Below are 144,179 nucleotides of genomic sequence, written 5' to 3' on the forward strand. Positions count from 1 at the left end.
TGGGCCTGATATAAAAATATATCAGGCCCACGGTGGGCCTGATATGGGAAATATATCAGGCCCATGGTGGGCCTGATATTGAAAATATTAGGCCTAACGGTAGACTTGATATGAGAAAATATCAGGCCTACGATTATTCTTGATGTAAGAATTATATAGTTGAATAATTTCTTGAATAACAAATAGGGTAGTAAATTAAGTTTTAACTCTAAGTTACAACTAAAAAAAAAGGGTTTTGTTGTTCTTGTAAGTTAAAACTCGAAAGTGTGTGATGTTCATTGAATTACAGCAAGTGCACTGTTCTGTGCCAAATGACATGACACAATAACTTCATTGGCTATGGTTAGAATATAGGTTTGACACCATATCTACCTTCTCCTCACTCAACCCTTCCCATTGCTTGATATTTTGGTAAAATTTGACTATACTAGGTCCATTAGTGGGTTTTGGTCAAAACCCACTAATGGATTTAGAGAGGTCAGATTGCATCCAAATCAATTCATGTGGCTTTCTCATGCATCAAGGACTCCAACGATGTCGTATATTGTTGATTTAGATCTCTCTAGAGGTGATCAAATCATACGATATATTTCAGCCTGAACGTGGGCCTGATATGGAACATATCAAGCCCATGTTGGGCTTGATATGGTGCCAAATCAAGACCAACGGTGGGCCTCATATGAAAAATATGATATCACAAATAGATACAAATAATTTTTTTAACATAACATCAAACTTTTTAACATAACAACAATTTTTTTACATATATATATTGAAGTATGCATATAGACAACAATCACACTTGCTCGATTCAGTTTGTGCCTATCATAATTTTATGTCCAACTCTAAATCTATGAGATTTAATTTGTATTTGCTTAAATGCGATTGATCTCTTAAATATTAAACTCTCCGCATATCATATTACAAAAAAGGCACAATCTAACCTACAAGATAATTTTTTTAAGTAGGTAAGAATCATTTGCATTCAAGAAATTTACAGGTGGTAAACAATTACTTACGAATTGCTTTGTGTTGGACCATCTACTTGAATCATTTTAAACTCTTTTGACAAAATAGGTTGTAGACCTTGATTCCACATATCAAAGTATAAGTTGTCTCTACTCTTAAAAAACTCCACCTACATGTAAATGACATTAGTAATCAATACATATTAAAGCTAAATGTGTTAAATATATATAACCTAATACTTACAGTTGTTTCAAATACAATAGTATAATTGTCTATATGTCCAAGAGAGTTATAATGAATGAATATACCTTCTTCCATGTCGATGATCATTAGATGACAATGATCATCTTTGTTATTGAGCGGACAGAAGATATATTTAATGGATCCATATTCATCAGTTTGACAAGTTTGTTGCAAGACTTCTTCTTTCATCATCTCAAACATATTCTATGTAAGGAAGATCCATTTCATTTAAAGACTAAAGTCAAGAATTAATAAATAAGATGATTTATGGTAGTCAAATACTCACGGCAAAGGAAACCCCACAAAAGATGGATGGAAATTATGCTTTTCCACAGGTTTTGGCTTCATGTGCAATAATTGAAACATATACATTAATGCAATCACCATGTGTCCACTGAGCCCAATCAAAGATTGTAAATAAATCTTCCATATCTAGTGAGAAAATTGAGTTGGACCAGACTGGAAGCGTCGTAACCCTTCATAAACAACAAAAACATAGTAACAATTTTCAACTATTAATATTAGTAAACTCTATAAATCATTAATGTTTTACATAGTGATGTAACTACGCTACCAACTAACATACTTTAATTGACTAATCTTAATAATGCATCTGCTATAAATATGCTTTTATTCTTCTTGAAAGATGTCTTCACTTGCTGACCAAATTTATAGACAAAAATGTCATTGAGGATTAAAAGACGAGTATGCTTTTCTCACCCTATTTATTCATCCTTATTGTTTTGCGATATGTCTTGAAGCCCTACCTTTAATATTTGATTTTTGACTTCCTAAAGATGAGTACATTTGATTTGTTGGCTTGATGAATGGTGGAACTTATAGTTGATGTGATAGTAGCTACTGAATCTACTTGTTGAATAATTTCTTTGTTTGTCCCTTTATCTTCAGATATAACTTTTCTATCAGTTCTCTTTCCTTTGGGTCATTGTTCAAATATTGTTGGTAGGGGCTTCACACACTTATTGGGTAGCCTCTTTACTCTTGTATGTGTTGGTGGTATGACCTCTTTTTTCGTTATAGGGGCCGCTTGTGCATCTTCAGATTCCTTCATCTGCAGCTTAGTTTGGAGCTCTTTGATTTTACTTTCGGCATCAACAATTAGCTTATCTTTTACTGATAAGAGATTATTCTTTTCATTTATGTTCGTGGTCATCACCCTTTTAACATCCTCCAAACTTTTAACAATAGTATTTAGTTGTTGCTTTAAATTTTCAATATGTTCTGTCTTTTCCTTGCACTCACTGCAATTGGAACTCTCTGGGCAATACAATAGACATTCTTGACTCTGATGTGAAGAACCTTGGTCTAATATATCAAGTCCTTGAGTTGGAGGAGGCCAACCTGGTATCAAAATTAGTTCAGATTCTACTAGAATTAAATCTACAATAATTTTCTCACTGCTCACATGGTCTATCATCTTTTTTACTATGTCAACATGATAGTTAGGCGAACTGCATTGAATGATTCTAGGAAATACTTCAGGATACTTTGGATTAATGAAATATATGTGCTCACTCATCTATACCTACAATGTGATTATAATGATTAAAAATAATTTAGACCAAATAATGTAAGTCACATATAATCTAACTTATCGCCAATATAGTGGGAAATCCCTTTAGTAAGGGAGCCTTAGGGGTTGAATCAACAACTTATGGTTTTGGCCTCAATATAACCTATAAACCAATGACCTCCAATTGAGGAGCCATGAAATTGTAAATCACATTACACCAGTTAAACCTGGCTAAGTTGTCAAAATCATCTAGGCAGTCAATCAGGGATAACACAGGTAATCTAGCAACGCTGCTAGTACCACGAAACATAACAGTTGTAAAAAATAGAGAATCTAAAGTTGACAGTATAGCTTGTCATTTGATCTAGACTTCATTATGAGTTCCTCCAAATGTTTGGCAAAACAATCAGATTATTGGAAAACTTGCATGTACAAAGGTCTGGATGCCTCATTTAAATCAAGTGGAATTGTATCTCCATTGTCGAGTAGGCCTAGAATCCCTGCAACATCAACCTTTGTGAATTGTAGTTTTTTCCCGTGGAAGATGAAGTTGTGTTCCTCCGAGTCCCAATTATCAAATATATTATGGACCACAACTCTTACATAAGGACAATTAGTGAGGTCGAGGACCCACGAGAAGGGTGTGCTTTGAATCAATTATTCTTGTTGTGTTGTCGGTTGAACAGAAGAAATAAATTTCGTGAAATGGAAATGGCTACTTTTCTAGTTCATTCTTTTATTGTGCACTCTATTTACAATAACTGGGTAGAGCAGCACCTTCACTTGAGGACTCAGTTTTTGAAGTCATCCCTAACTGAGCAAGCATAAACCATCAGTCACAATCAAAACAAATTTGGCCGCCCTATATACTAACGATAACCCCAGGCAAAATAAAAACTAAATAAGTATTGGAGCTACGTACATTCGAGAAAGAAGATGATGGTAGTCCTAAGCCACAGGAGTTTCGTGAAATGTTAAGTTTTTGTCCCGCTTGTAATTTAGTTGACCTAATTTCGATAAAGAAGATGCGTTGAAGCAGATGTGTTCTGTAAATCATGTTGGGCCTGATATTAACCATATCAGGCATGACTTTCGAGTTTTATCTTACAAGCACAACAAAACCCTATTAATATTTTAAGTTGTAACTTAGAGTTGAAACTCAATTTACAACCCTATTTGTTATTCAGAAAATTATTCAACCAAATAATTCTAACATTAGAAATAATCATGGGCCTGATATTTTCCCATATCAGGCCCACCGTGATAATGATATTTTTCCATATCATGCCTGCCTTGGGCCTGATATGTTTCCATATTAGGCCCACATTCTGGCTAAAATGTATCGTAAGATTTAATTACCTTCAGAGAGATCTAAATCAATAATAAACGGTACCATTGGAGTCCTTGATGAATGAGAAAGCCACAGGAATTGATTTGGGTACAATCTGATCTCTCTAGGTTCATTAGTGGGTCTTAACCAAAACCCACTGATGGACCTAATGTAGTTAGATTTCACCAAAATATCGAGCAATGAGAAGGGTTAAGCGAGGAGAAGATAAATATGGTGTCAAACCTAGGTTCTAACCACTACCAATAAAGTGATTGTGTCATGTCATTTGGCACGAATCAGTGTACTTGCTGGAATTCAATGAACAACACACACTTTCGAGTTTTAATTTACAAGCACAACAAAACCCTATTTGTTTAGTCGTAACTTAGAATTGAAACTTAATTTACAACCTTATTTGTTATTCAGGAAATTATTCAACCATATAATTCTCACATCAAAAATAACCGTGGGCCTGATATTTTCTCATATCAGGCCCACCATGGGCCTGATATTTTCTCATATCAGGCCCACCATGGGCCTGATATGGTGTTAGAATCCTAGGTCATTTTTGGTGTGATCAACTAAGTTAGGTTATATCCTGTTTTGGTTTAATCTCTATGTATAAGTGCGCAGGAGCTTAGGAGCACAGGAAGTCGAGCGGAAGACGCGGCTAGCGAGAAGGATGGCATGGGAGAGAGTCGACGGGTTCGGTGCGTCCGAGGGACGAGGTGCCGCGGAAGAGTACACCGGTGGACGAGAAGAACGGACGCAACGCTCGAGGGACAACAAGCCGAGGAAGAAGGCTGCTCGAGGAGAAGGGCGGAAATTGGGTTCGGGTGAGCCCTATTTCGGTTGGCCGCAATCACCTAGGCGATCGGAGTAGCAGGAGAGCGAAAGGAGCTGGAGAACACTGTTGGAAGTGCCCTCAACAAGGTGTTGAAGGCCCCTCCGAAGCGAACTAGCGCCTCCACAACCTTCAAGCAGAGGGCGCCCTCTATAAGCATGGAGGGCGCCCTCCATGCCTATTAAGGGCGCCCTCGACCTGGCCAAAGTGACCGTTTACAACGGATAAAGTTTTATCCGTACCGCCTCGCTAGAGGCGCCCTCCATACCCTTGGGAGGCACCCTCAAGCTATAGATAGAATTTCTAGGAGCTATAAAATGACCCCTGGAGCTAAGAAATAATCAATCAACTCAAGCATTCAATTCCTAGCAATAGTCTGAGCGTTCAAAGATTGTAAGAGGCTTCTCCGCCTACACAAAGGAATTTTTCTAGTGTTGTCATTGTCTTGGATTAACAACCACCCCGGTTGTAACCAAGTAAAATTCTGAGTCTCTTCTTTCAGTTTTTGTATTTTTTATTTTTTATTATACTATTGCTGCTAACTCGAGTTAAAAGTTCGAGAAAGGTCTTGATTTATTTTTCAGGCTATTCAACCCCCCTTCTAGCCAGCCTACCCGGACCTACAAGTGGTATCAGAGAAAGGGACGCTTCAGGAGGACTAACTGCCGAATGAAGCACATGAGATGGTTGGATCAAGCATTCACCCACTAAAGTTCGAGGGAGACTTTATCAACTGGAAAAAGAAGATTGAGGTATTTTTCAAGACGGATTTTTATTTATTTTTGATAATGAAGGTTGGTTTTTCAGCACCCGAAGGTAAAGATAAATTCCACTGGACGAAGAAGGAACAAGCTGACTTCGTGGCAAACGACAAAGCAGAATTTTATCCGCCGAGCGTCCTACCACCACAAGAAGTCAACCAGATCGGAGCTTACGAGTCCGCCAAGGAGCTCTCGAAAAAATTCTTGGAACTTCACGAAGGAACCTTGGAGGCAAAACTTGCGAAAAGGGACTTACTTCGCAGCCATATCAGCAACCTACGATTAGAAGAAGATGAGACTGTAGCACATCTTCACTCGAGAATCAAGGAGCTAATCATCAGACTTTCGAATCTCAGAGAAAAGGTAAGCAATCGAGATTCGCTAAGGTACGCACTTAATACTTTCCCTAGAAATAAAGAAATGAGCATCATTAGTGGATGCCTATTATGTCTCTAAGGACCTACAATCTGTTACTTTAGATGAATTATTCTCTACTTTTGAAGTTCATGAAACAAGATTTGCAAATTCAAAGAAGGAGCCAAAGCACAATATTGCTCTTAAAGCAAAAATGGACGACAAGATTCAGAATCGTCCTTCGATGATGATGAAACAGCGCTAATGGTGCGTAAGTTTAAAAAATTATTTAAATCTAAGCAATTTAATAAAGTACAGGGTAGAAGAAGAAGAAAAATAAAATGCTACCACTATGATGAAGAAGGACATGTAAAAGACAACTGCCCTAAGTTGAAGAAGAAGGACAAAGGCAAGGATAAGAAGTCTATCCAAACGGACAAACATAAGATCCTAAAAGTAACATGGGACGATACGTTGTCCGAGTCAGAGGTTAAAGCTTTCTCCGGACTTGCGTTGATGGCAAGTCACCAAGAAGTCGAACATGAAGCAAGTTCGTCCAAAATGAGCATCGAGAACATCGATGAAGGGGAGTGGCAACAGAAGAAAGCAACAGTTTGGGGGGAGCAACAAACAATGAGATCAACAAGGTAAGTAAGGTACGATTTCTCCCACATGACAAATTGTTTAAATTTGTGAAGTTATTAACTAAAGAATGTTGCAAGCTAGAAAAAGAAAACATAAATCTGAAATACAATTGTCCAAAGCATGTCCACTAGATTTATATGATAATATGCAAATAGAAAATGATAAATTAAAATCAGAGATAGAAAATTTGAAAAAATCATACATGTTCATACATTGAAAATATTAGGAAATATAGAAATTTGAACTGATATCTTAGATTTCATAAAGGACAAATTAGGAAAATTCCTAATAGTTATGTACCCCACAAATTTCTAATTAACCCAATAGGAAAGAACTTATATTGGGTTCCTAAAGAATATTTGAATTAAGATTTCTGTTATGCTTTCAGATAGTAGATTAAATGTTTAAATTCATTAAGAGGCTTTGTCTAAAAGTGGTTGATGATCCAATAACCAAGAAGATCTAGTGTCTCATCACAACCTGAAAGTCAATTTTTGAATTGAATATTTAATTGACAAATTGATAAGCATAAAATAATTAATTAAATTAAATACTTTCAATTTTTTTTCAATGATTTTTTACTTAACTTGCAAACTTCACTTAGAATTTTTTTTTATTTTTCACTTAGAAATTATTTTTTTACTTAACAGTAAAATAAGTTTTTTCTGTTAAAACTCATTTTTTTACCCTTAGATTTTGAGAACCCCAATTTTTTTTTGTATGATCAAAGGAGGAGAAGAGAAGATTAAGTCTAGGGGGAGGTAGTTCAAAATTTAAATTTTGAAAATCTTTTGCACCTTATTGTATAATTACAACTTTATTTATTTAGTATTGCAATTTAACCTTTTGATTATTTTACCCTAACTTAACTTAAGTTGCTCACATAAAAAGGGGGAGATTGTTGGAGCCTCAGGTTGTTTTTAGTATGATCAACTAAGTTAGGTTAGGTCAGGTCATGTTTTGGTTTGATCTCTGTGTCTAAGTGTGCAGGAGCTTAATTAGGAGCACAGGAAGTCGAGCGGAAGACGCGGCTAGCGAGAAGGACGACACGAGAGAGAGCCGATGGGCTCGGTGCATCCGAAAGACGAGGTGCCACGGAAAAGTACATCGGTAGACGAGAAGAACGGACGCGACGTTCAACGGACGAGAAGTCTGGGAAAAGGCTGCTCGAGGAGAAGGTCATAAATTGAGTTCGAGTCAGCCCTATTTCGGTTAGCCACAATCACCCAGGCGATCGGAGTAGTAGGAGAGCGAAAGGAGCTAGAGAACACTGCTGGAGGAACCCTCAACAAGGTGTTGAAGGCGCCTCCGAAGCGAACCAGCACCTCCGTAGCCTTCAGGCGGAGGGCGCCCTCCATAAGCATGGAGGGTGCCCTCCATAGCATTGAGGGTGCCCTCCATAACATTGAGGGCACCCTCCATAGCATTGAGGGTGTTGGGAATTTCGGGCAGCAAAAATCACTTTTTCGCGTTGCGGAAACCCCGATTTCCATGCCACCGGATCCGTGCGAAGTAAAATAAAATAAAATTTTACGAGTACGAGTTTCTTACATCTAGATCTACACTAGAACTACATGGTTAAGAGATTTACCCTTGATGCGAAGCCCTTCGCAATCCCGCTCGTCCAAAGGTTCGCCGGATCTCAAGATCGTCAAGTGTACGATCCTCTAGAGGTATCCACACGAACAAACTAGGTGGAGAAGACCAAACAAAGGTGTGCTAACACCTTAGATGTTTCGGCCAAGGAGGAGGAGAGGGAGAGCAAGAAGAGAGGAAGAAGAAGGAAGTTACTCACAAAATGAAAACTCCCAAGAAGAATTAAGTGGTCGGCCACATTGAAAAGAAAGCTTTTAAACCTCCATGGGATACCAAGAGTCACAACTCTTGGTCTCCCTCATGAGGTGGCATACACATATGCTAGCCTTGATGATGTGACACATCATTATTGGCCCACTCTTTGCCAACTCACCAATGAGGTGGCAAATGGTCAAGTCAAATTTGACCCTTCATCTTCCTCTCAAGTCAAGTCAAACCTGACTTCATTACTCCCATGGTTGATTAAATCCAACCATTTGATTCAAGCCAATTTAATATAATGAATCTAATTCATTTAATTAAATTGATTCAATGAGTCATAATCTAAATTAGACTCATTGAACACATGAATCAACTTGAGTCCAACTCAATTAGTTCAATTAGGATTACTCTTAATCCAATTTGATTCATCACATGAATTTAATCCTCTTGGTTCATCATATGAACCTAATCTCCATTTAATTATCCTTTGTGTGTGACCCTATAGGTTCTTGTAACGTTGGCAATGATTCTAAGCCCATTTAGAAGCATAAGTAATGAGCGATATCTAGCAACACATCATTACTACCCAAGTTACAAGAATGTTGAGATCCAACATCACCTCGTGACTACTAATTGTGACTCCTCACAATATATGACATTGTCCTTCTATCCTAGACATCTAGATTGATCGATACGAGGCATAGACTGTGTCATCCTCTAATCAATCTAAATCTTGAAGTCCAAGTAGACTCACTCAATTAAATGAGCTCAATATCTTATATTGACTCATTTGGGCATGACCATGCACTTCGTGGTCTCACTTTATCAAGAATATCGATATCGCTCCCGTCATATAGGAGGGATAGATCCTATCTATATCACTCACATCCCTTTGCATAATTCATTACATACCCAGTAATCGCCTTTATAGTCCACCCAGTTACGGGTGACGTTTGACGAAGCCAAAGTACGTAACTCCTTATGTAGGGATCCATGGTGACTTCAGGTCCAAGGACTAGTAGTCATACTAATAGCCACATGAGAAAGTATATGACACTCAATAATGATCCATGATACTTTCTCATGGCGGATCATTCAGTATACATTCTCCAATGCATACCCATGTGTCAACTTGATATCTCCATATCCATGACTTGTGAGATCAAGTCATCGAGTTGACCTACATGCTAGTCTCGTTGCATTAACATTGTCCCTGAATGTTAATACTCGACTAGGAATGATTAAGAGTAGTGTTCCCTATATCATCTCACTATCGATTCAACCAATCGATTGATATAGGTAAGAACCTTCTACTTAAGGACGCTATTATACTTAGTTTATTTAACACCAATACAAATAAGTATAATAATCATAAAGAAATACCTTTATAAGTATATAGGAATATAATACATCGAGTCCATACAACAATCATCATATGATTGGCTCTAAGGCTCTAACTAACAATCTCCCACTAGCACTAATGTCAATCAGTGTAGGCTCTAAGGCCCAATGACCTAGTGTGACCATCATGCTTTCTCTGTGCCAAAGCCTTAGTCAAGGTATCAGCGACGTTATCCTTTGTGGGTCAATACAAGTAAGTATAATAACTAAAACAAATGCCTTTATTTATATACAAAATATGATACAATGAGTCAATACAACAATTATCAAATGATTGACTCTAAGGCTCTAACTAACAGAGGGTGCCCTCCATGCCTATTGAGGGCGCCCTCAACCTAGCCAAAGTGGTTGTTCGCAGTGGATAAAATTTTATCCATACCGCCTCGCTAGAGGCACCCTCTATATTGTTGGGAGGCGCCCTCAAGCTATAGATAGAATTTCCAGGAGCTATAAAATAATCCTTTGTTGTTAGAAAATAATCAATCAACTCAAGCATTCAATTCCTAGCAATATTCTGAGTGTTCAAAAATTGTAAGAGGCTTCTCCGCCTACACGAAGGAGTTTTTCTAGTGCTGTCATTGTCTTGGATTAACAATCACCCCGGTTGTAACCAAGTAAAATTCCGAGTCTTTTCTTTCAGTTTTTGTATTGTTTACTTTTATTATACTATTGCTGCTAACCCGAGTTAAAAGTTCGAGAAAGGTCTTGATTTATTTTTCAGGCTATTCAACCCCCCTTCTAGCGGGCCTACCCGACCCTACATATAGTTCCATATAAGGCTCTCCATGTGCCTGACACGTTCTAGCTAAAACTTATCGTAATTTAGTCATACCTTTTAGATGAAGTCTAATTTACAAGCACCCGCTTTGAAATATCTAGACAATTGACACCTCATATCAGAGATATAAAATTTACAAAACTCAGCACAATTGTTTATCTTCAAATTCATGCAAACATATACCAGTAAAAAAAATATATGGATGTACTACATACAAAATTTTTCATGATATACTACATACAAAAGATATGGATCCATTCTGCCTTCATACAAAATATATAAATCAAGCATAATATTCATGCTTACAAAATATTCATGCATACATATACCAGTAAGTCAATTAGCAGGGGCTTGCGGCATTCTACAAGTCCTTCGATTATGGCCAAGTTGTTTACAGCGGCTGCATTTGATTTTTACCTTCCCGTCATGTTTTGAACTCAATTCGTAACTTCTTTCACCTACCGGGTTGCACAAAGCTATGGGAATATAGAACTATAAAGTTGTTTACACCACAAGGCCAAAATTTCTTGCTTTGACAAGGATAAATACAATCCATGTAAGTGGCCTTCCAAGTTTGTAAATGAAATAATGCTGACAATACAGGAGTGTTCTGATGAATGATTACAGCAATAGCATATGACCAAGCCAATCCAGAATTTTGAAACTCTCTGTACTTGCAATATTTTTTTTCCAAATCAACAATGTATGAAGCACCCTGGGTCTCTACTTTCATTTCAGTTTGAGAGTAGGGGTGGATTTTATATGGTCTAGTTTTATCTCTTCTTGAATCCATTTCTATAGTAGCATTAGGTGTCAAAGCACCCTCCCATTTTGAGCCTAGTCTTATTCCACTATACTTTTCTTTAAGGGCAACCCAGACAACATAAGCCAATGGTAATGACTCATACTCATAGACCAGGTTATCTACCATTGAACTAATCAATATACCCTTAGCAGTAAAGTCATTTTTCTTGCATGCCTTATAAGCATCAAGATCATGTTTATGCTATGCTATTGAACCATAATTTCTTATTTCTCAAGAACGTATTATATCTTAAGATGTTATATTTTATAGTTATCCCTATATAATTTCTCTCATTTATTGAGTTCAGCTATGATGTTCTTAGTAACCATAATATATCATAAATAAATACATGATTTAGCTATTCAGTGTAATTTATATGTATGAAATTTATCATTGGCTCAATGTAAATCTGAGTTAAATTACAAAATCAAGTGATAATTATGTTTCCACTTATTATTTGTATGATTCAATCTAATTAACATTGATCGATTATATTACATACATCTCATGACATGAACTAATCATTAAATGAACGATTACTCATTAAATGAACTCGTTATTAAATGAACTAATCATTCTTTTTTTAAGTTTGCTAAAACATAACATAGCTAACTCATAACATAAGCAACTCTTAGAAACTAGATAGGTCACTACTACTCCCATTAGGACAGACAATAGTGCAATAATAATCAATACAACCCTATCTTTCTAGACTCGGCTAGGGCATTCTCAAGCAAACTCTTCATGATCCTCCAAAATCCACATTCGGGTCCTTTTCTGAATCCTCCTCAATCTCTTCATGATCCTCTTCTTGAGGTGGTATTTCATGATCAACATGGTGAAGTCTCTCTATACACAACTCCGCATATGTAATGCACCCTCATAGTGCCCCCATATATAGTGTGCTACTTCATTGAGTTGTCTCGGTAGTGATCAAATCAAAGCCCAAATTCAATAATTATCTAGGATAGGAAAATCTTACTGCTCAAGTTTTCAAGATAACCTATCAAGTCTTTCAATGTGTCCCTTAACTCTCTAAGTAGAGTCATACTCTATCTCTTGAATAGTCTCCCTCAGTTCATTTTGTCACACATCATAATAAGTCATAGTATATATTATTCATGGTATCTGAAATTGAAAATAATAAAGTCAATACACAACTGACAAACCAGTAACAATATTGATTTATTTCAATTCAAAGTATGCATAGAACTAGTACACTAAGAACACAAAAGCAAACAATAGGTACAAGAAAATTTTCATAAATATTTTAAATTTGAATATAAACAATTTTCCCTCATTTAAATTTATTTTTCAAAAAAAAAATTAATTTAAAAAATCCTAAACAATTCAGAAAAATATTCTAATACAAAATCAGAATATTAATCTAAACTGACCCATGATCATCATGCGCTCACACGCGCCATTATGCACTCACACATTTATGCATGCATTGGTTGAACCTCATCAAGGGCCACATCACCCCATGACATATCACGTCCATATCATGCAAGCTCATTGTAATTTGGACAAGATGTATGCAGAACAGTGACAGATGTGCAACTGCTCATAAAGCAATGAACAAGATTGCGCAAATCATCATAGACTTCGTAGTTTTTGGCTCATACTGATTTAGCATTTTAATTTTAACAGCAGTGATCATGTCTGAAAATTGAGGAAATGGTATGCTGGAAACGATGACTTGATTGTTGATTGGGAGAAGACTTTTTTACTTCACGGAGAGGTTTCCTTTCTATCATGCACACACTCAGATGAGCAAATAAAACGTCAGTGCCCAGAAATCAGGGGTAGTCCCTGGCGAAGACCCTCTGACACTCAAGTAAGTACAATTCTGAACGAGTAAATGAAGAACAATAGAGAACGTGCATGCGAGAGCAAGCTTGAGATGTTTAGAGAGCGTATCTTGCCAACAGAGAGGACTCTCCTTTATATACCACCTCTCATAACCTCCGTAATCATCCGGTTGTTAGGTAAAGGAAAGTATACGACGTAGGCAATGTGTAATAATTGTTCGAGGAATCCTCCATTTGCTCATATGTATATCTTTTTTGTTGTTTATATAGCTTATGACGTTGAAGGAATATGCTATCATAAGTGGTCGGTTGATGAGAGACACAATAATCCTTGAAAAAAGTTTCAACAGAATATTCTCTAATATGTATTTATTATTCTGATAGATTGTTAGGATTCTCTGCTCATGTTGTCGGCTGAGTATATCCCAGCCGACTCATAAGGCCAGTCGTCTTTATGTTTGTGCTCACATTAAGCTGCTCAGTTATGTTATGCATGATATTAACGATCCGTTCAAAAAATAATATGATGCATTGGACGTGCTGAAAATCCGTTCAAGAAGTCATATGATAAATTGCGCGTGCTGGAAATCCGTTTTAGGAATCAATATGAAGCTAAGTGTCTTAGACCCGGTCGACCTTTTATCTGGCCGAGCATGCATAGAGAGATTTGTGAGAATTAGGGAGATTAACTTTTATTTTGATCAGACCTATGGCTGGTCGATTATGAGGTGGATTGGACATTCTGGCCGACCTATAAGGCTGACCGTCTTTAAACCCAGTCAGACATGCTATCTTTTCAGTTCAGGAGTAAAACACTAAACCCCTTATGCTCGACCAGCTTAAGGGTCAGTCGGCCCTCTCTCAGACGGTTTGTAATCTGATTGGGCTGGACCTGAGAGCCTTAGCACTAGGCGACCAACCAAGCTAGGTGGGAAATGCTCCCTTCTTTTGACTTTGGCCATCACATTATCTTGACTTTGACCGCCACGTTATTTCCTAGATCTGCTCATTATATCCCATATCAAGCAGTATGGAGCATCATATTGTGAATCATGCCCTCAAGGTATAATTAAGTTGACTATTACGAAACAGATATTATTATAATGGGCAAAAAGTTAAATCTCAATAAAATTAAAAATAATGTCCTCCTTAACTTCTCAATTTACTTTCTTTTATATATATATATATATATATATATATATATATATATTTTGGGAGACAAATTTCACCTTTGCTAACCAATCTTATTGTGAATCAAACATGATCATCGATATTCTAAAGTTCACAATAAAGATGACATGATGTATGCATGCATTGTTCTGCCATGCTTTTATTTCATGCATAACCAATATTAAATGAATGCACAATTATAATCAACATCATTTTTGTATTGTCGTATTTGACAAAATCAATTTCATCCAATGGGGGAAGGATTTTTTCTTTTGACTTTATCAAAATTTAAAATTTTATTTTATAATAATAATTTTGAAGAGGAGCCTTAACATAATAGTAAAATTATTATTATATGATCAAAAGATACTGATTCCATCTCTTATAAAAAATATGATAAAACTATAAGCTACGTACAATGGACTGACTGTCTTTTTTTTTTTTTTTTTTATGATAATAACTCTGTCTCACATTTATAATAATAACTCTATTTCATACTAACCAACTCAATTCTACAATTTAAATAATTCATGTGGCAAAAGGTGATTCGTTCATCCCAGCGCCACCGTCAACCCGTCCCTAGGTCAATATGGAAGAGGTAAATCATGGATGACTACTAATTATTAGTGTAAATGGTCAAGACATGTATTACAATTGATGATGTCCCTCCTTGTCATTTGCACTTGCCATCACAGACGATTAGGACGAACCACCCTTGAACTTTCACCGAACAAAGATGTTTTTTTTTTTTTTTTTTTGCCTGAATCCATTCCCTTTACCTGGGCGTCATATATAAAGGGAGAATGCAGTTTTATTAACTGACAGTGAGAGTCATGGCAACTGCATGTGCAGTTGTCATCCCACTACCAATATGATGAAGAGGGAATCATGTATGCTACTTGTTCGCCCCCGTAATGGTACACTAATTAGGTCCTCTAATAAATAACTAAAAATTTAAAGTTTAAGTCTCAGCTATAGTATATTATAAGAGATTTTTTTCTCTAGTGAGAAGTGAGCCTAAAAACATTGGTCATCTGAATGAGTCTCTATGAGCGCTTTCTGATTTATCCTGGTAGTTGATGAAAATTTTCTATAGGATCAAACCGGTTACCCCTAGGTTTAGTCAATTTAAAGAATTGGATATCAAATGCTAAATAAAATAATTTTTAAAAAAATGTATGCTACTTGTTCCGACCAAATATTGTGGATAGTCAAGCCACTAGTTAATGAACAAGCTGACATTTGCGCTCTCAGGAGATCATCGGTGAGGAGGATGAAGGAGCCTGAGATGCGCTCCAAAAGAGAGTTAGAATTATGTCGACGATGGATCCCGATAGGCTACTCTAAGGCGTAAGTTAGGGTTTGCTTGAGCTGTTATGTTGAAAGAAGATGGAGAAGAATGAGAGAACCTGGTGGAGTTATGGAGAGTCCAAAATCCTTTGCACTTACCCTCTCTAAGATTTATAAATTGTCAGAAGAGCATCTCCACATAAGCGCTACGTTGTGGACTCCTCCATCATCTTCGTATTACCAGATCCGACAGTCGTTAATTATCTCCCCATTCACCAAATTCCACGTGTTTGGAGGAGAGCATCTAGGCGACCATATCGTCCAATCCCCTAACCATCTCTTCATTCATTTGATCATGTGTTCTAGAACATTCGTAGAGGGACGATCTTGTTGAGGAGGTGGTTATGCTACATGATTTGAGAATGAGAAAATGATGTTGATGTTGAGTGACCTTAAGGACAGATGAAGTCTACGACTTAGGTCGAGACACGGAAGATGTCGACGATTGAGGCCGAGCCAGGTGTGATGCTAGGATCTGAGATTGATGTCAACGACTGAAGCTGAGACAAATGTCTACAATTGAAGCTGAGACACAAAGGACATCAACGACTCAAACTGAGTCAGGTGCACGATGTTAAGATCTAAGACTGAGACAAATGTCAGCAACTGAAGCTAAGACAGATGTCTGTGATCGAAGCCGAAACACGAAAGATGTCGACAACTTAGGCTGAGCCAAGTGCGATGTCGAGATCTAAGACTAAGACAGATGTTAGCGACTGAAGCTAAGGCATATGTTTGCAACTAAAGTCGAGATACAAAAGATGTCGATAATTGAAACCGAGCCAAGTGTGATGTCGGAATCTAAGACTAATGTCTACGATTAAAGTCAAGACACAGAAGATGTCGGTGACTAAGGCCATGCCAGGTGTGATATCAAGATTTGAGACTAAACATATGTCAGTGATTGAAGCTAAGATAAGATATCTGCGACCGAAGCCGAGACACGGAAGATATCAACACGACTAAGGCTGAGCCGTAATAACTAACTTATCCTTGATTCAACTTGAATCTTTTAGGATGATTATCTTGAGATGGCTTGATTAGATCCAAGCTCATCTGGGCTAGATGTAATTCTCTTTGGTCATGTTTGACCCAATTTTGACCCTGACTAACAGCACAACATGACTTCTGACGCTATGGAACACGTGGGAGCTACCAGCTTCCACCACATCACTACGGTTGTTGTCCAAGGATAACTGCTAGGCAATATGCGATCGTGACTTTTACTTGACGCTTGTGTTTTTTCAGACTGATCTGCAATTGATTATCTTAAAGAGAGTGAACCTTAATGGCCTAGCTGGTCCTTTCACTAAGTGATGTAATCAATTCAGTGGATAAAACCTGCTATGTTAATATGGAGTGCAATAAGGAGGCAGGTGCAAGATTCAGAATGGGGAGAGGTGATAAGAAAATGTAGTAAAAGTGCAATGAGGCAGGTGCAAGAATCCAGTGCACAACTTAAATTCCTCCCTCAATGCATTCACCCAAGCAACAGGATAGCACAAGTACAAATTTTAGGTACCGTGGACATGCTTAGCACCAAAATTGACTCAGTAGAGTAAATACATGTTTCATGCACACAAATGACACCCATGAGATGATAGCGCTTCTTCAGGTGAAAGATGCAGTGTTCCTGGTTTCAGGAAAATAGGGTACATGAAGACGAGGAATACTAATTGGCTACTCCAACACTTGTACCAAATTTTAAAAAGAGTCGAAAGCATTTGAAATTGAATATATGAAGTCTAAGAAACCCGTGCCCTTGAGAAGACCTTTACCAGTTAAAAGCTCAAAGTCAATCAACAATAAGAAACCAATTATGGCCACCTTCCCATTTAGCAATTCATTTTTGCCAGTGAAACCGAAGCCTTCAAAATCCTCGTCCACTACCATTTTAACCTACAAGAAATAGCTGCATCGTAAATTAATGATACTAATTTCAAATATCAACTTCTAGCATAAGGGAAGTAGCTAATAAAAATGAAAATAGTATTTTCTTTCCACTGCTTCCACAATAAATCTGAAGAAAGAATGGAAAAAAGCAAACTTTCAACTGATCTGTTAACACCTGACGGACGTACGATATGGCAATTAGTTCAGATGTATAAACCACTAAGTCCAGAGTGGAACAAACCCATCTTGATTTAAGGGCCTCTGGGATAGACTGACTTATCAAAGTAGATATGTTCCAAATTTAGCTTATGTCAGGTAGAATATGTCATTCTACTTGTCTCCTTTGAACAAGCAAGGTATCTCACTTCAAGTATCATGGATGAAATGAAATGGGACGTTCAGAACAAAAAGAGATAAACATTGTTAAAGATCATTTAAAAAGTACCTTACGAAATACAAGCAATCAAGTCCTACTCAACATAAATGATATGCAGTCAAGTCTTTAGTTCAAAAAAAAAGTAACGAAAAGTGAAAGATTATATTTAACGAACAAAACCATAGAACCTGCCCAAGACTTAATGGATGTTGCAATCAAACAAGTAAAAATATCATCAGAAACCATTCATTATCATTTTAGAAAAGTAGTACTCCCACTTTCACTTCGGCCATCCCCTTTCTTCACCTCTTTTAAGGCCAATTTCTCCCAAGGGGCACATAGTTCACTAGGATCTTTTTCCAGAAAAGGACTTGAATATTTTAATTGAGACTCTCAAGAGGGCACTGGTAATGGACTTGAATATACTAATTGAGACTCAAAGAAGATACTCGTAAATGATTTATTTAGCCAAGATAACTAATTTTGGGCCATCAAGGTGTTAATCACTTTGGTAACCTTGATAGTCTTCCACTTGTCAAAAGATGAAATGATTATATTCCTTAGATTCCTAAAAAATCATGTGTTTTCATCTCTACTGTCGAAGTAGTGCAAGGTTCTTTGAAAAAGCACCTCAGTTAGGCAAGACTTTGATGACCTTACACTTCAAAAACCTAAAACGAGACCATGATTATGCTCTTTGATCTTAGAAAGTGATATATGATTATGTTTCTATGGTAGGAGTAAGATACAATCACCAATCTCCCTTTGCAAAAACACCTTAATATCATTGCACTACTCATATCATAAAATGAAAGCAGAAATGAATTTTTAAGAATGTAAAGAGTAACAATATGGTGTCATTTTATGTTTTGGACAAGTGTTGGGCCATCAAAGTGATTTTATAAGCACACCTTGATGGTCCCTACATTGCTCATATAACAAAAATAAAAGTAGATATGAGTTTTGTTGAATCTACGAAGCAGAAATATAATCTCATTTTAATTTTAGACAAGTGCAAGGTCATCAAGGTATTTTTTTTTTTTTGCAAAAACACCTTAATTATCCTAGGGTGCTTCTATGATAAAATTGAAAGCATATATGAATTCTTAAGAGTAACAGTGGTCTCAGTTTAGGTTGTTGACAAAGGCAAGCAGATGAAGGTGTATTCAACTTGTCAATGTGTTTTTACAAAAGCACTTTGAACTACTCGTATTGTCAAAATGAAAGCAGACATGAATGTTCAGTGTAAGGAGTAGAAGTATAATATCATTTTATTTTATTCGCAAAAACCTGATAGCTTAAAATAAGTCATTTTGGCAAAACAAACTGTATCAACATGTTCCTTCTCAGTTTTTTTTTTGTACAACAGAATAATTTAGAATAAAAAATGACGATGAAGGTGATTTTAGGGAAAAAAACACCTTCTCGGTCCTTCTAAAACTGCTGTAACTTGAAACTAATTTTATTTTGTAATTTGTCTCCCAAATCCAATAGTATATTTATATGTCCAAAATGATAAAATCTAACCTTTAAAATAAATTAGAAAGAAAAATATTTTAATTCTTTGATATCAGAGTATTTTAGGTATGTGAAAAAGGGAGATGTGTGATCTGAAGAAAGATAAAATGTGGTGCACCATTTTGGAAAAAAAAAACATAACACACATGCCCTTTTAACAAAGAGGACAGTCCGGTTCACGAAGCTCCCACCAATGCAAGGTCCTAGAGAAGAATCTATTGTACGCAATCTCACTGAACTTTGCAAGAGGTTGTTTCCCAGACTCGAACCCGTGACCTCTAGGTCACACCATAACAACTTTACCATTGCACCAAGGCTTTCCTTTAAATACTTTTATTGCAACTAAAATAAAAATGTTTTATTTAGTATTATGTTCGAGGGATCTTGGCTCTTTTGTATGTTATTTAGGGTAAAGTTCAATCCTAAAGTATGAGGTTTGACGTAGCATGGGTAACATTAATTAAGTTACTAGTAACTTACTCATCTAATTTTATAAATCATTTTTGTTGGCAACAATTTACCATATTAGATTAAACTATTACAATTTTCATAGCATGAAATATTTGCTAGTCTTATGTCAATCAATAAATACACTTAGAACAAACTTTCCATCAAAATATCACACATCAAATCCCTAAATTTTCAACAAACCAAACATCATCTAGCTCTGCAAGTGCTTTGGTTATTTGGATTGCCAAGGCAGAATGGTGCATGAGGATTAAGTAAGATCCTTGGTTTGAATATGGAGAATGTTGAGGTTCTCAAATAGTCATAACTTCCTTATCCATGGGATGCTTTTCAAGAAGTTAGAGGGAATTTAGAATTTGATATAAAACTGGTTCACAATTGATGTGATGGCATGTCAATTTAGTTTATAAGTTGGTCGGTCATGGAACTCTATACGATAGGGCATCGTTCTATGTTTTAAGCTTCATTGAGATGGCTAGTTCGTATCACCATTTATTTAGGTTTAGTCGTTTAGATGTACAAAGATTTGCTAAGATGGTTGTAGTTGCCATAGTATACAAATACAAAGGTGAGTGCCGCTTTAATTTCTGAACTAGTACATGAGTTTCTTTATAAAATGAAAAGGTGTTGGCTCCTTTTGACAATAGGGCATATTCTTAGTTCACCATCATACCAACTGATCTGGTACATAAATAGGAATTAGAAGCAGGAGAAGTGATAAGAGATGTAGAGGAAATAGTTTGAGCAAAAAAAGTAACTTGTTTTCCAAGTCTCAGTAAATCTTCTTATAGTCTCCCTGCAATTTTTAGAGTTTCAACTTTGAACAAGTCTTAAAACAAAAGTTTTGGAATCCCATGTCAATCTTTAAGTTTCCCATGCAAACCTTGGAAGTTAGGGTCCTTCATATACTTTGTTTTCTGCATCTAAAATAATTTCTTCTAAAGCCCATAGAGATAGATGGTTCTCCACCACAACTCCATTTTTTTTTCTCTTGTTAATACTTCACCTATTCTATGATCAAGGGATGAAAGAATGAAATCGGCAGATCAATAGCAATTCACTGAGGTCTCACATCTGATAACGTAGAGTTAACATGTTAGGCTATAGATTAGAGTGAGAAATCATCTTTGCAAGTCTCCTAGCCTATATGTTGGGTATAGATGATTTATATTTCTGCTGGTTACAGGGGGATTATAAACATTTTAAACAGAAGTACTAGCATATGTGATTGCATGTTGTGCATGCATGAATGTAAAAGACAAATGAAAGACAGAAACCTCTTCCACATTGACATCAGATGCTGTCACCCCAGGTTGAGCTCTGCCGCTGAAAACAATCTCAGCTGATCCCCCAGACCCTCCTCCTCTCATGCTGATATAGATGTTCTGTCCATCTAGTTTGACAGGATACACAAAAAGTTTCCTTAAAGCTGGTGTAAGAACCCTAAGAACTGGGTTTTTTGGATACCATTCCTTGATATCTCCAGTCTGAAGATTAAAAGTACTGTCAGTAGTGGGGCAAATAATGCATCCATCCTGTAAAGAGAAAGTAAATTTATTAGGGTAGTTTTAGAATTCAATATGCAAAATAACAATAATCTAAAGAGGATCCCAAGGACATCATTGATCACTGTCCAAGATTGCTGGAATACAGACATAAAAGTTAATGAGATGTTAACAAACCATGTAGCTTTTGAGGCAACACTTGGGTACACTATTGAAGCCTACAGATGAAATGGCTTAAACAAGTAGTGTCAAGGATCTCTAATCCACTACACCTAATGAGATCATGTGGGAATGGATGAGCCAATGAAAATTTATTATGAAGCTGGCCTACATGTTGCTTCTTTGTCAGGTCAATAATGAGTTTGGCCTCCATGTTAACAGCAAAGAATTATACTATGAGGCATCCTCAATAACAGTAGCTTTTAATTTGGTGCTAATTGGTTTATTTAAAAGTAGATGGTATGTCTAATTGTAAATGGTTTTAATTGCAAGAGTAAATATAGGGAGTTGGTTTATCAAGGATGAAGATAAGAGAAATAGGTTTATCATTTGAGAGTAAGACCAAGTTTATTCGAGTCGAAAAAAGAGTTGTAAATTCTTTCTATATAATCATATTATAGAAATAATATCAAACAAATCAAATTACAAACTATTCTTTCTTCTTTATAATCCTCTAAGAAGATTTGGGTTCTCTTCTCACCACAAATCTATGGAATTTTTTTCTCCTCTCCAAAGACGAACACTAGTCATCCTCATCCATAGCTGATGGTGTCGCAACTCTCAAATTAACTAGTATCAAGTCATTCCATGGATGAGTAATCTCACCTCAAGCATCCTTATAATGGCTATTTTCAATTCTTCAAAGAGCTTCATCAAACTTATATTGTTGTGGCACATTTATAGACCACTAAAGAAACCCAACATCAAGAAGAGGAAAACTCTACCTTGAATTTTTAGTGCAATGTCACTCTTCCGACCATCATCATTCTCTGCCCTATTACATTAAAAAATAAATGAAATTTAACATTGCTAAAATTTTGCATTGTCTGCACCACTCCCATCCACCCTTCTATTGCTTCACTATCTCCTTTCACTTGGTCGATCTTCATTGGCACTCTCCTCCCTCCCCCTTTCAACATACCACCCCTACATTAATGATGGTGGCCTACGGACAATTAAATTATAAAAACATCGCTTTTATGTTGAATCTTATTTTTTATATATAATTGGTAGATTGTAATAACCTATCTTAATAATACTACTACTTTAGTAATGGATCAACTAATACTATTATAAAATGATATTGAGACAAAATATTGGCTTTATGGTACAACTAGTACGTGTTAGGTTTTTGATAGTTGACCTATAGGCAAGTTGATGACTAAACAAGTATATAGGTAGGATGATGGAAACAAACCCACTAGACGTGCTCACTATGAGGATCGATTTGATATATTACCTAGTGTTGTTTATGAGTCTTCTTATACCAGGTGGGTGCAATTGGTCCTTTGACTTGCAATTCCAATGGTCATCTCATAAGAAGAGCAACATATTTTGATACTAATAGGTTGGACCTTTAAAAAGGTTAGCATATACTTACTATAGGTATGATGTAAGCCACCTTATAGAGATGAGTGAGTATTCAATATAGAAAAGAGAAGTGTATGCTATTGTCAGAGTTGATCAGTGATCACTTTAAAAATCGATTCATAGAGAAAGTCAAAGGTTCTCAAGTTGAACATTTTTCAAGTAGCTCGCAACTATATCAAAAATTTTAGGTTGTCTCCTATTAGGATAAACATTAATCCAAGTCCTAAAGGCATGTCGTAGTATAAGTTGATATGAGGATTAAATTGCATGACAACCATTGTTGTGGAAAGACTTTTGTGGAACTCCACCACTTCTAAAATAATTAGTCGTACTAATCAAAACTTGTGTACCTAAATCAATGAAGAGAGTCTTCATGCGGATTAAACAAGTTAATCAATTAGGTATGCTAACATTATTTATAAGAGCCTAGAGTCACATGCATAAGGCTCTAACTCTTGGCATAAGATACTTGTACCTCTAGAAGAGTTTAAGTGGTTAATTAAGAGATAATTATTAGGGGTGTCAAAAGTGAACCCAATCCGATGACCCGACGACCCAACCCGAGTCGACCCAAAAAAAATCAGGTTCGGGTTAAGCATTTCCGTCTTCGGGTTGGGTTCGGAATGGAGGATTTTCGGGTTGAAAATTTTCGAGTTGGGTCGGGTCAGGTTCGGGTTGACCCAAATATAGGGTTTAGTGGATTTTTTGGGGTTAAATCGAATTTTATTTTGAAAATTAAGATGTTTTTATATATATTAATATCAATGTTAGTATAATAATGATGGAGTATTGAAATAAAAGTGAAGAATTATAGGGAAAGTAGCAAAAAAAAAGTCATTTTGAATCGGGTTTTAGAGTTTTCGGGTTGGGTTCGGGTTCGGGTTAGGGTTGGTCAGGTTGGAAAATATACTGAGTCTACTTTTTCAATGTTGGTTCAAGATTAAATTCATGATTAGTAAAGATATCAATCTACTCATCTTATGCGCTTTCTACAACATACCATGTAATAACACCTATAACAATTCATTCTAGTCCTAATTATTTGGGGTTAGCTACATAAACCTTATCTCTCTATTGAACCAGCTACAAGGTCATATTCAAATCTCTTGGTATGGGCTAGAAGTTAGAGTTTTTTAGTCTCCTAACATCTTCAGCTCTAAAGATTTGGCTTGTCTAAATACAAAATACAAAACCTATCCTAGCATATGCATCTTAGCATATTTTCTATCAAATAATAATATCTTGTATTAAATGATGAATTTTATCTCATTTAAATTTTTGCATTTTAAAGTATATTTTTAAAAAAATTTAGATGACAAATTAACTTAAGCCAAACTAAATTTGGTTTTGGGGTTGAATTAAAGTCAAGATTAATTTGGATAGAACTCATTGTGTAGACATGATGATTAAGGTTACTTTGGACTTGTTTTGGCAAGTTTAGAGTCGAACCAAATTTCCACATGGATAGACCAATATCATGTTGGGTTAAGTGGGAATTTTGAATTGTTGAGGTTATATATATTTCCTCCCTTATTCTCTCTCCACATAATCTTCTCACCTGATCCTCTGCCTTCTATTTGTACATGCTATGTCGATGCCACCACCTTTATCATTATGCATGGTCGACCTCCATTGTAGGCATCAATCTCCCCTCTGCCAGCAACCCTCTCTCTCTTTCTCTCACTCACTCTATTAGTTTTGTTGGGACTGAGAGTAGTGGCTGGTTGATTTGCTAAAGGGGGATGTCAATAGCTTTTATTCCTGTGACATTTCCGCGTAAACAAGATATACAACAGAATTAAGACAAAAAAGCAAAACCAATGCTAAGACACTAATGCACATGGTTTAGAACCCTCATTCCTACTACACGGCCTATGATTCTTCAATGGATGATTCTCTCCCTATTGGAAATTAAAATAGTATTAACTCATAAAAATCATATTGTACAACCCTACTTATAGATGATGCTAGATCTAGAAAATAAGGAAAGAGAACTTGTCGAATCTCCTAAAAAAGGAAGAAAAAAAAAAAAATATATATATATATAAGGGAGCTAGACTATTCTACAATACTTTACACTCCCCCTCATGCTAGGTTGTAATGTTGATTAAGCCTAACTTGGACTTTAAATCTTCAAAGTTCTTCCTTGGTAGAGCCTTAGTGAGGATCTCTACTGTTTGAAGATTAGTTGGCAGATGCAGAACTTGATTATTCCCTCTTCTATCTTTACCTTTATGAAGTGACAATAAATCTCCACGTGTTTCATTATATTATGAAGCACTAGGTTCTTTGCAATATTGATAAATGACTGATTGTTACAGAACATCATCATAGGCTTTTCAATGACGATCCTTAACTCCTTTAAGAGTCTTTGTAGTTACACCCCTTCACATATACCATGTGTTATTTTTCTAATTGCTTCTTGACACAATCAATTGTTTCTTGCTACGCCATGTAATTGAGTTTTCTCACACATATGTGTAGTGGTCGAAAGTTGATCTTCAATCTACTAATGATCTGCTCAATCAGCATCATTGTATATGTTAATGCTTTTGTCTGTTGATTTCCCGAAGTACAAGCCCTTTTTCTGGTATTAATTTTAAATATCTCAAGATCCTATTAACTCCCTCCATATGCCCTTCACTCTATATGTTAATGCTTTTAGCAGTTGATTTCATGAAATACAAGCCTTTCTTAGTGTTAGTTTTAAATGTCTTAAGATACTATAGACCGCCTCCATATGCTCTACATTTGGATTTTTCATGAATTGATTAACCATACTAAGTAGCCAATGTTGGGTCTTGTGTGTAGTAGTTTGTCCAAAAGTATCTAATATCTTCCTTTATCAATTGATGCACACTCCTCTTTGGTTCCTTGTTTGATTGTTGAGTCCATGAAAGTGTTTGTTGGCTTGCATCTGAGCAATAGTTTCTTTCAAAAGATCTAGAACATATTTTCATCGAGAGACTGAGCTTCCTGTGTTTGACCAAGTTATTTCCATTTCAAGAAAATATCTAAGGATTCCAAATCTTTGATTTCAAATTTTTTAGCTAGTAGGCTCTTGAGTGTGTTTATCTACTGCATACGATCTACAAGAATAATGTCATCATGTAGACAGTAAGGACAGCAATTCTCCCTTGAGATGAACATTTAATAAAAAAGAGTGTGATACACCACACTATTTGATTACTATAGTAAATCTCTCAAACTAAGCATAGGATTGTGTCAATCTTTTGAAACGGGCCATGCATTGAACCGATCAACACTTCCATCTTCTTTGTATTTAATTGTGAAGATTCATTTGCAACCTACAGAACATTTTCTAAGTGGTAGTTGAGTGATCTTCATGTTGCATTCTTCTTTAGTGCTCGGATCTCTTCTTCAACGGCAACCTTCCATCTCAGTTTTGTGAGAGCTTCTTGTATGGATTTAGGAATTTGTGTTTGATCCAAACTTGCCAAAAAAGTATTATACTTATAAGACAGCCCATGATAAGACACAAAGTTATAGATTGGATATTTTATTCATTCTCTATCACCCTTTCTTTTTGCAATAGGATGATCACCATCTTTGGAAGACTCGGGATTAGAGTTACCTTGTGGATCTTTAGATCTCAAGTCTAGTTCCAATTTTAGATTTGCTCAAGAATATTTTGTGTTCTATCTCTTTTAGTTCTTTTTCCTTCTAAGATATGTGAGAAGGTCTTTTCTATTTTCGGATTGATTTTATTGTTTTCAGATCGATTTGTGTCTAGGGAATAAAGACTAATAAAAAATGTGGAACCGCCACATCAGCGGCCCCCCTAGAGCCGGTCCCACGGATATGGAGGGAGGTAAATGCAGGTACACAGGTGGAAAGTGCATAGGGAATAAAGACTAATAGTTGGACAAGAGGAAGAGATTGGGAAAGAAGTATTTGGAAGTTCAAGCATTTCTGCGGTGAGTCAAGGTATGGAACCATGGGTTCATTTGGGTGAGTAGGGACAGTTTTCATTTGGATATTGAACCGATTTGATAAAGTGTGGGGAATATCTAGGTCGTTGATCTCAGTATTGATATCCCAAAATTGATATTCTTGTGTGAAACTATTTTCCTCCTAAATGTTAGATTTAGGATAATATGGCTAGTATTCAAAAAATGTAACATCCTCGGTATTATGGAATTTTCTTGTAATTGGAGAATAACATTTGTACCCTTTTTGGTAAGAAGGATATCCCAAGAAGATGCACTTAATGGCTCGAGGATTAAGTTTTCCCTAATGTTGGTTATGGATATGGACAAAAGCAGAGTAGCCGACAACTTGATAGAGATGAAGAATATAAGATATGTGGCTGGGTGTATTTTAAGAAGAATCTGGCACGGGGTCTAGAATTTTAAGACTCGATAAGGCATTCTATTTATGAGGTAGGTTACGGTGAGAAAGGTTTCCCTCAATATTGTTTTGGAATATGAGGCAGGCTACTTCTAGGATATCTCTGGTTTTCCTTTCGGCTACTTCATTAGTTCATTCTATTAAGGTGTGTCAACACAAGAGCTTAGATGAACAATCCATTGACTTATTAGGTAATCACTAAGAATGGATGCAAAACATTGCTTTGAATTGTTGTTTTCAAAATTTGTATTTTTGTTTGGGATTGAGTTTGAACAATGGTATTGAATTTTTGAAATATCGAACCTATGTCTAATTTGATTTTTCTTTCATTAGAAAAGTGATGTAAGTCTAGTGTGATCATCTATAAATGTAATGAACCAACGAGATCCAATAATATTCTTAACTTAGATGGCCCCCACACATGACTATGGATTAATGAAAAAGTTGTGATTCTTTTAGGTAGGTTAGGATAAGAATTTCGAACATATTTTGTAAGTTGATAAATTTTACATTGAAATTCATTTATATTTTATTATTGAAAAGAGATGGGAAAAGGTTCTTGAGATATAGAAAATTTGGATGTCCTAACCTAGAGTGTCGTAACATGATAGCATTGTCTATTTAAAAAAAAAAATAGAAACTAGATTTTGACTTGGTAAATGGCTGTTATTATGACCTTTTCTTTTAGGAGAATCATTATTCGCCTCAAGAAAATAAAGCCACAAGCATTCTTTAACAATACCGATCATCCTCCTCAAATCCAAGACCTAGAATTCACAAGGTTTTGGAGAAAAATTTGTGACACAATTGTGATCCTGAGTGAGTCTACTAACTGATAGTAAATTGCAGTTTAATTGAGGGACTAAAAGAACATTGGCCATTTGAAATTTTTACTCTCCCGATCCCAATCACTTTGGGAAGTGTTCTGTGTGCTATAGTGATTGTTATCTTGTGGCATGGGTTATAATTTATTAGTCTATTTATCTCTAGTCATTTGGTCTGAAGCTCCTGAATCTACAATCGATAAATTCAATTAATCTTTTCTAAGGCTTAAGGATTATTGAATTACCTTTCTACATTAAAGATGTATCCTTAATTATACAGTAGAATTGATTGTTTGTGATTGCTTGATCAATTGCCCCAAAATCTCCAACTATTCTTTGCTAAAAGGATTGGACTTGGCAAGCATGGAATATTCTAATGTTACATGGCATGGATGAATGCCCTCAAGAAGCAGCTCCACATCAAAACTTTCCTGCATTATAGAAACACCCCTCTTGATCCCGATGTACACTATGGTTTGAATCTCCCAACGCTGGTTTTATGTTTGACTAGGCCAAGACTAGCTACTGCAAAAATTGTCCACATTGTATGATTCATTAGACCATGCATGCATGCCAAATGACTTCACTACTCATGTCCTTTGTGAGGAGCATCTTAGTCGTCACAAATTATGCGATGGTCATGGGCTTGTGTGAGAAGAGTAATCACATGATGGAACAATCAATTGATGAAGGCTTCACTTGGATTATTGATACTATGGCAGGACAAAAAACATCAAGAACATACTTGGTTTTGATCTCACATTTTACATCATTTTATTGAACCATGTAAGGAAGTTTCAATATTAATCATTTCACATATCTAACTTTCATAATACCAAACACACCGAGCACATTCCCATTATAGCCCTCCTCCTTTTCAAGAAATAATCACGTGGGTTTGCGACTTTGTGTGCGTGCATCTTCAAGTTTTTGCACAAACCTTTATAAGTTTTTAAAAATTCATTGCTCTCAATTTATGCTATCGAATTTAGATCTGAGGGCGTGAATACATTAAGGAGGCTTATAGGAGTACAAAACTGACTGATAAACCTAAAGAACTTCAAGTCACTTTAAATCAAAACCAATGCTACTACAAACCTCCGTAATGTATCTATGCTTTCATACCTAAATTCGATAGCATAAATTGCGAGCGATGAATTTTTGAATGGGTAGAGTAAAAATTTGGAGAGACGCACACAAACCCACATAATTATTTTGTGGAAAGAAAGATGAGAGGTATAATGGAAATGTGCTACGTCTTTTTGGAATTATGAAAGTTAGGTGTGTAAAATGGGTAATACTAAAACTTCCTTAGCGGTTCACTAATATGTTGTACTTTTTATTATTGGACCGCCTACATAATTTTTCTTTCATGCATGCCAATATAACCACCTTGATCCTGTTATATATTTGTAAAAACAATTAAAAAGTTTTTTTAATGTAACTTGAATACCAAATTCTAGGGGTGGGCATAATTCGGTTCAAATCGGAAAAACTAACCGAACCGAAAAATTTTGGTCTTTTTTGTTCGGTTTTTTCGGTGTTTCGGCCGGTTTAAGTTTTTTAAATTTCAATTATTCGGTTCGGTTTACGGTTTTGACTCCCAAAAAACCGAAAAAACCGAACCGACCGTATTATACTTAAAATATTATTTTTATGGATATTGGATCATACAAGTGAATTAAGTTTTAATCATTTATAATATAATAGCATAATCAAATTATATATTTATATTTATTTATTGTTATCGGATAACAAAATTTTAGTATTACTTTAAATTCATAATTATTTTAATAAATTGATACCTTTTCTTTGTCTCTAAACTAATATTTGTAGTAGCACCAAATCAATTTAATTAATTGTATAAACCGTATATAACCGACTGTATAAACCGAACCGTATTATAATAAAAACCGGACCGAACCGTAATAAAATGATTTGGTTTTGGATCAAAAATCTTTAAAATCGAAACCGAAAAAATAAAATCTTAGTAGGATAAAACCGGACCAAACCGGCCGATGTCCACCCTACCAAATTCGAAGAGAATGTTGAATTTCTTTCCAAAATTTGACTTATCATGTATGATAGTCAAAAAGGGAGAAGGAAAACCTCATCACTGTGCACATGCATTACGGTGACAAACCATTAGCAACTTGGATAAAGAAATGATGGCAGAAAAGGAACCTGTGTGAGCTTGGCATTGAGGAGGCCTTCGCTGTAAGCTCCTTCGGCCGGCGACCGGTTTTCGATGGCAAAGACCTGGTCTTTGTACCACAGCAGCAAAATGGTCTCGTTATCCTGGATGACCACGCGACGCTCCCCCTTGGGCAACGCGGACAACGGGACGACAGGAAACCAGTTCCTCCCGTCAGTGGTTTCAGGCGCCGCGGGCGCTTTAGGTTCTTCTTCTTCGACCTTGGAAACCTCGGCGGCCTTGCAAGCGAGCCGATCGGCAGTCCGCAGGAGTAGCGGGCGCCGAAAAGGGAGGTGATGGATTGGGCGGATAGAAGAGGGTTTGGGAGGATGGGGGCCAGGAGAAGGGGACAAAAGCGCTGTTCCGATGGCGGAGATCTTGCACGGTGTGCTCATCATCGGAAGTGGAGAAAAAGCTCGTCGGATCTACTTTCTTCGATTTCAACTTGGAAGGGCAAGGGCGAAACTCCAAAGGAGTGGTGTGGAAAAAGAAAGGAAAAAAAAGGAACCAGGAGGGGAGATAACGCCGGACCACGAGATTGGGATAAGGAGAGCATGATGGAGCGATTTCAAATTTGAGGAATAGAAGCGGACACATTTATTTCTTTGTTTTGTTTTTTTTAGAAAATGTACCTGTACTCTCAAATCATAATTTCATGCTCCCTAACTAACTAACTAACTAAGCATAATGAAAATCAATTTATTTAATTGGCTCTTATTTGTTTTTAATATAAAAATTTAAAAATGAGTATAATTTTTATTAAATTCAGTACATTAAATTAGAAACTTAGTATATTTTTTTATCAAATTAAGTATGACTTTTTTCCACCTCAATTGGATAAAAAATATACTATATTCTCTTTAAATTGTGCTCAATTAGATTAGAAATATGTAATATTCTATTTAAATTGTGTTAAATTTAGAAGGAATTATATTAAGTGGGAAAAAAATCGTACTCAATTTAATAAAAAATATACTCGATTATAGTTAAAGTGCTGAATTTGATAGGAATTATATTTACTTTTGGACTTTTTATACTTAAAAAATATAAGAGGCAATTAGGTAACAATGCTTGTATGAGAGAATTGAAGTAAACAAAACTTTACATACAGTGAATGGAAACAAAGTTTTTTAAACATGGGGACTGCATACAAAGTTGAAGTTGTGGTTGGAGATTTTTCTCCAATTTACTCTTTTTTAATTAGGAATTTATTAATTTTAGGCTAAAATACCTTTAACCCTCTATATTTTCTATCTAGTAACATTTTAACTCTTATATTTAAAAAATAACATTTAACCCCTTTGACCCAAAGTCAAATATGAGAAATCTTGTCAAAGTTAATTGTGTCCTTGTCTTTTTTTTATCATTTTCAATAAAAATCTCAAGAGAAAAAAGTACATTGAATTAATCATTATATCCTTCGATAAAAATCTCATAAAATTTATACATGCATCGGCATAAACAATAGAAAATAACAACTCTAAAAGAGATAACCAGTCAAAAACTCATTCTACCGCCCTCGCTAATTGAAAAAAAAAATAAAATTATAAATTGATGAACCAAAATCAAATGAAGATGGAATAAAGTTCATCATTAAAAATCTCCTCCTCGTCATCAAATCATACAATGAATAAAAGACAATTATGCCATTGTCTTTTTTTATTATTTTTCGATAATAACCTCAAGAGGGAAAAAAATACATTTAATTGATTATTATATCCTTAGTAAAAGCCCTCATAAAATTTATACATGCATCTGCATAAACAATAGAAAAACAGAAACTCTGAAAGGGATAACTAACTAAAAACTTATTCCACCACCCTCACCAAACCAAAAAGAGCCAGAATTCTAAATTAGTGAACCAAAATCACTCCTACTTAATTGTGTTGGTGTGGTTAGCACTAACGGTCTAACTCAAGTTTTGATGAATGACAAAATAGGTTAAGTTAGTTTTGTTGTTATCTAATACTTTGATCGAGTGTACAGGAGAAGACCAGACAGGTCGACGGGCTAACCTAATGTCTGGCACGAAGCCCAGCTAGGTCGACGGGTCGACCGGATAGCTGGCACGAAGTCCAAACGGGTCGATGGGCTGACCGGACGTTTGGCACGAAGTCCAGCTAGGTCGACGGGCTGACCGGATAGCTGGCACGAAGCCCAGACAGGTCGAAGGGCTGACCGGACGTCTGACAAGTAAGTCACTGGAGGGGAGTGACTGTGAGGACGCATTCCTGAGAAGGGAACTTAGGCGTCGATCCGACTTATAACCATTTCGGAACTCTAAGTCGAGATCCTGACTAGATTTCGGTCTCGGAGAGACGGAATCTAATTAATATTCTGCTTAATTCTAAACCGTGCTAATACTCTATGTTGCAAGATACATATCATATGTTTGTCTCCGGACTAATGTTTTCTTGCAAGAAGGAAGCTGCTGGAAAAATGGGGTCCGAGCGCCCGGGATGGTTCCAGGAGCTCGGAGGTCCAAGCGCCCAGGAGGGATTCGGGCGCCTGAGAGGGATTCGGGCGCCCGGAGGTGAAAAATTATCCTCAACGTCATTTCGCCGCGTGGAGCTCCCTGGTTGGCTCGGCTACGTCATAATCAGGGCGCCCTAGAGGTTCCAGGTGCCCCGAACCTCCTTTATAAGGAGGGTCAAGGCTGAAGCTCCAACAACAACTCACGATCAGATCTTCTGTGCTCCTGCGACACTGCTAAAGCTCACCGACAAGTTTTTCTTTCTGTCTTATCTTTCATAATTGTCTGCTTTTTCGTTTACTAATTATTTCCTGTACTTAACTTGTAATATTCTATCGAATTATTAGTGATTGCCCATCGAAAGCACCCTTGCGTGCGAGCCTTGGAGTAGGAGTCGCCAAATGCTCCGAACCAAGTAAAAGGTTCTTGTGTTGGCATTGTTTTGGCTTTCGACTTTTTCGCTGCGTACTCCTTCGAAAATTTTTAAATCGATATTCACCCCCCCCTCTATCGAACGTCTATGATCCAACAAGTGGTATCAGAACAGGTACGCCTTTCGTTTTTCCCTCCAAAAATATTTTTGAAAAATTCATTTTCATTTTTTCACCGTTGGTTAACATTAATAAAATATCACATTTGCCAAAATTTGAAATAATATTTTTTATTAATATTTTAATATTTTTTTAATTAGTGAAATATTATATTATTTCTCCAACACTGCTAATCCAAGACCAACTCTTGGAATTTTTTATTTGCTTCCTTGTGTGCAAGATCAATGTCTCTTCTAGAAGGACGGAGCATCCACGAACGACCTCCATATGAGATGTGCGAGAGACATGAATTCAATCTGTGGAGGATGCAGATGGAAACCTTTATTCTTATGAACGACCTTGATGGTGACATGGCATTGAGAAGACCAACATAAAACTCAGAAGCAAATCAAAAGGTAATAAAGTTAGTTTTAGATTTATTACCTAACGAAGTTACTTGCAGGATAGGGAAAGTCAAGGATGCCCACGAGTTTTGGACCTACCTGACTAGGAATGGCAATGGGTCGGGTTCAAACCCGGCCCCGTGTTAAACCCACCCCGTTTGGGTCGGGTCTAAACCAGGTCAAATGGGTTACGGGGCGGGTTAGGACCCGGTCAACGGGTCTAGGGACGGGTCCGGGGCGGGTCCTGGGATTGATCAAACCCGCCCCGAACCCGCCCCGTATATTAATACTTATTATTTATAATATAATTTTTTAGTACATAGAGTTATTTACACGGAGAAATTACACATACAAATATTGATGGTGAGTGGTGACGATACGAGCCCCAAAAAATTTAATCATTACATTTAAAAATAATGAACTATTTATAAATACTTTCCTATTTCCGATCCTTCTACAACACATATTACGGGATCAATTTCCTTTTTATATTATGTAAAATATATAATAACTATAATACCTTAAATGCCCTAATTTTTTATTTGTTCCAACCTTTCCCATTCAGCCATTCCCACATGCCACAACCGCCTCACCTCTTTGTCTTGGAGTCTCTTGGTCGTTCCCTACTCCTCTCACCCACAAATATACATCTTTGAGTCTTTGACAAGGAAATAAAGGAATCGACATGCTAAAGTCGAGTGTTTGCAATTGGTAGGGGAAGATCTTGCGATGAAACTGGAGTTGAAACTTTGAGGGGCAATTTTAGGGATTTGTTTTGGAAACTATTGGGGCAAACCGCAGAAGTAAGTGTTTCACTTTCTTGTTTATGGTGTTTTAATATATTATTTTTCAAGAACAAGGGACAAATTTAATTAAAGGGTTGAGTTTTTTAAACGTTTCTCGTGTACTTACTTTTTTCATTCTTTAATCATCTGTTTAGGGAGTTTTTTTTATAATTCTTTGTTTATTTATTTTTTTTCATTCTTTAATCATCTGTTTAGGAAGTTTTTTTTATAATTATTTGTTTATTTATTTGTAGATGGAATCTGAAGAAGCATCTATAAATCTTCAAGAAAATAATAATGTATTGGAAATCACTTCTGAGAATGATGGTGGTGGTAATGATTTGAGAGTTGATGATATTTCTAAATGTAGTGGCAAGAGGAAGTACACTTCAAAGGCTTGGAACCACTTTGAGAGAGTGATGGTCGAAAATATTCAATTCGCAGTATGTAACTATTGCAAAGCCCGTCTCAAAGCTCCAGCAAGCCATGGAACTACACATTTGTTAAAACATTATGAGAAGACTTGTAAAAAACGCCCCAGAAAAATGGATACTCGACAAAGTCTCATGGCAAGCAAGAAAACTTGTGGAAGTCAGGACTTGACTACCCATATTTTCAGCCAAGAGGATTCAAGGTATAAGCTTGCTGTGATGGTCATTTTGCATGATTATGCACTTGGTATTGTTGATCATGAGGGGTTCCGAGATTTTATTACTAGCCTCCAACCTTGTTTTAAGATGATCTCAAGAAATACCTTGAAAAGTGATATTTTAAAGATTTACAATGAAGAGAAGTCTAAGTGCTACAAATTATTGGGCAAGATTAAGTGTCGAATTGCAATCACAACTGACATGTGGACATCAAACAATACTAAAAAAGGTTTCATGGCAGTTACTGGGCACTTTATTGATGATTCATGGACACTACAAAGTGTTATCTTGAGGTATGTTCAATTTTATTTCTAGGTAATTATATTTAAGAATTTATATATGAAACAAGAAAATAATTTATGATATTTAATTTTTTTACAGGTTTATATATATTCCGGCGCCACATACAACTGAGATTCTAGCTGATAAGCTTGTTGAGTGCTTTTTGGATTGGAATATTGATCGCAAAGTGTCAACAATCACAGTTGATAATTGCACGACCAATGATGCCATGCTTCGTCTTCTCTTAGAGAAGCTCCCAAGGAAAGATTTGACACTAAATGGAAAGGTACTTCATATGCGTTGTTGTGCTCATATCTTGAACTTGATTGTCAAAGATGGATTGGAAATTATAAGTGATGGAATTGAGAAAATACGGGATAGTATCATATTTTGGACTGCTTCACCTTCAAGAGTAGAAAAGTTTGAAGATACTGTGCGTTAATTGCAAATTGATTGTACTAAAAAATTATCTCTCGATTGCAAAACTTGATGGAATTCTACTTTTTTGATGTTAGAAACTGCAATAATTTATCGAGATGTGTTTCCACGACTTAAATGTCGAGAGAAACAGTATAAGAATGTTCCAACCGATGAAGATTGGGAGCATGCAATTGAAATTTGTGATAAGTTGAAAATATTTTATGAGGTGACTGAGATGTTCTCTGATACACTTTACCCCACGTCTAATTTTTATTTTCCAAATATATGTGATATCTAATTACAATTAGATGAGTGGATGAATAGTCCAAAGATCATGATCCAATGTATGACAGAAAAGATGTTAGGAAAGTATGAAAAATATTGGGATTCTTGCCATATTATGATGGGGGTTGCTGCTGTTCTAGATCCTAGGTACAAAATGAAACTGGTTGAATTTTACTTTTCACAGATCTATGGTGAAAGATCACAATTTAAGGTAGATGAGATTCGTTAAAATTGTTATGATTTATTATTGGATTACCAATCAAGGACTGAAACTAGGAAAAATAGCTTGAGTGCAAGAAGTTCAGTGGCTGTGGGAAATATATCATCATCTTGTGCTTTTGGTCGTGTGAGTGCCACTTTACATAAGTATAACCAATTTGTGGCTAGTTCAGATCCTATTACTTTGGTTTCCAAAACTTCGGAGTTGGATACATATTTAGGAGAAAGTGTTTTGCCAAGAGCTGAAAATTTTGACATCCTAAGTTGGTGGAAGACAAATGGAGTTAAATATCCTAACTTACTAAAAATGGCAAGAGATATTTTAGTCATCCCTGTTTCAACAGTTGCATCTGAGTCTGCTTTTAGTGATAGTGGAAGATTGGTCAGTCCTCATCGTAGTAGGCTTCATCCAGATACTTTGGAGGCATTGATGTGTGCTCGTCGTTGGTTGTGGAATGATATGAAAAGTACTATTTTTTATTATATTTTATAATATTATGTATAACAAAATTTATACAGTTTTTTTATTTATTCTTGTAGGTACTTCAACTGCCAGTGATTTATCAAATTGTCCAACCATGCTTGATGAGGAAGAAGAAGATGACCATGAGGAGCATATTGCTGACCACTCAGACATTGCCAATATATTTTTTTTATTTTTGGTTGCAAACTTGAGTATTGTAATGAATATTTTTGTTTGTTTGTTTTGGTTTCTAATTGTTCTTCCTTTAAATATATATTATTATTTTTTTGTGTGATGTATGGTGGGTTGGTGGGTCCAACGGGTTAGACCCGTCGGGTTTTGGGGGTGGGTCGGGGCGGGGCGGGGTGGGTCCGGGTCCGGGTCTAAATTTTGGTTGGCGGGGCGGGTCTTGGGATTGGTCAAACCAGCCCCAAACCCGCCCCATTGCCATCCCTATACCTGACCAAGCTTCACGAGGAGCCGTTGGAGTTAGATGATCAAGTCGAAATCGAATCCAGACTCGAGTTAGATCCAACGGAAAAACCTACTGAATTAGGGAATGCGCTCAAGGTTAGTAAAATTTACCAAAATACCCCTGCTAATAGTAATTTAAATAATATGCATGTTAATTTGGATATTTCTGAAAATTTATGTGAAAATAGTATAGTTAACAATACTTGCAAAAATACCCCTAGGATATTTTCTAATAAAATAAATCTAATTAATTTAGAGAATATAGAAAATCTAAAAAATAATTAATGAACCTAAAAATTCAAATTTAAACCTAAACAAATCTGAAAATTCAAATGATAAAGATGACAAGATTGATATTGATCTAGATAAAATTAATAAATTTCTCAAGAAATTATTTAATAATCTAGACAATATCAATCTAGAAAATTCGGAAGCGTGGTGGCCCATAATAATTATCTAGAAAATTCAGAAGATTGATATTGATCTATATGCATAGTAGTTTTTAACAAGTAGTAATAATTATGTTTCTTATTTGCATCTGTTTGTCACTACCGGATACCTGTTACATGCGGAAGCGTGGTGGCCCATAACCCACAGGTCCCAGGATTGAAACCTGGCTCTAAATATATTGTCACGCCCCGGGGGTAGTCCATACCCGAAGAAATTTCGGCAGCATCTCCCCTGTACAGGTGACAATCTGAAACTTCCTACAACAATCCAGATACCTCGACCAACACGGCCGGAACATATGTATAAATAATAAGCAACAACCACACAGTATGATAGTAAACAAACCAAACTAAAACAATGATATAGAAATCATCTCAATATTCCTACTCAACTACACCAATAAAGCTCAAAATTTATATCCTACTCAACTACACCCATGAAACACAAATCACAACGACACAAATAAAATCAACTGACCTCTTCTGCCGTCCAAGCAAGCATGTAGCAGAACATATCCAAATAAAACCCAACGACAATAAAGGATCATACAAGATCCAAGTGTCAAAACTAGAACAAGTCTAAAACATAGTCTAATAAGAAAACCAAAAGTCCAAATAAATATCCTCGCGATCTGCAGGGGGACTAGCGATTGGAACTCTCCAGACAGCCTTAACATGAAAATAGTAATAACAACGGGATGAGTCAACTCCTCAGCGGGTAACTACTGACATGCATAGTAAGAAAATAACCAATAACTATAATTATGCGTACAGTCTCCTGATATAGGAATGATAAATGTAAACTGAAATATATAGGAGAAAAACTGTACTAATGAGGACATGGTATAAGGATAACAAGGGCGTCAGATCCAGAGTATCATAAATCCTATATGCATGTCAAACATATGCATCCACCAAATATGCAGCATATAAGTGCAGCAAACACAAGCAATAAATGCATCAATGCGTATGATGCCAATGACATGTCCTGGTCACCTCTACTATAGTCAGCCATCTCACACACGATGGTGAGACCGAGTGGGTAGGGCTATGACAACCGTGCACTTTGCCATCATTGCTCCTGATGAGTGACCGAGTGGACGGGATGCTGTCGAACTACACCTATCCTCCTACCCCAAATCATAAGTGAGGGAGCACAATGCTCTCATCTCCCTGAGCCAGTCCAGAGAAGGGATCACTGTCCTGCTACAACGTTGCATCACACTACCCATGAGTGGACCAACGGAGCCCTTGACAGAGCAACCTACTGCAACACACCCTGCCTGATAAAACCACTAACCCATGAGTGGTTGTGTGTGTAGATCCATGTAACTGACGATGTGCTCAACAATAATGGAGCCGACTATCGCACAACATACAATCATACGAGATGGTGCATGCCACTAAACATAGAAATATTCTGAACCTATCCATCTCTACATAATGTATACCATAGGACAAATGGACCAAATCAATGGTCTAGGTACACAGGTCAGATAAGGTATAAAAACCTAGGTCCTGAACATAATAAGACACAGTTATATCACTACCTCTATAAGCATATACAATCAGGTGAGTACTAATATGGAATGCATAACAAGTAAGCAAAAACAAGCATGTAACAGGTATCCGGTAGTGACAAATCGATTTAGATAAGAAACATAATTATTACTACTTGTTAAAAATTACTATGCATATCAAATGACATATCAAAATAGATAAGTCAAGGTACTCGCCTCCAATGGAAAGGTCCAATCTGATCCAAATCTGACGTCGAGATGCTCGTCTCGCGACAAAGTCCTGTGTCACCAATATATATACATTTTTATTTAGCTACAACTCAAATGAATAGCTAAATAAAATCCTTAAAAATAATTTAGGGAAAAAAAACTCTAAACCATAAACCTCAACCTACCTAAATTAAATTCAATGGTTAATTAGGGTTAGTTACCTAATCCCCAATCAATCCATTAGATTAATAATCCAAACCTAAATCAATCTAACTTAAGTCTCTTACCTCAAACTCACAACCAAGTGACTGCAGGAGAAGGGTAGCTGTTGGAAATTGTGGCCGGAAATTGTGAGTCACCCTCAAATGCTGATGCTCGAATCCACAGCCAATAATACCCTAAGTCCAAAACTCCCCGATTAACACAATTAGAGACCTGATACTAACTCCCAAATTAGGACAGAATTAAAGTGATCAAATCCCAAATACCCAAACATGCTTTACCTGTAACGATGCCAAGTTCTTCCTCTCTACTAGAGATTTAATAGAGGTCAAGACTAGGGCTTGGATTCCTTGCTCCTATCCGAAATCGACGCTGCCACTGCCTTCCAAACATCACCCCAAATCAAGCTATAGAAGATAATCGGAAACCCAAACTACAACTAGGGCGGAACACTTACCTCCAAGATCACCATTGAGGCGACAACTAATCGAGAAGAAGCGGCAGGAAAAACTGAAGGGCGTCGGATACGGAAGCTAGTGCACGCAGAGGAGCTTGAAGTTTCTGTGGGCGTCGGCACCATCGTGTAGAGAAGACGACGAGGAAATTAGGGCATAGTGGTCGGCGTCGACGCACAGATCAGAAGAGGGGAAGGAGTTCGGGAGAAGAAGAAGAAGAAGAAGTGAGAAGTGATCGGGCATGATTTTGTATGCACAGGAAGGAGAAACTGCCGTGTGCGGTTAGGGCAGAGATCAGCATGAGAGGAGAAGGCGCGGGGACGGCGTCGGGGACGACTCGGCATACGGGAGAACAAACAGAGGAAAAGAAATAAAAGAAATAAAAGAAATAAAAAAAAATAAACATTTCCTCGTTAAAATGGGGTAGCCTAAACATGCTTTCCCGGGTCCAATATTTGATCCCCTTAAAGTCGTCATACGAGCTTTGAAAAATTCTCGAAAAATTTCCAAAAATTCCAGAAAATTTCCTTATGGTGATTCACCCATTTTCGGTATTTTACATTCTCCCCCACTAATAAAAATTTGATCCTTAAATTTTTGTTATCTACCATCAGCAAGTACTAACAACAGATAAATAATACAAATGCTGAATGGTAAATTAACCCACATACCTCAAGTGAAAAGGTGGGGGTATCGAGCTCAGATCGTATCCTTGAGCTCCCGGGTGGCATCCTCGTCTGAATGATGCTGTCATCCGACTTTAACCAATCGGATAGTCTTGTTCCACAGCCGACGCTCTTTCTGGTCCAAAATCCGTACCGGAACTTCCTCGAAGGTAGCGTCAGGCTGAAGGGGAACTGGTATATCAGATAGCACATGCGTTGGGTCGGCTACATATCTCCTCAGCATAGACAAGTAGAATATATCGTGAATGCCTGCCAGGGACGGTGGTAGTGTCAGACAATAAACTACCGTTCCAATCCTCTCCCAGATCTGGAAAGGTTCAATGTAGCGAGGAGCTAGCTTACCTCTGAGGCCAAATCTCCTCACCCCTTTCGTGGGTGAGACTCGCAGAAAAACATGGTCACCTGTAGAGAACTCCAGGGATTTCTGTCTCCTATCAGCATAACTCTTCTGGCGGTCCTGCGCCTCTGACATCCTTCGTCTGATAGCACGGACCAACTCTCCTCATGCTGAACTCTATGAGGCCCTAGCAACTGGGCCTCCCCAATCTCATCCCAGAGGGTGGGTGTCCGACAAGGCCTACTATACAACGTTTCAAATGGTGTCATCTGGATAGCCGAATGAAAGCTGTTGTTGTAGGCAAACTCTACCAATGGCAAATGGTCCTCCAAACTGCCTCCAAAATCCAATACGCAAGACCTCAGCAAGTCCTCTAGAGTCTGAATGGTCCGCTCTGACTATCCATCTGTCTGTGGATAGAAAGTTGTACTGAAACAGAGCTGAGTACTCAAGGCATGCTGCAGACTCTGCCAGAATCAGGACGTGAACCGAGGATCTCTATCCGAAATAATACTCAAAGGAACACCATGTAATCTGATGATCTCTCGGTAATACAAATCTGCCAATCGATCCAGGGAATCAGTCTTTTGGATCGCTAAGAAGTGCACAAATTTGGTTAATTGATCAACAATTACCCAAATCGCGTCATCGCCTCGTTGTGTCCTAGGTAAACCCACCACAAAGTCCATGGTAATGTGTTCCCATTTCCACTCAGGAATAAGAATCTACTGAAGTAATTCGGCAGGTCTCTAGTCCTCCGCCTTCACCTGCTGACAGACAAGACATCTAGCTACAAATTTCGCGATGTCTTTCTTCATGTCGTTCCACTAGTAGGAACGCCTCAAATCTCGATACATGCGGGTCCCACCTGGATGGATCACAAATCGAGAGCGATGAGCCTCCTGAAGTAGCTCCTATAAGACCGGGTGAGACTGAGGTATGCATAATCTACCTCGAAAATATATAATACTCTCCTCATCTCAGGTGAACTCAGTCTACTGCCCGGAAGCTATTTGGCTGCCAATGAACTGAAAATGCTGATCACCAGCCTGGTCCTCTCGAATCCTAGTCTTGATCGACGACTGAGCAACCATGGTAACCAGAATACCCTGCTCTGTCTGTCCCTGCTCCTGAAGGCCCAACTCGGATAAGCCCTGAATCAAGTCTGTGACTGAAGCTCGGTGGTAAGCCAAAGTCCCTTTGGACTTCATGCTGAGTGCATCGGTAACCACATTAGCTTTCCCCGGGTGGTAGCTAATGGTACAGTCATAATCCTTTAGGAACTCTATCCATCTCCTCTTTCGGAGATTAAGTTCCTTCTGAGTGAAAATATATTTGAGACTCTTATGATCCGTAAGAATCTCAAAGGTAATGTCATACAGATGAAGCCGCCAAATCTTCAAAGCAAAGATGATGGCGGTTAGCTCCAGATCATGTACTTGGTAGTTCTTTTCATGCTCCTTCAACTAACGAGAAGCATAGGAGACTACCCTGCCGTGCTGCATCAGAACAGCGCCCAAACCCTGAAGAGATGAGTCGGTGTAAAGCACGAATCTGTCCTCTCCGAAGGGTAAAACCAAAACTGGAGCCGACACAAATCTTTGCTTCAGCTCCTGGAAGCTGGTCTCGCAAGCCTCGGACCATGTGAACTTCACGCCTTTCCTGGTTAGGCGTGTCAGTGGCATAGCAATCCGGGAGAAACCTTCGACGAACCGTTTGTAATATCCAGCTAGTCCCAGAAAACTACGGATCTCCTGTACTGATTTCGGCTGCTCCCAGCTGGTGACATCTTCAATCTTCTGAAGGCCTACTGAAATACCTCTGGTAGAGACCACGCGTCCTAGAAAATCGACTAAAGATAGCCAGAATGCACACTTGCTGAACTTCGCGTATAGCTGATGTCGTCGAAGAGTCTCCAAGAATGTGCGAAGATGCTGCACATGTTCCTCCTCGGAACATGAGTAGACCAATATGTCATCGATGAAAACGATAACAAACTGATCAAGATACTCCAGGAAGACGCGGTTCATCAGATCCATAAATACCACTGGAGCATTGGTAAGTCCAAATGGTATTACCAAAAACTCGTAATGGTCGTATCTAGTATGGAATGTTGTCTTCTGAATATCAAATTCTTTGACTCTTAGCTGATGATATCCAGACCGCAGATCAATCTTAAAATACACTGATGTACCTCTGAGCTGATCAAACAAATCCTCAATCCATGGTAAGAGGTACTTATTTCTGACGGTCACTGCATTCAGTTGTCTGTAATCGATGCATAACCTCAGAGTACCATCCTTTTTCTTGACAAATAATACTGGAGAACCCCACGGAGAAGCACTAGGGCGTATAAATCCCCTGTCTAAAAGTTCCTGGAGTTGAACCTTCAGTTCGTTCAACTCTTTTGGTTTCATACGATAAGGAGCTTTCGATGTCGGCGCGGTTCCCGGAATCAACTCAATAGCAAACTCCACTTGCCTTCTGGGAGGCAAACCTGGTAGCTCCTCTGGAAATACATCCGGATACTCTCGAACTACTGGAACGTCTGAGAGTTGAGAACTACTGCCGTCTTCGATATGAATCAAAGATAATAGAAAACCCTGACAACAATGTGACAGTAGCTTCTGAGCCTGAATCACCGAAATAGTCTATATGTCGTCGTCTCTGATGCCAGTAAAATCCCACGAGGGTTGGTTTGGAGGCTCGAATGTGACCACCCTCGTCTGACAATCAACAGTGGCATGATATACTAACAAACAATCCATGCCAAGAATAATATCAAAGTCAACCATTTCCAGTACCAAAAGATCTACCGTAAGTATCTGGTTGCCAAAGTCTAACGGGCAACCTCTGACCTCCTGTGTGACGTCCAAAGCATCACCGGATGGTAGAGAGACGGTCAGTCACTACGGTCTAATAATGGGTAATCTACCAATCTCCCTCATAAAGGTACGGGATATAAAAGAATGTGAGCTACCAGTATCTATCAACATATCAGCAGATAATGCATAAATGAAATCATACCATGGAAAATAGATCTGTCGGCCTGCTCGCATCCTCTCTGGTAATCGTGTGTATCCATCCAGTCTTTGGCGGAGGTGGAGGTGGTAGCGCTGCCAGCGGTGGTTGCATCTGAGCAGGAGCCGACCACTGAGGCGGTGCTTGATACGGGGCCAGAGGTGGAAGAGAGGACTGTGACTGATACTGTATTGGTAGCTGGGACTGCATATGGTACTGAACTAATGGCTGGGGCTGCAAATATTGGACTAGGGGTTGAGGCTACAGCTGATACTGGGGTCCCCCGATAGAACTCTGTGGTACTATGAGGGCACTGGGGTGCTCCTGTCCATACATGCCATAAGCAGCAATTGTAGGGGGAGCTGTCCTCTACTGACGATGTGAAGATTGGGCTCTGTGCCCTCCTCGCTTAGTCCTTGTTTGATTGAGCTAAACTCCGTGACCAGAAACTCCGAAAGCAATATGTTGAGCCTTCAGCGAACAATCTCGGCTCATGTGCCCAGGAAATTTGCAATAATAGTAAACTGACTATCCCAAGGTGCAGGCTGATGTGGTGTGCTCTCTGGACCCACACCGGGCGCAGTGGATGTCACTGGTAGTTTGTTTCCGGGTCTGCTGAGGAGGCCGGAAACGTCCTGATGAAGATCGCCTCGACTTCTGAGGCTGACCAGAAGCCCCAGAAGTACCCTGACCTGGCCGACTACGACCACTCTGTTGTTGTTCGGTCCTGCTGGATCTGCCCTGATGCCTAACCTGTCGGCTTCCTTTTCTTGTCCGGATACGCTCTCTGGTGAGCTGACTCTATCATCAGGGCTCTGTCCAGTGTCTCTATGTAAGATGAGTTCCCAAAATCGGTAAGCTTTACTTGCAGATGTCCATCTAGTCCCTGAATAAACTGCTGCATACGAGAACTATCCTCAGCAACTAGTTGTGGACAAAATATGGCCAACCGATTAAACTCGACATTGAGCGGTTGTTTTGTCACAGACTAAGACAATCCTGCCGGCGAGTCATCTGATATGCCCGTGGGAAGTAGCGGCTCTCAAAAGCCTCTCTGAATTTGGCTCAGGTGATGTTCTGCCCGCCTATGATGGAACGCTGCGTAACCCACTTGGTGTTGGCCTCATCCCATAAATGGAAAGCAGCCAGCTCTGCTTCCTCCCACTCGGAGCAAGCCATGTAGAAGAAGGTCCGGTCCATAATCTCAATCCAGGAATGGGCCACACTCGGATCAGTCTCCCCACGAAATAATGTGAATCGACTCTTCATCGACTTTGCCAATGCTGGAATCCGGGCTCGTGTCGTGACAATATTAGTGAGGTGGGTAGGGATCATCGCGGGAACTGGTGGAATCACTGGAACTGGTGCTACAGGTGGTATTGCTGGATAGACCGGGGGAGGTACTCCCGGTGTTACTGCATAAACTGGGGCATATACCACCGGTGGTACTGCAGGGTCAATATGAGTGGTCGCGACTGGAGGTACGGTAGGTGGTGGTACCGGAAATGGAGCAACCGATACCGCTGGTGCGGGTGCTAGTTACACTGTAGGTCCAAGTGGCGGTGATGCCTGGTACGTCGTAGGCTCGATTGGAGCAGGTGTCGGGTATGCCGGTGGTACCCCTGGTGGTACCGTAAATACGGTAGGGGGTGGGTACAGCGGGTGCAGCCGAGGTAGGTACCTTTAAAGGAGCCATCGGGGTCTGAGAACCCGACTCACCCGCAGTATCTTGAGTCTGTCTCTAACCGATAGACTTAAACCCAGTAAGGATCTCTGGCGAGTCCGTTGCTAAAGATTCCAAAGTCCTCTTACGTGGTCGTTCAGCACCACGTCTCGCAGCTACACGTGTAGATCTCCTCATATCTGTTAAGTTATAACTCAGATGCTACTACAAGTATAAAACTTATAAAATTACCTTTATACCTATTTGCTGTCTGGAGATATTTTGTCGTTGTCCAATCCCCCTTTAAAACCTTGAAACTCCGAAACGAGAAAATCGACGAAAATCCGTACAAATCCAAAATGGAATTCCGAAACATGAACATAACAAAAATCCGTACAAATCCGAAAGTACTCAGTTTAACTCGCAAACTGGGCTTTGATACGAAAAATATTGGTATCATATTAACATGCAAAACCACAATACGAAAACCAAGTATCCAAAACCTGGCTTTGATACCAAATATATTGTCACGCCCCAGGGGTAGTCCCTATCTGAAGAAATTTTGAAAGCATCTCCCCTATACGGGTGACAATCTGAAACTTCCTACAACAATCCAGATACCTCGGCCAACACAGTCGGAACATATATATAAATAATAAGCAACAACCACACAGTATGATAGTAAACAAACCAAAATAAAACAACGATACAGAAATCATCTCAATATTCCTACTCAACTACACTCATAAAGCTCAAAACTTATATCCTACTCAACTATACCCATAAAACACAAATCACAATGACGTAAATAAAATCAACTCACTTCTTCTGCCATCCAGGCAGGCATGTAGCAGAACATATCCAAATAAAATCCAACGATAATAAATGATCATACAAGATCCAAGTGCCAAAACCAGAACAAGTCTAAAACATAGTCTAATAAGAAAACCAAAAGTCCAAATAAATATCCTCGCGATCTGCAGGGGGACTAGTGATTGGAACTCTCCAGACAGCCTTAACCTGAAAATAGTAATAACAACGGGGTGAGTCAACTCCTCAGCGGGTAACTACTGACATGCATAGTAAGAAAATAACCAATAACTATAATTATGCGTACAGTCTCCTGATATAGGAATGATAAATGTAAACTGAAATATATAGGAGAAAAACTGTACTAATTAGGACATGGTATAAGGATAACAAGGGCGTCAGACCCAGAGTATCATAAATCCTATATGCATGTCAAACATATGCATCCACCAAATATGCAACATATAAGTGCAGCAAACACAAGCAATAAATGCATCAATGCGTATGATGCCAATGACATGTCCTGGTCACCTCTACTGCAGTCAGCCATCTCACACACGATGGTGAGACCGAGTGGGTAGGGCTGTGACAACCGTGCACTCTGCCATCATTGCTCCTGATGAGTGACCGAGTGGACGGGATGCTGTCGAACTACACCTATCCTCCTACCCCAAATCATAAGTGAGGGAGCACAATGCTCTCATCTCCCTGAGCCAGTCCCGAGGAGGGATCCCTGTCCTGCTACAACGCTGCATCACACTACCCATGAGTGGACCAACGGAGTCCTTGACAGAGCAACCTACTGCAACACACCCTGCCTGATAAAACCACTAACCCATGAGTGGTTGTGTGTGTAGATCCATGTAACTGACGATGTGCTCAACAATAATGGATCCGACTATCGCACAACATACAATCATACGAGATGGTGCATGCCACTAAACATAGAAATATTCTGAACCTATCCATCTCTACATAATGTATACCATAGGACAAATGGACCAAATCAATGGTCTAGGTACACAGGTCAGATAAGGTATAAAAACCTAGGTCCTGAACATAATAAGACACGGTCATGTCACTACCTCTATAAGCATATACAATCAGGTGGGTACTAACATGGAGTGCATAACAAGTAAGCAAAAACAAGCATGTAACGGGTATCCGGTAGTGACAAATCGATGCAGATAAGAAACATAATTATTACTACTTGTTAAAAATTACTATGCATATCAAATGACATATCAAAATTGATAAGTTAAGGTACTCGCCTCTAATGGAAAGGTCCAATCTGATCCAAATCCGACGTCGAGATGCTCGTCTCGCGTTAAATAATGCCCTTTCTTGTTACATCCAAAAAGGTCACATTCTTGTTGTTAGAGTTGGAGGTGGAGTTGATCTTCTGCAAGTCCTTGTTGGTGAACTTCTTCTTTCTCCTTGTGAATATTTTTCTTACCAAGTTCACCAGGTATTCTTCATCATCTGAGTCTGGGTCGACTTAACTTCAGGTTCAGGTTTGGTTCTAGACTTTTCTTTTAAGGAACCTGCAAAAAGAGCAACACCTTTCTTGACCTTCTTTCAGTTAGTATGTTCATAGAGTTCAAGTTCACAAAATAATTCATCTAATTTTAATTTAGATAGGTTCTTCAAAATTTTGTAGGCATCTACGATGGATGCCCACAGTTCATTTCGAGGAAATGCGTTTAGGGCATATTTTATCAGGTCGCGGTTCTCCAACTAGTGGCTAATGGTGTGAAGTCTGTTGAGAATGCCCTTTATTCTTGCATGAAGTTGACTTGCAGATTCTCCTTCCTGTATTTTTATGTTAAATAGTTTATTTAAATAAAGATCCCTTTTTGTTACCTTAGCATCGTTGGTTCCCTCGTGCAATTCGATGAATTTATCCCACACCTCCTTCGCATTTTCGTGTCGGCCGATGTGGTTCAGTTCTTCCTTCGTTAGCTCGCACTGGAATGTGTTGAGAGCCTTGAAGTCGATCTGAGCCTTTTTCTTCATTTCCGGATTCCAATGTTCCGGGTCAATTGGAATTCCGACGTTGTTGATGGGAGCTTTGTAGCCTCCGATGATGCTGAACCACTGGTCGAAGTCAATCTTCAAGTATACTTCCATCCGCTTCTTTCCATACGGAAAGTTGTCACCGTTGAATAGGGGAGGACGAACGGTGTTATACCCTTTAAGTTGTGTCATTTTACAGCTGTAGAAAATAAACTAAAACGAGGTACCAAGACTTGGTCTTGGATTAGCAATGTTTGAGATATATTTAAAAATATAGAAAGATTTGAGAAGTGTTGCACCAATTTCAAATTAAAACCGAACAAATTTTTTTTTATCTAAATAGGTAAAGTTTTACCAATTCAAATAGAATGTGAAAACAAAGAAATCTGAAAATGATTCCCCCGGCTTAATTGGTGGTTGCACCAAATCAGAGCAAAACCTGCTCTGATACCACTTGTTAGATCGATCACACGTGAAAGAGGGGTGAATCATGTGGGTTTCAACACTTTTCTTTTCGATTTTAAGAACTCGGAGTAAAGTATGAAGCGGAAAACGAAAAAGCCAACACCAGAAGACACAAACGATTTACTTGGTTCGGAGCCTTTGGCGACTCCTACTCCAAGACCCACGTCTCGTGGATCTATCGACGGGTAATTCACTAAAGGCCTCTTCCGGTACCTCTAGAAGAGGAAATCAAGTACAAAGAATGTTAGAACAAGTGCAACACATTGCATCTGTCCTTTTGTAGTAATCAAGTATACAAGTAAACAGTTACCGACACTTTAGAAATAGAAGTCGGGCCACTCATGTGTCGGTGTCGGACTGCCAGCCACGATCGGAAGTTCTCAGAACAGTTGTGGGGTACAGCAGCTTCACAGCAGAGTCGTAGCGGAAGCCTGGAGCGATCGGAAGTTCAATCGGATGCGCAGTAGCTCGTATAGGTGTTGTGTTTCAATGTCTTCTTGAGATAGCCTTATAAAAGGCATGGAAGGCGCCTTCTATAGCCATGGAAGGCGCCTCCAACGAGGCAAGTTCAATCCCGAACAGCCTGGCACTTATCTAGACTTTGGTCAAAATTTATCCTGTCGAAGGCACCTTCCATAGCCATGGAAGGTGCATTCTATGAACAGTACGAAGACGCCTTCCATCAAGCTTGAAGGCACCTTCGGATATTGTTCATCCGAAGGCAAATGTGCTCATTTGTCCTGCAAAATAATGTTAGTCCAATAAATAAAATAATAACCTGCAAGATAAATGTTAGTACAATAATAAGCAGTATTAATTAGTTCATATTCTCAAATGACCATAAACTAGTTAAGGTCTCAGCTTAGGGATCCCAAATAGACCTAAACTGGACCGACACCTATTGTCTCTTCAACCGGGACGCGCCCTCACTTGGTCACTCTCCTCCAGTGACTTACCTTAACTTACGAGTTTGTCATACATCCGGTCAGCACATCGACCTGTCTGGACTTCATGCCAGCTATCCAGTCGGTCCGTTAACCTAGCTAGACCTCTTGCCAAATATCCGATCAACCTGTTGACCTATCTGGACTTCGTACCAGCTATCCAGTCGGCCCATTGACCTAGCTGGATTTCTTGCACACTTAATCAAGTAGTTAGATCACAACAAAACCTAACTTAACTTACATGTTATTCATCAAAACTTGAGTTAGACCGTTAGTGCAAAATTGCACCAACACTCTGCTCAATTTGAAGTATGTGTCATGTCAACTTGGTTCGGTCGACCAATCCTTCAGAATTTGTAAAATAGAGTTAGATGCACAGTATATAAAAGTTACCCCTGCAACATAAAGTTAACATATAAATATGATGCATGAGTAATAATAGACAGTAAAATCTGTCTTGATCTCAACTTAGAAACCTCCCGATTTCTTCAGTTGGATCAGCGACCTAGGGTTTATTCATTCTTGGGATATGATCTCCCTGTCGCTCCTCTCCAGTTGCTTACCTTAACCTACCTGCCAAACATCGGGTCCTCCATACCTGTATGGACTTCGGTTTAGCATTAAATCAGCTCACCAAAGCTTCCTCTCGATATTAGGTCCTCTAGATCTATCGACTCTAACTGCCATGTGTCAGGTCTTCGATCCACCTAGATTTCCTGCCTGACCTGCATGATTTGCTAAAGCTTTAATTTCCTATCTAGCCGCGATTAGGACTTTCCCGGTTGAGTAAATATCACGCACACTTAGTTAATTTATCAAATCAAAATAAGACTTAATTTGAACCTTTGACAGCATCAAAACTCAAATTCGATTCTGGTACATCCTGCACCAACATATTCATATATAGACAAATAATAACACTATAAAAAGGAGTCTCCATTTATAAATGTAGGTATGCTCACATTACGCAATCGAGACTATGCAATTTCTCTTATTCATATTACTGTTCATCGCCTTCTATCAATCACTAACTTGAGCATCAGAGAACCTATGTAAAAGACTCTTTTCCTGATCCAATCACTAACGCTCCTCCTAATACGTAAGAGTACTTCAAAATTATCTTTAGACAATAGTCTTCACTTTATCAACATATGAGCCACGTATCAGTATTAAATATCTACCCATTTCAAACATGATAAGCTACATGAGATTCAATAGTCAAGCCAACCTGATATATCAATCATTTATAAGGATGATATATATATATATATATATATATATATATATATATATATATATATATATATATATATATATATATATATCATATATATAACAAAAAAGGAATATTGTGAAAGAAAATTATTATATATTTGGGTGAAAGGGAGATGTTAATTTTAGTTACCAAAAATTAGTGACAAATACCAAAAACTAGAAAATTATTATATATTTGGGTGAAAGGGAGATGTTAATTTTAGTTACCAAAAACTAGTGGGATTCGGAAGTAAATTTTTTTTTAAAATATGAATGTAATTCTATGGATGTAAAATAAAGCACTTATTAAATCCATTGCAATAATATCAGTTACAAAATAATATCAGTTACAATACCTACCAACAGTCAGTTCCCCTACCTACTTTTCTCCGTATTTTTTTTCAAATGTACACAGGTGGAGTTCTCAACTAAACAGATGATCGGGTGAAAAAGTAGAGAAAGACTAGGGTAAAATTGAGTGAGCGCAATAAAGAGAAAGTTGATGCTCTCTAAGTAAAGTGTGTAAATAACGTATTTTCAATGAAGAAAATCATCTTTTATATATATATATATTTTGGGCAAGTGTTGAACAATGGTGTCCAAACTGAAACTGAACCACACTATCCGATTAAGATCGTCTGTGTCTATAAAACACCGATTAATTAAGATGACAAAGAATTGACTTGATAGGAAAAGAAAATGTCGATGGAGAGGATTTGCGTTTTTGTTTGTGGTGTGTTGTTGTTGATGTCAACGGCATCGGTTGGATGGGAGCAAAAGCACGATTACAAGCTCGCGCTGAGCACGAGCTTGTTGTTCTTCGAAGGGCAGCGATCAGGGAAGCTTCCTCCTAACCAACGCCTGACATGGAGGAAGGACTCGGCTCTACGCGATGGCCAAGAGGGTGGTGTAAGACAATTAGCTATATATACATGCCTGCCTGCCTCTTCTTGTGTCTACGAGGAACAACTTGTATTATATTTCTTAATTTGTTTAATTAGGTTGATCTAACGGGGGGATACTACGACGCGGGGGACAACGTGAAGTACAGCTTTCCGATGGCGTTCACGGCGACGATGTTGGCGTGGAGCATCATCGAGTTCGGCGACGGGATGGCCATGGGAAACGAGTGGATTAATGCTGCGGAAGCTCTGAGATGGAACACAGATTTCTTGCTGAAGGCCACGGCCCACTTGCCCAACACGGTCTACGCCATGGTGGGCAACCCCAACAGCGACCACATCTGCTGGGAACGGCCCGAGGACATGGAAACCCCGCGCCCCGTGTACGCCGTCAACACCGCTCACCCGGGCTCCGAGGTCGCCGGCGAGATCGCTGCCGCGCTGGCTGCTGCCTCAATCGCCTTCAAGACCTACGACGCTGCCTACTCCCAGCGCTTGTTGTCTAAAGCGAAGCAGGTCCGTATTTGAAACCTCAAATTAATATGATATAAAAATGTATATAATTTCAAAGATTTTACGATTATGTACGTATATCAGTTCTCCTACGCATACAGAAGTACAGAACTAATTTCTATGCGTATTTAAATTCAACACGCCCACGCATGCAAAATACGGTTGCACTCAATTATCAATGCTTAATTAATGTTCCAACGCATATAAATTTAATTTATTTGTTTTTTTAATAAATTTTTTGCAGGCGTATTATTTCGCAAACACCTACCAGGGCTCATACAACGATAGCATTGGCTACGCAGTCTGCCCATTTTACTGTGATTTCAGTGGCTACCATGTAATTATAATTAATATAGTTTTAATTAATTTCTTTTATTTCTAGTAAAATATTTATATAATTATATATGTTGCAGGATGAGTTAGCTTGGGGTGGAGCATGGTTGAATAAAGCCACCAACAGCAAAAAATACCAAAACCATGTGGATACGGCCATTCGAAAAATGAAACTCATGCAAGAAGCAGGAACTAATTATATTGACACTGAGTTTTCATGGGACAATAAACATGCAGGAACTTACGTCCTCCTAAGCCAGGTATTAATTAATTTCCATATATATATCTATTCTATTAATGAATATAAATATAAAATAAATATATTTACCGTTTAATTAAAACAATTTATAAAATTACAAACCGGCTTTATTTTTTTTTACTTATGACAAATTTTTTAGCAAAATTGCAGATTGGTCAGTACGAAAAGGAAGCTCAAACCTTTGCATGCGCGGTGCTACCGGAATCCCCCACCAGGACCGTCAAATACACACCAGGTTCGTCAATTAACTAATAATTAACTTCTCGTGTTATTAATTATCATTTTCCAGATCGATTAAAAAAATTAATTAAAAGGCAGACTGAAATAATTTTCTAGCTAAGGCGTAATTGGTAAAAAATTAAGGAAATTATTTCTCAAATGGAAGAGTGTAAAAAAAATATAATTATACTTCTCTTTTGTCCCATATTTTAATTGATAACATTGTAAATATGGAGAAACTTCTATAAATACTAAAATATATATATTTCTCTATATTTTAGTTAAGATCAAGTAGAATAGTTATTTTTATCAATTTAATATCTTACTATTTTATTAAAAATCTTTCCCTTTTACTAACTAACTTAATGAATTTACGTTGATATCCTTTTTTCTATTCACACTAAAAATAATTCCAAGGTTTATTAGTAATTCCACAAGCGAAACAATCAGTGATCTAGAGTTCGAAACTCAGTTACGGCATATTATTATGAATTATTTTCATCATTAATTTTCTCTGATTGTTATATATAAAGAATATAATTCTTTTTAGTCCCACATCTTAGAATTGATAATACTATGATCAAAGAAATTTCTATAAATATTTTAGGCTTAAAAAATATACTTTTCTTAATTTTTTTTACTAAGATAAGTATAATATTAAATTAAATTAATTTTTTTCATAGAAAAGCGGTGACACTTGAAAATTCAAATAATTCGGATTTTTAAAAACTCAAATAATACAAATTTTCAAAAGTAGGTACTTTACCCTAATGACTGCACGATCACTAGTTTTATATAAAAATTAGTCCTTATTATTTAATTTTGTGTAGCGGGTCTGCTCTTTAAGACCCAAGGGTGCAACAGTCAAATCGTCGGTTCACTTTCCTTGCTTGCTCTTATCTATGCTAAACATCTCACGGAAGCTAGGCAAACCATCACCTGCGGCAACACCCAATTTCCCCCATGGAAACTTGTAGAATTTGCGAAAAATCAGGTAATTAATTTACCATCAAAAACTCAGGGGCCTGAGGGCGGCATTGTATCGGTCGTCACTTTCTCTAAAAATTGGCGAATGTTTGTTTGTTTGTTGATGTTATAGGCGGACTACATCTTAGGCAGCAATCCAATGGGAATGTCTTACATGGTCGGTTACGGCCCCAAGTTCCCTCAGCACGTTCATCACAGGGCGGCCTCCCTCCCGTCCGTCAACGCGCATCCCTCTTTCATCGCATGCGGAGACGGCTTCTCTTACTTGAACCGCCCCAATCCTAATATGAATGAGTTGACTGGAGCTATTGTCGGAGGGCCTAACAGTGGAACAGATAACTTCGCTGATGATCGACGTCAGTCGGCGCAAACTGAGCCCACCACTTATGTCAATGCGCCGTTTGTTGGTGTGTTTGCTTACTTCGTTAATCATAAGAAGTAAAATTGTTGAAGTTTGAAATTGAATTGTTGTACAAGGAGATCAATAAATCTAAGTTCAACATTTTACCAAAGGAAACATCTTATCTTCCAAAAGTAGATCCGCTAACTAAACGACTCTGATCCCTTAGTACCGGTTCCATGAATATGAAGGAAGTAGATGCAAAAGAAGCATCTTCCAAATTCTCATATATATAACGGAACGGTCTAAACCATAATTTAAAAATTGAAAAAGGTTAATAATGGTTCAGATGTACCTAATATACATCTCACTTTTGTCATTTCATCAAGTTTGATCCACCACCACGAAGTACTATTAGAATAAATAACTAGTCCCCGGGCTATGTTGTTATGATAAGACATTCAGATTATCATCTAAATATCCATGGTTCGATCTCTAGTTATAACGTATTTACAGGAATTTTTCCTCCAAATAGAGAGCGTAATCAAAAGATGTTAGGCTCTTAGGTTGTCCACCACGTGTGCTTCCCGATTTATCTTAATGGTCCATGGAAAAATTCTATGAGGTCGAGCTGATAATCCAGAGATAGTCAATCAGGTAGCCTTGGTTTATCATTTTTTTAAATTTTTTTTATTAGAATAAATAACTATCATGATAATTTCTTAATATAAAATGGTTATATACACTTTCTAATGACATTTAATATAAAATCTATTAGAGTATCTATAATGATGCACAAATATCAATTATTTAACCTTTAAATCTAATTATTATTTTTTTTAAGATATAACTCAATTAAAGAAATTCAAGACAACCATAATAATAAGGCAGATTCCAGAAAAAAGACATCTTGAATTTTTTTCTAAACAGATGAGTTTAATTTCTTTAAAATCACAATCAGCCCGGTATATCTGATTGCTTAGGAAGTGATTAGTTGAAATATATTTTTGAGAACAATCATATAATCGTCATCTCCAAGTGATCTTTCCCAATTATTGGCCACCATTAAGCAGAACTGGTCATGCACAGCCAAGTAACCTGCAGTAAAAAACAGGGAATAAAAATTTGATTAAATTGAATTAATTAATTTAACTGATTGAATTTAAAAATTCAGTTCGATTATAATAAATTGATTTATTTTATTCTCCTTTTGCAACTACCATAATTGTTAAGGATTTAGATTAAGGATAATATCTAATTTTATAATTTTACATGATCACTAATGATATTATACGTTATCAAAGTTGTCACTAGTAATGACAAGTAACTTAAAATTAGAGAAATTTTGCATGATCTCTAATGATATTCTCAAAGTCAACTATTTAAAAGTTAAAATCAAATAAAAATGTATAAAAGTTTAATTAATTTAGTTAAAAATCGAATTAACTTATGATACGGAACAGGAAAAAATAATTTTAATTTTTTTATTAATTTGTAGTGAGTTAGGTTTTTAAGGTTATTTTAATCTTTTGCATATTTAGGATTGGGCCTATATATTCGACCTGTTTAATTGTTTTGAAGAGTTTTGGTTTAATTCTATTTTGAGCCGCTATTTCTTTGGTATTTTCCTTATTTCTTGGTATTCTCTTTTAAATCAAGTTGTAAAAGTATCAATTTCGATATTCATATGAGAATCAATGGAGTCGATAGTATCTGTTGCGTTAACTTATCGGTTCAGTTTGTTCAATTTTTATTGAAAAATTTAGTCGGTTTGGTTAGTTCAAAAAAAAAACTCAATCTATTTAGTTACAGTTAAATCGATTTGGTTTTGAATCGATTACTCAACCTTAGTCTATAGTTTGCAATCGCTCAATTAGCTAGTAATATTCACCAAATATTCACCACTTTCATCCCATAAAATTCTCTTAATTATTTGTGGTTGTCATTGAATAGACCTAATCCAATCCTTCTCCAGGATCTATATTAATGGGAGCTTTGTGCATGACCTTTCCTGTGTCATCGGACATAACTAAATTATTGACAGGTGTATCAATATTATGCCGATTAGTCATATTTTAATCAATCTTGATCTAATCATATTATTTTCTGTTTATCAGATCAACAAATAATAATAACTAGTCATCATGCAGATATGTTGCATGTGTAATGCAATGCATGAATACGCGAAAAATAGTACTCTAGACCTATAAATTGGACTTGTAAGGGTGCGCCAGGCTCATTGATGTGCGTAAATATTATGATCGTTTATGTATGTTTTAACGTACATTCACTTGCTTTATACATATATATTCCTTGCATTATTGCCTCTTTTATCATGTATTCATCATATATACTCTTTTGTTCGGATATCTGCTCTTTGTTTGGTTTTGTGTTGACAGGGACAACTTTTGGAGCGAAAATGGTGATTATCGACGCACCGGAACAAAGCAGAGAGCACGGCCGTGCAACCTTGCACGACCGTGTGACTAATCCAAAGAGGGATCAGAGCACGGTCGTGCAACCCTGCACGACCGTGCCTCACAGCCAGCAACCAAGCAAGGAACGGCCGTGCAACCCTGCACGGTCGTGCCCTCCCATGACTGCAACGATGGAGCACACGACCGTGCAACCCAACACGGCTGTGTCCCAAGAGCCGAGCCCGGAGTTCACACGGTCGTGCCAATTGGCACGACCGTGCAGCGCAGCCAAAGACAAAGAAGGGTACGGTCGTGCCATCCTTACACGGGCGTGTCGCCGTAGCCGCGCCCTAGCCTATAAAAGGGTTTTAACCCTTTTCCTCAAAGGGGAGAGCCGGGAAGCGAGTCATTAACAGGAGAATCACTTTGGTGTTGTTCCACGTCGCCCACGACATCGGTACAGCGATCTTTCATCACCACATCAACTCCAGAAGCAAAGGATTTGATCCGAAGATCACTCGTCGTCGTTGGATAAGCATACTTCTTCTTTCTCTCTTCGTGTTTGAGAATTGTATGTTTAAATACACCATGTCTTTGAGTTTTTCTCCGGCGTCTATGGAGTAGAGTCCTTGTTCTAGGATGAGGGAGTAATTGTGGATTGGTTTTGATGTAAGACTCGTATTATGCTTATATTCATTTGATGATTTCGCTTGCTTTGTTTCGACTACTCGATCTCTATATCATGTTGATTGATTGTGTAGGAATTGTCAACCTCGTAGAGTGAATATCTTAGATTGTACACCCGAGGGGCCCTAGTTCATGGACATCTAGGGTACTTCATTGAAAGGAGAGGTGACTCCTCCATAAGGAAGTAAGAGACCAAACTAAGCTCCTTAATTCTATCCTTGATAACGTCAATTAGAGTTGTGTCCTTGTGATCTACCGAGGCGCCCTAGTGACAGGGGTTAATCGTAACAAGATTTCATAGGGATTGTCTTTATTTGGTGCTTAAGGATAGTTGCTTTAGCTTCCGGTGAATGCATGCTGATGGACAATGAGTATAGGATAGCATGTGATACATCAATACCACCACAATGAAATCGAACTCCTAGAACTCTTCATAAACCAGGTTGATTACTTCTCATTGCTAGTTCTCGTTTCTGCTTTCCAATCTCTTTTCTTAGATTACTTACAACCATCGATAGTGTAGCTAATCCTAAGTGTATCATCACTAGTGCTTATAACCAGTCCTCGTGGGATCGATAATCTTTATTACTAACGACGAATCCGTGCACTTGCGAAATCGTAACACTCATGCAGTAGTATAACGTAAGGGCAATGCTCGAGAATCAATAGCAAGCTACTGTAACAGACTCTCCCTCATAAAAATTTAATTTAATTTTTATATCATATATTAAATTGTTAAGAAGAGATACTATACTTGATCTTAGCCAAAAGGCCAAGAAAGGTATGCTTGCTGATGTCGTCTACCGAAGATAATTATAGAAACTTCTCTGTTCACGTTGTTTTCAATCCTAAGATATGGAATTAAAAAGAATAATGACAATGCATATTTTTTATATAAAAATAATCAAAGAAAATTACTAATAAATCTTGAATTTATTTTCAGTGTGAAAGTTAAAAAAGGACATTAATATAATTTAATTATAGATTTCACCCAAATTAGTCAGTAAAGTGTTCAGATTGTTAAAAAAACAATCTATTTAGTTTCGGTTAAATTGTTTTGGTTTTGAATCAATTACTTAACCTTAATCTATACTTTGCAATCGCTCAATTAGCTAGTAATATTCGCCAAATATTCACCATTGTCATCTCATAAAATACTCATAAGTATTTGTGGTTGCCATTGAATAAACCTGATCCAACCCTCTCCAAGATTTGTATTAATGGGAGCTTTGTCCATGACCTTTCTTGTGTCATCGGACACAACTAAATTATTGACAGGTGTATCAATATCATGTTGATTGGCCATATTTTAATCAATCTTGATCTGATCATATTATTTTCTGTTTATCAGATCAACAAATAATAATAACTAGCCATCATGCAGATGTGTTACATGTGTAATATAATGTATGAATACACGAACATACTACTCCTGACCCATAAATTGGATTTGGTAAGGGTGCGCTAGACTCATGCAGTAGTGCAACGTAAGGGCAATGCACAAGAATCCCAGCAGCAAGCTACTATAACGGACTCTCCCTCATACAAATTTAATTTAATTTAATTTTTTATATCAAATATTAAATTGTTAAGAACATATACTATACTTGATCTTTGTAACACCCATAGGATCCCTAATGATTTCATATGAATTGTTGCATGATTAGAATAGGCCTTATGTGGATTTTCCAAAAATAAAAGGAAAAAATATAGAACCAAAAAGAGGCATGACCAAGGTTTGAACCTTGGACCTCTTATCTGTTGGAGTGTATACTGAAAGCCTAAGCTTTGTAAACATTCATTATGAATAAAGAATCACATTTGGTCAAATTGTCTACATTAGTTTGTAGTTGTTCATTTAATTTATATTGTAGATAACATAGTATGTGGTGTCACATGCAGAAGATGATGTTATCAGTACCTTATAAATTATAAACAGTAGCTCACGACCAAAATGAAAAGGAACAAACCATTAGAAGGTCGTAGTGTAATTAGGTATTAGTTTATCTTGACTATATAATTACACTGGTACACTCAGAGTGTATTGAGTAGGACCATTTGAGGTCATTTCTTTTATACTGACTTTATAAAGGAACAAATACCTCGGTTATTATGGAAGTGTGTGCTCTTAATCCTAATATAATAACAAGCACATATATTTGATATTTATTTCTTTAATTTATCAATGGGTGAGATTTAGTTCGATGAATCAATAAGCCCGATAAGTTGAGAAATTATATCACTTATAGTGTGTGTTGTTGATTATAGAAGGAAACTGTGTCCTAGAGATACTAGGTTGATAATGTCCCCAAGAGGAGCTCATAAGAATTGTCATGTTAAACCCTGCAGGTGGACTTAGTCCGACATGACGATAAAGTTGAGTGGTACTACTCTTGGACTTAGATATTAATTAAATGAGATTGTCAGTAACTCACTTAATTAGTGGACATTCGATATCTTAAACACAGGGAGACTAACACACTCATAATAAGAAGGAGCCCAAAAATGTAATTTGGGATTGGTGCGGTAGTTCAATAATAGTTCTCTAGTGGAATGAATTATTATTGATAAAATTAAGTTGTGTGTAACACGGGATGCTTAATTTTATCGGGAGACCAAAACCAATTCCTCCTCTCGGTCCCTATCGTAGCCTCTTATTTATAGAGTACTATACCCACCTTCTATACCCACCAATAGGGGGGCCGGCCAAGCTAGCTTGGGAACCAAGCTAGGGCCGGCCTAGGTATAAATTAGGGTGGCCGGCCCTAGCTTGAACCCAAGCTAGTGGGGGCCGGCCAAATTAAATTAAAAAAGAATTTTAATTTTAAGTTTTATTATGTGGAAGAAATAATTTATTAAAGAGAATTAAAATTAAAATATCTCTCTTGTAAAAGATCTACAAAAGATTAAAGAAAGAGATTAGATCTCTTTCCTTATTTGTAGATTGGTGAGATATTTTATTTTCTCTTTAAAATTATCCACATGTTGATAGAATTAAAATTATAGAAATTTCCTTCTATCAACCATGAAGAGATTTTTAAAGAGAAATTTTAATTTTAAAATTTTCCGGAAACAAATTAGGAAGTTTTAATTGTTGATTAAAACTTGTCTAATTTTACTCCTTTGATGTGGCCGGCCATTAGAGATTAATTGGGGAAATTTTATTTTATTTTTCTCAATTAAATCATGTCAAGGAAATTAAGGAAATTTTATTGTAATTAAATTTCCTAATTTGCCTAGGCCAAGGAATATAAAAGAAGGGGTGAGGGTGCCTTCATGAGACACAACCTCTATTATTTCTCTCCCTCTTTTATTCCTTGGAGTGGCCGGCCATCCTCTTCCTCTCTCTCTCTTTGTGGTGGCCGAATCTCTCAAAGGCTTGGAGCTCTTGTGGCGGCCGGATACTACTTGGAGAAGAAGAAGAAGAAGAAGGAGAGAAAGCTAGCATCTCTTGGAGCTTGGTTGGTGTTTTGTTCTTCATCCTTGGTTAAGCTTCTTTTGTGGCCGAACCTAGCTAGGAGGAGAAGAAGGTGGTTGGTGTTTTCTCATCTTGGAAGATCGTTGCCCACACAACGTCCGAGGTTAGAAGAGGAATACGGTAGAAGATCAAGAGGTTTTTCTACAAGGTATAACTAGTAATTTTTCTTTCCGCATCATACTAGTTATTTATGGAAATAATACCAAATAGGCTTACGTTCTAGAATTTCGAATATGTTTTTCGATGTTGTGTTCTTTTGTTTTTTCTTTTCCTTGTGATTTGATTATTCTTTTCGGTTAACCTAAAGTTATTTTAGGAAATTAAATATTAGATTTCTATAAAAGGTTTTGTCTAGTCGGTAGTGGTTGCTCCCATATCCAAGAAGGTCATGTGCCTCGCCACGTCAGTACTGGGAACCGATTATGGAAATTAATATTTAATGGAATTAATAACTTAAGGTGATTTGGGTCGAACGTGTTAAGTTCCGCAGGAGATCCAAGTCAAAACCTAAAAGAACAAATAGATTAAGTTTTGGATCAAACGTGTTAAGTTCCGCAGGCGATCCAAAATTTAATTTAAAAGAACAAATGGTAGCTAGGAAAAGGTTCAGACCTTTGTACAAAATTTTTGTACAGTGGAACCTCTAGGCTTTCCGAGTAGCAACCAACATTATCAAATGGTTCTAGGTAATAACCAGTAGCCCCAGCATGGGTGTGCTATTATAAAAGAGAGGGAAATTGTAGTTAAAGGTAGGGAAATAGTCACTAAGAAGGAAAAAATTTAAGTTTTCTTCTTCTTCTTTCAATGAGAAGTTGGTTTTGCCTTCTTCCTTCATTGAGAATAAATATGAAAATGGGAAAGACAAACTTCATTTTTGCTTCTCTCTTCCTCATTCCTCCTCCTCTCCACCGAAATCAAGCCATCCTTCCTCACCATTGCCGAACCAAGCTAAGGTCCCCTTCCTAGGAAAGTTTCACAAAGCAAGGGTATTCTCTTAGTAAATCGAGCGAGAGGATGTAAGTATTCCCCTCACCTGCAGTACAAGTAGCTTCGTATGTTTTTATGCTTAAAGGTTGCTTAAAAACTAGGGTCTTGCCTTACATGTTTCGGCCAAGTAAGAATAAAAGAAGGTAGATGAAATTTAGGACCTAACTATGCTTGGTTATGACTCCTCATGATATGTAACCTACTATGTGATGCTAGTTTAATGATCTCATGCTTTAGGTTGAATGAAAAGTTAGATCCATGCTTTAGGGTTTCGGCCAAGGAAGAATAAAAAGGGTTAGATGAAATTTAGGACCTAACTATGCTTGGTTTTGACTCTTCATGACATGTAACCTACTATGTGATGCTAGTTTAATGATTTCATGCTTTAGGTTGAATGAAAAGTTAGATCCATGCTTTAGGGTTTCGGCCAAGGAAGAATAAAAAGGGTTAGATGAAATTTAGGATCTAACTATGCTTGTTTACGACTTCTCATGATATGTAACCTACTATATGATGCTAGTTAAATGTTTTCATGCTTTAGGTTGCACAAGAAGTTAGTATGATGCCTTAAGGGTTTCGGCCAAGTAAAAATAAAAGGGGTTAGAGGAAATGTAGAAACCTAATTATGCTTGTTATAATTCCTCATGATAAGTAACCCACCATATGATGTTAGTTTAAAGGTTTCATGCTTTAGGTTGTTAAAAGAAACCTAGACACATGCTTATAGGTTTCGGCCAAGGCTTGTGCATTAGGGTTAGAAACTTCTATACGCTTACCAAAAGTCTCACTTGCTATGCTATGTATGGTGTAAAGGTTTCATGCTTTAAACTGGAAAAAAAAAAAAAAATAGAGTCATGCTTACATGTTTCGGCCAAGACAAGGAAACTATGTTAAGGAGCTACCTAGGGTTCCAAAGGGCCTCACATGCCATGCTAAATACTATGAGATATTAGGATATTGATTCCATGTTGTTATGTAGCTTGAAAACCCATGATTCATGCTTATATGTTCCTTATAATATGATATGAATTTCATGTCACCATGTTAATTGATATGTGCACTTATGACATCATGTTATGCTCATCCATGATATGTTATATGTATGTGCACTTATGCCATCATGATATGCTTTCTTATGACATGTCATATGATATGTGCACTTATGCCATCATGCTAGGTTTTCTTATGATATGTGCACTTATGCCATCATGTTATGCTTACCTACGATATGTTATATGTATGTGCACTTATGCTATCATGTTATGTTTTCCTTATGACATGTCATATGTTATGTGCACTTTATGCCATCATGTTATGCTTATGTAAGGCTTATGTATTATGAAAAACCTAAGAGATGCTTCCCTTAAGTTGGGATTAAGAGCACTCTTCATAATATGACAAGAACATGATATGCTATGATATGACAAGAAACATGATATGCTATTTTACTTTTGTATGGCTTGTACCGGGGATGGGCTCCTAAATTGTCCCTAGGTCGATGGTCAAAGAAACGAGCCTAGTAAAAAGGGATGGGCTCCTAAGTTGCCCCTAGGTCGATGGTCAAGGAAACGGACCTAGTTCCTAGTAGGTTCAAGATTAGCTACCTTGGATCTATTTAGGATGCGCGTAAATTCATGTATGTGGTACAAAGCTGGACACTCATGTTGAGATTATGTTTAAGTACCTATATGGTATATGTTTTCAAAAGAACATCTTGCATCTACTCATTTCATGCTATAAGTTACATGTTTTCAAAAGAACATCTTGCATCTACATGTCTCATGATATATGATTTCTTATGCTGTAGAAGAATGCTCTATGGAGATATTTCATGTTATGTGATCTTTATACTTTAGAAAAATGCTCCCTTGAGATATGTTTATGATGCCTAGATGAATATGCTACTACCTTTTGATTATGTTCTCACATGTTATGCTTATGCTCTTTTGAGATATGCCTATGATACCTAGATGAACATGTCACTACTCTATGGCTAGTTTATGATTTATGATTTTGTGAGTAGGAAAGGAATTTACTAAGCCTATGTGCTTATAGTTTTATGTTTTCCTTGTACTGCAGAAAAGGGTAAGGAATGGCTACACTAAGAGGAGCAGCAGGAAGGGCGAAGATGTGTGTGGTAGTGGCATGGTGGAATAGATCCATTTGTATTTCAAACTTATATGTATCTAAGTTGTGCATGAGAAACATGTTTTGACTTTATGCTTTTGATAATAACTTGAGCTAGTATGGATAGTTTATGCACTTATGTTCTTCTTGTTTCATGTTAATATGCTTATGATATCATGAATCATGTCTCAAATGGTTGATATTAAATCAAGTTATATGCATGAATACTAGGATGTTCACATGTTATGTTAAAGGATTAGCTTGTTAGCATGTTTAATATGTGATATGATTATATTGTTCACATGTCATGTTTAGTTAATATGCATATGATCAAATCAAATTTTAAACCTCACTTCTGCTGCCATGATTTCATATGCATATATATGTGTGTTTGTATGATTCAAGTAAGTAACTCCATCCCTCCCTTAGAGTATTAGAGGGGCGGGTGTTACAATCTTAGCCAAAAGGTTGAGAAAGGTATGTTTTCTAATGTCATCTGCCGAAGGTATTTATAGAAACTTCTCCGCTCACACTGTTGTCAATTCTAAGATGTGGAACTAAAAAGAACCATGACAGTGCATATTTTTTATATAAAAATAATCCAAAAAAATTACTAATAAGTCTTAAATTTATTTCCAGTGTGAAAAGTAAAAATGACATTAACGTAATTTAATTTTAGGTTTCACCAAAATTAGTCAGTAAAGGGTTCATATTATTAATAAAATAGTAAGATAACAATAATAATAAAGCAAAAAAATGAAGGATACTCGATAACTTTGATTCCTTCTTTTGTTTTGGAGATAAATATATAAAAAAAAAATCAAAGAATCACGAAACTATTACATCTATAGATGTCTACACTAAAGACATTAACGCAAACGACCACAATTCAAGACATCTATGAAGAGAAAACATATCAAGCAAGCAACTACAATCCAATCGGGAGCTCTATCACTTGATCTATAGAGCGCTAGACATGTGTCTAAACCTTGTGAAACATCCTCTCAATATAAGGTACACTGTTCTCAAAACGACAATGGTTACATGCATCCCATACAAGATAAATCATCAAAAACACTCCAAGATATCACACCTTAGTGCGTCTTCATTTCCCTTTGTAGTAGCGTCAAAATACTTCACACAATCTTGTCATGCTAGTGATATCAAAACTGATGTCCAACCATCTCTTAACCTTATCAAAAAGAGACTTAGCAATACCACATTCAAAGAAGATGTGGCCATTAGACTCTTCAAATCGGCGGCATAGCAAATGTCTTGTTTGGTTCATATGGCATGTTGTCCGCCGTCCTTAGCTTATCATGAGCAAGCATCCAAGTTGTGAATCAATGCTTTGGTAGTATTCATTGCTTCCAAATCATCAAATACCAGGAGACTTTGGGCATTCACGGACAGAAGAACTCATATGTCAAAGCTGTCCCATTTTCCTCTGTCGTGAACCATTCAATGAGCTTCATGTTTACTTCACCTACTGAGGTATTCTGCTCCAAAAGAACATCACGAATCTGCAATATAGGTTTAATAAGTGGCGAATCTAAAGGCTTACTCCTCCAATGCCAAAAATCAAGATGCGGGAGTTAATGGTGATGAACTCATTGCACCCAAAGTGACTCCCTCCGATTTTGAATGTTCCATAATGTTCGGCATAAGAGTCATGTTCCGTGATTTCAAATCTTATAACACATAACCTCCTTCCTCTTTTGGTAGACATATAGTTGTTGAGGATCATGGTCTGGCTAGAAAGGGGGTTGAATAGATAATCACCCCAAATCTCTTGTCTTCCTACAATTAGTTAGTGCATAGAGGAATAATGAAAACACAAAGTAAGAAGACAAACCTAACATGTTCGTTTAACGTGGTTTAAAGATAAAGCTCCTACTCCATGGCTACCCGTAAGGTGGACAATCCATGTGATCCTTCGGTGGATCAAGCCTCGGTAACCTCTAGCTAGTACGAACTCCTTCTTGGTGGAGTAAACCTTGTACAACCTTTACAATACACTGCACTCCAATGATAGCTCAAGGTAAACTACTAATAAGGGTATTCCACTCCTATTTTATTAACCATAACCAATCTCTAAAGGCTTGGTTATATAGGCCATAAGCTGGAATCCCTAATTGGTTTTCTGCCTACCAGTCGACTGGTATTATCATAAGACAACTATTGTTACCATTGGACACAGCCAACATGCCTCCATAGAATCTACGAATCTGTTTAATGACTCTTTACCATTCGATTGGTAACATTACTAGTCGACTAGTCTCATAGCCGTCAGGCACTGAAACATTTTGTGCCTTGGACCAGTCGACTAGTAACTATAACACTAGGGTTTCAACCCCGAGTACAATCACTCATGCACTCATCCTCGGCCGCACAACCTTGACCTTACCTTCTAGCCTCTTCCATTAGCCTCACGTTTCTTGGATACTTCCCTATCCTTCATGACTTACCTTCAAGAGTTTCTTTCAGCCTTGTCCTTTATCGTCGAGTCTTCCATTGCTAAGTCACACTTGGACTTACGTTGCCAAGGCTACACACTTGGACTTACAACACCAAGACTCCACTTGGACTTTCACCTTTGCCAAGTCACACTTGGACTTACATTATTAAGGCTACACACTTGGACTTACACCATCAAGACTCCACTTGGACTTTTACCTTTGTCAAGTCACACTTGGACTTATGTTGCCAAAGCTACACACTTGGACTTATACCACCAAGACTCCACTTGGACTTTGCTTTTCCAAGATCACAATTGGACTTTGTCATATTGTACATGCATCCTGCACACTCATAAGCACATATCAGATACAATAATAACCTAACTTAAAACTTTACTCAAACATCAAAACCTAGGGTCACACTAATTGCTCCAACGATCTCCCACACTTTTTATATTTGGCAATTCATTTAAGTTAGGGAAACATATAAGCAATAAACATGAAAACAAAATATGTAATCAACTCATTCATATAGCAATGGAATCTAATCCTAGGTTCCCCTTTCACCTAAGCTCCCCCTTGAACTAGAATTTCTTGCAAAGGTATTTAAATTTCTACTTAAACCTAAACTGTTAGTGCAATATCTCCTAGGTCAAGGTTGACTAGGCTTGAGTTGACTCAAGTCTGAGTCTTGATGTTTGGATTTCGATGTTTGATAATATATGGAGATTGCAGGTATAATCCTTTGTTTAGGGAGATTGCTAGTGCAATTCCCCTCTGGTCAGGGTTTGACCAGATTGATGTGAAAAAGAGTCAAGTAGATCAAAGGATTAACCGGATACTTGACTGTGAAAGTCCTGGTGAGTGAAGCTAAGTAGGTGAAAGTCCCGGTGAGTGAAGTCGGACAGTTGGGAAATGGTGAGTAAAGTCGGGTAATGCTAAAATCCTGATGAGTGAAGCTAGGTGAAAACCCTAGTGAGTGAAGCTAGGTGGAAGTCCTGGTGAGTGAAGCTAAGCACGTGAAAATCCAGGTGGGTTAAAGGGATTGATCGAACATCTGGTATTGGAAAGTCCAAGTAGGTCAAAGGATTGACCAGATACTTGGCACGAAGAAATCCAGATGGGTCAAGGGTGCCCAGACATCTGGTGGAAGTCCAAGTAGGTCAAGGTTGACCGGACACTTGGTGAAGAAGCCCTAGTAGGTCAAGGGTGATTGGATACTAGGCATGATGTCCCAACAGGTCATGGTTGACTAGATATTGGGTTTGGCAACCTTGGACTTGATTTAGGCAAGTCAAAGGTGGGTAAATCGATCAACCGATCGATTGAACTGTAGTCCAATCGATAAGTTAATCGATTGGATGTGTGCCACGAAGAAGGTTTGGCCCAATCGATCGGTTGATCAATTGGGAGGCTCACGCTCACAACCCATTTTACAAACCCTAATTTTCGGTTATTGTTCATCTTCTTCCTTCTTCCACACTAAGAGAGATCACTGACTTGAGCCTCGCAGGGCCTAGCTAGGGATTCCCACCCCGGTCTTAGGTCACTAACGATAGTGTTGTCGGTTCTCTGGTGCGCAGGAAGCTTCAGAAGCTCCAGATCTTAATTTTCTTCATTGAATCCTTCCTTTCGTCTTGGGATCTTCACACAAAGAGGGCATTCTGTGACTGTATTCTCCTAGATCTGCTTTGGGTTTTGTTGGTTGCTACTAGGAAAATCTAGCGGTTCCACTGTACAAAAATTTGTACAAAGGTCTGAACCTTTTCCTAGCTACCATGTGTTCTTTTAAATTAAACTTGGATCGTCTGCGAAACTTAACACGTTTGATCCTAAGTTTAATTTATTTGTTCTTTTAGGTTTAGACTTGGATCTCCTGCGGAACTTAACACGTTCGATCCAAATCACCTAGGTCACGAAAATAATTAAATATTTATTTCCAAAATCGGCTTCCAATACTGCATGGTGAGGCACATGGCCTTCTTGGATATGAGAGCAACCACCACCGACTAGACAAAGTCTTTTAAGGAAATTAAATATTTAACCTTCCTATAGTAACCCTAGGTTAACCACTAAGAACAATCAAATCACAAGAAAAAGAAAAAACAAAAGAACACAACTTCGAAAACTAATTCGAAAAACTAGAATCGCATGCCTTTTGTATTTGGTATTTTTACAAAAAAATAAAACTAACATGATGTGGAAAACAATTATCAGTTATACCTTTCTTTGTGAATAATGACATCTTGATCTTCTACCGTATTACTCTTCCAATCTCGGACGTTGTGTGGGCAACGATCTTCCGAGACGAGAACCACCTAGCACCTTCTTCTCCTTCCTTCAAGTTTCGGCCAAGCACAAAACTTCCAAAAGATGAAGAACTTTTTCCACCAACCAAGCTCCAAGGAATGCAAACTTTCTCTCCTTCTTCTCCAAGCTAAGATCCGGCCACCACTTGATCTCCAAGAAAGATGAGAGGTTCGGCCACACCAAGGAGAGGAGAGACCTTGAAGAAGTCGGCCACGCCAAGGAAGAAAAGAGGGAGAAAATAGAATAGAGGTTGTATCCATGAAGGCACTCAAACCCCCTCTTTTATAATCCTTAACTTTGGCAAATAAAGAAAATTTAATAAAACCTTCCTTAATTCTTTTGACATTGAAAAAGAAAATTTTAATTAATTAAAATTAAAATTCTTTTCCTAGTGTATATGGCCGACCATATCAAACAAGCAAACAAGGAAATTTTTCGCTAGAAAAATTCAAGCTTCCTAATTTGCTTCCGGAAAAATTTTAAAATAAAATTTCTCTTTAATAATCCCTTCATGGTTGATGTTAAAAAGGAAATTTCTATAATTTTAAAATTTATCTTTTCAACATGTGGATGATTTATGAATAAGGAAAGTTTTTACCAAAATTAAAATCAACCTTTTAATCTACAAATAAGGAAAGTGATTTAAATCTTCTCTTAATCTTTTGTAGAATCTTATAAAAGGAAATATTTTAATTTTTAAACTCTCTTTTAAATCATGTATTCCACATAAGAAAAAATTTAAAATTAAAATTCCTTTTCTATTTCTAATGGCCGGCTACACATAGGTTGAACCCATGCTTGAACCGGCCACAATCAATCCCATCTAAACATGGTTTGGCCGGCCCTTGCTTGGGCTCCAAGCAAAACTTGGTCGGCCCCTTTTAGATGGGTACGAAGGTGGGTATAGGTGGGTATAGTACTCTATAATTAAGAGGCTACGATAGGGACCGAGAGGAGGAATTGGTTTTGGTTTCCCGATAAAATTAAGCATCCCGTGTTCGCCCCGAACACACAACTTAATTTTATCAATAATAATTCATTCCATTAGAGAACTAGTATTGAACTACCGCACCAATCCCAGATTACATTTTTTTGGGCTCCTTCTTATTATGAGTGTGTTAGTCTCCCTGTGTTTAAGATGTCGAATGTCCACTAATTAAGTAAGTTACTGACAACTCATTTAATTAATATCTTAGTCCAAGAGTAGTACCACTCAACCTTATCGTCATGTCGAACTAAGTCCACCTACAGGGTTTAACATGACAATCCTTATAAGCTCCTCTTGGGGACATTATCAACCTAGATCACTAGGACACAGTTTCCTTCTATAATTAACAACACACACTGCAAGTGATATCATTTCCCAACTTATCGGGCTTATTGATTTATCGAACTAAATATCACCCATTGATAAATTAAAGAAATAAATATCAAATATATGTGCTTGTTATTATATTAGGATTAAAAGCACACTCTTCCATAATAACTGAGGTCTTTGTTCCTTTATAAAGTCAGTATAAAAGAAACGACCTCTAATGGTCCTACTCAATACACTCTAAGTGTACTAGTGTAATTATATAGTTAAGATAAACTAATACCTAATTACACTACGACCTTCCAATGGTTTGTTCCTTTCCATTTTGATCGTGAGCTACTATTTATAATTTATAAGGTACTGATAACATTATCTTCTGTATGTGACACCACATAATATGTTATCTACAATATAAATTAATTGAACAACTACAAATAAATGTAGATAATTTGACCAAATGTGATTCTTTATTCAAAATAAATGTCTACAAAAGCTTAGGCTTTCAGTATACACTCTAACAGGTTTCTCGGATAGGTATTCTACAGGTATTATCCCCCATCGACAGTGAGTTCTCTCCCTAGCTTTCCATTTTGTACAGCTTCTTAGACAGGATCATAGACCTTTGAAGATTTTTCTAAGGACAAATACATTATCATTATAATTTTCAAAAATAACTTGAAAGATATTTTGAAGAAAGCTAAGAATTTTTTAAAATAAGAATTATTAACCAAGTTATGAAATTAGTTTTTAGAAAATAATTTTTGAAAATTTTTAAGAAGAAACTTTGTTGAAAATGTAGAATTTGAGCAATTTTTTAAAATTTTTGAAAAATATGAAATTTTCTAGAAAATACACAAGTGTAGAATTTGAAAATATTTTGTAAAGATAATTTTGAAACATAAGTTTTGAAAGACTGCAAAGAGGATAAATTTTGAACCAATAAGTAAAGAAAATATAAATTTTTGAAATTTTCTATGGAAAAGAGACTTAATCTTGAATTGAATTCAAAAATGATGTTTATGCTCCCCTTAAATTTATATTTTCCTAGAAATCCAAGCATGTATGAAATGCATAAATTTTGAAAATATTTTTAAAAAATAAACAACTAGGAAATAGTCTTTAAATAAATGTCCAACCTTTGTACTTAGGTGACTATCACAATATAGCAATTGTTGACTAAGGTTAGTCAATTTGAGTGTTTGATCTTAACTAGTTTGTTACTAGCTAAATTACTCAAGTTGATCAATGTATATGTTTAAAGCCTAGATTCACATTGATGCACTGACATAAGCATCTGAAATCTTGGGCTAAGTCCTAAGCATCTCACACCATTCTATATTTCAAAATATAAGAAAGGTATTCTATTGTGCTTGTGAGATGTTGACTACTAAAACTATAAAAGCATGCAATTCTATGGTAAGTCCTAGTCTACTCTATAAAGAGAAAATATTTTGAAAGCAATTTTGAAAACAAATTTTTGAAAGGCAAATTTTGAAAACTAATAAGTAGTAATTTATCTAGAAAGTATATATTAAAAACTAGTCTATAAACTCATTCCTAATTGTCTTCTTAAGTTGCTAAAAATTCAGATTCAAGTAATGATTTGGTGAATATGTCGGCTAAGTTAGATTTAGATTTAATGTAATTAAGTTCAATATTTCCTTTTGTGACATGGTCTCTAACAAAGTGGTGTTTGACTTCTATGTGTTTAGTTTTAGAGTGATGAATTGGGTTTTTAGTTAAATTTATAGAGCTTACGTTATCAATAAAAGTTTTAATATTTTTATATTCTAGATTAAAGTCTTTTAAGGTATGAGACATCCATAACAATTGAGCTATGCATTCATCTATTGCTATGTATTCTGCTTCAGTAGTAGATAATACAACACAATATTATTTTATATTAAACTAGCTAACTAAAGATAGTCCTAGAAGTTGACAGCCTCCACTTGTACTCTTTCTAACTTGTAACCAGCATAATTTGAATCAGAATAGCCAACTAACTCAAAGTTTGATGTTCTTGGGTACCACATTCCTACTTTACAGCTCCTTTTAAATATCTAATTATTCTTTTAACATTTGGTAAGTGGGCTTCTTTAGCGCATGTTTGATATTTAGCGCACATACTTACTACAAATAATATTTCAGGTCTGCTTGTAATTAAGTAAAGTAAGCTTCCTATCATAATTCTATAGTGTTTTAAGTCAACGAATTACCATTTGGATCACTATCTAGGTTTACGGTACTTGTTATTGGTGTTTTTAGTTCTTTAGAGCTTTCCATACCAAATTTCCTAATTAGTTCTTTTGTATATTTGGCTTGGTGGATATAGTTTCCTTCTTTAGTTTGTTTAATTTGTAGTCCTAAGTAGTTTAACTCTCTAACCAGGCTCATTTCAAATTAATTTTCTATTAAAGTTATGAATTCTTTTAAAAATTTTGAATTGGTTGATCCAAATACTATGTCATCTACATATACCTGGGCTATAAATGTGTCTAAGTCAAGAGTTTTTATAAAAAGTGTGAGATCAATTTGTTCTTTAAACCCTTTTGAACTTAGAAAACTATACAGTCTTTCATACCAAGCCCTAGATTCTTGCTTTAATCTTTATAGCACCTTTTTAGTTTAAAAACATGGTTTGGATGTTTTTGTTGGTGCGGTTAGCACTAACGGTCTAGCTCAGGTTTTGATGAATGACAAATCAGGTTAAGTTAGGTTTGTCGTGATCTAACACTCTGACCGAGTGTGTAGACAAAGTCCAGACAGGTCGACGGGATGACCGGATGTCTAGCACGAAGTCCAAACGGGTCGACGGGCTGACCGGACGCTTGGCGAGAAGTCCAGCTAGGTCGACGGGCTGACCGGATAGCTGACGAGAAGTCCAAGCGGGTCGACGGGCTGACCGGAAGCTCGGCGAGAAGTCCAGACGAGTCGAAGGGCTAACCGGACGTCTGGCAGGTGAGTAAAGGTAAGTCACTGGAAGGGAGTAACTGTGAGGACGCGTTCCCGGGAAGGGAACATTAGGCGTCGATCCGGCTTAGATCCATTTCGGATATCTAAGTCGAGATCGTGACTAGATTCCGGTTTCGGAAAGACGGAATCTAAGTCATACCTTTTATGTTAAACTTATGAACTGTGCTAATACTTTGTTTTGCAGGATATACATTATCTATTTACCTCGGACTAACCTTGTTTTGCAGGAAAGGTGTTCCCTGGAAAAAGGTGGTCCGAGCGCCCGGAGGTCGGGGCGCCCGGAAGGGATCCGGGCGCCCGGGAGGCAACTTTTATCCTGAACGCGTCATCGCCACGTGGAGCTCGCTGGTTGGACCTGCCACGTCTCACCAGGGCGCCCAGAAGGGATCCGTGGCGCCCCGAGCCTCATATAAAAGAAGGGGCAGGGGTGGGGCTTCAATAACAACTAAGAATCCAAGATCTGCTCCTCTGTGCTCTCACGACGCCACGAAAAGCTTTCCGACTCTGTGCTGGTTTTGTTTTTCATTTTATTGTCGGTATTTTCTTTCTCTATTAATTCTTGTACTTAAACTCTGTAATATTCGAATTAATAGTGATTGCCCACCGAAAGCGGTCAACGACCGCGGGCCTTGGAGTAGGAGTCGACACAGGCTCCGAACCAAGTAAAGTGAATTGTGTTAGCATTGTTTTACTTTTCTGCTACGCTTAACTCTCTTATCGACGAACGTTTTTCGATATTCACCCCCCCCCCCTCTATCGAACGTCTACGATCCAACAGTTTTAAGTCTTCAAAATCTAATGGTTGACTTACATATACCTCATCTTTAATTTGTCCATTTAAGAATGTAGATTTAACATTCATTTGGTATAACTTGAATCATTTGTGTGCTGCATAGGCTAGCAGTATCCTTATGAATTCAAGCTTAGCTACCGGGACATAAGTCTCATCGTAATTGAGTCCTTCAACTTGACTGAACCCCTGTTCATCACGGAACCTATCCCCTTTCATTTTTATCGTTGCCTTATTATTCTAGGGACTCAACTTAGTTTAGAAATTTAGGGTTTTACAATGTCTAAAATTATTTAAGATAATTTTATCAAAGTTGTTTGATTCTAATTTATCAAGCTTGATTATATTTTCTATTATATTGTGCAAAAGGTGAAACGTTCGTCCCAGCGCCTCCACCAACCGGTCTCACGATCAATACGAAGGAGGTTAATCAGGGAACTGCAGATGGCGAATGTATGGGAGGATCTTTTTAATCCTCAGTATTTTACTGAGGATCAACCCCCGATTCTATTGTGCAAACACTCATGCATTAACAACTTAGTCATGTCCGGGAACTATATTTTTCTATTGTAGGACATTAAAGAAATTGCATCAACTTCTGAAAGAAGAATGCAATTATCAAATTTTGAGAAAATCTTATACTAGATGAGTGTGTTGGAACATTTTATAAGATTTTTTTTAGAGCTTCCACAACGGAAAGGGTCCATTCAAGAATAAATTTCCATGAAAGACGCACTCAACTTATAAACCATAGCCCCTTTGCTTCATTTCTCAGCATACTAAAAATATAACAAATAAAGGATATCTTGGTTTGCAAAGCAAGAATCGTTGCTTGTGAAGATAACAAATAAAATATGAAGATATCTATCTCTCTTATGCTATGTCCCACTTAGTTTTCTTGACCACCACCTCCACCATCGCTGCATAAGCTCAATCACAAGGAAAGAAAACTAAGCTAAGTAGTGGAAATCATGTTGGCCTCCTATGAATTGAAGTACTTGTTGTTGAAAATGCGGCCGTCACCAACAATGATGGCAATTCAACCTCTAGGTATTCAGCACCATCTAGAAATGATTCGCGATAACCTTTGGGCTGTCAATTCCATGACTGCAAAGATCAGGTTCGAGCTTTTATTTGCAGTTGGATGGTTGAAGAATGAGGAGATGGATTGGTTGAGGGATGTGGATGTAGCAATTGCAGATATGAAAAACTTGCTCAACCAAATTTTGGATTCGAAGAAGACAATTGTAGAGTCATCTGGTCGCCACTTGCATTGTTCTTGCTTGAGTGGCATTCGACCGACACACCATCGCCACCTCATTTTGGTGGAGCTCAAGGAGATGCTGCTCAACTTGAACTATCTCATGCATAGAGGATCTAGATTGGGCCTTCAAAGGGAATCCATGTATTCCATGGATCCACTGGAAGAAGAGTACATGACCATCCTAAAAAGTGAGGTGGTTGGGAGAGATGAAGATGTAGATAAAATCATAGCAATTCTTCAACAACCGTCATTCAACAACCACAATGATGATGATGACAACGACGATGATGATGATAACGACGTCAACCATGATGACGATGATGGTGGTGCTGCTGCTGCTGTTATTGATGACGAGAATGATGATCCACTAGTCATTGTGATTAATGGCCCAAAAATGGTTGGGAAGACTACCTTCGCCCGAATGATCTACCATCACACTTGGGTGTGTCAATACTTCCATCATCGCATCTGGGTGGATGTGGATTTAAATTCATCTCTCAATCTCACCAATATGATCGTCAGAGAATTTCAAAGATCCATAATCAAGATGGGGGAGGCCTCTGAGCATGTTTGCAAACTAAAACTTGGCCTACCACTACAAGTCATGTGGGAATTTGTCAATGAACAACTTGGCGGAAGCCGATATTTTCTTGTTCTAGATTGCAAATATTTTCCAAATAGACTGCAAGAGGAGTGGGATGGTTTGAAGCGTACCCTCTTGCGCGTGGGAGGGCAAGGGAGTGCGATCTTGATCACCCACAGAACAAGAACAGAATTTGACACTGATATGCTACCTGGGATGAGGTTCGTTGAAACATACAACTTGGATGGATTATCAGAGGATGCATGGTTGAAATTGTTCCTGAGACATCATGATGCATCAGCCAACCCATCAGAGCAACCCAAACTGTCCCTGGGGCATGCTAAGCAGCTTTTCAAAGACTGCAATGGGTTGCCAATTTGGGCAAAGTATACAGGATCATTCAGGTATGATGTTGATTGGATCAATTTTGAGTTTGAAAATGATAATGATCCCACTGAAACTTTTTCACTGATCCGCATACGAACATTTCAATATCTATCATTGTTTCTTAGTAAGCCTAATCCTGAAGTCATCCTACACGTATTGATAGCTGATGGTACTATATTAGATTTCATTGGGGTCATTGATGAAATTTCTTATGACTTCTGGCAAAGAAAATGGCTATTTAAGGGAGATGACTTTGATTTGATTGAAATCATTGACGAGATTTCTGAAGAATTTTGGCTGGGGAAATTGAAATTAGAGGAAGGTAAATTTGATCCAAATGAAATGGAAGCAATTGTGGGGATACAATATTTGCAAATAAGGGTCGGTAAAGATTCAAGAGTAAAAATCCCAAGGCAGTGCCGTCATTTGTGTTTAGTATTTGACTCTAAAGCCAGTGCATTTCGGCTGCCAACTTTGCCAGTCGAGGTGAGCAGCAAGCTTAGAACACTGATTGTGCAAGATGATGAAACAGCAACTCCGATTTCAAAAGTCCAAACGAGACGACGACCTGAAGAAGCAGCAGCAGCAATGAGAACGATAAAGATGTTGGCAAAACTTGTAGATTTGCACACGTTCTATCTGGAGACTACTCTCATCAGGCAGTTACCTAGAGAAGTAAGCAAGTGGGTAAACTTGAGATACCTCCACATTTCCAAGAACGACATGGAGTCCCTCCCGGAGTCACTTTGCAGCCTCACTAACTTGTTGATTTTAAGTTTAGTTCGTTGCCATAAGCTTCAAATGTTACCTGAACGAATTCATGAGCTTCAGAAGTTGCAGATTTTGGAACTAGTTCATTGCACAAAGCTTGGCAAATTACCGAAACTTGTGACCAGACTCAAGAACTTGGAAGAGCTAAACGTGGAAGGTTGCTGCTGGCTCATGGAGTTACCGGAGGATTTGAGCAGCATGCAAACGTTGAGAGTCCTCAACATCGTGGGATGCGCATCCATGTCATTATTACCCAATGGGATTCAAAAGATGATAAACCTCCGTAAGTTGTCAGGAATATTTATCACAGCTGGTCTTAGTGATGGAAGCTTCGGACTCAGAGAGTTGCAGGCTTTGACAAATCTTGAAGAACTACGACTGCGGAACCTAGAACGAGTGTCGAAGACAGAGGATGAGACTCACATTGAGCCGTTGTGGATGATACAGAAGCTCCAATATGCGTCACTGCATTGGGATAACGATATGTCAGTGTGCGAACCGGCAACTTTGCTGCAGCTACTTGAAGCCTTCAAATTCAACACACATTTGAAAAGTATAGAGGTCATTTCTTATATGGGAATGGAATTTCCTAGTTGGATGGGCAAAGAAATTTCCAATGCCAATTCCCTAGTTGAGGTCAAGCTCATCAATCTGAAGAAATGCAGTACGCTACGACCACTTGGACAACTTGAAAATCTAAAGAAACTTGAAATAAGCGGCATGGATTCGATAAAAGAGGTGGATGATGCCTGCATTGGTGTCAGCTTGGAAGAACTCACTTTCTCTGAGATGCCTGCATTGCAGCAATTGTCTATTGTTAGTTATTATTGCGATCGTGCACTCCGTGAACTGAAGCTAATTCAATGCACAAAATTAAATTCATTTAATATGGATAGTTGGGTTTTGTATGACAAAAAAGTCGATTTATGGTTGAACATGGAACCATGGTGGAGTCGCGAATTTTCGGGATGGAAAAATATGAAATTTGTTCGATCCATAGAGATAGTCGGGTGCCAGGAGCTGAGGTATCTGCCAGGAGATATGCAGAACCTGAGAAAGCTTCAAGAATTGAAAATTATGAGTTGCAATAATTTGGTGGCTCTGCCAAATTGGTTGAACAAATTGAAATCTCTCTGTTCCTTGCACATCTATGCTTGCCCCAAGCTGTCATACATCCCAGAGATAATCAAAACACATTTGCGAGTGCTGAAAATTGAAGAATGCCCCATGCTTCAGATGTAAGGTCAAACCTTGTTAGGTTATTGAACTACTTAAAAGGGTCATTTATTTTCTTTCTTAATTCTGATTTAGTTGATTAACTGTGCGAGCAATAAGCATGCTTCCTAGAGAGTTACCGTGCTTTTAAATTTTGTAAGTGGTTATTAGGATTATAAATGAATTGAATCGAATTAAATCAAATTTTGTTGTTCACAATTATTTGGTAAGGTAATTGAGTCATAGCCCTTATTAGACATCTGGTGAAGATGGCATTGAATAACAAATTATTCTAATGAAGTGAACTAAAGCAAATAAATGATGGAAAATACAAGTTACATTTAATAGTGTGATTGAAAGTAATTCACGAACATGACATTGGTCATCATATTTGCCAAGCAGGAATCAATCTCAGAAAAATGATCCCGCCTGTCAAGTAAAATGGTAAAATCAAATATTGTAGTGCAAAAAATTAAAAAACTACAGACCGCATTCAGCTCGGGACAACTTTAAGCAGTTCGATATCAAATAAAAGGGTTTTGTCTATCAGGCCTTGATTCTTCAGAACAAAATCGAGAGCTCTTTGGCCCTGAAGAATAATTAAACAATAATCAGCACTTTGCTAGAAGTGTACTAATGAATTTAATCCAGACATACTGAGAATGTCGTTGGTCTGGGGCCAAGTTTGTTGTAGTCATTATCGGGATAACCCAATTCGGGAGGTACTATCATCCTGCAATGCTATTGAATTATATGTTTATAGCATATAAATAGTTGAAAAAGGTCAAATAAGCACCCTTTGAAACACATGTTATGAATATGACACTCAAAAATCCAAAAAAAAAAAATTGAGTCTATTTTTCATTCATAAACCATTGCGTAGTGTACAAAGCAACAACTTTACAAAAAGCATTTCGTGTGAATCTAATAAAGAGCCACCAAGAATGTGCTCATGTCACTTCAATATGACATGAGCAAAAAAGCCAGATGACACTGGGGTTGTCATAACAGTGTTACATTTATCAAATTTTCCACGATGCAACATTTACCAACATATGAGAGCCACCAATCGGCTACATAATATGAATATTTAGAGAGAAGTCACAAGTTCATAGCAAATTTGATTGGAGTTGCAAATTTTCAGTATTCCAACTGGCGATTTAATTGGTTAAGGAACCAAATGCACTTTATGACTACTATGGCGGTGCATATCTATTAGAAATTCCAACAACCTTAATAGTAAATGCAAAATTATTAAATGGAAAATTATGATAGGGCTGCTACATCACCTCCTGATACCTCCAGGTGCCATGCCAATAATTGCTTCCTCAAATGCAGGAATCACCTAATCAAATGAGACAGTACAACATAAGAGAGAAACTACAAATATATCTACTTTCAAAACAAAATATGGTGAACACAGCAAACCAAGCCGTAGTCCACTAGCTGGAGTCAATTAAATGGATCCTCCTATGTCATTACGCTCTATCTCCTATTATATAATCTTTTATATTTAAATAAATTTTATCTTATTTTATCATTACTAATCAAGTCTTCTTTAGTCTTTCTCTTCCTCGTTTGATATACGTATTTATCATAATTTCACATCACTTAACTGGATCATTCCCTCAATAGGTGCACCCTAATATTATCTATAATTATCTCATTTTTTATCCTGTATCATCTATGTCTCTCATCTTTTGCTTGTGTGCTCGAGTCATAGTCCAATATTCAGCTACATATAACATAACAAATCTAACCGTCATTTTATAAAATTTCCTCATAAAGTTTAGAGCTACTTTACAATCACAAAGAATACATAACACTCTCTTCCATTTCAACCATTCTACTTGTATTATAAGGCATCTCTCTAAACTCTTTCATCCTTTTACAAAAACAACCCTAAATACTTGAAGCTTTTAGTAATAAATAAATTGTCATATCCTATCTTAACAATTGTCTAACTATGTCTAATATTACTAAATTTAAATATCATATATTTTGTCTTTACTCTACTCAGCAATAAAAAACTTTTTCACTTCTGGTACTTCCCGCCAAGATTAGAACTTAGCATTTAATTTTTCATGTGTTTTATCTACCAAAACAATATCATCTGCAAAGAATAAGCATTATGGTAATATGTCTTGGATGTGTCTAGTGAGTTTAAAAAATAAAATACGATGAATAATTAACAAAAATAAAAGCTATGCTAGAAGTTCAGATCATTTACCATGTCATGGCACTGAACATGCTCCTTACTAAACTGCATAAAAAAATACCAATCTTCTACCTAACAAAAACCTTAGGTCTAGTTGTCTCAAATGTTCCCACAATACCCTAGTGGACCTCCTATGGGGCAAGAACATCACTGCTCAATTCCATGACTACGCATTGTGGTTTAATCATAGCTAATCAGTGGATTAAGGGTTTAGAAGTTTAGGTTAAGGTTTTAGTGGATTAGAGGTTTAATCAAAGAGAGATATGTTATGCAATTATGCTCTAAGAAGTTGAGTTTGACTAAATTATTTAAATATTATTGGCGGAGGATTTAAGTTAGCCTTACCATGTGTTTGATACATGTTAGGTTTCATAGGTGGAAATTCAAGGAGCTCAAGATTGACCAAATAATTGGAAGATGATGAAGAAACCCAGGAGGTTTTGGCAGGTTAGTGAAGTTCAAGGAGGTCAAGGTTGATCTAGAAGTTTAGTAGATGATGAAGTTCAAGAAGGTTAAAATTGACCAGATGCTCGGTAGATGATGGAGAAGTCCAAGTGGTCTTAATAGGTTACTTATAGGGTCAAGATTGACTAGGAGTTTAGTAGATGTCATGGAGCTGGCATACTCACTCGATGTGGTTGAGTCATACTGAGATATGACTTGATGCGATCAAGTTGGAGAAGTATTAATTCAATGGCTTAGAGGACAAGACCGAAAATGGGCTTATGGGCGAGAAGCATTAACAATATTTAAAAATCAGGAGGCAAGATCTCTAGGCAAATGGACAGAAACCTTAAGGTGAGGCAGGGCATTTAGATAAGCAAATGAAGACCTGGAATTGAAGATGAGACCTTTAGATAAGAAAACAAATGCGCTATAAGAGAATTATGATTGTAATCATGGGTTCACGTTTTGGGAACATCATCAACTATTTGATGTAGTAGCTTTTATGACCCCTCAATTAAGAAACACATGGTTCCTTGACATAATCAGTTGTGAAGCTCAATCCTTAAGTTGTCATAAGTCATGTGACAACATCTTTGACCAAATTCAATCACCAAGAAGTGATCTTAGTCTATTATAGGATTAAGTCAGCTAAGAAGTCAATTAAAGGCACTATGTTCATCGAACAAAATATTTTTATTGGGATTCAATGGGTTAGACACTAGGGCAGTTGACTATAAGTTTGTCTAGTCAATTGACCATTGGCTAATAGATTTCTTGTTTAATTTCAATCAATTGGAGGCGTTCAAAAACTAATCATTGGAGCCTTGAGCCTTCCTTTACTCAATACCTATGTAGAAATTAACATATAGCTATGACAAAAGAGTAAAAGCTAGACATTTCCTAAGTGCTTTAGATAACACGAGGCTCTTATTATCATTTTTATAATATCTCATAGGAAAGATTCTTGTACAAGATTTAGAGGAGTGACTCACCTAACAACTAAGTTAATAGGTCATAGAGTAGAACCACAAGGCCCAAACCACGTTAAATATTCTGTTTTTTCTTATCCATGTTTTTGTATTTTACTTTTGATGTATATCATTAATATTAACAAACACTAATTATTCATTCCTTCTCTACATGCACTATAGCTCATAACATTTGGTATCAGAGCAAGGTTCTCCTAACACTTAATTGAATAATAAACAAGGATAGGGACGCTAAAAGGACAACACATGTTTACATCACTATACTTTGACGGTGTGAACTTTGCTTATTGGAAGTCGCAATACTAAAAATTTGGTTATACACATGTTTACATCACAATACTTCCAATAAGCCTTCTATGAAAAGTTATATGTAAAGACCTCCATCCAAAGTCCAAAAAGAGTTTAACAAGATCTCGTAATGTACCAGCGTATCTAGCTGATTTCAAGAGATTGGATGAGTCCTTCACAAAGTGGGTAGCTATAGACTTAGCACGATGACCACTTTATCCGAGGTTTGGACTTTACCATCAAGGATTGCATATATTTTGCAACATTACCTCACACCGGGTTGCAGAGTCCATTGCCATGCACATTAAGGCCACTAGCTCACAAACTTCTTAGGGGGCACAAAATATTGGGCAACAAGAGAAACATCAGCAAGATGTGGGTAATCAGAAAACTAGAGAGCTCCTTCCTGAGAATTCTTCTGGTGATACCCAAATTAGGTCTAACCTGATCCTCCTCTAGCGCTTGATTATTGTAACATCTCGGCTAGCTATAGTGGATTGAGGCCCAGCAAAGAGAGTCATGTTTGCTCAACAAACCTTGTTGAATGTATGAGTGTTGTTGTCAGGCTCCAAAAACATGCGTCCAGGATAGTGGATGATGTTAGACTGGATGAAGGAGAAGCACAAGCGTAGGGGGCAGGATGTTACGAAAGTGTGAGGTAGATGTCAAGGAAATGGAGGGTTAGCAAAGGTGTAGATGTCTTTGGAGATGGCCGCAAATAATGAGAACTTCCCAAGCAAACTAATTTTTCATTGGTAATTTGATGAGGTCATGTAAGATGAGTTTTTACCCCAATGGTTAACGAACCATGAGCTTTTTCTATGGGGACAAACTAATTCACTGATCCAATAGGAGTTCCTTTGCAAGAGTGATGACCTATGCAGATAGATTGTGCCTACACATTTCCTTAGGGACATTAAAAAAACTACACTGTTTCTAGAAAACTTCTTAACACTATGTCATATATTCTGCTCTGCTACAAAGTATTGCAAGTATTTGTCCCAAGGAAATATGCTAATTTTTTAAAGGAATTAAACTAGTTTTTTTTTTTACTTCCATTGAGATGTTGAAACACATGTTAAACCTACAAATAAGGATTCGGCAAAACAAGAAAGAATTTCATATTCATCTGCCTAATACTGCAAAATATTCCTCATTTTGACATCAATAACGAACAGTAATTGGTTGGTGAACAAAGAAGCACTTACCTCTTTAAAACCAACTTTAAACTTAAAAAAATCTTTGTCATCTCCCTGCAAATTCAAAACATCATGTACTAAGAATGAGAGATATGACATAGAGAGTAAGTTCCAGTACATTAAAGAATAGGACTCCCTAATGAACAACCTAACAAAGATATGCTGAAGTGTTAAACTTATGTATTGCCTGACAGGCTGAAACCACAAATGCATCTTACTCATTGGGACAATGACTTCCTAGCATAATGTCACAGTCTACCAATTTTCAAACTCAAGGGAGGTAATTGATCTACTATTTAGCCTGCACTTCTAGCCTGTGGTTTTGACTAATGGTCCATCTTCTAATCTCTTCCTTAGGATCAATTTAGATATTTCTTTAAAATCTCTTATCATAAAATTATCTAAATATTTTATATGAGCTTTCTAGAAACATTATGTACACCATTGGATCAAACCCATCCTAAGCATCCAACTGAGAGGAGAATGACTATAAATGTCTCTCTTCCCTTCAGTTGTATCTCAAGAATAGTAAGTCCACTTGACTTACTAATCTCTCAAGATATCTATCTCTCTTAGTTTCTCTTATGTGAGTCTCTAACAGGTTAGGCTTACTTGGTAATTTTATGGGGAAAAGTTGTCTAAGTGTCACATGGGTGAGTAGTCCTATAGTCAAGCTCATGACAATAAACAAAAAAATTTGAAGAAAATTAAAGAGTGAAGACTTTATTTGGAATTTAACTTGTAACTCAAATAGCACTTGATTTTAAACATATGCCATCTCAGAGAGTTTGTAATGCAACAAAGGGACAAACCATATCATAAAAACTTAAAGGACAACGATGCAGATGAGTTCTTATTGTGTCCTCCAGATGGGTATGTCGATCTCCTTAAAGTTAGGCTAGAAGCTAAATGATATACACATTTGTAGTAATGATAATATGATGTTACTTCCTCATATAGAAGAGGCTTTAGTCTTAGTTCTCTCAATTATATTCCATTGCCCTCTTTGTTGATTAAATATTAGAAATACCTCCTTTTGGTGTAATCATACCTAAATGATCAAGCTCGATCATGACGTAGTTGAGGCTCCAATAGACTAGAGAGTGTTCCTAGTCAGCTAGTGAATTAAACTGACTAGCAGTCGATTCAGGCTTAGTTTCTAGAGAATAGAATGTTTCTATTTGGTGCCGAGGGAACTGGGTAGTAGATTGAATGAGTTCATACGATATTAGAATCGAGTTCACTGATGACTTAGTATGAAAGCTAGAAGATAGTCGTTGATCTAACATACTGAAGCTACAATGGTCAGATAACCAGGGTTTATAGTGAAGCAGTTGATTGATGGTCTGAGGTAATCGTTGGCAAACTAAAGAATAGCAATTGGAAATAGTTGACTAATTGTAGATATTGATCTACAACAGAATAGAAGAACAAAAAGTGAAAGTTGAAGATTTTGAAGGTTATATAAGGATATCAAGAGAAGCATTCAAAACCAAGCAAAATACTTATTGTCTAATCTCTCTTAAGTTTTTCTCTCTTGCATGGAGAAAGTTAGTAGGAACGAGGGTTCCGAACCACGTTATATTGAGTGTCAGAGTTTAGTGTGCATTATATTGTTTTTTTCTATGTTTTTTGTTTCGTATAATCTGTGTGACATTACTAATGCATTAACAAGAATTGAAGTTTTATTTGTAGGTCAATTGTTATTCCCCATCCCCCCTCCCCTAGCCATATGATTACAATACACTCACCGTCCTAACACCTCCCACCATAGCAATTTGGAGAGTAGGTGCATCAAGCTCTTGGAATCATTGTTCTTAGGGAGTCAAATTTATGTATTAACTAAAACAATCATTTATATGTGATAAAGTAATCATCTGAAGCTAGGTTTGAATAATTATAACTGTAGTGTTTACCTTTGGCATCACAAGTGGATCAATAAATTCTAATTCTCGTCACCATTTTGTTTTATGATAGAGGATATTACTATTGTATTGTTAAGTATGATTAGGATTAATAAGGAACTAGAGTTAATTGGAAATAATTATCAGGAATTAGAGTTGGTTATGGCCTTGATTGAAATGAGGTTAAACCAACGTCTTTTGAAGGTGTTTGCATCAAGGTTCAAATTCTCAAGCCATAGTTTCTGTCTTTGACCAGAAATATTATGCCGAAATTCTAATGCATAGTGTCGATGGTGGATTGGATGTTGAAGGATGAAAGAGATAAAGCATAAGAAGAAGACATTGCATGTGACGAGCGGTATTGAGTTTCGATAATTTACTGAAATGATAAATTTTGACCATTTCACCTGACACAATACTAGATTTCAAACTATGGTTTGCATCAGATTTGCTGATAAATTGAGATTAGATAGGCTATTTAATGATTGCATCAGGTAAGGATCAACTTCAAGTTTGAATTGGACTCGCAATAAGATTGAAAGAGATTGTTGCATGAAGTTGTTATGTTATGCCAATGGCCATAGAGATCCACTTCAATAAGATTAATATTACCAATGTTTTTACATACCATGGTTAAAACGTATCGTTTCCATAAATTTCAAAATACTATACTATATCATTGTGTCAGTCATGTCGATGAATGTCATGTCATAATGGAATTCAACAACTCTTATCACAAATGCATCAAGACTAATTGAAATAGTCGGGTTTTTTTAGCTTGTGTCCATGCAATACAATGTCAAATTGTATCATTTCAAATGGAACTTTGATATATAGTTGTGTTCCCTTTCGTCTTCTTTTTCACCTCCCTTTCTTCCCAATTCTCTGGTACTATAACTCGAAACATTGGTATGGTACCAAAATATTGTTTTGAAGTCCAAAACTATGGCATGAGATTTTGAACTTTGTTATAGACTAATCAAATTCAGATGAAAAACACTCGAATTATCATCTTATTGTCCCATCTTGTATAGAAGATAATACAAATGTTTTAGGACTTGTACACATCAGTTTCACATAAGAAAATTGATCTTTATAGGAAGCATTTTACCACTTCAACTATTCTGCACATCCTTCAGGGTTGATTGGTGTAATTGATAATCCAATACATGACGTTTTTCAAATATACCACCAATTTCATAATTTAAAAAGTTTAAATGACTGTTGGTTCATTATATTTATGATCGACAGACCTACGACATGCCCTTTCTATTCCTCTTGAAGAATTCTGAGCAAACATCATCAAAGGAAAACCTTAACAGCAAAGAAATACTTCAATAATTTTGGTATATTACCTCAAAAGAACCACCTTTTGTCTTGTTTCTTGCTTCGAATATGCGACCATAGTATCCTATTGTATATCCATCCCAGTCAACCTTCAATACATTTACAAATCTACATGAGTCTGTCCCAACTCAACTATATCGTAGAAAATTATAAAAATAAATTAAGAGAATGAAAGACCAAATTAGAAACTACCAAATGATCCCCAATTTAGCATTATACTTATAGTGTGTTTAGTTTAGCTGCTCTAGTTAATGTGTTAATTGGGCAATTATGAAAGTAGAAACATCAGCAAAGGTATTGTTATATCTGATAATTCTAAATGAAATATTATTATTGATGCAATTCTGCCTCACCACAACTGTGTCACCAGATTTTGGGGTAGGACCATCACCTACTCGCAAATCCTACAGCCAAATTATAATCAAAATTTTGTTTTTCTCAGCAAACTTACAAAATCATGCACCTGTAATCATTTGCCAATGATAACCTTATACTGAAGACCTGATTGGGTCTCCATATAGTCTGGATAGCGCATTTTTGTCTTCCCATAGTCCTTCCCACGAAGTGCTGGCACTGGGTAAACAAGCATAAAAAGGTGAGTCCAGTGCAATAAGTAAACCTGATTTTTTTTAAATTAATAAAATATCATTGAATTCCTAGATATTTATTTTAAAAAAAATGTATTCCAGCCAATCCAATAATTTTATTGTGTTAAATGTGTAGGATAGTGGAGATATAATATAATATATATAAGAGTGTCTTCTTGTCTAGCAAAACTATAGGTCCGCATTAAAGATTTGTCGTAAGATCTTACCAGAATTCCTAAACCAAAAGGTTTTAAATGACTTAATAAATCATTCTAGATGGAGTGCAGGTTAAATACATCATACACAGAAAATTGGCCATTAATTGTGGAAAAGGATTGCAACAGTTAGGATCCTATAGTTGTTACACAGTTGTAACAAGCTATAACCTATAGCTGCTACAACATAATGTTGACTGGTGTTACTCGAGATAAAGTGTATATGTTGTAGCTGTCATGTTCATAACTGCTACAATATATTATTGACCAATATTGACTAGAGATAAAGTGTTCATGTTATGAGCTACAATTTATAGTTGCTACAACATAGTGTTACTAGTATCGACCCAAGTTGAAGTATTCATGTTGCAACAACTATGGCATGTAGTTGCTACAACTTCAAAAAACAAAGGTATTTTTGAGAACAAAAATAGGGTCAGACAGGTGTTGTTTTGATGATAAATGAGAAAGAGGTGTCATTTTGATTTTTGTCCATAAAAAATTATAATATTATAAATAAGCAATATATAACTTTCTTATAAGTTAACAAAAAAAAAAATCAATAACTAATGACGTGAGAATATATAATAAAAAAATTAATTATATTAGCTTAGAAGTAATATTTATTTCATAATGATTAAATTGAATTATATTATTTTTTATTCTTTTAATAAATAATTTAATTAATTAATTAAACAACATTAAATAATGAATTATATGTTATTTATAATATGATTAGTTAATTTAGGTGATTACTTATAGTTTTTTAAATTATTTAAATAATAGTGTATATATATATAAATAGTTTAATAATTAATTATAATAATTTTTAAATTATTTAACTAGTAAATTATATATAAATAGTTTAATAACTAACTATAATAAAGATTTAATTAGTTAATTACTATTTATATAAAAAAATAACTAACAAATAATAACAACTAATAATTAATAATATTTATTATTATTGATTATTCAATTGAATATCAATTGTTTTAGATTTAAAACATGAATATAGGAATGCTCACCAGTAAAGTAATAGAGATAGTAAATATAATAATTACAAGAAGCGTTAATATTTCAGAGAAGAAGGTAAAGATGATAAAAATCTCTCGTTTTAAATTATATACACAAGAAAAAGTAAAATGAAGAATTGAATAAGTATTATTATAAATATTTGATTAAAGGACGAAGTAGTAGAGTAATTAGTAAGAAATAAAGAATCGTAACTCTCAAAATAGTGGTAACAAAAGAATCTATTACATTAAATTAAGTCACCAAACATAGGTTTTGAAAAGACCTTATCTTATGACAAAGTATTCTGACAAACAAGATGATTTTAATAGGAGAACATCTAAATGAACATATAGAATAAGAAATGGGGAATATGATAAAGTGCATGGGGCTATGATTTTGAAATAAAAAATTAAGAACGAAAAATTATATTGGATTTTACGATAGCATATAAACTTATAATAAATAATATATTTCTCAAGAAGAAAAAAGAAAACATTATTACTTTCAAAAATGAGAATAATAACTTGCAAATTAACTTTCTTATAGTCAGGAAAAGTGATAAAACATCCCTATAGAAAAATTAACCTCCTAACATAAGTTAGTGGTGTTAGATACACGCATCAAGTATAATTTCAACAGAAAAAAAAAAAAAACGTGCATGACTCCTAGGATCAAGTGATGGAAACTATAGGATGGGAAACAAGGTATGTTTAAGCAGAGGGTAGAGCACAAATATAAGAAAAAATATATGACGACTCAAATATAATATGGGATAAGATAGCGTCAAATTTAAAAACAGTGCCTAAGAGCATACTCAGTAAGTCAAGAAGAGACACATCACTAAATAAAAGAACCTCGGTTAAATAAGGAAGTACAACAGACATTGAAGGGAAAAAAAGGCAAAGTTATTGTATACTTGTAAGAATGAAAAAAAAAATTAAAAGTGTGCAGTAGCCAAAAATAGGCCTATAAAATTGTGAGTGAAGCCAAAAATAAAGTTTTCAAACATTGTATTGCCAACTTGATACAAATTGAGCGAAAAGGATAATTTATAGAATAATTAAAGCGAGAAAAAGGAAAATAAAAGATCTTATCAAAATAAGATATATTAAAGATGAATCCAATAAATGTTAATAAAGGATAAGAAAATAAAGGAGTGATGAAAGAGTTATTTTCATCAACTTTTCAATGAAGGATTAGATGACCAACTTAACTTAAAAAATTTAGGCAGATTAGATGAATATAGAAATTTAAATTTTTATCAACTAATTCAAACTTTAGAAATAGAACAACATTAAATAAGATGCAAAATGAAAACCGGTTAGACGAAATGATATTTCGATGGAGGTATAAAAGTATCTAGGGAAGCAGGTGTTGGTGCGGCTAGCACTAACGGTCTAACTCAAATTTTAATGAATGACAAAGTAGGCTAAATTAGTTTCATATTGATTTAACACTTTGACAAAGTGTGAAGGAGAAGCCCAAACGGGTCGACGGGCTGACCTGACGTCTGGCACGAAGTCCAGCTAGGTCGACGGGCTGACCTGATAGCTGGCATGAAGTCCAGACGGGTCGAAGGGATGACCTGACGTTTGGCACGAAGTCCAGCTAGGTCGACGGGTTGATCGAATAGCTGACACGAAGTCCAGACGGGTCAACGGACTGACCGGACGTCTGGCAGGTAAGTTGAGGTAAGTCACTGGAGGGGAGTGACTGTGAGGACGCGTTCCCGGGAAGGGAACTTAGGCGTCGATCCAACTTAGAACCATTTCGGAACTTTAAGTTGAGATCTTGATTAGATTCCGATCTCGGTGAGACGGAATCTAATTACTATTCTATTTAATTATAAACTGTGCTAACACTTTGTTTTGCAGGATATATTATTTACATTTGCCTCCGGACTAACGTTTTCTTGCAGGAAGGAGATTGCTAGAAAACAAGGATCCGGGCGCCCGGAAGGGATCCGGGCGCCCGGAGGCAAGTTTTATCCTCCAACGCACGTCGACACGTGGAGCTTCGTGATTGGCTGGGCTACGTCACATTCCAGGCATCCGGAAGGGATCCGGGAGCCCGAAGCCTCCTATATAAGGAGGGTGAAGGCTGGAGCAAAGATAACTCACAACACAAGATCTTCCATTGCTTGCTCTGCTATGCTCCTGCAACGTTGCGACCGACAAAGTGTTGTTTTTCTTTTTACTCTTTATTGTCGGTATTTCTTTTTCCTTAAAAGCAATTTTGTACTTTACTTTTGTAATATTTCGAATTGTTAGTGGATTGCCCAACGAAAGCACTCAACGAGCGCGGGCCATGGAGTAGGAGTCGACATAGGCTCCGAACCAAGTAAAAAATTACTTGTGTTAGCGTTGCTTTAATTTTATTTATTCCGCTGCGTACTCGATCTTCTTTGCAACGTTTTTTAAATCGATATTCACCCCCCCCCTCTATCGACTTTCACGATCCAACAAGTGGTATTAGAGCAGGTACCGCTCTGATTTGGTGCAACCACCAATCGAACAGGGGGTGAAATTCTTTTCCATTTTCTTTTTCGGTTTTCAGTTTTCCGTTACCTTTTTGGAAATCTTCTCATTCACAATTAATCTGAATTGGTGCAACACCAATTCAGTTTTACATATTTTTCTTAATACCGCACTACTAATCCAAGACAAAGTGTTAGGATTTCTTGCTTTTGTTTGTGTGTGCAGGACAAATATGTCTCAAATTGAAGACTTCAACACAGTACGTCCCCCCATTCAACGGGAACGATTTTTCGTACTGGAAGAAGCGGATGGAGGTCTACCTGAAGACCGATTTCGATCAATGGTTCAGTGTCACCAAAGGCTACAAGGTGCCAATCGACAACTCCGGAAACCCACTAGACCCGGAACAGTGGACTCCGGACATGAGAAAGAAGTCCTCGATGGACTACAAAGCTCTCAACACGCTGCAATGCGGGCTAACGAAGGAAGAGCTGAACCGAGTGGGACCGCACCAAAATGCGAAAGAGTTATGGGACAAATTGATCGAACTACACGAAGGAACAAGCGACGCCAAGGTAACTAAGCGCGGCCTTTTATTAAATAAATTATTTAATATTAAAATGCAGGAAAGAGAAACAGCGAGTCAACTCCATGCGAGGATCAAAACATCCTCAACGGACTCTACGCGATAGACCACCAAATGGAGAATCGCGATCTAATCAGGTACGCATTGAATGCTTTTTCCACGTAATACCTTGTAGGCATCTATCGTGGATGCCTACAAAATTTCAAAAAAATTATCTAAATTAAAACTCGACGAATTGTTTTGCGAATTAGAATTACACAGGCAGACTAACTTCGAATCCGAGAAAGGTATTGCCTTGTTTGCAGGTCCCTCCAAGGAAAAGAAAAAAACCAAGCCTGAACCTGAAGATGAGTCCGACCAAGATTATGAAGACGAAGAGTACCTGGTGAGCCTGGTAAGGAAGATGTTCACCAGGAGGAAGAAAAGCTTCAGCAAAAAGGACCTGCAGGAGATCAACTTCCCATCTGAACCAAGGAACGTGACTTGCTTCGGGTGCAACAAGAAAGGCCACTACAAGAACGAGTGTCCGAGATTGAAGAGCAACAAGTCGAAGACATTTAAGAAGAAGGCTCTCAAAGCAACCTGGGATGACTCTTCCTCGGAAGAATCGGAGACCGAAGATCAGAAGCACCAGAGTCACCTCGCGTTGATGGCCCTCGAAGAAGAATCGGAGGACGAATTAGAAGACGGGTTCGAACCCGAATCGAGCCACGAGTCTGTACTCGTTTCTGAAGGTCCCGAAGAGGTATGTTTTAATTTGAATAAAAAATTTTATAGAATTATTGCTTATTTAAATAAAAAATTAATAGCAAAAGAAAATGAAAATAAATTGCTCCTTGAGGAAAACCAAAACCTCAAGGAACAAATCATAAATTCCAATTCAACTCAAGACCTAACACTTGAGGAGGAAAATTTAACACTAAAAACAGAAAATACTAAATTAAAAAGTATGTTAGAAAAATTTATAACAAGATCTAAGAATTTAGATTTAATTTTAAATAGTCAAAAAACAGTCTACAGTAAAACAGGACTTGGTTACAAGTCAAGTTCAAATAAATCATTTAAATCATTAATAACCCAACATAAACAACAAAATAAAGCTTGGGTTCCGAAAGCGTGCTTAACCACGCAAGTAGGAATTAACCAATATTACATACCTAAAGATAAAATATATTATATAAAATCTGATAAACCAAAACACAAACCTAGACCAACAAAATCAAAATCAAAAAATTTTAGAACCCATCAAAAATTTTAACTTAAAATTTATTTTAAAATATCCTTTTAACTTAAAATTTATTTTAAAAATCCTTTTTAACTTAAAATTTGTTTTAAAAATCTTTTTAACTTCAAATTTATCTTAAAAATCTTTTTAACTTAAAATTTTTTTAAAAAAAACTTATTTTAACTTAAAATTTATTTTAAAAAATCCTTTGTAATTTAAAATTTATTTTAAAAATCTTTTTAACTTAAAATTTGTTTTAAAAATCTTTTTAACTTAAAATTTATTTTAAAAAATCCTTTTTAACTTAAAATTTATTTTAAAAATCCTTTTTTAAAATTTATATTAACTTACAATTTAACATAAAAACTTATCTTAAATTTTTTTTAATTCAAAAATTTATTTTAAAACATTTGTAACCAAAAAAAAATCGGTCAAAAACCAGGGGCAGGCGCCCGGAAGGCACTCCGAGCACCCCGCTCCAGCCCATTCCGAGCACCCGGAGTGATTCCAGACGCTCGGACCGCCCTATATAAGAGGGTGGGGGGCAATGGCGGCCCCCCCCCCCATCTTGCAACTCTCCCTTCTATTTCTTGCAAAGGCTCTCTCCGAGTCTTAACGCAAGAGGGATTGATAATTAAAAATTTTCTTCTTTCTTCGATTATTACGCTGCTGCTAGTCAACCGAGGTCGTCATTTCTAAAAATCTTATTCATGATGCCTCGGTAAATTCCTTTTTCCCCTTATGTTTTTAAAATATTTCATTTCTATAATTTATGCTTAGTATAGTTCTTTTTTAATAATTTAGGAAACGTTCTAGATCTGGTGTTGGCCCTCTCCTGCTAGTGCCAAACCTAGATTCCCTACTGACGAACTTAGGATTAGGTTTGAGTCTACCATTTATATGCCTATCAGGACTAGGTGCCCAGACAGACAGTTTTTCTTGCGCTCCTGCATTCCAGCTGTAGATGTCATTAACCACTATAGCCTGCAGAACCTTGTTTACTGTACCACTTCAGTAAACATAAGTTTATGTGCTGAATTTTACAACAACTTAGTTAGGGTAGATGATCTTACTTATACTACTAGGGTAGCTAGTACTGATATCACGTTATCCCCTACCATCATCCGGACCTTTTTAGAGCTACGACCATCTACGTGCACTTTTCAGTGTTACCCTCCTAGGGATCTACCATTTGGCGATCCCTATTCGCATATTACTCTTGATACAATTTATTCATATTTTTTTTTTGGGAGAGCGAGTACCCACTGTGACTATGTTTAGGTCGGTATCCCTTCGAGTTCACGACTATACACTCTATAGGGTTTTAGTCTTCTGCATCTTGTCGTTGACCACTCGCGGCATCGCGATGATGCGTCCATTTCATTCTTTTCTCCTGTATGCCCTCTGCCATAGATTAGACACAGACATCAGCTTACATATATTTCAGACTATTATCTACTCAGCTGGAGTCACCACCAGCGCTCGAGTTCACATGGCGTACTGTCACATTTTGACGGCATATATCGCCTCCCTACATATTGACGTCACCCGAGGCGATATCCGAGCCATAACTGAGTTCGACGTCCTAAGATCTAGGAACTTTTCTCTAAGAGATATCTATATAGATGATGAGGGTGTCCTATATTGGCGGAGGGGGGCACAGCGCCAGCTGGACCCAGATGCCCAGGAGGAGGCAGAGCAAGATGAGTTTATGGTCGCGCTATTCGGCGAGGACGCTCCGGCCCCGATGCCACCTCCACCTCCAGGCCGAGCACCACGTCCCGCTCCTCGCACTCTAGGCGATCGAGTTGCCGGACTTGAGCTATCCATGACGAGTCTCCGTCAGGAGGTCTCCGATTTTCATCGAGGCATGCGGCAGGAAGTCACCGACCTATGACGAGAGATGCGGCAGGAGGTCTCCAACTTGCGACGAGATGTGAGACAGGAGATCTCCGACCTTCGACGTGACCTATCCAACTCCCGAGAGGATGATCGGGCCCGTCATACTGAGCTGATAGAGTTGTTACATTCCTTGGGGACCGGACCACCCTCCTCATCATCCCGATAGACTTGATCATCACTATTTGTATTTTATTATGATCGTTGTATTTTGACTTAGATATTGACTTATCCTGTTCTGACTTGCTTCGACTTAGTTATATCTCAACTCCGATATTGACTTATCTTGATCTAATTAATAGACTAGGATTCTCAAAATTGTTTTCAAAAATAGTTGTTTTTAACTTTTAAGATAAAATTTGTATATTTTCAAAATTCCCCATTGTTACAATTTCAAAATCAATCTTAACCTTAGAATAGATCAATCCCTTAGAAAGCATATTCCTATAAAACTAGAATTTGAGCATCTCACCAACACACTAGGACTACCTTGTTTGTGATTGTTAAAACATAGAAAGGGGTGAGATGCATAGGCAGATTGCCTGGACTTAAGATGCTTATATCAGTGCATCGATATAAGTCTGGGCGTTAAATACAAAATAAACATCAATCAGGTTAAGTAATTCAGCTTAGTCAAACACTAACTGATTACAATTAACTTAACCTAACTAATCAAGTGAAAGCTGCTGTCCTCTAGCAGTTAGTAAGTAACTAATTGGTTAGACAGTTTTTGTTATGTCAGGTTCAGGGGGAGGATTAACTATTTTCATACTTATTTTGAAATTAGTCTTTGAATAATAATATTTTGTAAATCTGTTTAAGTTCTTATTGGATCAATTTTTTTTAATTGGTTTTGAAATCATATTTTTGAAAATTGATTTTGAAAATTAGATTTTACAAACTCAGTCTTGAAAATAGATTTTTACTTAGTTTTAAAGTTGGTTTTGAAAATTAGATTTTCCAAATAGATTTTTAAAATTGATTTTAAAAATTGAATTTTTCAAAACATATTTTTGAAAATTTTACAAACTTAGTTTCGAAAACAGATTTTACTTAGTTTTAAAAGTTTGTTTTGAAAATTGGATTTTCCAAACATAGTTTTGAAAATTGATTTTAAAAGTTGGATTTTACAAACTTAGTCTTGAAAAATAAAATTTTACTTAGTTTTGATTTGAAAATTGGACTTAGCTTTAATAATCTCACTTTTGTAAAAATGCTATATTTGAAAATTATGTTTTAAATTTGCAAAGCTTATTTCGAAAATTAGGTTAAATTTACAAATTTTATCTTTAAAAATTACTCAAAAAAACTTAGTTATCTTTCAAAAGTTATCTTTCTAAGTTTTAAAGCTTAGTTATTTTTTTGAGAAAGCTAAAGGCTAAAGTTTTAAATAAAATATTCTATGGTTTCTACTTTAGACTCCCCTAAGTCAATCTGACTTTAATTCTTTTATTCTCTTTTACTTCCCTAAATCACTTATTTTTTTGTGTTATTTTTTTATGAATGTCAAAGGGGAGGGTTAGGTGGCTTAAGTTAGTTAAAACAAATCAACGAAATACCAAATAACAACTAACTTAAAAACCCTTGTTTTTACTTGCATATTTTTCACTAACTTAACCCAAGTTGTCATTGCATCAAAAAGGAAGAAATTGTTGATGCGATTAGCACTAACGATCTAACTCAAGTTTTAATGAATGACAAAGTAGGTTAAGTTAGTTTCATATTGATCTAACACTTTGACCAAGTGTGAAGGAGAAGCCCAGACGGGTCGACGGGCTGACTTGACGTCTGACACGAAATTCAGCTAGGTCGACGGGCTGACCTGATAGCTGGCACGAAGTCCAGACCTGTCGAAGGAATGACCTGACGTTTGGCACGAAGTCCAGCTAGGTCGACGGACTGACCAAATAGCTGACACGAAGTCCAGACGGGTCGACGGGCTGATCGGACGTCTGGCAGGTAAGTTGAGGTAAGTCACTGAAGGGGAGTGACTGTGAGGACGCGTTCCCGGGAAAGGAACTTAGGCGCCAATCCAACTTAGAACCATTTCGGAACTTTAAGTTGAGATCTTAACTAGATTCCGATCTCGGTGAGACGGAATCTAATTACTATTCTATTTAATTATAAACTGTGCTAACACTCTGTTTTGCAGGATATATAATTTACATTTGCCTCCGGACTAACGTTTTCGTGTAGGAAGGAGATTGCTGGAAAACAAGGGTCCGGGCGCTCGGAGGCAAGTTTTATCCTCCAACGCACGTCGACACGTGGAGCTTCATGATTGGTTGAGCTACGTCACATTCCAGGCGCCCGGAAGGGATCCGGGCGCCCGGAAGGGATCCGGGCGCCCGGAGCCTCCTATATAAGGAGAGTGAAGGCTGGAGCAAAGATAACTCACAACACAAGATCTTCCATTGCTTGCTCTGCTATGCTCCTGCGACGTTGCGACCGACAAAGTGTTGTTTTTCTTTTTACTCTTTATTGTCGGTATCTCTTTTTCCTTAAAAGCAATTCTGTACTTTACTTTTGTAATATTTCGAATTGCTAGTGGATTGCCCAACGAAAGCACTCAACGAGCGCGGGCCATGGAGTAGGAGTCAACATAGGCTCCGAACCAAGTAAAAAATTACTTGTGTTAGCGTTGCTTTAATTTTATTTATTCCGCTGCGTACTCGATCTTCTTTGCGACGTTTTTTAAATCGATATTCACCCCCCCCCTTCTATCGACTTTCACGATCCAACAGCAGGGTATTAAATGGCTTACGAATTATTTAACCTGATATTGAAAATGAAAAAATACCTCATCAATGGAGTAAGTACTTTAGTCCACTATATAAAAATAGAAACATATAAAATTATGTGAATTTTAAGGGCATTAAGCTAATGAGTCATACAAAAAAAAAAAAAAAAAAAAAAAAAAGATTAAGAAAGGAGAAGAAGGTGACTAACAATCAATTTGGATTTATTCTTGAAAGGCCAACGAAAAAAAGTTATACATCTTAAATAACTGATTAAAAATATCGAGAAAAGAAACAACACTTACACATGGTATCAAATGACTTAGAAAAAATAACAAAGTTTTGATATAAATTATATAGAGAATTTTGAAAAGAAAGGAGTTAACGTAGCGTATATTGAAACAATTAAGAATATCTATGATGATGTAATAATGAGAGTGATGACTACAAGTATATTAACCAAAGTGTTTCCCATAAGAATAAGATTGCATCAAGGATCAACTCTAAATTATTAACTTTTTACACTAATTATAAATGAACTCACTAGACACATTCAAGATAAGTTACTTGCATGTTGTTTGCAGGTGGTCAATGAGACTCATAAAGGAGTAAATATTAAGCTCGAATCTGGGCACACTACAAGTTAAAGGTTTTAGGCCTAGTAAAGTAAAGACAGAATATATGAAATAGTTTAGTAGTAGTAGAACTAGCAAGGCAATTGTTAAGATAAGAGATAATGAGTCATCTGTAATTGAAAGTTTTAAATATCTAGAAGCGTTTTTGCAAAAGGATTGAGAGATTGAATTAAATGTTTTACATAAGAGGATGGTTGAAATGGAAGAGGACATCAAGTGTTTTTTGTGATCGTAAAGTATACTAAAGTTTAAAGGAAAATTTTACAAAACTACGGCTAGACCTACTAAGTTACATGGAGTTGTAAGGCGAAGCGAGTACATGAGTAGAAAATGAGAGTCGCAGAGATAAGGATGTCAGATAAGAAATAAAAACATTAAAGAGAAAGTTGGGATTGCACCTATAAAAAAAAAATTTGAAGACACATTTAAGATGGTATGTACATGCACTTAGGAGACTAATAAATACTCTAGTTAGACGATATAAGACCATGATAAATACACACATTAATTGAGAAAAAGAAAAACTAAAAAAGACTTAATTAACAACGATAAAGCAGCATAAAATTCATTTAAATATAGATAACAATATAGTAAGGCGATCGAGCCCAATAATACAGGACCCATTAGCCGATCTCACTTAGTGGGATAAAGACTTGGTTGTTGTATTGATTAGTTACTTATAAATTATATATATAAACTGCTATATAAATTTGGTATAACAGTTATATTAACTATTATAATAAGCATGACATCGTTATATTATTAATAACAATTATAATTATAATATACAATTTAATATATATATTGTTGGGAATACAATCAAAGTCATACATACGAAATACATGGAAAAGATAGTTTAAAAGATGAAAAATATTTTCATTGATATGAAATCTTTTGGATATAGCCCAGAAACAAATTCATGAGGGCTTAGGCCCAAAGTGAACAATATCATAATATTGTGGAGATATATGAATTCTTTTAATCTTAACAAGTGGTATCAGACCAGATGTCATATGGGGTGCTGGCCTTGAACAAAGTTGAGGAGAGGCCTAGAACAGGTCAAGAGTGATCGGATGCTTGCAATGAAGCCCAGAGCAAGTCAAGAATGACAGGATGCTTGTGGGGAGGCTGACCAGATGCTTGAGAAGAGGCCCGGAGCAGGTCCAGATGCTTAAGAGAAGACCCGAACCATGAGAGTAATGGTGGTCTTTGATTTGAGGGGAGAATTGTTAGGAATACAATTAGGCCCGAAGCAGGTCAACAGTGACTGGATGCTTATGGGGAGGCCGAAGCAGGTCAAGAGTGACCGGATGCTTACGAGAAGGTTCGGAATAGGTCAAGAGTGACCGGATGCTTAAGGGGAGGCATGCTCGAGGCAAGGCCCGAACCATGAGAGTAATAATGACCTTCATTTGAGGAGAGAATTGTTACGGATACAATTAAAGTTCCACATTGAAAATACATGAAAAAGATCATGAGTTTGAAAGATGAAAGATATCTTCATTGGTATGAGGTCTTTTTGGATAGAATCAAAAAACAAATTCATGAAGACTCTGATATATATATTAGTGCTATTTATATGTATGAGTTTTAATTAAAATGATATATAGTTTATTAGGGGGTTTTTTTCGAATCCAAGATACTCTCATGCCAGCACTCCTGACTTCCCCTCCCCGATTATTGGTGACTACCCGTCCACATTCTAATAAAATTCTTTTAGAAATGGGGATGCACGATGATCATATACAACTCTAAAATGCTCTATCTACTTTAACCATTTACTCCTTACCCTATTAATGATATATGCATCAGTATTTTTGAATGGTATATCTAGGATACCTAAAATTCCTATGAATAGCAACACATCATTTCATATATGCATCCAATTAAATTGTTGTTGATTCTTTTCTTATTAGTGACACATCATTTCATATATTAGTTTTAATTTTACATAACTAAAATAATTTAGTTTCTAAAATATTTCTCCAAAGGGTCAATAGAATTGTTAAAAAAAATGCAAAAGAAAAAGAACTCTACACCAAGCATAGATAATGGACATCTACTTAAACAGTCTTCAAACATCCATAAACATTCTAACAAAGTTCAAACTTCCTAAATGGTTTCCTAAGAGAAAATGACTAGAAAGTAGGAAGAGCATCAAGTTTTTGGAGCCTTTTTAATTTTTGAATTCTCTTTCATAGATATTGAATAATGGTAAATATTTGGAGAGGTGATAATGCTATGCAGTAAATTACAATATATAAAATACACAAATAACAAACTTACTGTCAGCAAATTCTGATGCTACTGCCATTTGATTGTCCAGAGAATTTTGCAAAGTGCCAATTAGACATCCAATAGCGGAGATCAAAAGTATCTTTCTTCTTTCATGATGTTCCAATGTAACAGCTAATCTATTTGTTACTACACGTGAAAAAATAATCAAAATGACTAGCCTTGTACATCAGGTATCTGAATCCAGCATCAGTTGCATCTCAAACACTAGAGTTTGAAATTGCCTCATGAGCAAGAAAAATTAATTATAGCTAAGAATCACATTTTCTTATTGAATCAAACAGATAAAAATTAAAAAGAAATAGCCCATGAAGAACAAATGTATAACTTTGAGAGTCGAATGGCATCCAGTGGGAAAAAAAAACATGTCTTCCTTTTGGGAACGAAGAATAAAGATGATTAGCGATTCAAGGTATAACCCAGTCGCATCAGTAAAGTATGCCAATTCGTACTACTGGAATTAAACAACTGAACACAAAGGGGAAAAAAAACTCTGTGCATAAGCATAAAAACAACAAGGAAAACTAAAAGCGCTTTGTAGCAGTACTAGAAGAGTAAGGAAGGGTAAATGGGCTCAATTAGAAAAATTATCAGAAAGGATTATAATTAAGAAAGATTTCGTTTCAGCTTGCACAGAGCCCCACACCTGAAATCGGAACCGACGTAGGACGGATCCCGTCAGATCTTCTCCCAATCTCCGACTTCGCGATAAACTAGGTAATAAGAAACCCACGAAGTTATGAAACAGAAAGCGAGAGTTAGCGGAGTATGGCTGGAATAGAAAACTCAGAACCCAGGAGTACGCGGAGAAGCTGGAAATAAGAAGGCAGCCTACCGAGTTAATCTTGCAGGGCTGCTGAAGGCGATGGGTTGCCCTCGGTAAGCTGCAACTGCATGAGATTCCGATCATCCAGGTCACCGAGATTGACGCCATTACCGGACCCAAATCCCGAATGGACCGAAGAGGGGAGTGAACAGGATAGCAGTCTGTTGTGGAGGCCGTAAGACCAAACTACCACGGAGGGTATTTCCGTAACAGTCGATCAAAGATGACGACCATATTTATCAGACCCCGAGACCTGAAATATCATGAATGCTTATCTCGCCTGGTTAGTTCATGGATGTCAGCAAAACAAATTCGGTAAATTTTATTAACAATAATAATTAAACTTTTATTCCGTTATTAATACTCTTACTTAAAGAATAAATTATATAGCTTTTCCCCTATTTATCTATCATAAATAACAGACCAACGATTTTAAAAAAAATCATTCACATATTAATTTTTGGATAACAAATTTCCCGGATTCAATTAAAATTTCATATTGAAAAAATTTAAAAAATATGATGAGTTTAAAAGAATGTAAGGTATTTTTATTAACATGAGGTATTTTGAGGAGAGCCCAAGAGTAAAATCATGAGGACCTAGATACAAAATAGATAATATTATATCGTTATGAAAATATATGAATATCATTTGGACTCAAAAAATGATATTAGAGTCATGATCTAAATTGATGACGGACTCGAATCTCGATCAAGATAATCAAATACTCACGAAGAGACTATCTTATCATCACAAAGAATATATGGTGCCCTCTCTATTTTAACTATTCTATTTATACCCTATATAAAATATTTCTATCAATTTATGCATCCTTTTGTAAAATCGAATTACATAATTAAAGCTCCCACTTTACTAAAAAAGAAATATGGAATTAATGACAAAATAAATTTTAGTCGTTAAATAAAGACTAATTAAAAAATTGAGTCTCTAATTAAGAGAGAGCTAAGTCATTCTGTCCTAAAACTTTGTTTACATTTTATTCTTAATTTTTTATTAAGCATTAGCTACTAAATTATTGGTCCCTATTTTACAATCGATATTTTATGAGTTGTAAAATAACGATTGCTTACAAATTTCCATCTCTAATACTGATTGAAGTAAATCATTATGTCATTATATTTTTGTTTACAAATTTCTAGATTGCTTATAAATCTAGAAAATCGACTGATCTAGACGGACAAATGATATATATAGAAAGTTGTTACCCTGAGTGATTGTCTGTAGGAGGCGCCTTCCATGCAATGGGAGGCGCCTCCCATGCAGATAATCGCCCATGGGCAACGCACACGCGTGTCGTGTGTGCATATATATGTATGATGCTCACCGTCCCATGGGTGACTGCGACGTGGCACCTGCCATGCTAGATTTTTTTAAAAAAAAATCTACTCTCCTATGCATATAATATCTCTTCTCTCTCTTTTGCATGTGCAATAAAAAAAATCTCTTTCCTCTCGTCTCTCTCTTTCCTTTCTTTAGCATTACCATGGGTCTGATCTTTTGGAGATTAAGACCACGTTGGGCTTTATCCTCCAGAGATCATACCATGTTCTGTATATTTCTATATAGTTGCAAATTTGCATGGCATTGTAACACCTCCAGAGATACTTAAAAAAAAATAATATAAGGCATTATTGAACTCCTTGCAATATCAGAAATCCACCGGACTTGAAATAGGTCCAATTAGACTTGTTTAGGTCTATCAGTAAGTTTTGATCAAAACTTACTAATGGATCTAGACAGGTTTAATTGGACTGATTTATAAATTTCTAAGGTTGCGAGAAGTGTAACAATGACCTTCATTATTTTTTTCGGTATCTCTGACGATGTTACAATGCCATACAAACTTTCAAGTATATAGAATGTGATCTTGATCTTCCAGAAATTAAGTTCAACATATATGGGCCTAATCTTTTAGAGATTAGGATCACATTTTATATATTTCTATATCAGCAATATAATGGTGTTTGTTTTCGAAAATCAATGTGTTTTTGAAAACAATAATACTGTGTTGCTAGTTTTCAAAAATTAGCACCAACACATGTTGATTTTCGAAAAACCCGCAACATATTGTTGCTGATTTTTGAAAACCAATGGCGCATTATTGCTAGTTTTCAAAAATCAACTAGTTTTCGAAAATCAGTATGTGTTAGTGTTGGTTTTCGAAAATTAGCATCTGTTGGAGTTGATTTTTGAAAAGCAGCACCATTGTATTGCTGGTTTTCGAAAACCAGCAACACTGTGTTGCCAACACATGTTGATTTTTGAAAACCAATACTACTGTGTTGCTAATATAAAAATATACAGAACGTGGTCCTGATCTCTGAAAGATCAAGACCGTGTTTTATATAGCTAAAAGTTTGTATGATATTATAACTCCTTTAGAAATGTTGTAAAAAGGTAATAGAGATGATCGTTGGACTTCTTGCAACCTCAAAAATCCATCGAACTTAAAGTGGATCCAATCAAACTTGTCTAAATCCATCAGTGAGTTTTAGTCCCGACTCGACAACACTCAGCGTCCCCTAGAGAGCACTCAATAGCTCGACATCTCGACCGACTCGACAACTCTACCAAGTTGGTTGTAGGGCAACTTGGTAGTTGGGCGACTCAGCTTTCAGCATTTTAGCTACTCGGCTGACTCAACACACGACTTCTTGACTCGACTTCCCACTCACACTCGGGAAGCACACAGTTTGCTCGGACCTCATGACACTCAGGAGCACTCACTTTGTCAAGTGGCATCCCACTCGTGCTCGGATAACCCAATAGCTCAGCCTAATCAACCTAGGTTGTCTATTCAGTAAATTCCCTTGTAACTCCAGCAATAAGCTCCGATAGATTATGGAATAAGTTTCAATAGTCTTAAAACAAATTCATTTTGTTGCAATAACCATAAAAAGTGTTAATATACAATGGACTCAACACGTGAAGGTCCCTTTGCCCCGATTGAAAATATTCCAATCAGCCATTGGGAAAAATCAGAGAAGTTCACTGGGTTGAACTTCAAGTAGTGGCAGCAAAATATGTTTTTTTACCTAACTACGCTAAACTTGACATAGTTCTTGATGGAGAAACCTTGCAAGCAATGGAATCATGGAACCATTTAGAGTTTTATATCGAAACTACATATGTAATTGTCTTGTCAACTCACTGTATGTTTATAATATGAAGATAACGACTAAGGAGTCGTGGTAGTCTTTGGATAAGAAATACAAGATAGAGGATGTGGGGACCAAAAGTTCATTGTTGGTCGATCCCTGGACTAAAAAATGGTGACTAAAAAATAGTTGACTTCAAGACAGTGATCAGCCAAGTCCAAGAGCTTCAGATAATCTGTAAAAGATTCACTCAGAGGGTATAGTATTGAATGAAACCTTCCAGGTGTCTACTATAATTGATAAACTTTCACCCAACTGGAAAGACTTCAAGAACTACCTGAAGCATAAGTGAAAGGATATGAATGTCGGGAACTCCTTGTTAAATTCACATTGAGATAAACAACAAGAGTTTAAAGAGGAAGTTGTTCTTTTAAGCTACTGTGAAAGCCAACATGATGAGCAAAATCAAAGCTCAAAACAGAAGAATTCTAAATCTTTCAAGATGGGTCTTAGATGAGGTGTAATCAAAAAAGAAATTCTTTAGAAATGCTTCAACTATGATTGAGTCAGTCACGAATCTTCAAAGTGCAAAAAGTTGAAAAAGGAGAAAGAGGCATCCTGAATGAGGGTCCAGAAAAGGACAACCTTTGCATTGTGGTATCTAAAATGAACCTGGTGGGTTTAAACTCACAACAATGCTGGATCGATACTAGTATCACCAGACATATGTGTTGCGATAAGGAGTTGTTCAACAACTTTTAAGAAATTAAAGACGAGGACAAGTTATTCTTGGGGAACTCAGCAACCTCAAATATCATAGGTCAAGAGAAAGTGATGCTGAAGATGACCTCGACCAAGAAACTCACTCTAAACAATGTATTGTATAGTCAGGAGATTTGGAAGAATCTAGTGTTTGGATCACATTTAAGCAAGCATGACTCCCACATTATTTTTTAAGTCAGATAAAGTTGTTCTGCCCAATAATAGAATATTAATAGGAAAGAGTTATGTAACTAATAGGTTGCTCAAGCTTAATGTAATCGTCATTCGACCTAAGATTAATAAAAATTAAAGCTCTTCTATTTATATGCTTGAGTTTTGTATTTGTGGCATGATAGACTAAGACATATTAACTTCGATGTGTTGCATAGATGAAAGGGGCATTCACTAGTCTTCTCTAGATATTATATTGAAAGGGTTGGGTTACATATATCACAATGTATAAGTCCTAACAATTCATAGCTCATTCGCGTTATCCATTTAAAGGAGTTTCAGTCATCTTGTTTAATAGACAAAATTCGTATATCTCATATGATTTAAAATCAAATAAGTCCAAAAGTCTATTGTTATAGAGTTTAGATATGTGTTTTTCATCTATATGGGCTAAGCGATAGTGCCAGAGATATATTTGGTCTAAATCATTGAATTTTAACCATTTTGCATTTATGTTATAAACTAAGTTTTCAATGTCTAGAACATAAAGTTCATTCATTAATTATTCACTACAATAAAACATATTATTTAAATAAATAGAACAATATTTATTCTTTATTGTAAATGAAAAATCTTTCTTATCCAAATAAGAAATAAAAATAATGTTTCTAGATAAAGCAGACACATAATAATAATCCTCAAGTTCTAAAACAACCCCAGTAGGCAAAGATAAAAAACATAGGATCTTATAGCTATAACAACAACTCTTGCACCATTGCCAACTCATAGATCCACTCCACCTTTTGTCAATAATTTACTCTTTCTTAGATCCTGCACATTAGTATAAATGTGAGAAGTACAATCGATGTCTAATATCTATAATGAAGAAGTAAATAAATTGACTTTTATAACATAAATACCTGAGGCAAAAGTTTTACTTTCTTTCTTCTTTTTCAATTGCTCTAGGTATACTTTGCAATTCTTCTTCTAATGTCCAATTTAGCCATAGTGAAAACAGGTTCCTTTCTTATCTACCCTACCTTTAGGTTCAATGCAGAAGACTTTGCCTTGTCTTTGGTTTGGGTCTTGCCCTTACCTCTAGGCTTCTTTTTTCCTATGCTCTTTTGTACCATTAATATGATATTGGGCTTGATCTTCTTAAGATTTAGTTCGGCAGTTCTTAACATATTTAACATCTCAAACAATGATTTGCCAATTTCATGCATATTGTAATTCATGACAAATTAACTATAACTTTCAGACAATGATTGCAGAACTAAGTTAATGGCCAACTCTTGGCCCAATGGGAAGCTCAGCCTATCAAGGTTTTTAACATAACCAATCATCTTAAGAACATGAGTTCCTACATGACTTTTTCTGCCATTTTGCATTGAAATAAGACCTCTTTGATACCTCAAACCTCTCATGGTGGTAACCATAAGCCATGATACATCTAGTGCATCATCTTGATACTTTTTATAAGCATTTTTATCAGCACGAGAGGCATTAAAAGAAGGTGGTTCAAGAATAGGTTGTTCTACGACATATAATTTTCTTTCTTGCTTTAGGTCAATCCTTAAATTTCAGTATCTGTTTAAGAAATTAACTCTATTGTGCTTGTTCTTCTCAAGGATAGATTGTAGTGATAGGGTATTTGATGTATTTACAGATATGATAATTTATAATAATAATAAATACATACATAAGTATCATAAAATAGATTCACTTAATTAGGTTTTTAATTAAATGACTCTCCCACTAAATTATAAGTCTAGATAGGAGCAAGTCACGGATGTAGGCAAAAATAGTTTACCTACACTATTAGTCTCTGTTGGTGCAGTTAGCACTAACGGTCTAACTCAAGTTTTGATGAATGACAAAATAGGTTAAGTTAGTTTCGTTGTTATCTAACACTCTGATCGAGTATGCAGGAGAAGTCCAAGTAGGTTGACGGGTCGACCGGATAGCTAGCACAAAATCCAAACGGGTCGATGACCTGACCAGACGTTTGACACGAAGTCCATCTAGATCGACGGACTGACCGGATAGCTGGCACGAACCCCAGACGGGTCGAAGGGCTGACCGGACGTCTGGTAGGTAAGTGAAGGTAAGTCACTGGAGGAGAGTGACTGTGAGGACGCGTTCCCGAGAAGGGAACATTAGGCGTCGATCCGACTTAGGTCCATTTCGGATATCTAAGTCGAGATCATGACTAGATTCCGGTCTCGAGGAGATGAAATCTAATTACTATTATGCTTATCTATAAATTGTGCTAACACTTTATTTTGCAAGATAGTTTGCATTTTACCTCGGACTAACTCTTTTTTGCAGGTTGCTGAAAAGTGGAGGTCCGGGCGCCCTGAAGGGATCCGAGCGCCTGAAATGCAAAATTTATCCCCAATGAGCTTCGTCACGTGGAGCACACTGGTTAGCTCGGCTACGTCATATTCAGGGCGCCCTGAAGGTATTCGGGCGCCCCGAACCTCCTATATAAGGAGAGTGAAGGCTGAAGCAAACAATCAACAACGACAAGATCCTCCAGCACTTGCTTTGTTGTGCTATGCTCCTGCGACGCTGCGAAGCTACTCCAACAACGCGCTGCTCTTTTATTTCTTCCTTTTTGTCAGTATTGTTTCTCTATTAGCATTCTTGTACTTTAATTGTAACAGTCATTTTAAATTGCTAGTGAATTGCCAACGAAAGCACTCAACGAGTGCGGGCCTTGGAGTAGGAGTCGACAAAGGCTCCGAACAAAGTAAAACAACTTGTGTTAGCGTTGTGTTTTCGGCTTTCCACTGCTTAATCTATACGAAATTTTTTTAATCGCTATTCACCCCTGATCCGGCGGTAAAAATCCGGAACCCCATAAGGAGTCAACGCTGAGGGGAGGTCAAAGGGTCTAGTGGTTCGCCAGAAAAGGGCAAGCCGACCGGACTCAGAAGAAAGGGAAATCTGATAGTAAAAGGCACCCTGGTAGGGACCAGGGTTCCGACGCTCAAATAAAACAGTGCGTAATGACCGAGCGGAAGGAGGTGCCGCCCGGACGGCGCAAAGAATCAAGCCCGTCCGGACGACGTTCATTTCCCGCTCGGTGGGCCGGGCACCCCCGTCAGACGGTGGGTAAAAGACGGGGACGTCTGCTGACAGCCGTCAAGTCGTATAGCTATGCCATACTTCTAGTCTGACAACGGGTGGTCCTGCCGTCCCATCAAAGGACATGCTCGACGGTGGCAGCATGGTGTCAGGTAAGCTCTCTGACAAGTGCATACCGTGGTATGGGTTGCTGACACGTACGCACCTCGGTAGGCGTGCATCAGTTCCTTCTCCATCCTATATAAAGAGGCTATTACTTCGCCGAAGGTACGCATAATACAAATTTGGCAGCCACTTTCTCCACCACTTACCTGACTTGAGCGTCGGAGGGTCGTCGCCGGGGACCCCTTCCCGGCTAGACTTTTGTGCAGGATCGCCGGAACTTCGTTCGACCAGCCGGAGGTTCACTCCAACGATTGGGAGCGTGTCGCGTGCCCAGTGTCCCTTGGTTCAGCGATTCGGACAGGATCAAATTGGCGCCGTCTGTGGGAACGCTCCTACATCCGATCGGAAACAATGGACGAGGCTGGACGACAACACACGGTGACGCTTTCTAGGGAAGAACTCGACGCTCTGGTCGAGATAAGGGCCGCCAAAATTGTTGAACAAAAACAGAAAGCAGCGGCCGAACGGCCGGAGCAACAAGCAACATCTGCGTCGGGGACGCACCTCCAGCCACCGTCGCATTCCACCGGGCCTTATTTCGCACCCCTGAAGCCGGACCAGCTCGGAGAGATAGAGACTCTTCTTCAGACGAAATGCCAAGGCGAGACGACAGAAAAGGGAAAGCTCCCCGGGCGGACCCATCTCCCGAGCGGACCAATCGCCAATTCTCGGAGGCTATTCTACGAGACCCTCTACCCAAGCACTACGTGCCTCCGACGATCGGCGAGTACAATGGAACAACGGACCCGGATGACCATCTGGGTAAGTTTGACAACACAGCCACGCTCCACCAATACACCGATGGAGTGAAATGCCGCGTCTTTCTTACCACTCTCTCGGGGTCTGCTCAACGGTGGTTCCGGAGGCTGCCGGACGGATCCATCACGAGCTTCAAGGAATTCCGAACGGCCTTCCTCCACCACTTCGCCAGTAGTCGGCGGTATCAAAAGACAAGTGTCAGCTTGTTCGCCATCAAGCAAGAGCCGAGAGAATCGCTTCGAGCTTACATTCAGAGATTCAACCAAGTGGCGATGGACATCCCAACGGCCACTTCGGAGACGATGATGAACGCCTTCACGCAAGGCCTTGCGGATGGGGACTTCTTCCGGTCGCTCATCCGAAAGCCGCCCCGAGACTATGATCACATGCTACATCGAGCCAACGAATATATAAATGTGGAAGAAGCGCAAGCCGCTCGGAAAAAGGAAGCTCCAGCCGAGCGGGCACCTACTCATGCCGAGCGGAAACAGCACACCGCTCAGCAGCCACCTAGAGGACCGAGGGCCGATGCAATCCGATCCCCCCATGCCAGATCTCACGTACAAGAGGTGGCTGCCGCTCGGCCCAAGCCAAAGAAGAGGTGGACCCCTATGTTCTGCACCTTCCACCAGACGGATACGCACAACACGAGGGATTGCCGAAGCCTTCCCTTTGTATCCAATCCTGTTCCCAGGAAAGCCGAACGACGGTCTCCTCCCATCGACAGGAGACATAGGACCCATGAAGCCGACCGGACCCGCACCGAGAGACGACATCAGCAGACACCCGAGCGGCACCGATCTCCGAGGAAGGAGAATCGCCGGGCGTCCAGAGAACGGTCACGACCGTCCGAAGAGGAAAACCGAACAATACTTCCCGAGGCGAGATCAACGTTATTGCGGCGATCCCGAGGAGACTCAATCGAGCCGAAGGCGGGCGTCCGACAGCAGATCCACGCGGTCGGTTGTAGCCAAGAGCGGCAAGTGGACCGAAATCACTTTCGGACCGACTTGGAAGGAGTAGAAGTGTCCCACGACGACGCTGCTCATTAAAGCGGTAATAGCAAATTACACCATTCATCGCATATTTGTTGACAGGGAGCTCGGTCAACATCATATTCAAGAAGGCGTTCGATCGGTGCAAATTGATCGAGCCGAGCTGCTGCCCATGACGACCCCGCTCTACGGGTTTACGGGCAACGAAGTTCAGCCGGTCGGACAGATCCGGCTAGCCACCTCGCTGGGAGAGGAGCCGCTCAGGAGGACCAGGACAATAAACTTCGTGGTGGTCGACTCTCCATCATCCTACAACGTCATTTTGGGACGACCGGCGAATTCCGAGCGGTTGTCTCAACCTTCCACCAAAAGATAAAGTTCCCCGTGGAGGACAAAGTAGGAGAAGTGCGTGGAGATCAGCTAGCAGCTCGGCGGTGCTATATAGAGATGATCCGAGCAGAAGCTGGCTCCGCTCGGAAGGCGCCCCGAATCGAGGTACACGCCATAACCGAGAAACCTCCTGCTTTAACTTATGATGAAAAGGAGGAAGTTCAGATCCATCCGACCCGACCGGAGGCCACGACTTTTATCGCCTCGGATCTGAAGGAAGAGCAGAAGGAGAAGCTGATCCAATGCCTCCAGCGAAATCATGATGTCTTTGTCTGGTCGACACATGAGTTGCCCGGAATTTCGCCAAGCCTGGCGCAGCATGAGTTGCATGTCCGACCAGACGCTCGGCCAGTGAAGCAGAGAAAAAGGGACTTCAGTGCCGAACAAAATGCCATCATCCGGGCGGAAGTAGAAAAACTTCTGAAGGCCGGCCACATACGCGAGGTGCAGTTCCCGAGCTGGCTGGCCAACGTGGTATTGGTCTCCAAGCCGGGAGGCAAGTGGAGGGTCTGCATCGACTTTCGAGACCTAAACAAAGCGTGCCCCAAGGATTTTTATCCTCTGCCCCGGATAGATCAGCTGGTGGACTCTACGGCCGGCTGCGAATTAATTTGCATGCTTGACGCCTACCAAGGATATCATCAAGTGCCGCTCGCCCGGGAAGATCAAGAAAAAGTAAGCTTCGTAACGGCCGACGACACATATTGCTACAATGTGATGCCGTTCGGATTGAAGAATGTCGGGGCCACCTATCAACGCTTGATGAACAAGGTGTTCAAGGAGCAGATCGGGCGGAATCTGGAAGTTTATGTGGACGACATTCTTATCAAATCCGTCCTAGCGGCCGATCTTTTCAAGGATATGGAAGAAACCTTCCGAACACTGCGCAAATATGGAGTCAAGCTAAATCCCCAGAAGTGCTTGTTCGGAGCTAAAGGAGGGCATTTCTTGGGGTATATAGTGACCGAGCGGGGAATCGAGGCAAATCCCAACAAGGTGAAAGCACTGCAAGACATGCCGCCCCCAAGAAATACAAGAGAAGTGCAAAGGTTGACCGGTCGGATAATTGCCTTATCCAGATTCATCTCCAGAATCACGACCGAGCCTGCCATTCTTCAAGATCCTGGGCAAGACTACTAAGTTCCAGTGGGATGAAGAGTGTGACCGAGCATTTGAAGAATTGAAGACATATCTAAATTCTCTGCCTGTGCTGGCCAAGCCGATCGGGGGTGAGTCACTTTATATGTATCTGTCGTCAACTGAGCATGCTGTAGGCTCGGCGCTTGTGAGGGCGAGCGGCGAAGAGCAGCCGGTGTATTTTCTAAGCCACATTTTAAAAGATGCTGAATCTCGTTACACTGGGCTCGAGAAGTTGGCCTTAGCTTTGGTTCTAGCCGCTCGGCGCCTTCGACCGTATTTCTTGGCTCACACCATCATTGTCCGAACGAACAGTCCACTCGGAAGGGTGCTGTTATCCGGACGGCTTATCAAGTGGACGACAGAATTAAGTGAATTTGATATCCAATATCAGCCCCGCTCGGCGATTAAAGCCCAATCCTTGGCTGATTTTGTGACCGAAGTGCAAAGACCAGAGCCGGAAGCTATGTGGAGAATATATGTGGATGGATCCTCCACTCGACTCGGAAGTGGGATCGGAATATTACTACTCTCACCTCAGGAGGAAAAGATGCACTTATCCGTCCGGCTAGATTACAAAGCGACTAACAATGAAGCCGAGTACGAGGCCCTTATAGCCGGATTGCAGGCCGCACGGCATGTTGGGGCCGGTCGGGTGACACTTTATTCGGATTCACAGTTAGCCGCTCAGCAACTTTCCGGCACCTTTGAAATCAACTGTGTTCGGCTTAAGCTCTACGCTGAGGCCTTTGAAAAACTCAAAGCTACTTTCCGAGAGGTGTTTATTCAGAAGATTCCCCGAACGGAGAACCAGGCGGCCGATGAGTTAGCCAAACTCGCGAGTTTAGTGTCAACTACCCTTACATCGTGATGCAAGATAGGCCGCAAGCCATCGGTGGAGGACCTCAATTTTTCTTTAGGATTATCAGCTATCAGGGGCACGAAGTGACACCGCTGCTCCAACTTCCTGATGAACTAGGCAATGGTGTGGCTACCTTGTCTCAATGTCATGAACTCTTAAGTTAAGCTGGATCACACATCCTCCGTGAAGTACATCAAGGATCATCGAGGTCATCCGGGCGGACGCTCGTTAGCCAAGAAGATCCTCTTGGCCGGATACTTTTGGCCAACTTTACAAGCAGATGCCGCTCGGATAGTATCTACTTGCCTTTCATGCCGAAGTATCACAACTTCTCTCACCGACCGCAGAGGAGATGAAGGCATCAACCATCTCATGTCCGTTCGATCAATGGGGAATGGATATTGTGGGTCCATTTCCGATGGCGGGCAGAGGAAATTTTACTAGTGGCGGTAGATTACTTCTCCAAGTGGGTGGAGGCCGAGCCGCAAGATTACTGAACAAATGGTTAAAAATTCATCGGCAACACATCATTTGTCGGTTTGGCATCCCTTGCCGACTAGTGTTCGACAACGGGCGCTCACGGGGAAGATGTTAGAGGATTGGTGCAAGAGCTACGATTGAGCAACATTTCACATCCGTGGCCTATCCTCAGAGCAACGGTCAAGCGCCAACCGGAAATTCTTCGTATTCTGCGCTCGGCTCGACCATTTGGGAGGAGTTGGCTGAAGTGTCAGGCGTCTTGTGGGCCATCCGAACGATGCCGAAAGAAGGGACAGGAGTCACACCGTTCCATTTGGTATATGGCGGTGAGGCTGTCATTCCGGTCGAAGTTGGAGTTGAGTCAGTCCGGATCCAGAGCTACGATGACGATAACGCCGAACGAAGAAACATGGAGCTGGACTTGGTAGAAGAGGAAAGGGCAAAGGCGTCCGTTCGGCTGATGACATACCGTCAGCGGATGAAGCAAAACTACAACCGGCGCGTCATTCCCAGAGCGTTCCAGGTCGGCGACCTTGTTTGGAAGAAGGTCAAGTCGGTCGGTGACGTCGGCAAGCTTGAAGCTCCATGGGCGAGTCCTTTCAAAATCATCGAAAAGCTCCGCTCGGGCGCGTATTATCTGGAGGATGAGGACGGTCGGCAGCTAGATAGACCGTGGAGCGCGAACCACCTCTAGCCTTATCGGGCGGGGTGAAAGGTGTATCACTGTAAATCACCATGTGTACATTTTTCGACTGATTACTGAAAATGCAGAAATGAAAAGTCAAAAGAGCGAAAATAAGGCATTATCATCGAAAAACGAAGGCCCCGTACCGTTCGGACGGAGGTAAATTATCCAAGCCAAAATGCTCGACGAAATAGACCATGAGCCGTTCGGCCAGGAGTACGTTCTCCGCGCTGGGTGACAGGTGCGCTAAATATAAATGTATATACTTTTTCGTCGCCTATATGCTTGCGATGCAGGAAGCAAAAAGATAAAAACACATTGAGCATTCTCCGATGAACGGCTTGAAGACCCCGAGCTGTTCGGCCGGGCTGCATACTAGTGTGGCAGGAAGGAAAACCAAAACCCTGCGCTGATCAGGGTGATAGAGGGAGGTTATTGCCTGGAGCGAAGGCCTGAGCCGTTCGGCCAGGTACATTTTAGCCGATACTACCTCGGGGATGATTATGCACAAGCCCAGCGCTCGACGACGAAGGCCGAGCCGTTCGGCCGGGTGTGTAGTCTCACTGGGACGCCGACGAGCCCCGTCGTTAAAAATCGAGAGCCGCGCCGACCGGCTATAAATATCCGCGCCGACGAGCCCCGTCGTTAAAGATCGAGAGCCGTGCTGACCGGCTATAAATATCCGCGCCGATGAGCCCCGTCGTTAAAGATCGAGAGCCGCGCCGACCGGCTATAAATATCCGCGCCGACGAGCCCCGTCGTTAAAAATCGAGAGCCGCGCCGACCGGCTATAAATATCCGTGCCGTCGAGCTCCGACGATAAATATCGAGAGACGACCCGGCGTCTATAAATAATCCGAGCGGCCGCACCGACGAGCCCCGTCGTTAAAAATCGAGAGCCGCGCCGACCGGCTATAAATATCCGCGCCGACGAGCCCCGTCGTTAAAAATCGAGAGCCGCGCCGACCGGCTATAAATATCCGCGCCGACGAGCCCCGTCGTTAAAAATCGAGAGCCGCGCCGACCGGCTATAAATATCCGTGCCGTCGAGCTCCGACGATAAATATCGAGAGACGAGCCGGCGTCTATAAATAATCCGAGCGGACGTATCGACGAGCCCCGCGTTAAAAATCGAGAACCGACGGCTATAAATATCCGCTACCGACGAGCCCCGCTATTAAAATCGAGAGCGCCGACGGCTATAATATCCGCCCGACGAGCCCGTCGTTAAAATCGAGGCCGACCGGCTATAAATATCCGCGCCGTCGAGCTCCGACGATAAATATCGAGAGACGAGCCGGCGTCTATAAATAATCCGAGCGGACGCGCCGACGAGCCCCGTCGTTAAAAATCGAGAGCCGCGCCGACCGGCTATAAACATCCGAGCGCGAAGTAAAAGATGGTTAATCAGAATTAAAAAATGCTAGCAAGTGAACGAGCGCCATCAGTGGTGCCGAGCGGAAGAGTTTTTAAAAAAAAAAACACTTAAAGTTGGGACGAGGGAAAAATTTCTCGCTAAAATAGGAAGGAACCGAAGATTGTCTAATATGCAAGCCAAAAAAGTCATTTACACAGATAATCGGGGCCGAACGGCGGGAATTCAAAAAGAAGTTAAACAGAAACGCTCCTCACACATCAAAATCAAAAAGAGCGTCGGGGATGGTGCCCATCACGCTCGCCAGATCCTCGTCGGGGATGGTCAGCTCGGCAGACAGGTGACCTTTGGTCTTCAGATAGCCCACCGCCGCCTTAATGGCCTCCTCGAACGTGAGGGATATCTTGTCGGTAAACTTCTCTCCGAAGTCTTCCGAGCGGAGGAACGCCTTCCTCACTTCGTCCGAGCGGGCCGACTCCCCCTCTTGATATTCCTTGAGCGCGGCATGGGCAGCGTCACTAGCGGCTTGTAGATCCTTCAAGTCCCCATCGAATCTTTGGAGATCAGCCGAGCGGCTCTCTTTTTCGGTGGCCAGCAGAGCGTCGAGGTCCTTGATGCGTTGCTCCAGCCCCCGGATCTCCACCTTCATGTGGTCCATATCGTTGATGGCCTGTCGCTTCCGAGTGGTCGCCGTCTGGATCTCCTTGTCTCGTTGTTTAATCATTGTTTCGAGCCGAACGACCTTGCTCGCCAGATCAGCAGTTCGTTTCCGCTCGGCTTCTAGTGATTTCTTGGCCTTCTCCAGAGCGGCCGTTGACTGCCTGGCATCCCCCGCCGTTTTTTGTTTCTTCAGTTCCTCCTCCAGCTCGGCCAACCGATCGCTAATGGCGATCTGCTCCACCCAGTTCTGCTAGCAAACACGAGCAGGTTAAAAACTTCAAATAAGAGAGAAAGGAAGGGGAGGGGCTATACCCCGGTAGCCGATTGAAGGTTGCTGTCGCCGAGCTGCCCGGGAGTCAACTTGGCTATACGACTCCGAGCATCTATCCAAGCTTGCGCGAGAGGACCCGTCAGGGTGATCATCTGCTCAGGAAACACCGGCCGATCGGCGGCAGCCATGTACGCCTCTGAAGGGAGGCGCAGAACGGTTTTAAGTAGATTCTGGCCGCTCGGCCCGCTCTGAGATGGCCCGCCAGCAGAAGAGGTGGGTAGCTCGCCTAAACGCCTGAGACGTCGTCGAGTCCTCGAAGGGCCGGACGGCGGCACTTCCAAGCTGGCCCTCGGAGAATCCTGAGGGGTAGGGGTACTCTCGACGGAAACTGTTCCGGACAACACCATGCTCAGGTTGTGGCTCATCAAGTGTAGAGGCAGGTGCAGATTCCGGTCGCCGGCGTTTCCGAGTGCGCAGCGGCACATCATCGGCCGAACGGCCCTCCACTTCAGCTTCACTCGCAGGTTCTATATTGCCCGTGGCCTCATCAGGAGGGGCGGGGGCATCCGGGGCTTCTGGGACCGTTGGCGTCCCCTCACCTTCTTCGCCGGCCGGATCAGCCGGAGCAAGACCCCGTTCGGCGGCCTCCTTGCTCGTCACCGCCTCAATCCGAGCGGCCTTCAGTTTGAGCTTCTCGGTGGCTCTGGCCTTCCACATGACCTCAGCTGCAGAAGCAGAGAATAAATCAGTTAGAACAAAATAAAGGGGGAGATAGGGAAGCTTACTCATGCTACAAGGCAGATCGGCTGGTGTAGAAGACAAGCCGAATATATGCATTACTCCTGGGAGAAGCATCTTGTCAATGTGATAGCGCTGACCGACTAGCTGTTCGGCTGCGTGGAGATAGTCTGCGTCACCTCTAAACTTGCCGAGCTCCGGTTGCGCAGGCATAGCCGTCTGCCACTTGGTGCGGAAAGTGGGAAAGCGTATATAGAAAAAATGCTCCTTCCAGTGTTTGTTGGAGCTCGGCATATTATCGAAAAGGACGAAGCCTATCCTAGATTGGAAAACAAAGGTGCCCCACTCGGCTTGCTTGGGATAGTAGAAGTAGTGGAAGATTTTTGGGGTTAAGGGAATGCCGTTCAGCTTGAACAAAACTACCACTCCGCTCAGCAATCTAATAGAATTGGGAACTACTTGGCCGAGCGGAATGCGGAAATAGTTGCAAACTTCTAAGAAAAATTTGTGAGGAGGAAAACGTAGTCCGGCCAGGAATTGATCACGGAAGAAGACAACAGTGCCGGACGGAGGATCGTTAGGCCGATCGGAAGGCGTGGCTAACACTATTTCGTGGTCGGTCGGTAGGTCATATGCTCGAGTAAGGCGCATGGCGTCTTCCTCGTCGAACCGACTTTCCATGTTCGAGTACCAAAGACCCGGAGCACCGCCGGTTGACTGCGAGGTACTGGTCATGATCGAAAGGCCAGAATGCGGGATAGAAGAAGATGGTTCAAGCGATGGAAGAAAACCGACTGACAAGGATGATTAACAGAAAGAGGAATGCGTCTGGAGCGAGAAAAAGGATCTTACAAACGAGGGAGATGATCGGAAGTTGCCGTGTGATCGTCGGAAAATCTGAGCATAAAGTCGCCGGCGAAAGGAGGAGTGACAGGAATCTGGAAACGAAGAAGACGAAATGCGGCGGAAACCGAGTCAAGGGTCTTATATCGCCGCCCGGAAACGATCTCCACCGTCCGATCTAGGTCGTCGATATCGAGGTTGTCATCGGATCGTCCGTTTCAAACGGCGGCTGTCCCATCGGAAGTGACGCAACCGCCATACTCTGACAAATGCATGGTCGCCACGTGTCAGCCGGTTACTAGCCGCATTTAATGAGCTCCTCTTACCGTGCGCAGAGCACGTGATGGGTAGTGTGGGAGAACAACGGACATCGATTCCAAGAAAGTACAAGGCATGGACAGAGTATCGCCGAACGGAAAGATATCGTCGCTCGGCTGAGCATCCTTATGCATGGCCGAGCGGCCTAAGGCAATGATCATTGTTCGACAGATCGGCGGTCCAGTCAGTCGGACTTTGCCTCCTTCGACTAGACTCGAGAGGAAGGCAAGTGATCCGGCGGTAAAAATCCGGAACCCCATAAGGAGTCAACGCCGAGGGGAGGTCAAAGGGTCTAGTGGTTCGCCAGAAAAGGGCAAGCCGACCGGACTCAGAAGAAAGGGAAATCTGATAGTAAAAGGCACCCTGGTAGGGACCAGGGTTCCGACGCTCAAATAAAACAGTGTATAATGACCGAGCGGAAGGAGGTGCCGCCCGGACGGCGCAAAGAATCAAGCCCGTCCGGACGACGTTCATCGCCCGCTCGGCGGGCCGGGCACCCCCGTCAGACGGTGGGTAAAAGACGGGGACGTCTGCTGACAGCCGTCAAGTCGTATGGCTATGCCATACTTCTAGTCTGACAACGGGTGGTCCTGCCGTCCCATCAAAGGACATGCTCGACGGTGGCAGCATGGTGTCAGGTAAGCTCTCTGACAAGTGCATACCGTGGTATGGGTTGCTGACACGTACGCACCTCGGTAGGCGTGCATCAGTTCCTTCTCCATCCTATATAAAGAGGCTATTACTTCGCCGAAGGTACGCATAATACAAATTTGGCAGCCACTTTCTCCACCACTTACCTGACTTGAGCGTCGGAGGGTCGTCGCCGGGGACCCCTTCCCGGCTAGACTTTTGTGCAGGATCGCCGGAACTTCGTTCGACCAGCCGGAGGTTCACTCCAACGATTGGGAGCGTGCCGCGTGCCCAGTGTCCCTTGGTTCAGCGATTCGGACAGGATCAACCCCCCTAGCGAATATCTCGATCCAACAAGTGGTATCAGAGCAGGTACCGCTCTGATTTGGTGCAACCACCAATCAGACAGGGGTGAAACTCTTTTCTATTTGTTTGTTCATTCTTTTCTCTTCTTTTTCAATTTTTTCGTAATATTCCAAACTGGTATTGTTACCCTTTTAGAAAAAAAAAATTCGTTGTAATTTAATTTGAATTGATGCAACACCAATTCAGTTAATTTCTTTTATTTCATTCTGCACTGCTAATCCAATACCAAGTCTTGGGACCCCTCGTTTATTTATTTAATTGTGTGCAGGTTAAAAAATATCTCAAGTTGAAGGGTTCAGTATAGTATATCTTCCCCTATTTAATGGGGACGATTTTTCGTACTGGAATAAGCGGATGGAGATCTACCTTAAGACAGATTTCGACCAATGGTTCAGCGTCACCAGAGGTTACAAGGTGTCGGTCGACAACTCCAAAATTCCACTGGACCCAGAACAGTGGACTCCGAAAATGAAGAAAGAATCGTCAACAAACTTCAAAGCACTTAACACGCTACAATGTGGACTGACGAAGGAAGAGTTGAACTGGGTAAGACCGCATCAAAATACTAAAGAGTTATGGGACAAGTTGATCGAACTACACGAAGGAATAAGTGACGCCAAGGTAACGAAACATGACTTTCTTTTAAACAGATTATTTAATATTAAAATGCAGGAAGGAGAAACGGCGAGTCAGCTTCACGCGAGGATTAAAGACATCCTCAACAAACTCCACGTGATAGGTCTTCAAATGGAGAATCACGATCTAATTAGGTATGCGCTAAACGCTTTTCCACGTAATACTTTGTGGGCATCTATCGTGGATGCCTACAAAATTTCAAAAAAATTATCTAAGTTAAAGTCAGACGAATTATTTTATGAATTAGAATTACACGAGCAAACTAACGCCAGGACTGAGAAAGCTATTGCCTTATTTGCATGTTCCTCCAAGGAAAGAACAAAGACCAAGTCTGAACATGAAGATGAGTCTGACCAGGATTCTAAAGATGAAGAGTACTTGGTGAACCTGATAAGGAAAATGTTCACCAGGAGGAAGAAGACCTTTAGCAAAAAGGACCTGCAAAAGATCAACTCCCCAATTGAATCAAGAAATGTGACCTGCTTTGGGTGTAATAAGAAGGGCCACTACAAGAACGAGTGTCCAAGATTGAAAAGCGATAATACGAAGACAACAAAAAAGAAGGCTCTCAAAGCAACGAGGGACGACTCGTCCTCAGAAGAATCGGAGGTCGAATACCAGAAGCACCAGAGTCACCTCGCATTGATGGCCCTCGAAGCAGGGTCGAAGGACGAATTAGAAGACGGGTTCGAACTCTAATCGAGCCACGAGTCCGTACTCGTTCAGAAGGTCTCGAAAAGGTATACTTTAATTTGAATAGAAAATTCTTTAAAATTATTGCATGTTTAAATAGGAAATTAATTACGATAGAAAATGAAAATAAATTGCTCCTTGAGGAGAATCAAAACCTCAAGGAACAAATCCAAATCCAAATCCAACTCATGGCCTAACACTTGAGGAGGAAAATTTATCACTAAAAATAGAAATTAATAAATTAAAAGATCTCTTAGAAAAATTTACAACAAGATCTAAGAATTTAGATCTAATTTTAAATAATCAAAAAGTAATTTACAATAAAACTGGACTTGGCTACAAGTCAAAGTCAAATAAAACATTTAAATCGTTAATAACCCAACACAAACAATCAACTAAAGCTTGAGTTCCGAAAGCGCGCTTAACCACGCAAGTAGAACTCAATCAATATTACATACCCAAAGAAAAAATATATTATGTAAAGTCGAATAAATCAAATCAAAAACTAAAATACAAACCTAGACCAACAAATTCAAAATCTAAATATTTTAAAACCCCTCAAAACTTGGAATATCATCAAGTCAATTATAACTATAAAATTAACAAATATAAACCAAGAAATAAAAATCAAAAATAAAGGCCAATAATTCAGGGGAGGTTCCAAAATAGATGGCACCTCCAAAAAATAATCTACCTGATAGGGTAATTAGGACTAGTTAAAAAGGGGCAACAGTTTAACTTGACATATGGTACTGGTAAAGTTTTTTATGATAGTACGTTAGGGAAACTATGTCTATGCATGTCTAGAAAGATATGACTTCGACCTGGTGCATTTGGCTTAGTGGAACTAACCGAAGCTATCCTTTATGGATCTTAACCAGTTATATCAAGGTTTTGTATTAAGTTCAGTGGATAGGACTATTTGGAAAACCTCGAAGGCATGGTTACTCTAATGATGTCTAAGTGACTCACCATAGCCCAGAAGTTTATCTGAATAATGTATATTTATTGTGCCCAAGGACAAACCTGAATCTAACACAAAGTTAAACCAAACTCTAAAACTAAACCTAATTCATCTCACAAAATTATAGGCTTCCCTGATTGAAAACATAGATCGGGTGAGATGACTAAGAAATTAAATAAAATTTAATTAAATAAAATTAAAGTAGATTAAATAAAAAAATTAAAATAAAATTAATTAAATTAAATAAAAGTAAAAACTTTTAAAAAAATCTTTTAAAATTTAAAAAAAAAAATATTTTAAAAACTTTTAAAAATTCTTTTAAAAACTTTAAAAAATTCTTTTATTTTTTTTAAAAAATTCTTTTAAAAATTCATTTAAAAACTTAAAAAAATATATTTTAAAAATTCTTTTAAAAACTTTAAAAATTCTTTTTAAACCTTTAATTATTTTAAAAACTTTTAAAAATTATTTAAAAAACTTTAAAAATTCTTTAAAAAAATATATATATATATATAATAATAATAATGATAATTATTTTACGATTACTCTTACCTAAACAAAATTGAAATCAAAACATAGACTAACCTTCAACCCCTACTATTGTAGGAAACCAAGTGGATCTTGAACAGCGGTTGCTCCCAACATATGATTGGAGATCATACCAAATTCACCCAACTTACCTATAAAAGTTTAGGAACAATTGCCTTTGATAACAATGGCAAACTCAAGGTAATTGGTATATGTAACGTTGAGCTTAAAATTGACTTCATTATTACAAATGTTTTACTTGTTGAAAATTTCAAGTATAATCTCCTTAGTATAAGTCAATTGTGTGACACCAGATATAAGGTTAGGTTTTTGTCTTCAGAATGTCTAATAAAGCACCTAGATAACCCTACGATAAGTCTAAAAGGGTTTAGAAAAGATAACATCTATGTGATTAACTTAATCACCTCTACAATTAAGTGTTATTTAACACGAGAAAAAGAAACTTGGTTATGGCATAGAAGAATGTCACACACTAATTTCAGAAATATAAGTCAATTAAATGGATTAGTTAAAGATTTACCAAAATTACCTAACTTAGACTCAATAATATGTAATGTTTGCCAACAAGGTAAACAAACAAAATCTACTCACAAACCAACTAATCATACTAAAACCAACTCAATACTAGAACTTCTACATTTAGACCTATTTGACTCCCATGGGGTCAAATCAATAAATGGAAGTGTATATTGTCTAGTAATAATAGATGATTCACTACAAAAAAAAAATAGGCTTACCGACGGAAATATCCGTCGGCCTTCCGTCGCTACATGACCATACCGACGGATTCCCGACGGAATAATTTTCATCGGTAGAATATTCGCCGACCAACATTCCCGACCGAAAACATAATTCTGTCGATATTTTATACCGACGGAAATTTAGTTTCTGTCCGTAATTATACCGACGAAAATTAAACTCCGTCGGTATTGTTTCAACATTACACCTCACCACATAATAGGAAACTCCCGACGAAACGTTTAAGTTCCGTCAGGAAATTGCAATAATACCGACGGAACAACCTTTTTCGTCGGTATTTACCGACGGAACAACCTTTTTCGTCGGTATTTACCGACGGAACAAGCGTTTCTGTCGGTATACCCGTTGGTGACCTTATGTTCGATAATTACCGACGGGATATAAAAAAAAATTGACAAATTCATTCCATTTACACGCTGTTCTCATATACATTTTCTAAATATATAAACAAACCATCACAATCGATGGTTTCATACAATCCACACAACAAATACAATCCACAGCAAATATAATCTACATCAAATATAATCCACACACATATATCTATCATATGATAATCACAAACTAATAAAATCCACAAAAAAACCATATTCCATATAATCCATAGCTAACCAAATCTACAGAATATATATTCCACACATATCCATATCTAAAATCGAGTTTACATAATACATACCGAACTAAATTGTAGTCCAAATAATACAAGAATGTGAAATCATAAAGAAAATCCTATAAAAAGGCAAATACAAAATGATGTATAAATAAACAGTTTGCACATATATGTCTTAAGAATTTTATATGAAATAATACCTGAACAAAAGTGAGCAAATGATGTATTGAAGAGTCAATATGTAAATAGGACTGAACGTGACTCCTGAAACATATAGTAATAAAACCTTTAGAAATAAACATGTTATAATATCAAAACAGACTCACATTCTATATAATAAATAAAAAACTAAAGTGTAGCTGAACAAACCTCAAAAAAACTAACGATCACCGTTTGATGGATCTTGAGTCTCCTGTGACTCAGAACCCTGTGATGCCTGAGTGAAAGAAGCCACGATCGCCCGTATTTGGGCCATGAGATCTTCACTACTCTTGTCACGTTCATCTCTCTTCTTCTCCTCATTAGCTCTCCACTGATCCATATCAGTCATCCTCTGATCCATTGATTTCAGTTGAGACCGCAGTTCTTAATTTTCATGTCTTAAAGACTGCATCTCACTAGAAGAAGAGGAACTAGCACGACCTACTGGATTCCTCAAACGATCAAATGCCACTTTGGCCTAAGAGCCAAGGTCGTAGAGGGTGGAGTTTTTTGTCCTTCCACCGACAACATCATAATAAATCTCATTTAGATCGTCGGTGGATAAAGAATGTGACTCTCCACCCTCTGCTGATGGCTAAGATGCCTGAGCCACCCTTTCTGTCATTTGTTGCTGCATAAAAAATAATATAATATCCAATTTAATCTGTATTACTAATTGCTAATCAAGATAGAAATGAACAAATGTAATAAAGCTAATTATCTTACATGTAGAGTTTGAGATCGAGAATCAACAAATGATCCATCCTTCTTCTTGTGGGTCTTCAGGAAAATCTCCATACATGTAGGCTTTTGGGCAAGCTCACGTTCCTACATTCAAAAAATTAAGGAAAAAATTAATATGCTCAACAATTCAAGGTTGGTAATAAATACAAAATTTGTTACAAAGTATAATTTTAAATTATACTCACCAGATCCATGGTATGCTCAACAATAGATCTGGATCCTGACGTATGCCGAGCGGTTCCAGTGCTCGGGCCACCTGGCTCTGTATTCCTATTTGCTTTTGCCTTTTCGACATTAGCTTGTCACCTTTCTGCAGCCCAGGTGGTCGTCCATGCACTCTATATCACCTCCGAAACATACGCAGGCTTAGTGCCCTTCTTTCTCATGTAATACATATGATCTCTGTAGAGTTTGGCACAGTAAGTATTCCATATAGCTTTAAATTGGTCTTCTTGCCCGTCCACCCATGTATATATTTTCTGTAATTATAAGTTAAACATTTAGTTTAAATGATAACTATATTATAGAATGTGAATTAAATATATTAAATTTACTTACCACAAATTCATTATAATAAAATAGCTTCATCCCCTGGTCTACATACCTCCATGTAGTACTAGACGCGCTAACTCGTTCTTTGAATTTTGCAGTGATATATGTGGCAACTTTGTGCCCATCTGGAGGGAACCTGCATAAAATAATATTAAGTTATGAGAAATATATTATAACTAATGTTATATATAAACTTGAATAATTAATAAGACAATATACTTACGAGTCCCCGACAACGGTAAGGACCTTGTGGCCACGGGGTGCCACAGGCTGCTGCTCTGCCATGATAATATCTGCAAAATAACATTGCAACACATCATAATAAGGTCTAAAAACCTGATAATATAAATACAAAACATTATGGAAACATTACTTACCGACGGAAATAATGTTAATATTTAATCATCATTAACATCTGACTAGTCAACATTAACAGTTTATATGTCTTCATTGCTATATGAGCTTAGTTCAACTCCATCCTCACTGTTGGACATCTCCCCATCATCTATCTCTTCGTAAATGTCATTAGCATCTACAAGTAATTGAGAAGTAGATTGGTGCTGTAAATCAACGGAATGTATCTCCACTTCATCATTCTGAAATGCATCATGGTTTTGAGCAGTAATTATATTCGGCATCTCTATGGTCGAGCGAGGCTTGATTCGACAAACATACAACCATTCACTATATCTTCTTCTCTTCGTAGGGTATTCAAGATAGAAAACTTGACCCACTTGTATTCTGAAAATAAAAGGCTCAAACTTGTTGAATCTTTTATTTGCATTAACCTCAACTAAATTATAATTTGGATGAATTCTAGTACATATTCTTCGGGTCGGATCATACCATGAACATTCGAACAACACACACCTCTTTATTGGTAATGCAGGATATTCAATCTCTATGATTTCATCAAGTCTACCATAGTAATCAAATTCAGTGTTATTGTTGTCCACAGATCCTTTGATGCAAACACCAGAATTATAAGTTAATCTCCGTGAATCTCGTTGTGCCACATAGAATTTAAGACCATTAACATGGTAACCAAAATACACCTTTATTTTACGAAGTGGTCCTGATGCAATATTAATTATCTTATCAACTTGTACATTTGATATTCTATGGTTTTTCACCTATAAAAATAAGTAACATATATCTTAGTACACTTCTTAATAAACATGAACTCAAAAATTTCACAAATTTTCTAACTTACATATATTTGAAACCATAATGTAAATTCGGTCTCTAACTTTGTAGCTACCTCACTTGCACCAATTGATGGGTTTTGTAAATATAATTGTTGTTCGTATAAGCTGAAAAAAAAAAGTAATTATATTAAAATTGGGATATCAATTAAAATAATTAAACGAAAAGGATAAATGTTTGATTTAAGAAGTTTACTTACTTTATGTATGGTTTAACCTCTTCACAATTTAAGAGTATATATATTCTTGCAGCATGATATTCTTCCTCGGTTAATCATCTAGCAAGCGATGCACCCATTAACTTACCAAGAAACTTAAAAATAGAAAGCATCGATGGATCTATCAGCTGACAAGCATCATCAGAATTTCTAGGATACTTGCGATGTCTTGTTTGCACACTATCAACAAAATAATATGAGCAGAAAGAAGATGCTTCTTCTACTAGATAAGCATTGCATATTGACCCTTCAACTCTTGTTTTGTTACGAACATTATTTTTTAATTTTCTCAAAAACTGTTCAAATGGATACATCCATCTGTACTGTACAGGACCTACTATTTGTGCCTCGTATGGTAAATGTACTGGTAGATGTTCCATTGAATCAAAAAAATTTGGTGGAAATATACGCTCTAGTTTACATAATATGAGTGAAATGCCTGTTTATAGCCGAAGCATATCATCCATCGTAATACACCTTGTTGTCAAATCTCTAAAAAATAGACTCAACTCAGTGAGTGCTTGCCAAACATTTTGAGGAAGTAAGTCATGGAAAAATACTGGAATAAGTCTTTGCATAAATACACGACAGTCATGACTTTTCATTCCAAACATCTTTAATCTATTCATATCCACGCATCGAGCCATATTTGAGGCATAACCATTTGGAAATTTGATTTTTTCAACCAATTACATAAAGCTTGCTTGCCATCTTTGTCCAATGTATAACAAGCCTTTGGAAATCTATTAGTTATTTCATCTTGATGCAACTCTGGTCTATTGACTAGGTCTTTTAATTCCTCGCGTGATTTTGCAGTGTCTTTAGTTCTTCCAGGCACATTCATCACAGTGTTAAAAATATTATCGAATAAATTTTTCTCAATATGCATAACATCTAAATTATGTCGAATAAGCAGATACTTCCAATACGGTAACTCCCAAAAAATACTCATTTTCTTCCAACCAAACTTGCACATCCTAACAATATAATTATTTATCTCATCAGAACCAGATTGTGATACTGGTAGAAATCCATAACTATCAATTTGCTCAATGATTTGTTCACCTGAAGCATAGAGTGGAGGGGGTTTTCTGACTACAACATTTTTTAAGAAATTTTTCTTATTTCGCCTAAGAGAGTGATCAAGTGGTAAAAATTTACGGTGATTATCAAACCAAGACACCTTCCCACTACAAGGTAATGAAAATGCATCAAAATCAGTCATGCAGTGTGGGTATTCTAATTTACCAGCCGTGCTCTAACCCGACAACATTAAGTATGCTTGAAAATCACTGATCGTCCATAATAATGCAGCATGCAATCTAAAATTAGTTTTGCTTGCAACATCATTGATCCTGTCCGAATGCTGAATCAACGGACGCTGGGCACGTGGCGCTCTCCGGGTTGCTGATGTAGATCTTCGGCTAGTCTCACGAAACTCTGGCGAACCTGTACAGAAGTCGGGCCGGGAAGGGGTTCCCGGCGGCGACCCTCCGACGCTCAAGTCAGGTAAGCAAGTGGTGGAAAAAGTAGCTCCAAAGCTTGTAGAACGCGCGTACCTCCGGCGAAGTCTGCGGCTCTTTATATAGAGCGGTGAAAGAGCTTCTACACGCCCACCGAGGCGCGTACGTGTCCACAGCCCATACCTCGGTATGGGTTTGTCAGAAAGCTTACCTGACGCCATACTACAACAGTCTCATCGCGCCTTCGATGGGACAACAGGACACCCCGTTGTCAGACTAGGAGTATGGCCTAGCCATACGCCTTGACGGCTGTCAGCAGATGTTCCTGTCCCTATTTACCCACCGTCGGCCAGGACGTCCGTTCGGTCGGCTAGACGAAGAGCGCCGTCCGGACGGCCCTAATTCTCTACGCCGGCCGGGCGACGCACCCATTACGTCCTGCCTTCTCTTAGGCCTTCCGCTCGGTCATTATTTACTGTTTCATTGAGCGTCGGAACCTCGATCCCTGTCAGGGCGCCTTTTACTATCAGATGTTTACTGGCAGACCGATCGGCCTGCCCTTTTCTCATGAGTCCGGTCGGCTCACCCTTCTTCGACGGACCACCTGGCCCTTTGACCTCCACGAGGCGTTGACCCCTCCTTTGACCTCCACGGGGCGTTGACCCCTCGTTAGGGGGTCCCGGGCTCTTACCACCGGATCACTTGCCATCCCCTCGAGTCTAGTCGAAGGAGGCGAAGTTCGACTGACTGGACTGCCGATCTGACTGAGCAATAATCACTGCATTAGGCCGCTCGGCCAGGTATAGGGATACTCATCCGTTCGACGGTATCTTGTCCGTGCCTTGTGTTCTCTTGGAATCCATGTCCGATGCTTTCCCCTACTACCCATCACGTGCGCTTCGCACGGTAAGGGGAGCTCATTAAATGCGGCCAGTATCCTGCTGACACGTGGCGATCGTGCGTTTGTCAGCGTATGGCGGTGGCGTCACTTCCGATGGGACAGCCGCCGTTTGAAATGAGCGGCTAGATGACGACCTCGATATCGGCGACCTGGATCGGACGGCTGAAATTAATAGCGGCCGCCCTTATAAAGCTCCGACTTCCGCTTTCCGCCGCATTTCGGCCTCATCTCCTCTCGACGTCTTCTTCTCCGGCGACCTTGCGTTCCGGCTCTCCGGCGACCCTACAGCTTCTTCCGATCATCTCCCTTGCCCGTAAGGCTTCCTTTTCCTTGCTGCCTCTCCTTTCTTCTCTCTATTAGCTATTTCTTTTATCATCCCGCACTCTTTCCTAGCTTTATTTCTCCTTTCTTCCATCACGCGTCCATCCTTGGCCTTATACCATGACCAGTACCTCACAGCCGACCGGCGGTGCTCCTGGTCTTTGGTATTCGACCATGGAAAGTCGGTTCGATGAGGAGGACGCCTTGCGCCTCACTCGAACCTATGATATTCCTCCTGACCATCACATAGTGTTAGCCACACCGGCCGATCAGCCACATGAACCGCCGCCCGACACCGTTCTTTTCTTCCGAGACCAATTTTTGGCCGGGCTGCATTTTCCACCTCACAAGTTCTTCTTACAAGTCTGCAATTATTTTCGCATTCCGTTCAGCCAGGTAGTCCCTAACTCCATTAGGCTGCTGAGCGGAGTGATAGTCCTTTTTAAACTGAACAACATTCTCCTCGACCCTAAGATTTTTCACTACTTTTTTTATCCCAAGCAAGCCGAGTGGGGCACCTTTGTTTTCCAGTCTAGGATAGGTTTCGTCTTCTTCGATAACATGCCGAGCTCCAACAAACATTGGAAGGAGCACTTTTTCTATGCGCGTTTTCCCGAGCTGCCAACTTTTCGTACCAAGTGGCAGACGGCGATGCCTGCTCAACCGGAGCTCGGCAAATTTAGAGGCGACGCGGCATACCTTCATGCAGCCGAACGGCTGGTCGGTCAACGCTATCATATTGACAAGTTGCTCCTCCCGGGAGTAATGCACATATTCGGCCTGTCTTCTACCCCACCCGATCTCCCCTGCAGCATGAGTAAGCGATTCTCATCCCTTCTTTTTCTTTTGTTCTAATTGATTTAATCTTTGTTTCTGCAGCTGAAGTTATGTGGCGTGCTAAGGCGACCGAGAAGCTCAAATTGAAAGCCGCTCAGATTGAGGCGGTGAAGAACAAGGAGGTCGCCGAGCGGGGCCTTGATCCAGCCGATCCGACCGACGAATTAGGCGAGGGGACTCAGGATGCCCCTGAAGCCTTAGCAGCTACTACCTCTCACGATGAGGCAGCGGGCGGCATAGAACCTTCTACCCAAGCCGAGGTGGAGGGTCGTTCGGCCGATGATGTTCCGCTACTCACTTGGAAGCGCCGACGACCGGAATCCGTATCTGCCTCAACTCCACTTGATGAGCCACAGCCCGAGCGGGGCACGGATGCTCCGGTGTTGTCCGGGACGGTTTCCCTAGAGAGTACCCCGACCCCACATGGCTCTCCGAGGGCAAGCTCTGAGGTGCCGCCGTCCAGCCCTTCAAGAACTCTGCACTGCCTCAGCGCTTGGGCTTCCGCCTTGTCCACCAAGGCCATCCAGAAGGCCGAAGCTTCGTGAGCGAGCCGAGCGGCCCGAATTTAATTAAACCGCCCGCGCCTCCCGAGGAATACATGGTTGTCACGACGGCCGCTGGTCCCCGAGCGCAGATCACCTTGACGGCCCTCTTGCAAAGCTTGGGACGCTCGGCGTCGAATAAAAGCAATGACTCCCGGGCAGCTCTCAACAGGCCACAGGGTATGCTCTTTTTCTCTGCTCGTATTTGAATTAAGTTTTTAACTGCTCATTTTTGCTCCTAGAACTGGGTGGAGCAGATTGTCATTAACCGATCTGGAGGATGAATTGAAAAACTCAAGGTCATGGAGACACCGACAATGACGACCGCCTAGAGAAGGCCAAAAATTATCGAAGCGAACTAAACGAGCCCGATCTGGCGAGCAAGGTCGTTCGGCTCGAAGCGATGGTCAAACAACGAGATAAGGAGATCAAGACGGCGACCACTCAGAAGCGCCAGGCCATCGATGACATGGACCGAATGAAGGTGGAGATCAGAGGGCTGGAGCAACGCATCAAGGATCTGGATGCACTTCTGACCACCGAGAAGGAGAGCCGCTCGGCTGATTTACTCAAATTCGAAGGGGATTTAAAGGATCTCCAGGCTGCCAATGATGCTGCCCAGGCCACGCTTAAAGAGTATCAGGACGGGGAGTCGGCTCGTTCTGACGAAGTGAGGAAGGCGTTTGTCCGCTCGGACGAATTCGGAGAGAAATTTACCGACAAAATTTCCCTCACTTTCGAAGAGGCGATTAAGGCGGCTGTGGATTACTTGAAGACCAAAGGCCACCTTCCCGCCGAGCTGACGATCCCATCAGAGGACTTGGCAACCGTGATGGGCGCCATTCCTGATGCTCTTTTTGAATTTGATGCGTGAGGAGGGTTTTTTACCAACTTTTTTTTTTTGTATCTTCGCCGCTCGGCCAAACTTATTTTTTGCTGTAACTTTTTTCGTTTGCCCAGTGCTTGGCGTAAATAGATCATCTTCCCTTCCTTGTAATTTTTGTTTTGGCAAGACCTTTTTCTTTCTCCATGCGATTGCACAGCCTCTCGGCGCGCGAATGTCACTCGTTCACGTGCTCACGTCTTTAATTCTAATTAACCATCTTTTGCTTTGCGCCTTACCTCAAAGGGGTTTTCCACAGATTTTGCTATGTGAGCCGCTCGGCTGCTCAGGGGTCTTAAAGAACGAGCTTTATCGTCGATCGACTTCTTACCGCCAGAATATATTACATGGATGGCTCTTCCGCTCGGACGTTTATAGACGCCGGCTCGTCTCTCGATATTTAACGTCGGAGCTCGACGGCCTTCCGCTCGGACGTTTATAGACGCTGGCTCGTCTCTCGATATTTAACGTTGGAGCTCGACGCCCCGCCGGACGCTTATAGACGCCTACCTGCCTCGATATTTAACGCCGAGCTCGACGCCTTCCGCCGGACGCTTATAGACGCCTCGCCTCTCGATATTTAACGCCGAGCTCGACGGCCTTCCGCCGACGCTTATAGATGCGTGCTCGCCTCGATATTTAACGCCGAGCTCGACGGCCTTCCGCCGGACATTTATGTACGCCTTGCTCTCGATATTTAACGTCGGAGCTCGACTCCCTTCCTGACATTTATAGACGCCTCGTCTCTCGATATTTAACGTCGGAGCTCGACGGCCTTCCGCCGGTAGACGCCGACTCGTCTCTCGATATTTAACGTTGGAGCTCGACGGCCTTTTACGGCTAACTTCTAATGCCGATCGGCGGAACCCTTGGCCATCCTTTGAATTAATTTCATTTCCTGCATTAAGGACACAGGCGACTAGCATATACACAAAATGAGTTACATTCGTGCACCTTTCATCCAATTCTATAGGATTGGAGATGATTTGCACTCCACGGTCGATCAACTGCCGCCCGCCTTCATCCTCCAAATAATATGCGCCGTGGAGCTTTTCAATCACCTTAAAGGTCCGCCCACGGTGCCTCCAGCTGACGACGCCGACCGGCTTGACTTTCTTCCGGACAAGATCGCCGACCGGAATGATCCGGGATTACGGCTATTGTAATTTTGCTTCATCTCTAACTAACTTAAACGGACGCCTTGGCTCTTTCTTCTTCGACCAGATCCAGCTCCCCTTCGCTCGGCGTTGCCCTCATCATAGCTTTGGATCCGAGCGGATTCGACTCAACTTCAACAGAATGACCGCCCGCCACCATACACCGTGGAAAGGCGTGACGCCCCCCTTCCTTTGGAGCCGCTCGGATGGCCCATAAGACGCCCGACACTTCATCTACCCAACTCCTCCCAAATGGTCGAGCCGAAAGCGAGAATGCGAAGAATTTCCGATTGGCTACTTTCGCTTGACCGTTGCTTTGGGGATAAGCCACGGACGTGAAGTGTTGCTCGATGCCGTAGCTTTTGCATCAATCCTCTAACATCTTCCCCGTGAACTACCGCTGTCGGAAACCAATCGACGAGGGATGCCGAACCGATGATGTGTTGCATAAATTTTTGACCATCTATTCGGTGATCTTGGCTAGCGGCTCGGCCTCCACCCACTTGGAAAAATAATCAACCGCCACTAGCAAAATTTCTGACCGGCCGCCATCGGAAATGGACCAACAATATCCATTCCCCATTGATCGAACGGACATGAACCGTTGATGCCTTCATTTCCTCTGCCGGCCGGTGGTTGAAGTTATGGTACTTCTGAAAGGCACGCCGACACGGTCCGAGCGGCGTCCGCTTGTAAACTCGGCCAAAAGTATCCAACTAGCAGGATCTTCTTAGCTAGTGCTCGTCCGCCTGGATGTCCTCCGCACGATCCTTGATGTACTTCTTGGAGGATGTAAGTCGAGTCCTCCGAGCTCACGATTTCAACAACGGCGTGAGAAAGCCTTTTGTAAAGTCGATCGCGATGAGTGTGAACTGACCGCTCTCCTCCTTAGCACCGGGCTTCATACTCATTGGATGGTGTGACGCCCGAGCGAGGAACTCTATGATGGGTGTCCGCCAATCGCTTGAAATGTGAGGCCTTCCATCCCCGACGCGGCGCTACCAACAAGATTTTTCAATTGGTTGCAGAATGGCGACGGCATTGAGCTCATGAGTTTGGCTAACTCATCACCGCTTGATTTTCCGCCTGGTATCTTCTCGACAATAACTTCTCTAAAATCGGTTTGAGCTTCTCGAGGCGTAGAGCTTGAGCCGAGCACTATTGATTTCAAGGTACCAGAGAGCTGCTGAGCAGCCAATCCAAGTGGAGCGTTACTCGACCGGCCCCCACATGCCGGGCAGCCTGCAAGCCGAATAGGGCCTCTATACTGCCTCATTGTTGGTAGCTTTATAATCCAAACGGACGGATAAGTGCATCTTTTCTTCTTGAGGGAGAGCAACAATACTCCAATCCCGCTTCCGACCCGAGTGGTCGACCCATCCACATATTCTCCACATAGCTTCCGGCCCCGGCCTTTGCCACAAAATCGGCCAAGCTAAGGATTGCGCTTTGATCGCGAGCGGGGATGATATTGGATGTCGAATTCACTTAACTCTCGTCGTCCACTTGATGAGCCGCCGGACGCTTCGGGTTTAGTAACACGCCCGAGCGGGCTATTTGTTTTGACAATGATGGTACGCGCCAGAAGTATGGATTAAGGCGCCGAAATGCAAGGACCAGAGCGAAGCCAGCTTCCGAGCCCAAGTAGCGAGATTCAGATCTTTAAAATGTGACTAAGGAAATACATGGGCTTCCGCTCGCCCTCACTAAAGCCGAGCCGATTGCTCGGTTGAAGACAAGTACATATAAGTGGCTCACCCGCAGGCCAATACCCGGAGAGAGTTCAGATATGCCTTCAAGTCTTCGAACGCCCGATCGCATTCTTCCCAGTGAAACTTAGTGGCCTTGTGCAAGATTTTGAAGAAAGGGAGGCTCCGGTTGGAGATGAATCTGGACAAAGCGGTTATCCGACCGGCCAAACGTTGCACTTCCCTTGTATTTCTTGGAGGCGGCATGTCTTGGAGAGCTTTCACCTTGTCGGGATTTGCTTCGATTCCCCGCTCAATCACTATGTAAGACCCCCTTCTTGCTCCGAACAAGCACTTCTCGGGATTTAGCTTGACTCCATATTTCAGTTGTGTTCGGAAGGTTTCCTCCATGTCTTTGAAGAGATTGGCCGCGGACGGATTTGATGAGAATGTCGCCCACATACACTTCTAGATCTGCTCTCTCAATACTTTATTCATCAAGCGATGATATGTGGCTCCCGTTCTTCAATCCGAACGGCATCACATTATAGCAATAGTGCCATCGGACGGTTTCGACTTTTCTTGATCTTCACGGCGAGCGACACTTGATGATAGACTTGGTGCGTCGAGCATACATATTAATTCGCACCTAGTAGAGTCCACCAACTGATCTATCCGGGGGGATAAAAGTCTTTCTGCAATCTTGTTGAGATCCCCAAATCTATGATACTCTCCATTTGTTGTCCGGCTTGAGACTAATAATACGCTCGCCACCAACTTGGGAATTGCACCACAGATATGGCCGGCCTGTAAGCTTCTCCACCTCCCTGATGATGGCATTCGCTCGCCGCTAAAATCTCTTTTTCTCGCTTTCACCGAGTCCGGTCGACATGCAACTCAGGTCTGCTATGCTCGACGAAATCGGACAGCTCATGTGTCGACCTGACGAAGACATCATGATTTCTTCTGAGGCATTGGATCGCCTCCTCTTTCGCTTCTCCTCTAGATCGGACGGCTAAAGTCGTGTCCTCCGATCGGGTTGGGTGAATCTGCACTTCCTCTTTTCTTCATAAATTAAAGAGGGTGGCTTTTCGATGATGGCGTTTACCTCGATCCTTCCTAGCGGAATTGGCTTCTGCTCGAACCATCTCGATGTAGCATCACCGAGTGGCGATCTCCCCGCATTTCTCCCACTTTGTCCTCCACGGGAACTTGATCTTCGATGGAAGGTTGAGACGACCGCCCGGAATTCCGGCCGTCCCAAAATGACGTTGTGGGACGAGGAGAGTCGACCACCACGAAGTTTATTGTCCTTGTCCTCCGAGCTCTTCTCCCGAGGTAGCCACCGGATCCGTCTGACCGAACTTCATACTAAACCCGTAGAGCGGAGTTGTCATGGGTAATAGCTCGTCCATTTCGTCCGATCGAACGCCTTCTGAATATGATGTTGATCGAGCTCCCTGTCAAAAACACGCTGAATAGTGTAATTGGCTATTACCGCTTGATGAGCGAGCATCGCCGTGGGTACTTCAACTCATTCCAGTCCCCGAGCCCAAACTAATTTCGTCCTTCCGTTGCTCGCCATACCGATCCGCATGAACTGAGCTGGACGCCGCCTTTCTAGCTCGCTTGAGTCTCCTCCGGCCGCCCGCCAAAGAATAACGTTGATCTCGCCGAAGTATTGTTTATTTTCCTCTTCCCGAGCGGACGGCCGGGACCGTTCTCTAGACGCCGGCAATTCTCCTGCCTTTGAGAACGATGTCGATCGGGAGTCTGTTGTCGTGGCCTATCACCGCGTCCGATCGGCTTCATGAGTTCTCCGTCACCTGTCGATCGAGGGAGACCGTCCGACATTCCGGGGCACAGGATGAGTCACGAAGGAAGACTTCGACAATCCTTTGTGTTGTGTGTGTCGTGGAAGGAGCGGAACATCGGGTCCATCTCTTCTTTGGCTTGAGCCGAGCGGCAGCCACTTCTTGGACGTGGGACAGATTGCTTCGACCCTTGGTCCTCTAGGCGGTGATGAGCGGCGGTCGCTTCCGCTTCAGGGAGCCCGCCATTGGAGTTTCTTTTTCCGCCGCTTGCACTTCTTCCACGTTGATGTATTCGTCCCGTGTAGCATGTGATCGTAATCTCGGGCGGCTCGGATGAGTGATCGGAAAAATCCCCATCCACTAGGCCTTGTGTGAAGGCGCTCATCATGGTTTCCGGTGGCCGTTGGAATATCCATTGCCACTTTGTTGAACCGCTGGATGTCTTTCGATCCTTGCTTGATGGCGATGAGGCTCACGCTCGTCTTTTGGTAGCGCTTGCTGCTTGCAAAATGGTGGAGGAAGGCCGTTCAAGTCTTGAAGCTTGTGATGGATCCGTCCGCCAACCTCCGAAACCAACGTTGAGCCGATCCCGAGAGAGTGGTAAGAAAACTCAGACTTTACTCCATCCGTATTGATGGAGAGTAGGCAGAAGATCGAATTTACCTGGATGATCATCCGGGTCTTGTCCCATTATACTCGCCGATCGTCAAGGCACGTAGTGCAGAGGATCTCGCAGAATAGCCTCTCAAAATTGGCGATTAATCCTCTCGGGTGATGCGTCCGCGGGGCTTTCCCCTTTCGTCATCTCGTTTAGGCATTTCATCCGAAGAAGATCCCCTATCTCTATGAGCTGGTACGGCTCGGTGCGGAATAGGGCTCGATGAAATGCAACGGTGGCGGTGGTGCTTCCGCTCGACCACCAGACGTTGCTTGCTGCTCCGGCGGCTGTGGCTTTGCTTTTGCTCCACGAGCTTAGCCGCCCTTATCTCGATCAGAGCGTCGAGTTCCTCGTTCGAAAGCGTCACCATGTGTTGTCGTCCACTCGTCCATTGTTTCCAATCGGATGCAGGAGCGTTCCCACAACGTGAAATTGATCCCGTCCGAATGCCGAATCAACTGACGCCGGGCACGTGGCGCCTCCGGGTTGTCATGTAGATCTTCTGCTAGTCTCACGAAACTCCGCGAACTCAGACAGGTCGGGCCGAAGGGGTTCCTGGCGACCTCCGACGCTCAAGTCAGGTAAGTAAGTGGTGGAAAAGTAGCTCGAAAGCTTGTAGAACGCGCGTACCTCCGGCGAAGTCTGCGGCTCTTTATATAGAGCGGTGAAAGAGCTTCTACACGCCCACCGAGGCACGTACGTGTCCGCAGCCCATACCTCGGTATGAGTTTGTCAGAAAGCTTACCTGACGCCATACTACAACAGTCCCATCGCGCCTTCGATGGGACAACAGGACACCCCGTTGTCAGACTAGGAGTATGGCCTAGCCATAGCCTTGACGGCTGTCAGCAGATGTTCCTGTCCCTATTTACCCACCGCCGGCCAGGACGTCCGTCCGGCCGGCTAGACGAAGAGTGCCGTCCGGACGGCCCTAATTCCCTGCGCCGGCCGGGCGGCGCACCCATTACGTCCTGCCTTCTCTTAGGCCTTCCTCTCGATCATTATTTACTGTTTCATTGAGCGTCGGAACCCCGATCCCTGTCAGGACGCCTTTTACTATTAGATGTTTACTGGCAGACCGATCGGCCTGCCCTTTTCTCATGAGTCCGGTCGGCTCACCCTTCTTCGACGGACCACCTGGCCCTTTGACCTTCACGGGGCGTTGACCCCTCCTTTGACCTCCACGGGGCGTTGACCCCTCGTTAGGGGGTCCCGGGCTCTTACCACCGGATCAATCATAAATCACCGACCCTACATTCCATAATTTATTTAACTCGGCAATCAGACGTTGTAAGAAAACATCTATCTTCTCTTTGGGATTGGTTGGACTAGGAATAAGTACTGTAAGGAACATAAATTCATCTTTCATACACATCCATGGCGGTAAATTGTACGGTGTTAATATAACCGACCAAGATGAATATCGTTGTCCTGACTGCCTAAATGGCTGAAATCCATCTATAGAAAGTCTCAATCTCACATTACGTGGTTCCATTGCAAAAGAACGAAATACAACATCTAGATGTTTCCATGCAGGTGAATTAGAAGGATGACACATTATACCTCCATCGTGCTCATGCTCATGATGCCATGTCATATGGCAAGCTGTAGCAACAGATGCATACAAACGTTGAAGTTTAGCAGTTAACAGAAAATAATACATCACTTTCCAAGCTATTTTTTTCTTCTTCTGCCCTGGTATGCGAGTACCATGCTTATAACGAGGGTGTGTACAGATTTTGCATTCACGCAGATCATTGTTTTCATTCCAAAATATCATGCAGTTATTTATACAACAATCAATCTTCTTCACAGGTAAACCTAAACCTCTGATCAATTTTTTTTTACTGTAAAAACTATTCGTCATTATGTTATCAGCAGGAAGAAATTTTGACATTAACTGATAAATGGCGTTGTAACATCTTTCTGAAAAATGATGTTCTGCTTTCATATTTAATAACCTTGCAGTAGCTGATAATTGAGAATGACCAGAGGGAATGTCTTTCCACACTTCTCTTTCACTAGCCTTTAACATTTTATCTAGTTGATGATATTCAGGTGTTGGTGTTTCATCTATATTGGAATAATCAACTACAGCATTCATCGTATCATGAACCATTGATTGCATTGCAATATCAATATTAATTGATGCTTCAGAAGCGGTAACAGTTGTCCTAAATGACGAACCACCAGAATGTCCAATTGGTTCATATAAATAAGGCTCTCCGTGACAGTACCAATTGTAGTAATTTGACACAAAATCATTTCTACATATATGTATTTTTACAGTATCCTCATCACGGAAAACTCTATTTTGACATTTTTTATAATTGCATGGACACCGTAACTCAGCACCATTCATACATTCAGGGTGACTTTTAGCAAAATTCACAAACTGTTCAACTTCAGCAATAAAATCATCTCTGATAAATCATTTTTCTAATCGATTGTGCATCCAAGCTTTGTTCATAGACATTTTCACCTAAAACTAATATATTGAGAACTAAAAATTAACGTAGATTAAGATACTAACATAAAACAAACAAACGAACTATATTATGTCATAAATTAACATACTAACATAACATATTTCTAAATTTAATCATGTTAAATGACATACAGTATAATTTGGTAAATTTGACCTGAAGATGTGTAGGTCAACTGGAGAAGAGCAGTGATCCTGTCCGAATCGCCGAACCAAGGGACGCTGGGCACATGGCGCTCTCCTATTCGATGGCACAGGCCTCCGAAGCTCCGGCGATCCTGCACAGAAGTCGGGCCGGGAAGGGGTTCCCGGCGGCGACCCTCCGACGCTCAAGTCAGGAAAGTAGTGGAAAAAGGAGCTCCAAAGCTTGTAGAATGCGTACCTCCGGCGAAGTCTACGGTTCTTTATATAGGGCGATGAAAAAGCTCCTACACGCCTATCGAGGCGCGTGCGTATCCTATAGAATGCCTGTCAGAAAACTTACCTGACGCCATACTGCAACAGTCTCATCGCGCCTTCGATGGGACAACAAGACACCCCGTTGTCAGACTAAGAGTATGGCTTAGTCATGTGACTTGACGGCTATCAGGAGATGTTCCTGTTCTCCTTTACCGCCGGCCGGGACGTACGTCCGGCCGGCTGGATGGAGAACATCGTCCGGACGGCCTTCATCCCCTGCGCCGGCCGGACGGCACGCCCCTCACATCTCGCCTGTCGCTTGTGCTGAGATGCCGGGGAGACTTCCAGGCGAGTGACTTCCTCTCGGCTCTGAGACATTGTTTCATTGAGCGTCGGAACCCCAACCCGGTCAGGGCGCCTTTTACTACCGAATGTCCATTGGTCGGCCGATCGGCCTTATCCATTTCTTCCAAGTCCGGTCGGCTCACCCTTCTCCGGCGGGCTACTTGGCCATTTGACCTCCACGTGGCGTTGACCCCTCGTTAGGGGGTCCCGGGCTCTTACCACCGGATCACTTGCCTTCCCCTCGAGTCTAGTCGAAGGAGGCGAAGTCCGACTGACTGGACTGCCGATCTGACAGAACAACGATAATTGCATTGGGCCGCTCGGCCAGGTCTAATGATGCTCGCCCGTTCGGCGATATCTGGTCCGTGCCTTGTGGTCTCTTGGACTCCATGTCCTATGCTCTCCCCTACTATTCATCACGTGCACTGCGCACGGTAAGGGGAGCTCATTAAATGCGGCCAGTATCCAGCTGACACGTGGCGATCATGCGTTTGTCAGAGTATGGCGGTGGCGTCACTTCCGATGGGACAGCCGCCGTTTGAAATGGACGGCTGGATGATGACCTCGTTATCGACGACCTGGATCGGACGGTGGAGGTTGCTCCCGGGCGGCGATATAAAGCCCGCGACTCCGTTACCGCCTTGTTGCTTCATCTTCCTCCGGCGCTCCTCTGCTCATTTTTTTCTCCGGCGACCTTGCCCCTCAATTCTTCGGCAACCCCCAGGCCCCCGTCGATCATCTTTCTTGCTCGTAAGACCCTCCTTCTCGTTCCCAACGTTTTCTTCTTTCTGTTAATCGTTTCCTTCAGTCGGTTTTCCTCCATTCCTTGCTTGAACCTTCCCTTTTGGTCCCGTGTCCTTGTCTGTCGACCATGACTAGCACCTCGCAGTCGACTCCGGGTCTTTGGTATTCGAACATGGAAAGTCGGTTCGACGAGGAGGACGCCTTGCGCCTCACTCGAGCCTATGACCTGCCGATCGACCACCAAATAGTGTTAGCCACACCGGCCGATCGGCCTCACGATCCGCCGCCCCGGCACTGTTCTTTTCTTCCGAGACCAATTTCTGGCCGGACTGCGTTTTCCACCCCACAAGTTCTTCTTACAAATCTGTAATTATTTTCGCATTCCGCTCGGCCAGGTAGTCCCTAACTCCATCAGGCTGTTGAGCGGAGTGATAGTCCTTTTTAAGCTGAACAACATCCCCCTCGACCCTAAGATTTTTCACTACTTTTTCTATCCCAAGCAAGCCGAGTGGGGTACCTTTATTTTCCAATCTAGGATAGGTTTCGTCTTTTTTGATAATATGCCGAGCTCCAACAAACATTGGAAGGAGCACTTTTTCTATGTGCGTTTTCCCGAGCGGCCAACTTTTCGTACCAAGTGGCAGACGGCGATGCCGGCGCAACCGGAGCTCGGCAAATTTAGAGGTGACGCGGCCTACCTTCATGCAGTCGAACGGCTAGTTGGCCAGCGCTATCATATTTACAAGCTACTCCTCCCGGGAGTAATTCACATATTCGGCTTGTCCTCTACCACAGCCGATCTGCCCTGCAACATGAGTAAGTTTCCTTATCTTCCCGCTTGTTTTGTTCTAACCGATTTATTTTTTGCTCCTGTGAAGTCATGTGGCGCCAAAGCTACCGAGAAGCTCAATTGAAGGCCGCTCAGATTGAGGCGGTGACGAACAAGGAGGCCCCGAACGGGCCTTGCTCCAACCGATCCGGCAGGCGAAGAAGGTGAGGGGACACCAACTGTCCCCGAGCCTCGACGCCCCTCCTCACGATGAGGCCGCGGGCGACATAGAACCTCCCACCGGCCGAGGTGGAGGGTCGTTCGGCCGATGATGTGCCGCTACGCCTGGAAACGCCGACGACCGAATCCGTGATCCGCCTCGACTACACTTGATGAGCCACACCCCGAGCGGGGCGCGGATGCACCGGTGACGGTTTCCTCGAGAGTACTCGACCCCTCATGGTTCTCCGAGGGCCGCCCGAGGTGCCGCCCGCCCTTCAAGAACTTTCGCCAGACGCGCTGGGCGAGCTTCCTCCTCGCCCACCGGTCAGTCCAAGGCCGACGCTTCCGAGCGAGCCGAGCGCCAAAATTTAATTAAACTGCTCAGGCCTTCCTTCGAGGCGACATGGTCCGCCGACGGCTGTGGTCCCCGAGCGCAGACACTGACAGCCCTCCGCCCAAGCTTGGGTGGACGCTCGCGTCGAATAGCCAAGATGACTCCCGGCAACTCGGCGACAGAATCAAACCTGCCGTTGATAATCTCTTTGTTTACGATTTAAATTATGTTACATATTCTTGCTAGCGTAGAACTGGGTGGAGCAGATCGCTATTAGCGATCGATTGGCCGAACCGGAGGACGAGTTGAAAAACAAAAAGCTGCGGGTATGGGCGTCGACGGCCGCTCTGGAGAAGGCCAAAAAACTACTGGATGTCGAACGGAAAAGGGCTTCCGATCTGGCGAGCAAGGTCGTTCGGCTTGAAACGATGATCAAGCAACGAGATAAGGAGATCAAAACGGCGACCACTCGGAAGCAACATGCCATCAATGATATGGACCGCATGAAGGTGGAGATCAGGGGGCTGGAACAACGCATCAAAGATTTGGACGCCCTGCTAGCCACCGAGAAGGAGAGCCGCTCGGCCGATCTCCAAAGATTTGATGGAGATTTGAAGGATCTTCAGGCCGCCAGCGACGCTGCCCATGCCGCGCTCAAAGAATATCAAGAAGGGGAGTCGGCTCGCTCCGAAGAAGGGAGGAAGGCGTTCCTCCGCTCGGAAGACTTCGGAGAGAAGTTTACCGACAAGATATCCCTCACTTTCGAGGAGGCGATCAAGGCGGCAGTGGGCTATCTGAAGACCAAAGGCCACCTGCCTGCCGAGCTGACCATCCCCCCCGAGGACCTCGCGAGCGTGATGGACTCCATCCCCGACGCTCTTTTTGATTTTGATGTGTGAGGAGCGTTTTTATGAACTTTTTTGTATTCCCTTCGTTCGGCCCAACTTATCTCTGTAATGACTTATTTGATTTACCTAATGAGTAATAGATGACCTTCTGCTCCTTTCACTTCTGTTTTAGCAAGGCATTTTTCCGTCGTCATGCCAAAGTGTTCTTTATATCCTTTCCGCTCGGCACCACGCTTCTGTCCGGCTCAATTCGATCGTCTTAATGACATCTATCATGCGACCGCGCAGCTGCTAGGCTTTCGAACGTAACCGCTCGGCATTTACATGCTAATATCCCTAACTTCCACTGACCCATTTTTTCTTTGTGCCTTACCCCCAAAGGGTTTTTCCGTACATTTTGATAAGCGAGCCGCCAACAGATAACTGTGCTATCGTTGATTGCATCATGTGACCTGCTATCCGCTTCGACGCTTATAGGCGCCGACTGCCTCTCGATATTTATCGTCGGAGCTCGACGGTCTTCCGCCGGGAAGATGCCGGCTCCTCTCTCGATATTTAACGCCGGAGCTCGACGGTCTTCGTCGGGCGTTTATAGACGCCGCTCGTCTCGATATTTAACGCCGGAGCTCGACGGTCCTCCGCGGGTTTATAGACGCCGGCTCCTCTCTCGATATTTAACGCCGAGCTCGACGGTCTTCCGCTCGGACGTTTATTGATGCCGGCTCGTTTCTCGATATTTAACGTCGGAGCTCGACGGTCTTCCGCTTGGACGTTTATTGACGCCGGCTCGTCTCTCGATATTTAACGTCGGAGCTCGACGGTCTTCCGCTCGGACGTTTATAGACGCCGACTCGTCTCTCGATATTTAACGTCGGAGCTCGACGGTCTTCCGCTCGGACGTTTATAGACGCCGGCTCGTCTCTCGATATTTAACGTCGGAGCTCGACGGTCTTCCGCTCGGACGTTTATAGACGCCAAAGTTGCTTGCTGCTCCGGCCGCTCGGCTGCTGCCTTCTGTTTTTGCTCCACAAGCTTGGCGG

General features: G+C 39.6%; 4 protein-coding genes and 2 pseudogenes across 7 annotated transcripts; 2 read left to right on the forward strand and 4 right to left on the reverse strand.

Moving 5' to 3' along the window:
• Window positions 1–17,307: 17,307 nt before the first annotated feature.
• On the reverse strand, window positions 17,308–31,069 carry LOC122017432. Its single transcript, XM_042575051.1, has 3 exons — window positions 30,525–31,069; window positions 21,328–21,585; window positions 17,308–17,694 (listed from the first exon to the last, which is right to left on the reverse strand). Exons 1-3 carry the CDS (start codon window positions 30,930–30,932, stop codon window positions 17,500–17,502), a joined length of 861 nt encoding a protein of 286 aa, XP_042430985.1. The 5' UTR covers window positions 30,933–31,069; the 3' UTR covers window positions 17,308–17,499.
• A 21,201-nt stretch (window positions 31,070–52,270) lies between these two features.
• Window positions 52,271–55,226, forward strand: LOC122014186 (endoglucanase 8-like). The gene is made up of 7 exons (XM_042570364.1): window positions 52,271–52,480; window positions 52,573–52,989; window positions 53,231–53,323; window positions 53,400–53,624; window positions 53,729–53,813; window positions 54,628–54,791; window positions 54,897–55,226. Exons 1-7 carry the CDS (start codon window positions 52,271–52,273, stop codon window positions 55,224–55,226), a joined length of 1,524 nt encoding a protein of 507 aa, XP_042426298.1.
• Window positions 55,227–58,842: 3,616 nt separating this feature from the next.
• LOC122018162 lies at window positions 58,843–59,013 on the reverse strand (annotated as a pseudogene).
• Window positions 59,014–59,682: 669 nt separating this feature from the next.
• On the reverse strand, window positions 59,683–59,864 carry LOC122018164 (annotated as a pseudogene).
• A 15,774-nt stretch (window positions 59,865–75,638) lies between these two features.
• LOC122014187 (disease resistance protein RGA2-like) lies at window positions 75,639–78,914 on the forward strand. Its single transcript, XM_042570365.1, has one exon. The coding sequence runs from the start codon at window positions 75,639–75,641 to the stop codon at window positions 78,912–78,914; it is 3,276 nt and encodes a 1,091-aa protein (XP_042426299.1).
• A 292-nt stretch (window positions 78,915–79,206) lies between these two features.
• On the reverse strand, window positions 79,207–102,026 carry LOC122016809 (peptidyl-prolyl cis-trans isomerase FKBP19, chloroplastic-like). Of its 4 annotated transcripts, none has more exons than XM_042574211.1 (10): window positions 101,789–102,022; window positions 101,600–101,666; window positions 100,945–101,082; window positions 87,767–87,852; window positions 87,633–87,683; window positions 87,288–87,368; window positions 84,038–84,082; window positions 80,177–80,232; window positions 79,545–79,620; window positions 79,207–79,476 (listed from the first exon to the last, which is right to left on the reverse strand). In XM_042574211.1, exons 1-10 carry the CDS (start codon window positions 101,885–101,887, stop codon window positions 79,381–79,383), a joined length of 795 nt encoding a protein of 264 aa, XP_042430145.1. In that variant the 5' UTR covers window positions 101,888–102,022; the 3' UTR covers window positions 79,207–79,380. The 4 variants fall into 4 exon arrangements, 3 of the variants coding, with proteins under 3 accessions (XP_042430145.1, XP_042430147.1, XP_042430146.1); XR_006121189.1 differs by having other exon boundaries at window positions 79,451–79,476; window positions 79,545–79,628; window positions 101,789–102,021; XM_042574213.1 differs by lacking the exon at window positions 100,945–101,082 and having other exon boundaries at window positions 101,789–102,026.
• Window positions 102,027–144,179: the final 42,153 nt, after the last annotated feature.

Source organism: Zingiber officinale, chromosome 8B (genome assembly GCF_018446385.1).
Source record: "Zingiber officinale cultivar Zhangliang chromosome 8B, Zo_v1.1, whole genome shotgun sequence".
Lineage (NCBI taxonomy): Eukaryota > Viridiplantae > Streptophyta > Magnoliopsida > Zingiberales > Zingiberaceae > Zingiber > Zingiber officinale.

Excerpts from the sequence above, each read along its gene's own strand:
- LOC122017432 (XM_042575051.1), bottom strand. The coding sequence starts at position 30,932 with ATGATGAGCACACCGTGCAAGATCTCCGCCATCGGAACAGCGCTTTTG. Across the intron at positions 21,586-30,524 it reads TCAATGCCAAGCTCACACAG|GATGGATGCATTATTTGCCC; the intron begins GTTCCTTTTCTG and ends TTCTCTTTACAG. Across the intron at positions 17,695-21,327 it reads CTGATGTCAATGTGGAAGAG|GTTAAAATGGTAGTGGACGA; the intron begins GTTTCTGTCTTT and ends TATTTCTTGTAG.
- LOC122014186 (XM_042570364.1), top strand. The coding sequence starts at position 52,271 with ATGTCGATGGAGAGGATTTGCGTTTTTGTTTGTGGTGTGTTGTTGTTG. Across the intron at positions 52,481-52,572 it reads GCGATGGCCAAGAGGGTGGT|GTTGATCTAACGGGGGGATA; the intron begins GTAAGACAATTA and ends TTGTTTAATTAG. Across the intron at positions 53,324-53,399 it reads GTGATTTCAGTGGCTACCAT|GATGAGTTAGCTTGGGGTGG; the intron begins GTAATTATAATT and ends TATATGTTGCAG.
- LOC122014187 (XM_042570365.1), top strand. The coding sequence starts at position 75,639 with ATGTTGGCCTCCTATGAATTGAAGTACTTGTTGTTGAAAATGCGGCCG.
- LOC122016809 (XM_042574211.1), bottom strand. The coding sequence starts at position 101,887 with ATGGCGTCAATCTCGGTGACCTGGATGATCGGAATCTCATGCAGTTGC. Across the intron at positions 80,233-84,037 it reads TTAAAGTTGGTTTTAAAGAG|GTGATTCCTGCATTTGAGGA; the intron begins GTAAGTGCTTCT and ends TCATTTGATTAG. Across the intron at positions 79,621-80,176 it reads GCACCTGGAGGTATCAGGAG|GATGATAGTACCTCCCGAAT; the intron begins GTGATGTAGCAG and ends ATAGCATTGCAG.